The sequence below is a fragment of the Oncorhynchus mykiss genome, chromosome 27, assembly GCF_057628025.1.
Source record: "Oncorhynchus mykiss isolate SJ-2025 chromosome 27, ASM5762802v1, whole genome shotgun sequence".
In the NCBI taxonomy this organism is placed as follows: Eukaryota; Metazoa; Chordata; class Actinopteri; order Salmoniformes; family Salmonidae; genus Oncorhynchus; species Oncorhynchus mykiss.
The window spans coordinates 797,391-930,247 of record NC_143048.1 but is presented as its reverse complement, the minus strand read 5'-3'; positions in this window follow the sequence as shown (position 1 = coordinate 930,247).

The window sequence follows — 132,857 nt, the reverse complement described above, 5'->3', positions numbered from 1 at the left end:
CTAGTTCTGTGTGTAAATGGGCCCGTTTGATATTGTGTAGAATGCTGGTCTGGTCTGGTTCGGTCTAGTCTGGTCTGGTTCGGTCTGGTTCGGTCTGGTCTGGTTCGGTCTGGTTCGGTCTGGTCTGGTTCGGTCTGGTCTGGTTCAGTCTGGTCTGTTTCAGTCTGGTTCGGTCTGGTCTGGTTCGGTCTGGTCTGGTCTGGTTCGGTCTGGTCTGGTTCGGTCTGGTCCGGTCTGGTTCGGTCTGGTTCGGTCTGGTCTCGTCTGGTTCGGTATGGTCTGGTCTGGTTCGTTCTGGTCTGGTCTGGTTCGGTCTGGTTCGGTCTGGTCTGGTTCGGTCTGGCCTGTTCTGGTCTGGTTCGTTCTGGTTCGCTCTGGTTCGGTCTGGTCCGGTCTGGTTCGGTCTGGTCTGGTTCGGTCTGGTTCGGTTCGGTCTGGTCTGGTCTGGTTCGGTCTGTTCTGGTCTGGTCTGGTTCGCTCTGGTCTGGTCTGGTTCGGTCTGGTCTGGTTTGGTCCGGTCTGGTTCGGTCTGGTCTGGTCTGGTTCGTTCTGGTTCGGTCTGGTCTGGTCTGGTTCGGTCTGGTCTGGTTCGGTCTGGTCTGGTTCGGTCTGGTCTGGTCCGGTCTGGTCTGGTCTGGTTCGTTCTGGTTCGGTTTGGTTCGGTCTGGTCTGGTTCGGTCTGGTCTGGTTCGTTTTGGTTCGCTCTGGTTCGGTCTGGTCTGGTTCGGGTCTGGTTCGGGTCTGGTTCGGGTCTGGTTCAGTCTGGTTCGCTCTGGTCTGGTTCTGTCTGGTCTGGTTCGGTCTGGTATGGTCTGGTCTGGTTCGTTCTGGTTCGCTCCGGTTCGGTCTGGTCCGGTCTGGTTCGGTCTGGTCTGGTTCGGTCTGGTTTGGTCTGGTCCGCTCTGGTTCGGTCTGGTCTGATCTGGTCTGGTTCGGTCTGGTTCGGTCTGGTACGGTCTGGTCTGGTCTGGTTCGGTCTGGTCTGGTCCTGTCTGGTCTGGTTCGGTCTGGTCTGGTTCGGTCTGGTTCGGTCTGGTCTGGTCCTGTCTGGTCCGGTTCGGTCTGGTCTGGTTCGGTCTGGTTCGGTCTGGTCTGATCTGGTCTGGTTCGGTCTGGTTCGGTCTGGTACGGTCTGGTCTGGTTCGGTCTGGTCTGGTCCTGTCTGGTCTGGTTCGGTCTGGTCTGGTTCGGTCTGGTTCGGTCTGGTCTGGTCTGGTCTGGTCCGGTCTGGTCCGGTTTGGTCCGGTCTGTTTCGGTCTGGTCTGGTTCGGTATGGTCTGGTCTGGTCTGGTTCGGTCTGGTCTGGTTCGGTCTGGTTCGGTCTTGTCTGGTCTGGTCTGGTTCGGTCTGGTCTGGTTCGGTCTGGTCTGGTCCGGTCTGGTCTGGTCCGGTCTGGTCCCGTTTGTTTCGGTCTGGTCTGGTCTGGTCTGGTCTGGTTCGGTCTGGTTCGGTCTGGTCTGGTTCGGTCTGGTCTGGTCTGGTTCGGTCTGGTCTGGTCTGGTTCGGTCTGGTCTGGTTCGATCTGGTCTGGTTCGGTCTGGTTCGATCTGGTCCGGTTCGGTCTGGTTCGTTCTGGTTCGGTCTGGTTCGGTCTGGTCTGGTCTGGTCTGGTCTGGTTCGGTCTGGTTCAGTCTGGTCTGGATCAGTCTGGTCTGGTTCGATCTGGTCTGGTTCGGTCTGGTCTGGTTCGGTCTGGTCTGGTTCGGTCTGGCCTGGTCTGGTCTGGTTCGTTCTGGTTCGCTCTGGTTCGGTCTGGTCCGGTCTGGTCTGGTTCGGTCTGGTCTGGTCTGGTCTGGTTCGGTCTGGTCTGGTTCGGTCTGGTCTGGTTCAGTCTGGTTCGGTCTGGTCTGGTTCAGTCTGGTCTGGTCTGGTTCGGTCTGTTCTGGTCTGGTCTGGTTCGGTCTGGTCTGGTCTGGTTCGGTATGGTCTGGTATGGTCTGGTCTGGTTCGTTCTGGTCTGGTCTGGTTCGGTCTGGTCTGGTCTGGTTCAGTCTGGTCTGGTTCGGTCTGGTCTGGTTCAGTCTGGTTCGGTCTGGTCTGGTTCAGTCTGGTCTGGTTCGGTCTGGTCTGGTTCAGTCTGGTCTGGTCTGGTTCGGTCTGGTTCAGTCTGGTCTGGTCTGGTCTGGTTCGGTCTGGTCTGGTCTGGTTCGGTCTGGTCTGGTTCGGTATGGTCTGGTATGGTCTGGTCTGGTTCGTTCTGGTCTGGTCTGGTTCGTTCTGGTTCGGTCTGGTCCGGTCTGGTCTGGTTCGCTCTGGTTCGGTCTGGTCTGGTTCGGTCTGGTCTGGTCTGGTTCGTTCTGGTTCGCTCTGGTTCGGTCTGGTCCGGTCTGGTTCGGTCTGGTCTGGTTCGGTATGGTCTGGTCTGGTTCGGCCTGGTCTGGTTCGGTCTGGTCTGGTTCGGTCTGTTCTGATTCGGTCTGGTTCGGTCTGGTCTGGTCTGGTTCGGTCTGGTCTGGTTCGTTCTGGTTCGCTCTGGTCTGGTCTGGTCTGGTTCGGTATGGGCTGGTCTGGTTCGGTTCTGGTTCGGTCAGGTTCGGGTCTGGTTCGGTCTGGTTCGCTCTGGTTCGGTCTGGTCTGGTTCGGTCTGGTCTGGTCTGGTTCGTTCTGGTTCGCTCCGGTTCGGTCTGGTCCGGTCTGGTCTGGTCTGGTCTGGTCTGGTCTGGTTCGGTCTGGTCTGGCCAGGTCTGGTCTGGTTCTGTCTGGTTCGGTCTGGTCTGGTCTGGTCTGGTCCGCTCTGGTTCGGTCTGGTTCGGTCTGGTTCGGTCTGGTCCGGTTCGGTCTGGTCTGGTTCGGTCTGGTCTGGTTCGGTCTGGTCTGCTCTGGTCTGGTCCGGTCTGGTTCGGTATGGTCTGGTCTGGTTCGGTCTGGTCTGGTTCGGTCTGGTCTGGTTCGGTCTGGTCTGGTCCGGTTTGGTCTGGTCTGGTCCGGTTTGGTCCGGTCTGGTTCGGTCTGGTCTGGTCTGGTCTGGTTCGTTCTGTTCTGGTCTGGTCTGGTTCGGTCTGGTTCGGTTCGGTCTGGTCTGGTTCGGTCTGGCCTGGAATGGTCTGGTTCGTTCTGGTTGGCTCTGGTTGGCTCTGGTTCGGTCTGGTTCGGTCTGGTCTGGTTCGGTCTGGTTCGGTTCGGTCTGGTTCGGTTCGGTCTGGTCTGGTTCGGTCTGGTTCGGTCTGGTTCGGTCTGGTTCGGTCTGGTTCGGTCTGGTCTGGTTCAGTCTGGTTCGGTCTGGTCTTGTTCGGTCTGGTCTGGTTCGGTCTGGTTCGGTCTGGTCTGGTCTGGTTCGGTCTGGTCTGGTTCGGTATGGTCTGGTCTGGTCTGGTTCGGTCTGGTCTGGTCCGGTCTGGTTCGTTCTGGTTCGTTCTGGTTCGGTCTGGTTCGGTCTGGTCTGGTTCGGTCTGGTCTGGTTCGGTCTGGTCCGGTCTGGTCTGGTTCGTTCTGGTTCGGTCTGGTCTGGTCTGGTCTGGTCTGGTTCGGTCTGGTCTGGTCTGGTTCGCTCTGGTCCGGTCTGGTCCGGTCTGGTCCTGTCTGGTCTGGTTCGGTCTGGTTCGGTCTGGTCTGGTTCGGTTCGGTCTAGTCTGGTCTGGTTCGGTCTGGTCTGGTTCGGTTCGGTCTGGTCTGGTTCGGTCTGGTCTGATTCGGTCTGGTCTGGTTCGGTAAGTCTGGTCTGGTATGGTCTGGTTCGGTCTGGTCTGGTTCGGTCTGGTCTGGTCTGGTTCGGTCTGGTCTGGTCTGGTTCGGTCTGGTCTGGTCTGGTTCGGTCTGGTCTGGTTCGGTCTGGTCCGGTCTGGTCTGGTTCGTTCTGGTTCGGTCTGGTCTGGTCTGGTCTGGTCTGGTTCGGTCTGGTCTGGTCTGGTCTGGTCTGGTTCGGTCTGGTTCGGTCTGGTTCGGTCTGGTTTGGTCTGGTCCGGTCTGGTCCGGTCTGGTCTGGTTCGGTCTGGTTCGGTTCGGTCTAGTCTGGTCTGGTTCGGTCTGGTCTGGTCTGGTTCGGTCTGGTCTGGTCTGGTTCGGTCTGGTCTGGTCTGGTTCGGTCTGGTTCGGTCTGGTCTGGTTCGGTCTGGTCTGGTTCGGTACGGTCTGGTTCGGTTCGGTTCGGTCTGGTTCGGTTCGGTCTGGTCTGGTTCGGTCTGGTCTGGTTCGGTCTGGTCTGGTTCGGTCTGGTCTGGTCTGGTTCGGTCTGGTCCGGTCTGGTCTGGTTCGTTCTGGTTCGGTCTGGTCTGGTTCGGACTGGCCTGGTCTGGTCTGGTTCGTTCTGGTTCGCTCTGGTTACGCTCTGGTCCGGTCTGGTCTGGTCTGGTCTGGTTCGGTCTGGTCTGGTTCGGTCTGGTTCGGTTCGGTCTAGTCTGGTCTGGTTCGGTCTGGTCTGGTCTGGTTTTTCTGGTCTGGTCTGGTTCGGTCTGGTCTGGTCTGGTTCGGTCTAGTCTGGTCTGGTTCGATCTGGTCTGGTTCGGTCTGGTTCGGTTCGGTCTGGTCTGGTTCGGTCTGGTTCGGTCTGGTTCGGTCTGGTCCGGTCTGGTCTGGTTCGGTCTGGTCTGGTTCGGTCTGGTCTGGTTCAGTCTGGTCTGTTTCAGTCTGGTTCGGTCTGGTCTGGTCTGGTTCGGTCTGGCCTGGTCTGGTCTGGTTCGTTCTGGTTCGCTCTGGTTCGGTCTGGTCCGGTCTGGTCCGGTCTGGTCCGGTCTGGTCCGGTCTGGTTCGGTCTGGTTCGGTCTGGTTCGGTCTGGTTTGGTCTGGTCTGGTTCGGTCTGGTCTGGTTCGGTCTGGTTCGGTCTGGTCTGGTTCGTTCTGGTCTGGTCTGGTTCGGTCTGGTTCGGTCTGGCCTGTTCTGGTCTGGTTCGTTCTGGTTCGCTCTGGTTCGGTCTGGTCCGGTCTGTTTCGGTCTGTTCTGGTCTGGTCTGGTCTGGTTCGTTCTGGTTCGCTCTGGTTCGGTCTGGTCTGGTTCGGTCTGGTCTGGTTTGGTCCGGTCTGGTTCGGTCTGGTCTGGTCTGGTTCGTTCTGGTTCGGTCTAGTTCGGTCTGGTCTGGTTCGGTCTGGTCTGGTTCTGGTTCGGTTTGGTTCGGTCTGGTCTGGTCTGGTTCGGTCTGGTCTGGTTCGTTCTGGTTCGCTCTGGTTCGGTCTGGTCTGGTTCGGGTCTGGTTCGGTCTGGTTCCGGTCTGGTTCGCTCTGGTCTGGTTCGGTCTGGTTTGGTCTGGTATGGTCTGGTTTTGGTTCGTTCTGGTTCGCTCTGGTTCGGTCTGGTCTGGTTCGGGTCTGGTTCGGTCTGGTTCCGGTCTGGTTCGGCCTGGTCTGGTTCGGTCTGGTCTGGATCGGTATGGTCTGGTCTGGTCTGGTTCGGTCTGGTCTGGTTCGGTCTGGTTCGGTCTTGTCTGGTCTGGTCTGGTTCGGTCTGGTCTGGTTCGGTCTGGTCTGGTCCGGTCTGGTCTGGTCCGGTCTGGTCCGGTTTGGTCCGGTCTGGTTCGGTCTGGTCTGGTTCGGTTTGGTCTGGTTCGGTCTGGTTCGGTCTGGTCTGCTCTGGTCTGGTCTGGTTCGGTCTGGTTCGGTCTGGTCCGGTCTGGTCCCGTTTGTTTCGGTCTGGTCTGGTCTGGTCTGGTCTGGTTCGGTCTGGTTCGGTCTGGTCTGGTTCGGTCTGGTCTGGTCTGGTTCGGTCTGGTCTGGTTCGGTCTGGTCTGGTTCGATCTGGTCTGGTTCGTTCTGGTTCGATCTGGTCCGGTTCGGTCTGGTTCGGTCTGGTTCGGTCTGGTTCGGTCTGGTCTGGTCTGGTCTGGTTCGGTCTGGTTCAGTCTGGTCTGGATCAGTCTGGTCTGGTTCGATCTGGTCTGGTTCGGTCTGGTCTGGTTCGGTCTGGTCTGGTTCGGTCTGGCCTGGTCTGGTCTGGTTCGTTCTGGTTCGCTCTGGTTCGGTCTGGTCCGGTCTGGTCTGGTTCGGTCTGGTCTGGTCTGGTCTGGTCTGGTTCGGTCTGGTCTGGTTCGGTCTGGTCTGGTTCAGTCTGGTTCGGTCTGGTCTGGTTCAGTCTGGTCTGGTCTGGTTCGGTCTGTTCTGGTCTGGTCTGGTTCGGTCTGGTCTGGTCTGGTTCGGTATGGTCTGGTATGGTCTGGTCTGGTTCGTTCTGGTCTGGTCTGGTTCGGTCTGGTCTGGTCTGGTTCAGTCTGGTCTGGTTCGGTCTGGTCTGGTTCAGTCTGGTTCGGTCTGGTCTGGTTCAGTCTGGTCTGGTTCGGTCTGGTCTGGTTCAGTCTGGTCTGGTCTGGTTCGGTCTGGTTCAGTCTGGTCTGGTCTGGTCTGGTTCGTTCTGGTCTGGTCTGGTCTGGTTCGTTCTGGTTCGGTCTGGTCCGGTCTGGTCTGGTTCGCTCTGGTTCGGTCTGGTCTGGTTCGGTCTGGTCTGGTCTGGTTCGTTCTGGTTCGCTCTGGTTCGGTCTGGTCCGGTCTGGTTCGGTCTGGTCTGGTTCGGTATGGTCTGGTCTGGTTCGGCCTGGTCTGGTTCGGTCTGGTCTGGTTCGGTCTGTTCTGATTCGGTCTGGTTCGGTCTGGTCTGGTCTGGTTCGGTCTGGTCTGGTTCGTTCTGGTTCGCTCTGGTCTGGTCTGGTCTGGTTCGGTATGGGCTGGTCTGGTTCGGTTCTGGTTCGGTCAGGTTCGGGTCTGGTTCGGTCTGGTTCGCTCTGGTTCGGTCTGGTCTGGTTCGGTCTGGTCTGGTCTGGTTCGTTCTGGTTCGCTCCGGTTCGGTCTGGTCCGGTCTGGTCTGGTCTGGTTCGGTCTGGTTCGGTCTGGTCTGGCCAGGTCTGGTCTGGTTCGGTCTGGTTCGGTCTGGTCTGGTCTGGTCTGGTCCGCTCTGGTTCGGTCTGGTTCGGTCTGGTTCGGTCTGGTCCGGTTCGGTCTGGTCTGGTTCGGTCTGGTCTGGTTCGGTCTGGTCTGGTCTGGTCTGGTCCGGTCTGGTTCGGTATGGTCTGGTCTGGTTCGGTCTGGTCTGGTTCGGTCTGGTCTGGTTCGGTCTGGTCTGGTCCGGTTTGGTCTGGTCTGGTCCGGTTTGGTCCGGTCTGGTTCGGTCTGGTCTGGTCTGGTCTGGTTCGTTCTGTTCTGGTCTGGTCTGGTTCGGTCTGGTTCGGTTCGGTCTGGTCTGGTTCGGTCTGGTTCGGTCTGGCCTGGAATGGTCTGGTTCGTTCTGGTTGGCTCTGGTTGGCTCTGGTTGGCTCTGGTTCGGTCTGGTTCGGTCTGGTCTGGTTCGGTCTGGTTCGGTTCGGTCTGGTTCGGTTCGGTCTGGTCTGGTTCGGTCTGGTTCGGTCTGGTTCGGTCTGGTTCGGTCTGGTTCGGTCTGGTTCGGTCTGGTCTGGTTCAGTCTGGTTCGGTCTGGTCTTGTTCGGTCTGGTCTGGTTCGGTCTGGTCTGGTTCGGTCTGGTCTGGTCTGGTTCGGTCTGGTCTGGTTCGGTATGGTCTGGTCTGGTCTGGTTCGGTCTGGTCTGGTCCGGTCTGGTTCGTTCTGGTTCGTTCTGGTTCGGTCTGGTTCGGTCTGGTCTGGTTCGGTCTGGTCTGGTTCGGTCTGGTCCGGTCTGGTCTGGTTCGTTCTGGTTCGGTCTGGTCTGGTCTGGTCTGGTCTGGTTCGGTCTGGTCTGGTCTGGTTCGTTCTGGTTCGCTCTGGTCCGGTCTGGTCCGGTCTGGTCCGGTCTGGTCTGGTTAGGTCTGGTTCGGTCTGGTCTGGTTCGGTTCGGTCTAGTCTGGTCTGGTTCGGTCTGGTCTGGTTCGGTTCGGTCTGGTCTGGTTCGGTCTGGTCTGATTCGGTCTGGTCTGGTTCGGTAAGTCTGGTCTGGTATGGTCTGGTTCGGTCTGGTCTGGTTCGGTCTGGTCTGGTCTGGTTCGGTCTGGTCTGGTTCGGTCTGGTCTGGTCTGGTTCGGTCTGGTCTGGTTCGGTCTGGTCCGGTCTGGTCTGGTTCGTTCTGGTTCGGTCTGGTCTGGTCTGGTCTGGTCTGGTTCGGTCTGGTCTGGTCTGGTCTGGTCTGGTTCGGTCTGGTTCGGTCTGGTTCGGTCTGGTTTGGTCTGGTCCGGTCTGGTCCGGTCTGGTCTGGTTCGGTCTGGTTCGGTTCGGTCTAGTCTGGTCTGGTTCGGTCTGGTCTGGTCTGGTTCGGTCTGGTCTGGTCTGGTTCGGTCTGGTCTGGTCTGGTTCGGTCTGGTCTGGTTCGGTCTGGTCTGGTTCGGTACGGTCTGGTTCGGTTCGGTCTGGTCTGGTTCGGTTAGGTCTGGTCTGGTTCGGTCTGGTCTGGTCTGGTTCGGTCTGGTCTGGTTCGGTCTGGTCTGGTCTGGTTCGGTCTGGTCCGGTCTGGTCTGGTTCGTTCTGGTTCGGTCTGGTCTGGTTCGGACTGGCCTGGTCTGGTCTGGTTCGTTCTGGTTCGCTCTGGTTACGCTCTGGTCCGGTCTGGTCTGGTCTGGTCTGGTTCGGTCTGGTCTGGTTCGGTCTGGTTCGGTTCGGTCTAGTCTGGTCTGGTTCGGTCTGGTCTGGTCTGGTTTTTCTGGTCTGGTCTGGTTCGGTCTGGTCTGGTCTGGTTCGGTCTAGTCTGGTCTGGTTCGATCTGGTCTGGTTCGGTCTGGTTCGGTTCGGTCTGGTTCGGTCTGGTTCGGTCTGGTTCGGTCTGGTCCGGTCTGGTCTGGTTCGGTCTGGTCTGGTTCGGTCTGGTCTGGTTCAGTCTGGTCTGTTTCAGTCTGGTTCGGTCTGGTCTGGTCTGGTTCGGTCTGGCCTGGTCTGGTCTGGTTCGTTCTGGTTTGCTCTGGTTCGGTCTGGTCCGGTCTGGTCCGGTCTGGTCCGGTCTGGTCCGGTCTGGTCCGGTCTGGTTCGGTCTGGTTCGGTCTGGTTCGGTCTGGTTTGGTCTGGTCTGGTCTGGTTCGTTCTGGTCTGGTCTGGTTCGGTCTGGTTCGGTCTGGCCTGTTCTGGTCTGGTTCGTTCTGGTTCGCTCTGGTTCGGTCTGGTCCGGTCTGTTTCGGTCTGTTCTGGTCTGGTCTGGTCTGGTTCGTTCTGGTTCGCTCTGGTTCGGTCTGGTCTGGTTCGGTCTGGTCTGGTTTGGTCCGGTCTGGTTCGGTCTGGTCTGGTTCGTTCTGGTTCGCTCTAGTTCGGTCTGGTCTGGTCTGGTTCGGTCTGGTCTGGTTCTGGTTCGGTTTGGTTCGGTCTGGTCTGGTCTGGTTCGGTCTGGTCTGGTTCGTTCTGGTTCGCTCTGGTTCGGTCTGGTCTGGTTCGGGTCTGGTTCGGTCTGGTTCCGGTCTGGTTCGCTCTGGTCTGGTTCGGTCTGGTTTGGTCTGGTATGGTCTGGTTTTGGTTCGTTCTGGTTCGCTCTGGTTCGGTCTGGTCTGGTTCGGGTCTGGTTCGGTCTGGTTCCGGTCTGGTTCGGCCTGGTCTGGTTCGGTCTGGTCTGGTTCGGTATGGTCTGGTCTGGTCTGGTTCGGTCTGGTCTGGTTCGGTCTGGTTCGGTCTTGTCTGGTCTGGTCTGTTTCGGTCTGGTCTGGTTCGGTCTGGTCTGGTCCGGTCTGGTCTGGTCCGGTCTGGTCCGGTTTGGTCCGGTCTGGTTCGGTCTGGTCTGGTTCGGTTTGGTCTGGTTCGGTCTGGTTCGGTCTGGTCTGCTCTGGTCTGGTCTGGTTCGGTCTGGTCTGGTCTGGTCCGGTCTGGTCCCGTTTGTTTCGGTCTGGTCTGGTCTGGTCTGGTTCGGTCTGGTTCGGTCTGGTCTGGTTCGGTCTGGTCTGGTCTGGTTCGGTCTGGTCTGGTCTGGTTCGGTCTGGTCTGGTTCGATCTGGTCTGGTTCGGTCTGGTTCGATCTGGTCCGGTTCGGTCTGGTTCGGTCTGGTTCGGTCTGGTTCGGTCTGGTCTGGTCTGGTCTGGTCTGGTTCGGTCTGGTTCAGTCTGGTCTGGATCAGTCTGGTCTGGTTCGATCTGGTCTGGTTCGGTCTGGTCTGGTTCGGTCTGGTCTGGTTCGGTCTGGCCTGGTCTGGTCTGGTTCGTTCTGGTTCGCTCTGGTTCGGTCTGGTCCGGTCTGGTCTGGTTCGGTCTGGTCTGGTCTGGTCTGGTCTGGTTCGGTCTGGTCTGGTTCGGTCTGGTCTGGTTCAGTCTGGTTCGGTCTGGTCTGGTTCAGTCTGGTCTGGTCTGGTTCGGTCTGTTCTGGTCTGGTCTGGTTCGGTCTGGTCTGGTCTGGTTCGGTATGGTCTGGTATGGTCTGGTCTGGTTCGTTCTGGTCTGGTCTGGTTCGGTCTGGTCTGGTCTGGTTCAGTCTGGTCTGGTTCGGTCTGGTCTGGTTCAGTCTGGTTCGGTCTGGTCTGGTTCAGTCTGGTCTGGTTCGGTCTGGTCTGGTTCAGTCTGGTCTGGTCTGGTTCGGTCTGGTTCAGTCTGGTCTGGTCTGGTCTGGTTCGGTCTGGTCTGGTCTGGTTCGGTCTGGTTCGGTATGGTCTGGTATGGTCTGGTCTGGTTCGTTCTGGTCTGGTCTGGTCTGGTTCGTTCTGGTTCGGTCTGGTCCGGTCTGGTCTGGTTCGCTCTGGTTCGGTCTGGTCTGGTTCGGTCTGGTCTGGTCTGGTTCGTTCTGGTTCGCTCTGGTTCGGTCTGGTCCGGTCTGGTTCGGTCTGGTCTGGTTCGGTATGGTCTGGTCTGGTTCGGCCTGGTCTGGTTCGGTCTGGTCTGGTTCGGTCTGTTCTGATTCGGTCTGGTTCGGTCTGGTCTGGTCTGGTTCGGTCTGGTCTGGTTCGTTCTGGTTCGCTCTGGTCTGGTCTGGTCTGGTTCGGTATGGGCTGGTCTGGTTCGGTTCTGGTTCGGTCAGGTTCGGGTCTGGTTCGGTCTGGTTCGCTCTGGTTCGGTCTGGTCTGGTTCGGTCTGGTCTGGTCTGGTTCGTTCTGGTTCGCTCCGGTTCGGTCTGGTCCGGTCTGGTCTGGTCTGGTTCGGTCTGGTTCGGTCTGGTCTGGCCAGGTCTGGTCTGGTTCGGTCTGGTTCGGTCTGGTCTGGTCTGGTCTGGTCCGCTCTGGTTCGGTCTGGTTCGGTCTGGTTCGGTCTGGTCCGGTTCGGTCTGGTCTGGTTCGGTCTGGTCTGGTTCGGTCTGGTCTGGTCTGGTCTGGTCCGGTCTGGTTCGGTATGGTCTGGTCTGGTTCGGTCTGGTCTGGTTCGGTCTGGTCTGGTTCGGTCTGGTCTGGTCCGGTTTGGTCTGGTCTGGTCCGGTTTGGTCCGGTCTGGTTCGGTCTGGTCTGGTCTGGTCTGGTTCGTTCTGTTCTGGTCTGGTCTGGTTCGGTCTGGTTCGGTTCGGTCTGGTCTGGTTCGGTCTGGCCTGGAATGGTCTGGTTCGTTCTGGTTGGCTCTGGTTGGCTCTGGTTGGCTCTGGTTCGGTCTGGTTCGGTCTGGTCTGGTTCGGTCTGGTTCGGTTCGGTCTGGTTCGGTTCGGTCTGGTCTGGTTCGGTCTGGTTCGGTCTGGTTCGGTCTGGTTCGGTCTGGTTCGGTCTGGTCTGGTTCAGTCTGGTTCGGTCTGGTCTTGTTCGGTCTGGTCTGGTTCGGTCTGGTCTGGTTCGGTCTGGTCTGGTCTGGTTCGGTCTGGTCTGGTTCGGTATGGTCTGGTCTGGTCTGGTTCGGTCTGGTCTGGTCCGGTCTGGTTCGTTCTGGTTCGTTCTGGTTCGGTCTGGTTCGGTCTGGTCTGGTTCGGTCTGGTCTGGTTCGGTCTGGTCCGGTCTGGTCTGGTTCGTTCTGGTTCGGTCTGGTCTGGTCTGGTCTGGTCTGGTTCGGTCTGGTCTGGTCTGGTTCGTTCTGGTTCGCTCTGGTCCGGTCTGGTCCGGTCTGGTCCGGTCTGGTCTGGTTCGGTCTGGTTCGGTCTGGTCTGGTTCGGTTCGGTCTAGTCTGGTCTGGTTCGGTCTGGTCTGGTTCGGTTCGGTCTGGTCTGGTCCGGTCTGGTCTGGTTCGTTCTGGTTCGGTCTGGTCTGGTCTGGTCTGGTCTGGTTCGGTCTGGTCTGGTCTGGTTCGTTCTGGTTCGCTCTGGTCCGGTCTGGTCCGGTCTGGTCCGGTCTGGTCTGGTTCGGTCTGGTTCGGTCTGGTCTGGTTCGGTTCGGTCTAGTCTGGTCTGGTTCGGTCTGTTCTGGTTCGGTTCGGTCTGGTCTGGTTCGGTCTGGTCTGATTCGGTCTGGTCTGGTTCGGTAAGTCTGGTCTGGTATGGTCTGGTTCGGTCTGGTCTGGTTCGGTCTGGTCTGGTCTGGTTCGGTCTGGTCTGGTCTGGTTCGGTCTGGTCTGGTCTGGTTCGGTCTGGTCTGGTTCGGTCTGGTCCGGTCTGGTCTGGTTCGTTCTGGTTCGGTCTGGTCTGGTCTGGTCTGGTCTGGTTCGGTCTGGTCTGGTCTGGTCTGGTTCGGTCTGGTTCGGTCTGGTTCGGTCTGGTCCGGTCTGGTCCGGTCTGGTCTGGTTCGGTCTGGTTCGGTTCGGTCTAGTCTGGTCTGGTTCGGTCTGGTCTGGTTCGGTCTGGTCTGGTCTGGTTCGGTCTGGTCTGGTCTGGTCCGGTCTGGTCTGGTTCGTTCTGGTTCGGTCTGGTCTGGTCTGGTCTGGTCTGGTTCGGTCTGGTCTGGTCTGGTTCGTTCTGGTTCGCTCTGGTCCGGTCTGGTCCGGTCTGGTCCGGTCTGGTCTGGTTCGGTCTGGTTCGGTCTGGTCTGGTTCGGTTCGGTCTAGTCTGGTCTGGTTCGGTCTGGTCTGGTTCGGTTCGGTCTGGTCTGGTCCGGTCTGGTCTGGTTCGTTCTGGTTCGGTCTGGTCTGGTCTGGTCTGGTCTGGTCTGGTTCGGTCTGGTCTGGTCTGGTTCGTTCTGGTTCGCTCTGGTCCGGTCTGGTCCGGTCTGGTCCGGTCTGGTCTGGTTCGGTCTGGTTCGGTCTGGTCTGGTTCGGTTCGGTCTAGTCTGGTCTGGTTCGGTCTGGTCTGGTTCGGTTCGGTCTGGTCTGGTTCGGTCTGGTCTGATTCGGTCTGGTCTGGTTCGGTAAGTCTGGTCTGGTATGGTCTGGTTCGGTCTGGTCTGGTTCGGTCTGGTCTGGTCTGGTTCGGTCTGGTCTGGTCTGGTTCGGTCTGGTCTGGTCTGGTTCGGTCTGGTCTGGTCCGGTCTGGTCTGGTTCGTTCTGGTTCGGTCTGGTCTGGTCTGGTCTGGTCTGGTTCGGTCTGGTCTGGTCTGGTCTGGTCTGGTTCGGTCTGGTTCGGTCTGGTTCGGTCTGGTCCGGTCTGGTCCGGTCTGGTCTGGTTCGGTCTGGTTCGGTTCGGTCTAGTCTGGTCTGGTTCGGTCTGGTCTGGTTCGGTCTGGTCTGGTCTGGTTCGGTCTGGTCTGGTCTGGTCTGGTTCGGTCTGGTCTGGTTCGGTCTGGTCTGGTTCGGTACGGTCTGGTCTGGTTCGGTCTGGTCTGGTTCGGTTCGGTCTGGTTCGGTCTGGTCTGGTCTGGTTCGGTCTGGTCTGGTTCGGTCTGGTCTGGTCTGGTTCGGTCTGGTCCGGTCTGGTTCGTTCTGGTTCGGTCTGGTCTGGTTCGGACTGGCCTGGTCTGGTCTGGTTCGTTCTGGTTCGCTCTGGTTACGCTCTGGTCCGGTCTGGTCTGGTCTGGTCTGGTTCGGTCTGGTCTGGTTCGGTTCGGTCTAGTCTGGTCTGGTTCGGTCTGGTCTGGTCTGGTTTTTCTGGTCTGGTCTGGTTCGGTCTGGTCTGGTCTGGTTCGGTCTAGTCTGGTCTGGTTCGATCTGGTCTGGTTCGGTCTGGTTCGGTTCGGTCTGGTCTGGTTCGGTCTGGTTCGGTCTGGTTCGGTCTGGTCCGGTCTGGTCTGGTTCGGTCTGGTCTGGTTCGGTCTGGTCTGGTTCAGTCTGGTCTGTTTCAGTCTGGTTCGGTCTGGTCTGGTCTGGTTCGGTCTGGCCTGGTCTGGTCTGGTTCGTTCTGGTTCGCTCTGGTTCGGTCTGGTCCGGTCTGGTCCGGTCTGGTCCGGTCTGGTCCGGTCTGGTCCGGTCTGGTTCGGTCTGGTTCGGTCTGGTCTGGTCTGGTTCGGTCTGGTTCGGTCTGGTCTGGTTCGGTCTGGTCTGGTTCGGTCTGGTCTGGTTCGGTCTGGTCTGGTTCGTTCTGGTCTGGTCTGGTTCGGTCTGGTTCGGTCTGGCCTGTTCTGGTCTGGTTCGTTCTGGTTCGCTCTGGTTCGGTCTGGTCCGGTCTGTTTCGGTCTGTTCTGGTCTGGTCTGGTCTGGTTCGTTCTGGTTCGCTCTGGTTCGGTCTGGTCTGGTTCGGTCTGGTCTGGTCTGGTCTGGTCTGGTTCGGTCTGGTCTGGTCTGGTCTGGTCTGGTTCGGTCTGGTCTGGTTCGGTCTGGTCTGGTTCGGTACGGTCTGGTCTGGTTCGGTCTGGTCTGGTTCGGTTCGGTCTGGTTCGGTCTGGTCTGGTCTGGTTCGGTCTGGTCTGGTTCGGTCTGGTCTGGTCTGGTTCGGTCTGGTCCGGTCTGGTTCGTTCTGGTTCGGTCTGGTCTGGTTCGGACTGGCCTGGTCTGGTCTGGTTCGTTCTGGTTCGCTCTGGTTACGCTCTGGTCCGGTCTGGTCTGGTCTGGTCTGGTTCGGTCTGGTCTGGTTCGGTTCGGTCTAGTCTGGTCTGGTTCGGTCTGGTCTGGTCTGGTTTTTCTGGTCTGGTCTGGTTCGGTCTGGTCTGGTCTGGTTCGGTCTAGTCTGGTCTGGTTCGATCTGGTCTGGTTCGGTCTGGTTCGGTTCGGTCTGGTCTGGTTCGGTCTGGTTCGGTCTGGTTCGGTCTGGTCCGGTCTGGTCTGGTTCGGTCTGGTCTGGTTCGGTCTGGTCTGGTTCAGTCTGGTCTGTTTCAGTCTGGTTCGGTCTGGTCTGGTCTGGTTCGGTCTGGCCTGGTCTGGTCTGGTTCGTTCTGGTTCGCTCTGGTTCGGTCTGGTCCGGTCTGGTCCGGTCTGGTCCGTCTGGTCCGGTCTGGTCCGGTCTGGTTCGGTCTGGTTCGGTCTGGTCTGGTCTGGTTCGGTCTGGTTCGGTCTGGTTCGGTCTGGTCTGGTTCGGTCTGGTCTGGTTCGGTCTGGTCTGGTTCGTTCTGGTCTGGTCTGGTTCGGTCTGGTTCGGTCTGGCCTGTTCTGGTCTGGTTCGTTCTGGTTCGCTCTGGTTCGGTCTGGTCCGGTCTGTTTCGGTCTGTTCTGGTCTGGTCTGGTCTGGTTCGTTCTGGTTCGCTCTGGTTCGGTCTGGTCTGGTTCGGTCTGGTCTGGTTTGGTCCGGTCTGGTTCGGTCTGGTCTGGTCTGGTTCGTTCTGGTTCGCTCTAGTTCGGTCTGGTCTGGTCTGGTTCGGTCTGGTCTGGTTCTGGTTCGGTTTGGTTCGGTCTGGTCTGGTCTGGTTCGGTCTGGTCTGGTTCGTTCTGGTTCGCTCTGGTTCGGTCTGGTCTGGTTCGGGTCTGGTTCGGTCTGGTTCCGGTCTGGTTCGCTCTGGTCTGGTTCGGTCTGGTTTGGTCTGGTATGGTCTGGTTTTGGTTCGTTCTGGTTCGCTCCGGTTCGGTCTGGTCCGGTCTGGTTCGGTCTGGTCTGGTCTGGTTCGTTCTGGTTCGGTCTGGTCTGGTCTGGCCAGGTCTGGTCTGGTTCGGTCTGGTTCGGTCTGGTCTGGTCTGGTCCGCTCTGGTTCGGTCTGGTCTGGTCTGGTCTGGTTCGGTCTGGTTCGGTCTGGTACGGTCTGGTACGGTCTGGTCTGGTCTGGTCCGGTCTGGTCTGGTTCGGTCTGGTCTGGTCTGGTTCGGTCTGGTCTGGTTCGGTCTGGTCTGGTCTGGTCTGGTCCGGTCTGGTCCGGTCTGTTCCGGTTTGGTCCGGTCTGGTTCGGTCTGGTCTGGTTCGGTATGGTCTGGTCTGGTCTGGTTCGGTCTGGTCTGGTTCGGTCTGGTTCGTTCTGGTCTGGTCTGGTCTGGTTCGGTCTGGTCTGGTTCGGTCTGGTCTGGTTCGGTCTGGTCTGGTTCGGTCTGGTTCGGTCTGGCCTGGAATGGTCTGGTTCGTTCTGGTTGGCTCTGGTTGGCTCTGGTTGGCTCTGGTTCGGTCTGGTTCGGTCTGGTCTGGTTCGGTCTGGTTCGGTTCGGTCTGGTTCGGTTCGGTCTGGTCTGGTTCGGTCTGGTTCGGTCTGGTTCGGTCTGGTTCGGTCTGGTTCGGTCTGGTTCGGTCTGGTCTGGTTCAGTCTGGTTCGGTCTGGTCTTGTTCGGTCTGGTCTGGTTCGGTCTGGTCTGGTTCGGTCTGGTCTGGTCTGGTTCGGTCTGGTCTGGTTCGGTATGGTCTGGTCTGGTCTGGTTCGGTCTGGTCTGGTCCGGTCTGGTTCGTTCTGGTTCGTTCTGGTTCGGTCTGGTTCGGTCTGGTCTGGTTCGGTCTGGTCTGGTTCGGTCTGGTCCGGTCTGGTCTGGTTCGTTCTGGTTCGGTCTGGTCTGGTCTGGTCTGGTCTGGTCTGGTTCGGTCTGGTCTGGTCTGGTTCGTTCTGGTTCGCTCTGGTCCGGTCTGGTCCGGTCTGGTCCGGTCTGGTCTGGTTAGGTCTGGTTCGGTCTGGTCTGGTTCGGTTCGGTCTAGTCTGGTCTGGTTCGGTCTGGTCTGGTTCGGTTCGGTCTGGTCTGGTTCGGTCTGGTCTGATTCGGTCTGGTCTGGTTCGGTAAGTCTGGTCTGGTATGGTCTGGTTCGGTCTGGTCTGGTTCGGTCTGGTCTGGTCTGGTTCGGTCTGGTCTGGTTCGGTCTGGTCTGGTCTGGTTCGGTCTGGTCTGGTTCGGTCTGGTCCGGTCTGGTCTGGTTCGTTCTGGTTCGGTCTGGTCTGGTCTGGTCTGGTCTGGTTCGGTCTGGTCTGGTCTGGTCTGGTCTGGTTCGGTCTGGTTCGGTCTGGTTCGGTCTGGTTTGGTCTGGTCCGGTCTGGTCCGGTCTGGTCTGGTTCGGTCTGGTTCGGTTCGGTCTAGTCTGGTCTGGTTCGGTCTGGTCTGGTCTGGTTCGGTCTGGTCTGGTCTGGTTCGGTCTGGTCTGGTCTGGTTCGGTCTGGTCTGGTTCGGTCTGGTCTGGTTCGGTACGGTCTGGTTCGGTTCGGTCTGGTCTGGTTCGGTTAGGTCTGGTCTGGTTCGGTCTGGTCTGGTCTGGTTCGGTCTGGTCTGGTTCGGTCTGGTCTGGTCTGGTTCGGTCTGGTCCGGTCTGGTCTGGTTCGTTCTGGTTCGGTCTGGTCTGGTTCGGACTGGCCTGGTCTGGTCTGGTTCGTTCTGGTTCGCTCTGGTTACGCTCTGGTCCGGTCTGGTCTGGTCTGGTCTGGTTCGGTCTGGTCTGGTTCGGTCTGGTTCGGTTCGGTCTAGTCTGGTCTGGTTCGGTCTGGTCTGGTCTGGTTTTTCTGGTCTGGTCTGGTTCGGTCTGGTCTGGTCTGGTTCGGTCTAGTCTGGTCTGGTTCGATCTGGTCTGGTTCGGTCTGGTTCGGTTCGGTCTGGTCTGGTTCGGTCTGGTTCGGTCTGGTTCGGTCTGGTCCGGTCCGGTCTGGTTCGGTCTGGTCTGGTTCGGTCTGGTCTGGTTCAGTCTGGTCTGTTTCAGTCTGGTTCGGTCTGGTCTGGTCTGGTTCGGTCTGGCCTGGTCTGGTCTGGTTCGTTCTGGTTTGCTCTGGTTCGGTCTGGTCCGGTCTGGTCCGGTCTGGTCCGGTCTGGTCCGGTCTGGTCCGGTCTGGTTCGGTCTGGTTCGGTCTGGTTCGGTCTGGTTTGGTCTGGTCTGGTCTGGTTCGTTCTGGTCTGGTCTGGTTCGGTCTGGTTCGGTCTGGCCTGTTCTGGTCTGGTTCGTTCTGGTTCGCTCTGGTTCGGTCTGGTCCGGTCTGTTTCGGTCTGTTCTGGTCTGGTCTGGTCTGGTTCGTTCTGGTTCGCTCTGGTTCGGTCTGGTCTGGTTCGGTCTGGTCTGGTTTGGTCCGGTCTGGTTCGGTCTGGTCTGGTTCGTTCTGGTTCGCTCTAGTTCGGTCTGGTCTGGTCTGGTTCGGTCTGGTCTGGTTCTGGTTCGGTTTGGTTCGGTCTGGTCTGGTCTGGTTCGGTCTGGTCTGGTTCGTTCTGGTTCGCTCTGGTTCGGTCTGGTCTGGTTCGGGTCTGGTTCGGTCTGGTTCCGGTCTGGTTCGCTCTGGTCTGGTTCGGTCTGGTTTGGTCTGGTATGGTCTGGTTTTGGTTCGTTCTGGTTCGCTCTGGTTCGGTCTGGTCTGGTTCGGGTCTGGTTCGGTCTGGTTCCGGTCTGGTTCGGCCTGGTCTGGTTCGGTCTGGTCTGGTTCGGTATGGTCTGGTCTGGTCTGGTTCGGTCTGGTCTGGTTCGGTCTGGTTCGGTCTTGTCTGGTCTGGTCTGTTTCGGTCTGGTCTGGTTCGGTCTGGTCTGGTCCGGTCTGGTCTGGTCCGGTCTGGTCCGGTTTGGTCCGGTCTGGTTCGGTCTGGTCTGGTTCGGTTTGGTCTGGTTCGGTCTGGTTCGGTCTGGTCTGCTCTGGTCTGGTCTGGTTCGGTCTGGTCTGGTCTGGTCCGGTCTGGTCCCGTTTGTTTCGGTCTGGTCTGGTCTGGTCTGGTTCGGTCTGGTTCGGTCTGGTCTGGTTCGGTCTGGTCTGGTCTGGTTCGGTCTGGTCTGGTCTGGTTCGGTCTGGTCTGGTTCGATCTGGTCTGGTTCGGTCTGGTTCGATCTGGTCCGGTTCGGTCTGGTTCGGTCTGGTTCGGTCTGGTTCGGTCTGGTCTGGTCTGGTCTGGTCTGGTTCGGTCTGGTTCAGTCTGGTCTGGATCAGTCTGGTCTGGTTCGATCTGGTCTGGTTCGGTCTGGTCTGGTTCGGTCTGGTCTGGTTCGGTCTGGCCTGGTCTGGTCTGGTTCGTTCTGGTTCGCTCTGGTTCGGTCTGGTCCGGTCTGGTCTGGTTCGGTCTGGTCTGGTCTGGTCTGGTCTGGTTCGGTCTGGTCTGGTTCGGTCTGGTCTGGTTCAGTCTGGTTCGGTCTGGTCTGGTTCAGTCTGGTCTGGTCTGGTTCGGTCTGTTCTGGTCTGGTCTGGTTCGGTCTGGTCTGGTCTGGTTCGGTATGGTCTGGTATGGTCTGGTCTGGTTCGTTCTGGTCTGGTCTGGTTCGGTCTGGTCTGGTCTGGTTCAGTCTGGTCTGGTTCGGTCTGGTCTGGTTCAGTCTGGTTCGGTCTGGTCTGGTTCAGTCTGGTCTGGTTCGGTCTGGTCTGGTTCAGTCTGGTCTGGTCTGGTTCGGTCTGGTTCAGTCTGGTCTGGTCTGGTCTGGTTCGGTCTGGTCTGGTCTGGTTCGGTCTGGTTCGGTATGGTCTGGTATGGTCTGGTCTGGTTCGTTCTGGTCTGGTCTGGTCTGGTTCGTTCTGGTTCGGTCTGGTCCGGTCTGGTCTGGTTCGCTCTGGTTCGGTCTGGTCTGGTTCGGTCTGGTCTGGTCTGGTTCGTTCTGGTTCGCTCTGGTTCGGTCTGGTCCGGTCTGGTTCGGTCTGGTCTGGTTCGGTATGGTCTGGTCTGGTTCGGCCTGGTCTGGTTCGGTCTGGTCTGGTTCGGTCTGTTCTGATTCGGTCTGGTTCGGTCTGGTCTGGTCTGGTTCGGTCTGGTCTGGTTCGTTCTGGTTCGCTCTGGTCTGGTCTGGTCTGGTTCGGTATGGGCTGGTCTGGTTCGGTTCTGGTTCGGTCAGGTTCGGGTCTGGTTCGGTCTGGTTCGCTCTGGTTCGGTCTGGTCTGGTTCGGTCTGGTCTGGTCTGGTTCGTTCTGGTTCGCTCCGGTTCGGTCTGGTCCGGTCTGGTCTGGTCTGGTTCGGTCTGGTTCGGTCTGGTCTGGCCAGGTCTGGTCTGGTTCGGTCTGGTTCGGTCTGGTCTGGTCTGGTCTGGTCCGCTCTGGTTCGGTCTGGTTCGGTCTGGTTCGGTCTGGTCCGGTTCGGTCTGGTCTGGTTCGGTCTGGTCTGGTTCGGTCTGGTCTGGTCTGGTCTGGTCCGGTCTGGTTCGGTATGGTCTGGTCTGGTTCGGTCTGGTCTGGTTCGGTCTGGTCTGGTTCGGTCTGGTCTGGTCCGGTTTGGTCTGGTCTGGTCCGGTTTGGTCCGGTCTGGTTCGGTCTGGTCTGGTCTGGTCTGGTTCGTTCTGTTCTGGTCTGGTCTGGTTCGGTCTGGTTCGGTTCGGTCTGGTCTGGTTCGGTCTGGCCTGGAATGGTCTGGTTCGTTCTGGTTGGCTCTGGTTGGCTCTGGTTGGCTCTGGTTCGGTCTGGTTCGGTCTGGTCTGGTTCGGTCTGGTTCGGTTCGGTCTGGTTCGGTTCGGTCTGGTCTGGTTCGGTCTGGTTCGGTCTGGTTCGGTCTGGTTCGGTCTGGTTCGGTCTGGTCTGGTTCAGTCTGGTTCGGTCTGGTCTTGTTCGGTCTGGTCTGGTTCGGTCTGGTCTGGTTCGGTCTGGTCTGGTCTGGTTCGGTCTGGTCTGGTTCGGTATGGTCTGGTCTGGTCTGGTTCGGTCTGGTCTGGTCCGGTCTGGTTCGTTCTGGTTCGTTCTGGTTCGGTCTGGTTCGGTCTGGTCTGGTTCGGTCTGGTCTGGTTCGGTCTGGTCCGGTCTGGTCTGGTTCGTTCTGGTTCGGTCTGGTCTGGTCTGGTCTGGTCTGGTTCGGTCTGGTCTGGTCTGGTTCGTTCTGGTTCGCTCTGGTCCGGTCTGGTCCGGTCTGGTCCGGTCTGGTCTGGTTCGGTCTGGTTCGGTCTGGTCTGGTTCGGTTCGGTCTAGTCTGGTCTGGTTCGGTCTGGTCTGGTTCGGTTCGGTCTGGTCTGGTCCGGTCTGGTCTGGTTCGTTCTGGTTCGGTCTGGTCTGGTCTGGTCTGGTCTGGTTCGGTCTGGTCTGGTCTGGTTCGTTCTGGTTCGCTCTGGTCCGGTCTGGTCCGGTCTGGTCCGGTCTGGTCTGGTTCGGTCTGGTTCGGTCTGGTCTGGTTCGGTTCGGTCTAGTCTGGTCTGGTTCGGTCTGTTCTGGTTCGGTTCGGTCTGGTCTGGTTCGGTCTGGTCTGATTCGGTCTGGTCTGGTTCGGTAAGTCTGGTCTGGTATGGTCTGGTTCGGTCTGGTCTGGTTCGGTCTGGTCTGGTCTGGTTCGGTCTGGTCTGGTCTGGTTCGGTCTGGTCTGGTCTGGTTCGGTCTGGTCTGGTTCGGTCTGGTCCGGTCTGGTCTGGTTCGTTCTGGTTCGGTCTGGTCTGGTCTGGTCTGGTCTGGTTCGGTCTGGTCTGGTCTGGTCTGGTTCGGTCTGGTTCGGTCTGGTTCGGTCTGGTCCGGTCTGGTCCGGTCTGGTCTGGTTCGGTCTGGTTCGGTTCGGTCTAGTCTGGTCTGGTTCGGTCTGGTCTGGTTCGGTCTGGTCTGGTCTGGTTCGGTCTGGTCTGGTCTGGTCCGGTCTGGTCTGGTTCGTTCTGGTTCGGTCTGGTCTGGTCTGGTCTGGTCTGGTTCGGTCTGGTCTGGTCTGGTTCGTTCTGGTTCGCTCTGGTCCGGTCTGGTCCGGTCTGGTCCGGTCTGGTCTGGTTCGGTCTGGTTCGGTCTGGTCTGGTTCGGTTCGGTCTAGTCTGGTCTGGTTCGGTCTGGTCTGGTTCGGTTCGGTCTGGTCTGGTCCGGTCTGGTCTGGTTCGTTCTGGTTCGGTCTGGTCTGGTCTGGTCTGGTCTGGTCTGGTTCGGTCTGGTCTGGTCTGGTTCGTTCTGGTTCGCTCTGGTCCGGTCTGGTCCGGTCTGGTCCGGTCTGGTCTGGTTCGGTCTGGTTCGGTCTGGTCTGGTTCGGTTCGGTCTAGTCTGGTCTGGTTCGGTCTGGTCTGGTTCGGTTCGGTCTGGTCTGGTTCGGTCTGGTCTGATTCGGTCTGGTCTGGTTCGGTAAGTCTGGTCTGGTATGGTCTGGTTCGGTCTGGTCTGGTTCGGTCTGGTCTGGTCTGGTTCGGTCTGGTCTGGTCTGGTTCGGTCTGGTCTGGTCTGGTTCGGTCTGGTCTGGTCCGGTCTGGTCTGGTTCGTTCTGGTTCGGTCTGGTCTGGTCTGGTCTGGTCTGGTTCGGTCTGGTCTGGTCTGGTCTGGTCTGGTTCGGTCTGGTTCGGTCTGGTTCGGTCTGGTCCGGTCTGGTCCGGTCTGGTCTGGTTCGGTCTGGTTCGGTTCGGTCTAGTCTGGTCTGGTTCGGTCTGGTCTGGTTCGGTCTGGTCTGGTCTGGTTCGGTCTGGTCTGGTCTGGTCTGGTTCGGTCTGGTCTGGTTCGGTCTGGTCTGGTTCGGTACGGTCTGGTCTGGTTCGGTCTGGTCTGGTTCGGTTCGGTCTGGTTCGGTCTGGTCTGGTCTGGTTCGGTCTGGTCTGGTTCGGTCTGGTCTGGTCTGGTTCGGTCTGGTCCGGTCTGGTTCGTTCTGGTTCGGTCTGGTCTGGTTCGGACTGGCCTGGTCTGGTCTGGTTCGTTCTGGTTCGCTCTGGTTACGCTCTGGTCTGGTCTGGTCTGGTCTGGTCCGGTTTGGTCCGGTCTGGTTCGGTCTGGTCTGGTCTGGTCTGGTTCGTTCTGTTCTGGTCTGGTCTGGTTCGGTCTGGTTCGGTTCGGTCTGGTCTGGTTCGGTCTGGCCTGGAATGGTCTGGTTCGTTCTGGTTGGCTCTGGTTGGCTCTGGTTGGCTCTGGTTCGGTCTGGTTCGGTCTGGTCTGGTTCGGTCTGGTTCGGTTCGGTCTGGTTCGGTTCGGTCTGGTCTGGTTCGGTCTGGTTCGGTCTGGTTCGGTCTGGTTCGGTCTGGTTCGGTCTGGTCTGGTTCAGTCTGGTTCGGTCTGGTCTTGTTCGGTCTGGTCTGGTTCGGTCTGGTCTGGTTCGGTCTGGTCTGGTCTGGTTCGGTCTGGTCTGGTTCGGTATGGTCTGGTCTGGTCTGGTTCGGTCTGGTCTGGTCCGGTCTGGTTCGTTCTGGTTCGTTCTGGTTCGGTCTGGTTCGGTCTGGTCTGGTTCGGTCTGGTCTGGTTCGGTCTGGTCCGGTCTGGTCTGGTTCGTTCTGGTTCGGTCTGGTCTGGTCTGGTCTGGTCTGGTTCGGTCTGGTCTGGTCTGGTTCGTTCTGGTTCGCTCTGGTCCGGTCTGGTCCGGTCTGGTCCGGTCTGGTCTGGTTCGGTCTGGTTCGGTCTGGTCTGGTTCGGTTCGGTCTAGTCTGGTCTGGTTCGGTCTGGTCTGGTTCGGTTCGGTCTGGTCTGGTCCGGTCTGGTCTGGTTCGTTCTGGTTCGGTCTGGTCTGGTCTGGTCTGGTCTGGTTCGGTCTGGTCTGGTCTGGTTCGTTCTGGTTCGCTCTGGTCCGGTCTGGTCCGGTCTGGTCCGGTCTGGTCTGGTTCGGTCTGGTTCGGTCTGGTCTGGTTCGGTTCGGTCTAGTCTGGTCTGGTTCGGTCTGTTCTGGTTCGGTTCGGTCTGGTCTGGTTCGGTCTGGTCTGATTCGGTCTGGTCTGGTTCGGTAAGTCTGGTCTGGTATGGTCTGGTTCGGTCTGGTCTGGTTCGGTCTGGTCTGGTCTGGTTCGGTCTGGTCTGGTCTGGTTCGGTCTGGTCTGGTCTGGTTCGGTCTGGTCTGGTTCGGTCTGGTCCGGTCTGGTCTGGTTCGTTCTGGTTCGGTCTGGTCTGGTCTGGTCTGGTCTGGTTCGGTCTGGTCTGGTCTGGTCTGGTTCGGTCTGGTTCGGTCTGGTTCGGTCTGGTCCGGTCTGGTCCGGTCTGGTCTGGTTCGGTCTGGTTCGGTTCGGTCTAGTCTGGTCTGGTTCGGTCTGGTCTGGTTCGGTCTGGTCTGGTCTGGTTCGGTCTGGTCTGGTCTGGTCCGGTCTGGTCTGGTTCGTTCTGGTTCGGTCTGGTCTGGTCTGGTCTGGTCTGGTTCGGTCTGGTCTGGTCTGGTTCGTTCTGGTTCGCTCTGGTCCGGTCTGGTCCGGTCTGGTCCGGTCTGGTCTGGTTCGGTCTGGTTCGGTCTGGTCTGGTTCGGTTCGGTCTAGTCTGGTCTGGTTCGGTCTGGTCTGGTTCGGTTCGGTCTGGTCTGGTCCGGTCTGGTCTGGTTCGTTCTGGTTCGGTCTGGTCTGGTCTGGTCTGGTCTGGTCTGGTTCGGTCTGGTCTGGTCTGGTTCGTTCTGGTTCGCTCTGGTCCGGTCTGGTCCGGTCTGGTCCGGTCTGGTCTGGTTCGGTCTGGTTCGGTCTGGTCTGGTTCGGTTCGGTCTAGTCTGGTCTGGTTCGGTCTGGTCTGGTTCGGTTCGGTCTGGTCTGGTTCGGTCTGGTCTGATTCGGTCTGGTCTGGTTCGGTAAGTCTGGTCTGGTATGGTCTGGTTCGGTCTGGTCTGGTTCGGTCTGGTCTGGTCTGGTTCGGTCTGGTCTGGTCTGGTTCGGTCTGGTCTGGTCTGGTTCGGTCTGGTCTGGTCCGGTCTGGTCTGGTTCGTTCTGGTTCGGTCTGGTCTGGTCTGGTCTGGTCTGGTTCGGTCTGGTCTGGTCTGGTCTGGTCTGGTTCGGTCTGGTTCGGTCTGGTTCGGTCTGGTCCGGTCTGGTCCGGTCTGGTCTGGTTCGGTCTGGTTCGGTTCGGTCTAGTCTGGTCTGGTTCGGTCTGGTCTGGTTCGGTCTGGTCTGGTCTGGTTCGGTCTGGTCTGGTCTGGTCTGGTTCGGTCTGGTCTGGTTCGGTCTGGTCTGGTTCGGTACGGTCTGGTCTGGTTCGGTCTGGTCTGGTTCGGTTCGGTCTGGTTCGGTCTGGTCTGGTCTGGTTCGGTCTGGTCTGGTTCGGTCTGGTCTGGTCTGGTTCGGTCTGGTCCGGTCTGGTTCGTTCTGGTTCGGTCTGGTCTGGTTCGGACTGGCCTGGTCTGGTCTGGTTCGTTCTGGTTCGCTCTGGTTACGCTCTGGTCTGGTCTGGTCTGGTCTGGTCTGGTTCGGTCTGGTCTGGTTCGGTTCGGTCTAGTCTGGTCTGGTTCGGTCTGGTCTGGTCTGGTTTTTCTGGTCTGGTCTGGTTCGGTCTGGTCTGGTCTGGTTCGGTCTAGTCTGGTCTGGTTCGATCTGGTCTGGTTCGGTCTGGTTCGGTTCGGTCTGGTCTGGTTCGGTCTGGTTCGGTCTGGTTCGGTCTGGTCCGGTCTGGTCTGGTTCGGTCTGGTCTGGTTCGGTCTGGTCTGGTTCAGTCTGGTCTGTTTCAGTCTGGTTCGGTCTGGTCTGGTCTGGTTCGGTCTGGCCTGGTCTGGTCTGGTTCGTTCTGGTTCGCTCTGGTTCGGTCTGGTCCGGTCTGGTCCGGTCTGGTCCGGTCTGGTCCGGTCTGGTCCGGTCTGGTTCGGTCTGGTTCGGTCTGGTCTGGTCTGGTTCGGTCTGGTTCGGTCTGGTCTGGTTCGGTCTGGTCTGGTTCGGTCTGGTCTGGTTCGGTCTGGTCTGGTTCGTTCTGGTCTGGTCTGGTTCGGTCTGGTTCGGTCTGGCCTGTTCTGGTCTGGTTCGTTCTGGTTCGCTCTGGTTCGGTCTGGTCCGGTCTGTTTCGGTCTGTTCTGGTCTGGTCTGGTCTGGTTCGTTCTGGTTCGCTCTGGTTCGGTCTGGTCTGGTTCGGTCTGGTCTGGTCTGGTCTGGTCTGGTTCGGTCTGGTCTGGTCTGGTCTGGTCTGGTTCGGTCTGGTCTGGTTCGGTCTGGTCTGGTTCGGTACGGTCTGGTCTGGTTCGGTCTGGTCTGGTTCGGTTCGGTCTGGTTCGGTCTGGTCTGGTCTGGTTCGGTCTGGTCTGGTTCGGTCTGGTCTGGTCTGGTTCGGTCTGGTCCGGTCTGGTTCGTTCTGGTTCGGTCTGGTCTGGTTCGGACTGGCCTGGTCTGGTCTGGTTCGTTCTGGTTCGCTCTGGTTACGCTCTGGTCCGGTCTGGTCTGGTCTGGTCTGGTTCGGTCTGGTCTGGTTCGGTTCGGTCTAGTCTGGTCTGGTTCGGTCTGGTCTGGTCTGGTTTTTCTGGTCTGGTCTGGTTCGGTCTGGTCTGGTCTGGTTCGGTCTAGTCTGGTCTGGTTCGATCTGGTCTGGTTCGGTCTGGTTCGGTTCGGTCTGGTCTGGTTCGGTCTGGTTCGGTCTGGTTCGGTCTGGTCCGGTCTGGTCTGGTTCGGTCTGGTCTGGTTCGGTCTGGTCTGGTTCAGTCTGGTCTGTTTCAGTCTGGTTCGGTCTGGTCTGGTCTGGTTCGGTCTGGCCTGGTCTGGTCTGGTTCGTTCTGGTTCGCTCTGGTTCGGTCTGGTCCGGTCTGGTCCGGTCTGGTCCGTCTGGTCCGGTCTGGTCCGGTCTGGTTCGGTCTGGTTCGGTCTGGTCTGGTCTGGTTCGGTCTGGTTCGGTCTGGTTCGGTCTGGTCTGGTTCGGTCTGGTCTGGTTCGGTCTGGTCTGGTTCGTTCTGGTCTGGTCTGGTTCGGTCTGGTTCGGTCTGGCCTGTTCTGGTCTGGTTCGTTCTGGTTCGCTCTGGTTCGGTCTGGTCCGGTCTGTTTCGGTCTGTTCTGGTCTGGTCTGGTCTGGTTCGTTCTGGTTCGCTCTGGTTCGGTCTGGTCTGGTTCGGTCTGGTCTGGTTTGGTCCGGTCTGGTTCGGTCTGGTCTGGTCTGGTTCGTTCTGGTTCGCTCTAGTTCGGTCTGGTCTGGTCTGGTTCGGTCTGGTCTGGTTCTGGTTCGGTTTGGTTCGGTCTGGTCTGGTCTGGTTCGGTCTGGTCTGGTTCGTTCTGGTTCGCTCTGGTTCGGTCTGGTCTGGTTCGGGTCTGGTTCGGTCTGGTTCCGGTCTGGTTCGCTCTGGTCTGGTTCGGTCTGGTTTGGTCTGGTATGGTCTGGTTTTGGTTCGTTCTGGTTCGCTCCGGTTCGGTCTGGTCCGGTCTGGTTCGGTCTGGTCTGGTCTGGTTCGTTCTGGTTCGGTCTGGTCTGGTCTGGCCAGGTCTGGTCTGGTTCGGTCTGGTTCGGTCTGGTCTGGTCTGGTCCGCTCTGGTTCGGTCTGGTCTGGTCTGGTCTGGTTCGGTCTGGTTCGGTCTGGTACGGTCTGGTACGGTCTGGTCTGGTCTGGTCCGGTCTGGTCTGGTTCGGTCTGGTCTGGTCTGGTTCGGTCTGGTCTGGTTCGGTCTGGTCTGGTCTGGTCTGGTCCGGTCTGGTCCGGTCTGTTCCGGTTTGGTCCGGTCTGGTTCGGTCTGGTCTGGTTCGGTATGGTCTGGTCTGGTCTGGTTCGGTCTGGTCTGGTTCGGTCTGGTTCGTTCTGGTCTGGTCTGGTCTGGTTCGGTCTGGTCTGGTTCGGTCTGGTCTGGTTCGGTCTGGTCTGGTTCGGTCTGGTTCGTTCTGGTCTGGTCTGGTCTGGTCTGGTTCGGTCTGGTCTGGTTCGGTCTGGTTCGGTCTGGTCTGCTCTGGTCTGGTCTGGTTCGGTCTGGTCTGGTTCGTTCTGGTTCGGTCTGGTTCGGTCTGGTCTGGTTCGGTCTGGTCTGGTCTGGTTCGGTCTGGTCTGGTCTGGTCTGGTTCGTTCTGGTTCGGTCTGGTCTGGTCTGGTTCGGTCTGGTCTGGTCTGGTTCGTTCTGGTTCGCTCTGGTTCGGTCTGGTCTGGTTCGGTCTGGTCTGGTCTGGTCTGGTCTGGTCCGGTCTGGTCCGGTTTGGTCCGGTCTGGTTCGGTCTGGTCTGGTTCGGTATGGTCTGGTCTGGTCTGGTTCGGTCTGGTCTGGTCCGGTCTGGTTCGGTCTGGTCTGGTTCGGTCTGGTCTGGTTCGGTCTGGTCTGGTCCGGTCCGGTCTGGTTCGGTTTGGTCTGGTTCGGTTTGGTCTGGTTCGGTCTGGTTCGGTCTGGTCTGCTCTGGTCTGGTCTGGTTCGGTCTGGTCTGGTTCGTTCTGGTTCGGTCTGGTTCGGTCTGGTCTGGTTCGGTCTGGTCTGGTTCGGTCTGGTCTGGTTCGGTCTGGTCTGGTTCGGTATGGTCTGGTCTTGTATGGTCTGGTCTGGTTCGGTCTGGTTCGGTTCGGTCTGGTCTGGTCTGGTCTGGTCTGGTTCGGTCTGGTCTGGTCTGGTCCGGTCTGGTCTGGTCCGGTCTGGTCTGGTTCGGTCTGGTCTGGTCTGGTCTGTTCTGGTTCGCTCTGGTTCGCTCTGGTTCGCTCTGGTCCGGTCTGGTCTGGTCTGGTCTGGTCTGGTCTGGTTCGGTCTGGTTCGGTCTGGTCTGGTTCGGTTCGGTCTAGTCTGGTCTGGTTCGGTCTGGTTCGGTCTGGTCTGGTCTGGTTTGGTCTGGTCTGGTCTGGTTCGGTCTAGTCTGGTCTGGTTCGGTCTGGTCTGGTCTGGTCCGGTCTGGTCTGGTCTGGTTCGGTTCGGTCTAGTCTGGTCTGGTTCGGTCTGGTTCGGTCTGGTCTGGTTTGGTCTGGTCTGGTCTGGTTCGGTCTGGTTCGGTCTGGCCTGGTCTGGTCTGGTTCGTTCTGGTTCGCTCTGGTTCGGTCTGGTCTGGTCTGGTTCGCTCTGGTTCGGTCTGGTCCGGTCTGGTTCGGTCTGGTCCGGTCTGGTTCGGTCTGGTCTGGTTCGGTCTGGTTCGGTCTGGTCTGGTCTGGTTCGGTCTGGTCTGGTTCGGTCTGGTCTGGTTCAGTCTGGTCTGGTTCGGTCTGGTCTGGTTCGGTCTGGTCTCGTCTGGTTCGGTATGGTCTGGTCTGGTTCGGTCTGGTTCGGTCTGGTCTGGTTCGGTCTGGCCTGTTCTGGTCTGGTTCGTTCTGGTTCGGTCTGTTCTGGTCTGGTCTGGTTCGGTCTGGTCTGGTTCGTTCTGGTTCGGTCTGGTTCGGTCTGGTCTGGTTCGGTCTGGTCTGGTCTGGTTCGGTCTGGTCTGGTCTGGTCTGGTTCGTTCTGGTTCGGTCTGGTCTGGTCTGGTTCGGTCTGGTCTGGTCTGGTTCGTTCTGGTTCGCTCTGGTTCGGTCTGGTCTGGTTCGGTCTGGTCTGGTCTGGTCTGGTCTGGTCCGGTCTGGTCCGGTTTGGTCCGGTCTGGTTCGGTCTGGTCTGGTTCGGTATGGTCTGGTCTGGTCTGGTTCGGTCTGGTCTGGTCCGGTCTGGTTCGGTCTGGTCTGGTTCGGTCTGGTCTGGTTCGGTCTGGTCTGGTCCGGTCCGGTCTGGTTCGGTTTGGTCTGGTTCGGTTTGGTCTGGTTCGGTCTGGTTCGGTCTGGTCTGCTCTGGTCTGGTCTGGTTCGGTCTGGTCTGGTTCGTTCTGGTTCGGTCTGGTTCGGTCTGGTCTGGTTCGGTCTGGTCTGGTTCGGTCTGGTCTGGTTCGGTCTGGTCTGGTTCGGTATGGTCTGGTCTTGTATGGTCTGGTCTGGTTCGGTCTGGTTCGGTTCGGTCTGGTCTGGTCTGGTCTGGTCTGGTTCGGTCTGGTCTGGTCTGGTCCGGTCTGGTCTGGTCCGGTCTGGTCTGGTTCGGTCTGGTCTGGTCTGGTCTGTTCTGGTTCGCTCTGGTTCGCTCTGGTTCGCTCTGGTCCGGTCTGGTCTGGTCTGGTCTGGTCTGGTCTGGTTCGGTCTGGTTCGGTCTGGTCTGGTTCGGTTCGGTCTAGTCTGGTCTGGTTCGGTCTGGTTCGGTCTGGTCTGGTCTGGTTTGGTCTGGTCTGGTCTGGTTCGGTCTAGTCTGGTCTGGTTCGGTCTGGTCTGGTCTGGTCCGGTCTGGTCTGGTCTGGTTCGGTTCGGTCTAGTCTGGTCTGGTTCGGTCTGGTTCGGTCTGGTCTGGTTTGGTCTGGTCTGGTCTGGTTCGGTCTGGTTCGGTCTGGCCTGGTCTGGTCTGGTTCGTTCTGGTTCGCTCTGGTTCGGTCTGGTCTGGTCTGGTTCGCTCTGGTTCGGTCTGGTCCGGTCTGGTTCGGTCTGGTCCGGTCTGGTTCGGTCTGGTCTGGTTCGGTCTGGTTCGGTCTGGTCTGGTCTGGTTCGGTCTGGTCTGGTTCGGTCTGGTCTGGTTCAGTCTGGTCTGGTTCGGTCTGGTCTGGTTCGGTCTGGTCTCGTCTGGTTCGGTATGGTCTGGTCTGGTTCGGTCTGGTTCGGTCTGGTCTGGTTCGGTCTGGCCTGTTCTGGTCTGGTTCGTTCTGGTTCGGTCTGTTCTGGTCTGGTCTGGTTCGTTCTGGTTCGCTCTGGTTCGGTCTGGTTCGGTTCGGTCTGGTCTGGTTTGGTCCGGTCTGGTTCGGTCTGGTCTGGTCTGGTTCGTTCTGGTTCGCTCTGGTTCGGTCTGGTCTGGTCTGGTTCGGTCTGGTCTGGTTCGGTCTGGTCTGGTTCGGTCTGGTCTGGTCTGGTTCGGTCTGGTCTGGTCCGGTCTGGTCTGGTCTGGTTCGTTCTGGTTCGGATTGGTTCGGTCTGGTCTGGTTCGTTCTGGTTCGCTCTGGTTCGGTCTGGTCTGGTTCGGGTCTGGTTCGGTCTGGTTCGGGTCTGGTTCGGTTTGGTTCGCTCGGGTCTGGTTCGGTCTGGTCTGGTTTGCTCTGGTCTGGTTTGCTCTGGTCTGGTTCGGTCTGGTCTGGTTCGTTCTGGTATGGTCTGGTCTGGTCTGGTTCGTTCTGGTTCCCTCCGGTGCGGTCTGGTTCGGTCTGGTCTGGTTCGGTCTGGTTCGGTCTGGTCTGGTCTGGTCTGGTCCGCTCTGGTTCGGTCTGGTCTGGTCCGGTCTGGTTCGGTCTGGTTCGGTCTGGTACGGTCTGGTCTGGTCTGGTCTGGTTCGGTCTGGTCTGGTCCGGTCTGGTCTGGTCCGGTCTGTTCTGGTTCGGTCTGGTCTGGTTCGGTCTGGTCTGGTCTGGTCTGGTCCGGTCTGGTTCGGTCTGGTCTGGTTCGGTATGGTCTGGTTCGGTCTGGTCTGGTCTGGTCTGGTCCGGTCTGGTCCGGTTTGGTCCGGTCTGGTTCGGTCTGGTCTGGTTCGGTATGGTCTGGTCTGGTCTGGTTCGGTCTGGTCCGGTTCGGTCTGGTTCGTTCTGGTCTGGTCTGGTCTGGTCTGGTTCTGTCTGGTCTGGTTCGGTCTGGTCTGGTCCGGTCTGGTCCGGTCTGGTTCGGTCTGGTCTGGTTCGGTTTGGTCTGGTTCGGTCTGGTTCGGTCTGGTCTGCTCTGGTCTGGTCTGGTTCGTTCTGGTTCGGTCTGGTCTGGTTCGTTCTGGTCTGGTTCGTTCTGGTTCGCTCTGGTTCGGTCTGGTCCGGTCTGGTCCGGTCTGGTCCGGTCTGGTCCGGTCTGGTCTGGTCTGGTTCGGTCTGGTTCGGTCTGGTTCGGTCTAGTCTGGTCTGGTTCGGTCTGGTCTGGTTCGGTCTGGTCTGGTCTGGTTCGGTCTGGTCTGGTTCGGTCTGGTCTGGTTCGGTCTGGTCTGGTTCGGTATGGTCTGGTCTTGTATGGTCTGGTCTGGTTCGGTCTGGTTCGGTTCGGTCTGGTCTGGTCTGGTCTGGTCTGGTTCGGTCTGGTCTGGTCTGGTCCGGTCTGGTCTGGTCCGGTCTGGTCTGGTTCGGTCTGGTCTGGTCTGGTCTGGTCTGGTCTGTTCTGGTTCGCTCTGGTTCGCTCTGGTCCGGTCTGGTCTGGTCTGGTCTGGTTCGGTCTGGTTCGATCTGGTCTGGTTCGGTTCGGTCTAGTCTGGTCTGGTTCGGTCTGGTTCGGTCTGGTCTGGTCTGGTTTGGTCTGGTCTGGTCTGGTTCGGTCTAGTCTGGTCTGGTCTGGTCTGGTCCGGTCTGGTCTGGTCTGGTCTGGTTCGGTTCGGTCTAGTCTGGTCTGGTTCGGTCTGGTTCGGTCTGGTCTGGTTTGGTCTGGTCTGGTCTGGTTCGGTCTGGTTCGGTCTGGCCTGGTCTGGTCTGGTTCGTTCTGGTTCGCTCTGGTTCGGTCTGGTCTGGTCTGGTTCGCTCTGGTTCGGTCTGGTCCGGTCTGGTTCGGTCTGGTCCGGTCTGGTTCGGTCTGGTCTGGTTCGGTCTGGTTCGGTCTGGTCTGGTCTGGTTCGGTCTGGTCTGGTTCGGTCTGGTCTGGTTCAGTCTGGTCTGGTTCGGTCTGGTCTGGTTCGGTCTGGTCTCGTCTGGTTCGGTATGGTCTGGTCTGGTTCGTTCTGGTCTGGTCTGGTTCGGTCTGGTCTGGTTCGGTCTGTTCTGGTCTGGTCTGGTTCGTTCTGGTTCGCTCTGGTTCGGTCTGGTTCGGTTCGGTCTGGTCTGGTTTGGTCCGGTCTGGTTCGGTCTGGTCTGGTCTGGTTCGTTCTGGTTCGCTCTGGTTCGGTCTGGTCTGGTCTGGTTCGGTCTGGTCTGGTTCGGTCTGGTCTGGTTCGGTCTGGTCTGGTTCGGTCTGGTCTGGTCTGGTCCGGTCTGGTCTGGTCTGGTTCGTTCTGGTTCGCTCTGGTTCGGTCTGGTCGGGTTCGTTCTGGTTCGCTCTGGTTCGGTCTGGTCTGGTTCGGGTCTGGTTCGGTCTGGTTCGGGTCTGGTTCGGTTTGGTTCGCTCGGGTCTGGTTCGGTCTGGTCTGGTTTGCTCTGGTCTGGTTTGCTCTGGTCTGGTTCGGTCTGGTCTGGTTTGGTCTGGTCTGGTCTGGTTCGGTCTGGTTCGGTCTGGCCTGGTCTGGTCTGGTTCGTTCTGGTTCGCTCTGGTTCGGTCTGGTCTGGTCTGGTTCGCTCTGGTTCGGTCTGGTCCGGTCTGGTTCGGTCTGCTCCGGTCTGGTTCGGTCTGGTCTGGTTCGGTCTGGTTCGGTCTGGTCTGGTCTGGTTCGGTCTGGTCTGGTTCGGTCTGGTCTGGTTCAGTCTGGTCTGGTTCGGTCTGGTCTGGTTCGGTCTGGTCTCGTCTGGTTTGGTCTGGTCTGGTCTGGTTCGGTCTGGTTCGGTCTGGCCTGGTCTGGTCTGGTTCGTTCTGGTTCGCTCTGGTTCGGTCTGGTCTGGTCTGGTTCGCTCTGGTTCGGTCTGGTCCGGTCTGGTTCGGTCTGGTCTGGTTTGGTCTGGTCTGGTTCGGTCTGGTTCGGTCTGGCCTGGTCTGGTCTGGTTCGTTCTGGTTCGCTCTGGTTCGGTCTGGTCTGGTCTGGTTCGCTCTGGTTCGGTCTGGTCCGGTCTGGTTCGGTCTGGTCCGGTCTGGTTCGGTCTGGTCTGGTTCGGTCTGGTTCGGTCTGGTCTGGTCTGGTTCGGTCTGGTCTGGTTCGGTCTGGTCTGGTTCAGTCTGGTCTGGTTCGGTCTGGTCTGGTTCGGTCTGGTCTCGTCTGGTTCGGTATGGTCTGGTCTGGTTCGTTCTGGTCTGGTCTGGTTCGGTCTGGTCTGGTTCGGTCTGTTCTGGTCTGGTCTGGTTCGTTCTGGTTCGCTCTGGTTCGGTCTGGTTCGGTTCGGTCTGGTCTGGTTTGGTCCGGTCTGGTTCGGTCTGGTCTGGTCTGGTTCGTTCTGGTTCGCTCTGGTTCGGTCTGGTCTGGTCTGGTTCGGTCTGGTCTGGTTCGGTCTGGTCTGGTTCGGTCTGGTCTGGTTCGGTCTGGTCTGGTCTGGTCCGGTCTGGTCTGGTCTGGTTCGTTCTGGTTCGCTCTGGTTCGGTCTGGTCTGGTTCGTTCTGGTTCGCTCTGGTTCGGTCTGGTCTGGTTCGGGTCTGGTTCGGTCTGGTTCGGGTCTGGTTCGGTTTGGTTCGCTCGGGTCTGGTTCGGTCTGGTCTGGTTTGCTCTGGTCTGGTTTGCTCTGGTCTGGTTCGGTCTGGTCTGGTTTGGTCTGGTCTGGTTCGGTCTGGTTCGGTCTGGCCTGGTCTGGTCTGGTTCGTTCTGGTTCGCTCTGGTTTGGTCTGGTCTGGTCTGGTTCGCTCTGGTTCGGTCTGGTCAGGTCTGGTTCGGTCTGGTCCGGTCTGGTTCGGTCTGGTCTGGTTCGGTCTGGTTCGGTCTGGTCTGGTCTGGTTCGGTCTGGTCTGGTTCGGTCTGGTCTGGTTCAGTCTGGTCTGGTTCGGTCTGGTCTGGTTCGGTCTGGTCTCGTCTGGTTTGGTCTGGTCTGGTCTGGTTCGGTCTGGTTCGGTCTGGCCTGGTCTGGTCTGGTTCGTTCTGGTTCGCTCTGGTTCGGTCTGGTCTGGTCTGGTTCGCTCTGGTTCGGTCTGGTCCGGTCTGGTTCGGTCTGGTCCGGTCTGGTTCGGTCTGGTCTGGTTCGGTCTGGTTCGGTCTGGTCTGGTCTGGTTCGGTCTGGTCTGGTTCGGTCTGGTCTGGTTCAGTCTGGTCTGGTTCGGTCTGGTCTGGTTCGGTCTGGTCTCGTCTGGTTCGGTATGGTCTGGTCTGGTTCGTTCTGGTCTGGTCTGGTTCGGTCTGGTCTGGTTCGGTCTGTTCTGGTCTGGTCTGGTTCGTTCTGGTTCGCTCTGGTTCGGTCTGGTTCGGTTCGGTCTGGTCTGGTTTGGTCCGGTCTGGTTCGGTCTGGTCTGGTCTGGTTCGTTCTGGTTCGCTCTGGTTCGGTCTGGTCTGGTCTGGTTCGGTCTGGTCTGGTTCGGTCTGGTCTGGTTCGGTCTGGTCTGGTTCGGTCTGGTCTGGTCTGGTCCGGTCTGGTCTGGTCTGGTTCGTTCTGGTTCGCTCTGGTTCGGTCTGGTCTGGTTCGTTCTGGTTCGCTCTGGTTCGGTCTGGTCTGGTTCGGGTCTGGTTCGGTCTGGTTCGGGTCTGGTTCGGTTTGGTTCGCTCGGGTCTGGTTCGGTCTGGTCTGGTTTGCTCTGGTCTGGTTTGCTCTGGTCTGGTTCGGTCTGGTCTGGTTTGGTCTGGTCTGGTCTGGTTCGGTCTGGTTCGGTCTGGCCTGGTCTGGTCTGGTTCGTTCTGGTTCGCTCTGGTTCGGTCTGGTCTGGTCTGGTTCGCTCTGGTTCGGTCTGGTCCGGTCTGGTTCGGTCTGGTCCGGTCTGGTTCGGTCTGGTCTGGTTCGGTCTGGTTCGGTCTGGTCTGGTTCGGTCTGGTCTGGTTCAGTCTGGTCTGGTTCGGTCTGGTCTGGTTCGGTCTGGTCTCGTCTGGTTCGGTATGGTCTGGTCTGGTTCGTTCTGGTCTGGTCTGGTTCGGTCTGGTCTGGTTCGGTCTGGCCTGTTCTGGTCTGGTTCGTTCTGGTTCGGTCTGTTCTGGTCTGGTCTGGTTCGTTCTGGTTCGCTCTGGTTCGGTCTGGTTCGGTTCGGTCTGGTCTGGTTTGGTCCGGTCTGGTTCGGTCTGGTCTGGTCTGGTTCGTTCTGGTTCGCTCTGGTTCGGTCTGGTCTGGTCTGGTTCGGTCTGGTCTGGTTCGGTCTGGTCTGGTTCGGTCTGGTCTGGTTCGGTCTGGTCTGGTCCGGTCTGGTTCATTCTGGTTCGGATTGGTTCGGTCTGGTCTGGTTCGTTCTGGTTCGCTCTGGTTCGGTCTGGTCTGGTTCGGGTCTGGTTCGGTCTGGTTCGGGTCTGGTTCGGTTTGGTTCGCTCGGGTCTGGTTCGGTCTGGTCTGGTTTGCTCTGGTCTGGTTTGCTCTGGTCTGGTTCGGTCTGGTCTGGTTCGGTCTGGTATGGTCTGGTCTGGTCTGGTTCGTTCTGGTTCCCTCCGGTGCGGTCTGGTTCGGTCTGGTCTGGTTCGGTCTGGTTCGGTCTGGTCTGGTCTGGTCTGGTCCGCTCTGGTTCGGTCTGGTCTGGTCTGGTTCGGTCTGGTTCGGTCTGGTACGGTCTGGTCTGGTCTGGTCTGGTTCGGTCTGGTCTGGTCCGGTCTGGTCCGGTCTGTTCTGGTTCGGTCTGGTCTGGTTCGGTCTGGTCTGGTCTGGTCTGGTCCGGTCTGGTTCGGTCTGGTCTGGTTCGGTATGGTCTGGTTCGGTCTGGTCTGGTCTGGTCCGGTCTGGTCCGGTTTGGTCCGGTCTGGTTCGGTCTGGTCTGGTTCGGTATGGTCTGGTCTGGTCTGGTTCGGTCTGGTCTGGTTCGGTCTGGTTCGTTCTGGTCTGGTCTGGTCTGGTCTGGTTCGGTCTGGTCTGGTTCGGTCTGGTCTGGTCCGGTCTGGTCCGGTCTGGTTCGGTCTGGTCTGGTTCGGTTTGGTCTGGTTCGGTCTGGTTCGGTCTGGTCTGCTCTGGTCTGGTCTGGTTCGGTCTGGTCTGGTCTGGTTCTTTCTGGTTCGGTCTGGTCTGGTTCGTTCTGGTCTGGTTCGGTCTAGTTCGGTCTGGTCTGGTCTGGTCTGGTTCGGTCTGGTTCGGTCTGGTCTGGTTCGGTCTGGTCTGGTCTGGTCTGGTTCGGTCCTGTCTGGTTCGGTCTGGTCTGGTCCTGTCTGGTCTGGTTCGGTCTGGTCTGGTCTGGTCTGGTTCGTTCTGGTTCGCTCTGGTTCGGTCTGGTCCGGTCTGGTCCGGTCTGGTCCGGTCTGGTCCGGTCTGGTCTGGTCTGGTTCGGTCTGGTCTGGTCTGGTTCGGTCTAGTCTGGTCTGGTTCGGTCTGGTCTGGTTCGGTCTGGTCTGGTTCGGTCTGGTCTGGTCTGGTTCGGTCTGGTCTGGTTCGGTCTGGTCTGGTTCGGTATGGTCTGGTCTTGTATGGTCTGGTCTGGTTCGGTCTGGTTCGGTTCGGTCTGGTCTGGTCTGGTCTGGTCTGGTTCGGTCTGGTCTGGTCTGGTCCGGTCTGGTCTGGTCCGGTCTGGTCTGGTTCGTTCTGGTTCGGTCTGGTTCGGTCTGGTCTGGTCTGGTTCGGTCTGGTCTGGTTCGGTCTGGTCTGGTTCGGTCTGGTCTGGTCTGGTTCGGTCTGGTCTGGTCCGGTCTGGTCTGGTCTGGTTCGTTCTGGTTCGGATTGGTTCGGTCTGGTCTGGTTCGTTCTGGTTCGCTCTGGTTCGGTCTGGTCTGGTTCGGGTCTGGTTCGGTCTGGTTCGGGTCTGGTTCGGTTTGGTTCGCTCGGGTCTGGTTCGGTCTGGTCTGGTTTGCTCTGGTCTGGTTTGCTCTGGTCTGGTTCGGTCTGGTCTGGTTCGTTCTGGTATGGTCTGGTCTGGTCTGGTTCGTTCTGGTTCCCTCCGGTGCGGTCTGGTTCGGTCTGGTCTGGTTCGGTCTGGTTCGGTCTGGTCTGGTCTGGTCTGGTCCGCTCTGGTTCGGTCTGGTCTGGTCCGGTCTGGTTCGGTCTGGTTCGGTCTGGTACGGTCTGGTCTGGTCTGGTCTGGTTCGGTCTGGTCTGGTCCGGTCTGGTCTGGTCCGGTCTGTTCTGGTTCGGTCTGGTCTGGTTCGGTCTGGTCTGGTCTGGTCTGGTCCGGTCTGGTTCGGTCTGGTCTGGTTCGGTATGGTCTGGTTCGGTCTGGTCTGGTCTGGTCTGGTCCGGTCTGGTCCGGTTTGGTCCGGTCTGGTTCGGTCTGGTCTGGTTCGGTATGGTCTGGTCTGGTCTGGTTCGGTCTGGTCCGGTTCGGTCTGGTTCGTTCTGGTCTGGTCTGGTCTGGTTCTGTCTGGTCTGGTTCGGTCTGGTCTGGTCCGGTCTGGTCCGGTCTGGTTCGGTCTGGTCTGGTTCGGTTTGGTCTGGTTCGGTCTGGTTCGGTCTGGTCTGCTCTGGTCTGGTCTGGTTCGTTCTGGTTCGGTCTGGTCTGGTTCGTTCTGGTCTGGTTCGTTCTGGTTCGCTCTGGTTCGGTCTGGTCCGGTCTGGTCCGGTCTGGTCCGGTCTGGTCCGGTCTGGTCTGGTCTGGTTCGGTCTGGTTCGGTCTGGTTCGGTCTAGTCTGGTCTGGTTCGGTCTGGTCTGGTTCGGTCTGGTCTGGTCTGGTTCGGTCTGGTCTGGTTCGGTCTGGTCTGGTTCGGTCTGGTCTGGTTCGGTATGGTCTGGTCTTGTATGGTCTGGTCTGGTTCGGTCTGGTTCGGTTCGGTCTGGTCTGGTCTGGTCTGGTCTGGTTCGGTCTGGTCTGGTCTGGTCCGGTCTGGTCTGGTCCGGTCTGGTCTGGTTCGGTCTGGTCTGGTCTGGTCTGGTCTGGTCTGTTCTGGTTCGCTCTGGTTCGCTCTGGTCCGGTCTGGTCTGGTCTGGTCTGGTTCGGTCTGGTTCGATCTGGTCTGGTTCGGTTCGGTCTAGTCTGGTCTGGTTCGGTCTGGTTCGGTCTGGTCTGGTCTGGTTTGGTCTGGTCTGGTCTGGTTCGGTCTAGTCTGGTCTGGTCTGGTCTGGTCCGGTCTGGTCTGGTCTGGTCTGGTTCGGTTCGGTCTAGTCTGGTCTGGTTCGGTCTGGTTCGGTCTGGTCTGGTTTGGTCTGGTCTGGTCTGGTTCGGTCTGGTTCGGTCTGGCCTGGTCTGGTCTGGTTCGTTCTGGTTCGCTCTGGTTCGGTCTGGTCTGGTCTGGTTCGCTCTGGTTCGGTCTGGTCCGGTCTGGTTCGGTCTGGTCCGGTCTGGTTCGGTCTGGTCTGGTTCGGTCTGGTTCGGTCTGGTCTGGTCTGGTTCGGTCTGGTCTGGTTCGGTCTGGTCTGGTTCAGTCTGGTCTGGTTCGGTCTGGTCTGGTTCGGTCTGGTCTCGTCTGGTTCGGTATGGTCTGGTCTGGTTCGTTCTGGTCTGGTCTGGTTCGGTCTGGTCTGGTTCGGTCTGTTCTGGTCTGGTCTGGTTCGTTCTGGTTCGCTCTGGTTCGGTCTGGTTCGGTTCGGTCTGGTCTGGTTTGGTCCGGTCTGGTTCGGTCTGGTCTGGTCTGGTTCGTTCTGGTTCGCTCTGGTTCGGTCTGGTCTGGTCTGGTTCGGTCTGGTCTGGTTCGGTCTGGTCTGGTTCGGTCTGGTCTGGTTCGGTCTGGTCTGGTCTGGTCCGGTCTGGTCTGGTCTGGTTCGTTCTGGTTCGCTCTGGTTCGGTCTGGTCGGGTTCGTTCTGGTTCGCTCTGGTTCGGTCTGGTCTGGTTCGGGTCTGGTTCGGTCTGGTTCGGGTCTGGTTCGGTTTGGTTCGCTCGGGTCTGGTTCGGTCTGGTCTGGTTTGCTCTGGTCTGGTTTGCTCTGGTCTGGTTCGGTCTGGTCTGGTTTGGTCTGGTCTGGTCTGGTTCGGTCTGGTTCGGTCTGGCCTGGTCTGGTCTGGTTCGTTCTGGTTCGCTCTGGTTCGGTCTGGTCTGGTCTGGTTCGCTCTGGTTCGGTCTGGTCCGGTCTGGTTCGGTCTGCTCCGGTCTGGTTCGGTCTGGTCTGGTTCGGTCTGGTTCGGTCTGGCCTGGTCTGGTTCGGTCTGGTCTGGTTCGGTCTGGTCTGGTTCAGTCTGGTCTGGTTCGGTCTGGTCTGGTTCGGTCTGGTCTCGTCTGGTTTGGTCTGGTCTGGTCTGGTTCGGTCTGGTTCGGTCTGGCCTGGTCTGGTCTGGTTCGTTCTGGTTCGCTCTGGTTCGGTCTGGTCTGGTCTGGTTCGCTCTGGTTCGGTCTGGTCCGGTCTGGTTCGGTCTGGTCTGGTTTGGTCTGGTCTGGTTCGGTCTGGTTCGGTCTGGCCTGGTCTGGTCTGGTTCGTTCTGGTTCGCTCTGGTTCGGTCTGGTCTGGTCTGGTTCGCTCTGGTTCGGTCTGGTCCGGTCTGGTTCGGTCTGGTCCGGTCTGGTTCGGTCTGGTCTGGTTCGGTCTGGTTCGGTCTGGTCTGGTCTGGTTCGGTCTGGTCTGGTTCGGTCTGGTCTGGTTCAGTCTGGTCTGGTTCGGTCTGGTCTGGTTCGGTCTGGTCTCGTCTGGTTCGGTATGGTCTGGTCTGGTTCGTTCTGGTCTGGTCTGGTTCGGTCTGGTCTGGTTCGGTCTGTTCTGGTCTGGTCTGGTTCGTTCTGGTTCGCTCTGGTTCGGTCTGGTTCGGTTCGGTCTGGTCTGGTTTGGTCCGGTCTGGTTCGGTCTGGTCTGGTCTGGTTCGTTCTGGTTCGCTCTGGTTCGGTCTGGTCTGGTCTGGTTCGGTCTGGTCTGGTTCGGTCTGGTCTGGTTCGGTCTGGTCTGGTTCGGTCTGGTCTGGTCTGGTCCGGTCTGGTCTGGTCTGGTTCGTTCTGGTTCGCTCTGGTTCGGTCTGGTCTGGTTCGTTCTGGTTCGCTCTGGTTCGGTCTGGTCTGGTTCGGGTCTGGTTCGGTCTGGTTCGGGTCTGGTTCGGTTTGGTTCGCTCGGGTCTGGTTCGGTCTGGTCTGGTTTGCTCTGGTCTGGTTTGCTCTGGTCTGGTTCGGTCTGGTCTGGTTTGGTCTGGTCTGGTTCGGTCTGGTTCGGTCTGGCCTGGTCTGGTCTGGTTCGTTCTGGTTCGCTCTGGTTTGGTCTGGTCTGGTCTGGTTCGCTCTGGTTCGGTCTGGTCAGGTCTGGTTCGGTCTGGTCCGGTCTGGTTCGGTCTGGTCTGGTTCGGTCTGGTTCGGTCTGGTCTGGTCTGGTTCGGTCTGGTCTGGTTCGGTCTGGTCTGGTTCAGTCTGGTCTGGTTCGGTCTGGTCTGGTTCGGTCTGGTCTCGTCTGGTTTGGTCTGGTCTGGTCTGGTTCGGTCTGGTTCGGTCTGGCCTGGTCTGGTCTGGTTCGTTCTGGTTCGCTCTGGTTCGGTCTGGTCTGGTCTGGTTCGCTCTGGTTCGGTCTGGTCCGGTCTGGTTCGGTCTGGTCCGGTCTGGTTCGGTCTGGTCTGGTTCGGTCTGGTTCGGTCTGGTCTGGTCTGGTTCGGTCTGGTCTGGTTCGGTCTGGTCTGGTTCAGTCTGGTCTGGTTCGGTCTGGTCTGGTTCGGTCTGGTCTCGTCTGGTTCGGTATGGTCTGGTCTGGTTCGTTCTGGTCTGGTCTGGTTCGGTCTGGTCTGGTTCGGTCTGTTCTGGTCTGGTCTGGTTCGTTCTGGTTCGCTCTGGTTCGGTCTGGTTCGGTTCGGTCTGGTCTGGTTTGGTCCGGTCTGGTTCGGTCTGGTCTGGTCTGGTTCGTTCTGGTTCGCTCTGGTTCGGTCTGGTCTGGTCTGGTTCGGTCTGGTCTGGTTCGGTCTGGTCTGGTTCGGTCTGGTCTGGTTCGGTCTGGTCTGGTCTGGTCCGGTCTGGTCTGGTCTGGTTCGTTCTGGTTCGCTCTGGTTCGGTCTGGTCTGGTTCGTTCTGGTTCGCTCTGGTTCGGTCTGGTCTGGTTCGGGTCTGGTTCGGTCTGGTTCGGGTCTGGTTCGGTTTGGTTCGCTCGGGTCTGGTTCGGTCTGGTCTGGTTTGCTCTGGTCTGGTTTGCTCTGGTCTGGTTCGGTCTGGTCTGGTTTGGTCTGGTCTGGTCTGGTTCGGTCTGGTTCGGTCTGGCCTGGTCTGGTCTCGTTCGTTCTGGTTCGCTCTGGTTCGGTCTGGTCTGGTCTGGTTCGCTCTGGTTCGGTCTGGTCCGGTCTGGTTCGGTCTGGTCCGGTCTGGTTCGGTCTGGTCTGGTTCGGTCTGGTTCGGTCTGGTCTGGTTCGGTCTGGTCTGGTTCAGTCTGGTCTGGTTCGGTCTGGTCTGGTTCGGTCTGGTCTCGTCTGGTTCGGTATGGTCTGGTCTGGTTCGTTCTGGTCTGGTCTGGTTCGGTCTGGTCTGGTTCGGTCTGGCCTGTTCTGGTCTGGTTCGTTCTGGTTCGGTCTGTTCTGGTCTGGTCTGGTTCGTTCTGGTTCGCTCTGGTTCGGTCTGGTTCGGTTCGGTCTGGTCTGGTTTGGTCCGGTCTGGTTCGGTCTGGTCTGGTCTGGTTCGTTCTGGTTCGCTCTGGTTCGGTCTGGTCTGGTCTGGTTCGGTCTGGTCTGGTTCGGTCTGGTCTGGTTCGGTCTGGTCTGGTTCGGTCTGGTCTGGTCCGGTCTGGTTCATTCTGGTTCGGATTGGTTCGGTCTGGTCTGGTTCGTTCTGGTTCGCTCTGGTTCGGTCTGGTCTGGTTCGGGTCTGGTTCGGTCTGGTTCGGGTCTGGTTCGGTTTGGTTCGCTCGGGTCTGGTTCGGTCTGGTCTGGTTTGCTCTGGTCTGGTTTGCTCTGGTCTGGTTCGGTCTGGTCTGGTTCGGTCTGGTATGGTCTGGTCTGGTCTGGTTCGTTCTGGTTCCCTCCGGTGCGGTCTGGTTCGGTCTGGTCTGGTTCGGTCTGGTTCGGTCTGGTCTGGTCTGGTCTGGTCCGCTCTGGTTCGGTCTGGTCTGGTCTGGTTCGGTCTGGTTCGGTCTGGTACGGTCTGGTCTGGTCTGGTCTGGTTCGGTCTGGTCTGGTCCGGTCTGGTCTGGTCCGGTCTGTTCTGGTTCGGTCTGGTCTGGTTCGGTCTGGTCTGGTCTGGTCTGGTCCGGTCTGGTTCGGTCTGGTCTGGTTCGGTATGGTCTGGTTCGGTCTGGTCTGGTCTGGTCCGGTCTGGTCCGGTTTGGTCCGGTCTGGTTCGGTCTGGTCTGGTTCGGTATGGTCTGGTCTGGTCTGGTTCGGTCTGGTCTGGTTCGGTCTGGTTCGTTCTGGTCTGGTCTGGTCTGGTCTGGTTCGGTCTGGTCTGGTTCGGTCTGGTCTGGTCCGGTCTGGTCCGGTCTGGTTCGGTCTGGTCTGGTTCGGTTTGGTCTGGTTCGGTCTGGTTCGGTCTGGTCTGCTCTGGTCTGGTCTGGTTCGGTCTGGTCTGGTCTGGTTCTTTCTGGTTCGGTCTGGTCTGGTTCGTTCTGGTCTGGTTCGGTCTAGTTCGGTCTGGTCTGGTCTGGTCTGGTTCGGTCTGGTTCGGTCTGGTCTGGTTCGGTCTGGTCTGGTTCGGTCTGGTCTGGTTTGCTCTGGTCTGGTTTGCTCTGGTCTGGTTCGGTCTGGTCTGGTTCGGTCTGGTATGGTCTGGTCTGGTCTGGTTCGTTCTGGTTCCCTCCGGTGCGGTCTGGTTCGGTCTGGTCTGGTTCGGTCTGGTTCGGTCTGGTCTGGTCTGGTCTGGTCCGCTCTGGTTCGGTCTGGTCTGGTCTGGTTCGGTCTGGTTCGGTCTGGTACGGTCTGGTCTGGTCTGGTCTGGTTCGGTCTGGTCTGGTCCGGTCTGGTCTGGTCCGGTCTGTTCTGGTTCGGTCTGGTCTGGTTCGGTCTGGTCTGGTCTGGTCTGGTCCGGTCTGGTTCGGTCTGGTCTGGTTCGGTATGGTCTGGTTCGGTCTGGTCTGGTCTGGTCCGGTCTGGTCCGGTTTGGTCCGGTCTGGTTCGGTCTGGTCTGGTTCGGTATGGTCTGGTCTGGTCTGGTTCGGTCTGGTCTGGTTCGGTCTGGTTCGTTCTGGTCTGGTCTGGTCTGGTCTGGTTCGGTCTGGTCTGGTTCGGTCTGGTCTGGTCCGGTCTGGTCCGGTCTGGTTCGGTCTGGTCTGGTTCGGTTTGGTCTGGTTCGGTCTGGTTCGGTCTGGTCTGCTCTGGTCTGGTCTGGTTCGGTCTGGTCTGGTCTGGTTCTTTCTGGTTCGGTCTGGTCTGGTTCGTTCTGGTCTGGTTCGGTCTAGTTCGGTCTGGTCTGGTCTGGTCTGGTTCGGTCTGGTTCGGTCTGGTCTGGTTCGGTCTGGTCTGGTCTGGTCTGGTTCGGTCCTGTCTGGTTCGGTCTGGTCTGGTCCTGTCTGGTCTGGTTCGGTCTGGTCTGGTCTGGTCTGGTTCGTTCTGGTTCGCTCTGGTTCGGTCTGGTCCGGTCTGGTCCGGTCTGGTCCGGTCTGGTCCGGTCTGGTCTGGTCTGGTTCGGTCTGGTCTGGTCTGGTTCGGTCTAGTCTGGTCTGGTTCGGTCTGGTCTGGTTCGGTCTGGTCTGGTTCGGTCTGGTCTGGTCTGGTTCGGTCTGGTCTGGTTCGGTCTGGTCTGGTTCGGTATGGTCTGGTCTTGTATGGTCTGGTCTGGTTCGGTCTGGTTCGGTTCGGTCTGGTCTGGTCTGGTCTGGTCTGGTTCGGTCTGGTCTGGTCTGGTCCGGTCTGGTCTGGTCCGGTCTGGTCTGGTTCGTTCTGGTTCGGTCTGGTCTGGTCTGGTCTGGTCTGTTCTGGTTCGCTCTGGTTCGCTCTGGTCTGGTCTGGTCTGGTCTGGTCTGGTTCGGTCTGGTCTGGTTCGGTTCGGTCTAGTCTGGTCTGGTTCGGTCTGGTTCGGTCTGGTCTGGTCTGGTTCGGTCTGGTCTGGTTTGGTCTGGTCTGGTCTGGTCTGGTCTGGTTCGGTCTGGTCTGGTTCGGTTCGGTCTAGTCTGGTCTGGTTCGGTCTGGTTCGGTCTGGTCTGGTTCGGTCTGGTCTGGTCTGGTTCGGTCTGGCCTGGTCTGGTCTGGTTCGTTCTGGTTCGCTCTGGTTCGGTCTGGTCTGGTCTGGTTCGTTCTGGTTCGCTCTGGTTCGGTCTGGTCCGGTCTGGTTCGGTCTGGTCTGGTTCGGTCTGGTTCGGTCTGGTCTGGTTCAGTCTGGTCTGGTTCGGTCTGGTCTGGTTCGGTCTGGTCTCGTCTGGTTCGGTATGGTCTGGTCTGGTTCGTTCTGGTCTGGTCTGGTTCGGTCTGGTTCGGTCTGGCCTGTTCTGGTCTGGTTCGTTCTGGTTCGGTCTGTTCTGGTCTGGTCTGGTTCGTTCTGGTTCGCTCTGGTTCGGTCTGGTCTGGTTCGGTCTGGTCTGGTTTGGTCCGGTCTGGTTCGGTCTGGTCTGGTCTGGTTCGTTCTGGTTCGCTCTGGTTCGGTCTGGTCTGGTCTGGTTCGGTCTGGTCTGGTTCGGTCTGGTCTGGTTCGGTCTGGTCTGGTTCGGTCTGGTCTGGTCCGGTCTGGTCTGGTCTGGTTCGTTCTGGTTCGGATTGGTTCGGTCTGGTCTGGTTCGTTCTGGTTCGCTCTGGTTCGGTCTGGTCTGGTTCGGGTCTGGTTCGGTCTGGTTCGGGTCTGGTTCGGTTTGGTTCGCTCGGGTCTGGTTCGGTCTGGTCTGGTTTGCTCTGGTCTGGTTCGGTCTGGTCTGGTTCGGTCTGGTATGGTCTGGTCTGGTTCGTTCTGGTTCCCTCCGGTGCGGTCTGGTTCGGTCTGGTCTGGTTCGGTCTGGTTCGGTCTGGTCTGGTCTGGTCTGGTCCGCTCTGGTTCGGTCTGGTCTGGTCTGGTCTGGTTCGGTCTGGTTCGGTCTGGTACGGTCTGGTCTGGTCTGGTCTGGTTCGGTCTGGTCTGGTCCGGTCTGGTCCGATCTGTTCTGGTTCGGTCTGGTCTGGTTCGGTCTGGTCTGGTCTGGTCCGGTCTGGTTCGGTCTGGTCTGGTTCGGTATGGTCTGGTTCGGTCTGGTCTGGTTCGGTCTGGTTCGGTCTGGTTCGGTCTGGTTCGGTCTGGTCTGGTCTGGTTCGGTCTGGTCTGGTTCGGTCTGGTCTGGTCCGGTCTGGTCCGGTTTGGTCCGGTCTGGTTCGGTCTGGTCTGGTTCGGTTTGGTCTGGTTCGGTCTGGTTCGGTCTGGTCTGCTCTGGTCTGGTCTGGTCTGGTTCGGTCTGGTCTGGTCTGGTCTGGTTCGTTCTGGTTCGGTCTGGTTCGGTCTGGTCTGGTTCGTTCTGGTTCGGTCTGGTTCGTTCTGGTTCGGTCTGGTTGGGTCTGGTCTGGTTCGCTCTGGTTCGGTCTGGTTCGGTCTGGTCTGGTTCGGTCTGGTCTGGTTCGGTCTGGTCTGGTTCGGTCTGGTCTGGTTCGGTATGGTCTGGTTCGGTCTGGTCTGGTTCGGTCTGGTCTGGTCTGGTTCGGCTGGTCTGGTCTGGTTCGGTCTGGTCTGGTTCGGTCTGGTCTGGTTCTGTCTGGTTCGGTCTGTTCTGGTTCGGTCTGTTCTGGTTCGGTCTGGTCTGGTTCGGTCTGGTTCGGTCTGGTTCGGTCTGGTTGCGTCTGGTCTGGTTCGGTCTGGTCTGGTTCAGTCTGGTCTGGTCTGGTTCGGTCTGGTCTGGTCTGGTTCGATCTGGTTCGGTCTGGCCTGATCTGGTCTGGTTCGCTCTGGTTCGGTCTGGTCTGGTTCGGTCTGGTCTGGTTCGGTCTGGTTCGGTCTGGTCTGGTTCGGTCTGGTCTGGTTCGGTCTGGTCTGGTTCGGTCTGGTCTGGTTCGGGCTGGTCTGGTTCAGTCTGGTCTGGTTCGGGCTGGTCTGGTTCAGTCTGGTCTGGTTCGGTCTGGTCTGGTTCGGTCTGGTCTGGTTCGTTCTGGTCTGGTTCGGTCTAGTCTGGTCTGGTCTGGTTCGGTCTGGTTCGGTCTGGCCTGGTCTGGTCTGGTTCGTTCTGGTTCGCTCTGGTTCGGTCTGGTCCGGTCTGGTTCGGTCTGGTCTGGTTCGGTCTGGTCTGGTTCGGTCTGGTTCGGTCTGGTACGGTCTGGTCCGGTCTGGTCCGGTCTGGTTCGGGTCTGGTTCGGTCTGGTCCGGTCTGGTCTGGTTCGGTCTGGTCTGGTCTTGTCTGGTTCGTTCTGGTTCGGTCTGGTTCGGTCTGGTCTGGTTCGGTCTGGTTCGGTCTGGTCTGGTACGGTCTGGTACGGTCTGGTCCGGTCTGGTTCGGTCTGGTCTGGTTCGGTCTGGTTCGGTCTGGTCTGGTCTGGTCTGGTCCGCTCTGGTTCGGTCTGGTCTGGTCTGGTCTGGTTCGGTCTGGTTCGGTCTGGTACGGTCTGGTCTGGTCTGGTTCGGTCTGGTCTGGTCCGGTCCGGTCTGGTCCGGTCTGGTCTGGTCCGGTCTGTTCTGGTTCGGTCTGGTCTGGTCTGGTCCGGTCTGGTTCGGTCTGGTCTGGTTCGGTATGGTCTGGTTCGGTCTGGTCTGGTTCGGTCTGGTTCGGTCTGGTCTGGTCTGGTTCGGTCTGGTCTGGTTCGGTCTGGTCTGGTCCGGTCTGGTCCGGTTTGGTCCGGTCTGGTTCGGTCTGGTCTGGTTCGGTTTGGTCTGGTTCGGTCTGGTTCGGTCTGGTCTGCTCTGGTCTGGTCTGGTCTGGTTCGGTCTGGTCTGGTTCGTTCTGGTTCGGTCTGGTTCGGTCTGGTCTGGTTCGGTCTGGTTCGTTCTGGTTCGGTCTGGTTGGGTCTGGTCTGGTTCGCTCTGGTTCGGTCTGGTTCGGTCTGGTCTGGTTCGGTCTGGTCTGGTTCGGTATGGTCTGGTTCGGTCTGGTCTGGTTCGGTCTGGTCTGGTTCGGCTGGTCTGGTCTGGTTCGGTCTGGTCTGGTCTGGTTTGGCCTGGTTCGGTCTGGTTCGGTCTGTTCTGGTTCGGTCTGTTCTGGTTCGGTCTGTTCTGGTTCGGTCTGGTCTGGTTCGGTCTGGTTGCGTCTGGTCTGGTTCGGTCTGGTCTGGTCTGGTTCGGTCTGGTCTGGTTCGATCTGGTTCGGTCTGGCCTGATCTGGTCTGGTTCGCTCTGGTTCGCTCTGGTTCGGTCTGGTCTGGTTCGGTCTGGTCTGGTTCGGTCTGGTTCGGTCTGGTCTGGTTCGGTCTGGTCTGGTTCGGTCTGGTCTGGTTCGGTCTGGTCTGGTTCGGTCTGGTCTGGTTCGGGCTGGTCTGGTTCGGTCTGGTCTGGTTCGGTCTGGTCTGGTTCGTTCTGGTCTGGTTCGGTGTAGTCTGGTCTGGTCTGGTTCGGTCTGGTTCGGTCTGGCCTGGTCTGGTCTGGTTCGTTCTGGTTCGCTCTGGTTCGGTCTGGTCCGGTCTGGTTCGGTCTGGTCTGGTTCGGTCTGGTCTGGTTCGGTCTGGTCTGGTCTGGTCTGGTTTGTTCTGGTTCGCTCTGGTTCGCTCTGGTTCGGTCTGGTCTGGTTCGTTCTGGTCTGGTCTGGTTCGGTCTGGTCTGGTCTGGTTCGTTCTGGTTCGCTCTGGTTCGGTCTGGTCCGGTCTGGTCTGGTTCGGTCTGGTCTGGTTCGGTCTGGTCTGGTCTGGTTCGGTCTGGTCTGGTTCGGTCTGGTCTGGTCTGGTTCGGTCTGGTCTGGCCCGGTCTGGTCTGGTTCGTTCTGGTTCGGTCTGGTTCGGTCTGGTCTGGTCTGGTTCGGTCTGGTCTGGTTCGTTCTGGTTCGCTCTGGTTCGGTATGGGCTGGTCTGGTCTGGTTCGGGTCTGGTTCGGTCTGGTCTTGTCTGGTTCGGTCTGGTCTGGTCTGTTTTGTTCTGGTTCGGTCTGGTCTGGTCTGTTTTGTTCTGGTTCGGTCTGGTTCGGTCTGGTCTGGTTCGGTCTGGTCTGGTTCGTTCTGGTTCGGTCTGGTCTGGTCTGGTTCGGTCTGGTCTGTTTCGTTCTGGTTCGCTCTGGTTCGGTCTGGTCTGGTCTGGTTCGGTCTGGTCTGGTTCGGTATGGTCTGGTCTGGTCTGGTCTGGTTCGGTCTGTTCTGGTCTGGTCCGGTCTGGTTCGGGTCTGGTTCGGTCTGGTCCGGTCTGGTTCGGTCTGGTCTGGTCTTGTCTGGTTTGGTCTGGTTCGGTCTGGTCTGGTTCGGTCTGGTTCGGTCTATTCTTGTCTGGTCTGGTTCGGTCTGGTCTGGTCTGGTTCGGTCTGGTCCGTTCTTTTTCGGTCTGGTCCCGTCTGATACGGTCTGGTCCGGTCTGGTACGGTCTGGTTCGGTCTGGTACGGTCTGGTCCGGTCTGGTCCGGTCTGGTTCGGGTCTGGTCCGGTCTGGTCTGGTTCGGTCTGGTCTTGTCTGGTTCGTTCTGGTTCGGTCTGGTTCGGTCTGGTCTGGTCTTGTCTGGTTCGTTCTGGTTCGGTCTGGTTCGGTCTGGTCTGGTTCGGTCTGGTTCGGTCTGGTCTGGTCTGGTTCGGTCTGGTACGGTCTGGTACGGTCTGGTCCGGTCTGGTTCGGTCTGGTCTGGTTCGGTCTGGTTCGGTCTGGTCTGGTCTGGTTCGGTCTGGTCTGGTCTGGTTCGGTCTGGTACGGTCCGGTCTGGTACGGTTCGGTCTGGTCTGGTCTGGTCTGGTCTGGTTCGGTCTGGTCTGGTTCGGTCTGGTCTGGTTTGGTTCGGTATGGTCTGGTCTGGTCTGGTTCGGTCTGGTCTGGTCCGGTCTGGTCTGGTCTGGTTCGGTCTGGTTCGGTCTGTTCTGGTTCGGTCTGGTCTGGTCTGGTTCGGTCTGGTCTGGTTCGGTCTGGTTCGGTCTGGTCGGTCTGGTCTGGTTCGTTCTGGTTCGGTCTGGTTCGGTCTGGTCTGGTTCGTTCTGTTTCGGTCTGGTTCGGTCTGGTCTGGTTCGGTCTGGTTCGGTCTGGTCTGGTTCGGTCTGGTCTGGTTCGGTCTGGTCTGGTTCGTTCTGGTTCGGTCTGGTCTGGTCTGGTTCGGTCTGGTCTGGTCTGGTTCGTTCTGGTTCGCTCTGGTTCGGTCTGGTCCGGTCTGGTCCGGTCTGGTCCGGTCTGGTCCGGTCTGGTCCGGTCTGGTCTGGTTCGGTCTGGTTCGGTCTGGTCTGGTTCGGTTCGGTCTAGTCTGGTCTGGTTCGGTCTGGTCTGGTTCGGTCTGGTCTGGTCTGGTTCGGTCTGGTCTGGTTCGGTCTGGTCTGGTTCGGTCTGGTTCGGTATGGTCTGGTCTTGTATGGTCTGGTCTGGTTCGGTCTGGTTCGGTTCGGTCTGGTCTGGTCTGGTCTGGTCTGGTTCGGTCTGGTCTGGTCTGGTCCGGTCTGGTCTGGTCCGGTCTGGTTCGGTCTGGTTCGGTCTAGTCTGGTCTGGTTCGGTCTGGTTCGGTCTGGTCTGGTCTGGTTCGGTCTGGTCTGGTTTGGTCTGGTCTGGTTCGGTCTAGTCTGGTCTGGTTCGGTCTGGTCTGGTCCGGTATGGTCTGGTCTGGTTCGGTTCGGTCTAGTCTGGTCTGGTTCGGTCTGGTTCGGTCTGGTCTGGTCTGGTTCGGTCTGGTCTGGTCTGTTTCGGTCTGGTTCGGTCTGGCCTGGTCTGGTCTGGTTCGTTCTGGTTCGCTCTGGTTCGGTCTGGTCTGGTCTGGTTCGTTCTGGTTCGCTCTGGTTCGGTCTGGTCCGGTCTGGTTCGGTCTGGTCTGGTTCGGTCTGGTTCGGTCTGGTCTGGTCTGGTTCGGTCTGGTCTGGTTCGGTCTGGTCTGGTTCAGTCTGGTCTGGTTCGGTCTGGTCTGGTTCGGTCTGGTCTCGTCTGGTTCGGTATGGTCTGGTCTGGTTCGTTCTGGTCTGGTCTGTTTCGGTCTGGTTCGGTCTGGTCTGGTTCGGTCTGGCCTGTTCTGGTCTGGTCTGGTTCGTTCTGGTTCGCTCTGGTTCGGTCTGGTCTGGTTCGGTCTGGTCTGGTTTGTTCCGGTCTGGTTCGGTCTGGTCTGGTCTGGTTCGTTCTGGTTCGCTCTGGTTCGGTCTGGTCTGGTTCGGTCTGGTCTGGTTCGGGCTGGTCTGGTTCGGTCTGGTCTGGTTCGGTCTGGTCTGGTTCGGTCTGGTCTGGTTCGTTCTGGTCTGGTTCGGTCTGGTCTGGTCTGGTTCGGTCTGGTCTGGCCCGGTCTGGTCTGGTTCGTTCTGGTTCGGTCTGGTTCGGTCTGGTCTGGTCTGGTTCGGTCTGGTCTGGTTCGTTCTGGTTCGCTCTGGTTCGTTATGGGCTGGTCTGGTCTGGTTCGGGTCTGGTTCGGTCTGGTCTTGTCTGGTTCGGTCTGGTCTGGTCTGTTTTGTTCTGGTTCGGTCTGGTCTGGTCTGTTTTGTTCTGGTTCGGTCTGGTTCGGTCTGGTCTGGTTCGGTCTGGTCTGGTTCGTTCTGGTTCGGTCTGGTCTGGTCTGGTTCGGTCTGGTCTGTTTCGTTCTGGTTCGCTCTGGTTCGGTCTGGTCTGGTCTGGTTCGGTCTGGTCTGGTTCGGTATGGTCTGGTGTGGTCTGGTCTGGTTCGGTCTGTTCTGGTCTGGTCCGGTCTGGTTCGGGTCTGGTTCGGTCTGGTCCGGTCTGGTTCGGTCTGGTCTGGTCTTGTCTGGTTTGGTCTGGTTCGGTCTGGTCTGGTTCGGTCTGGTTCGGTCTATTCTTGTCTGGTCTGGTTCGGTCTGGTCCGGTCTGGTACGGTCTGGTTCGGTCTGGTACGGTCTGGTCCGGTCTGGTCCGGTCTGGTTCGGGTCTGGTTCGGTCTGGTCCGGTCTGGTCTGGTTCGGTCTGGTCTGGTCTTGTCTGGTTCGTTCTGGTTCGGTCTGGTTCGGTCTGGTCTGGTCTTGTCTGGTTCGTTCTGGTTCGGTCTGGTTCGGTCTGGTCTGGTTCGGTCTGGTTCGGTCTGGTCTGGTCTGGTCTGGTTCGGTCTGGTACGGTCTGGTACGGTCTGGTACGGTCTGGTCCGGTCTGGTTCGGTCTGGTCTGGTTCGGTCTGGTTCGGTCTGGTCTGGTCTGGTTCGGTCTGGTCTGGTCTGGTTCGGTCTGGTACGGTCCGGTCTGGTACGGTTCGGTCTGGTCTGGTCTGGTCTGGTTCGGTCTGGTCTGGTTCGGTCTGGTCTGGTTCGGTCTGGTCTGGTTCGGTCTGGTCTGGTTCGGTCTGGTCTGGTTTGGTTCGGTATGGTCTGGTCTGGTCTGGTTCGGTCTGGTCTGGTCCGGTCTGGTCTGGTCTGGTTCGGTCTGGTTCGGTCTGTTCTGGTTCGGTCTGGTCTGGTCTGGTTCGGTCTGGTCTGGTTCGGTCTGGTTCGGTCTGGTCGGTCTGGTCTGGTTCGTTCTGGTTCGGTCTGGTTCGGTCTGGTCTGGTTCGTTCTGGTTCGGTCTGGTTCGGTCTGGTCTGGTTCGGTCTGGTTCGGTCTGGTCTGGTTCGGTCTGGTCTGGTTCGGTCTGGTCTGGTTCGGTCTGGTTCGTTCTGGTTCGGTCTGGTCTGGTCTGGTTCGGTCTGGTCTGGTTCGTTCTGGTTCGCTCTGGTTCGGTCTGGTCCGGTCTGGTCCGGTCTGGTCCGGTCTGGTCCGGTCTGGTCTGGTTCGGTCTGGTTCAGTCTGGTCTGGTTCGGTTCGGTCTAGTCTGGTCTGGTTCGGTCTGGTCTGGTTCGGTCTGGTCTGGTCTGGTTCGGTCTGGTCTGGTTCGGTCTGGTCTGGTTCGGTATGGTCTGGTCTTGTATGGTCTGGTCTGGTTCGGTCTGGTTCGGTTCGGTCTGGTCTGGTCTGGTCTGGTTCGGTCTGGTCTGGTCCGGTCTGGTCTGGTCCGGTCTGGTCTGGTCCGGTCTGGTCTGGTTCGTTCTGGTTCGGTCTGGTCTGGTCTGGTCTGGTCTGTTCTGGTTCGCTCTGGTTCGCTCTGGTCCGGTCTGGTCTGGTCTGGTCTGGTTCGGTCTGGTTCGGTCTGGTTCGGTCTGGTTCGGTCTGGTTCGGTCTGGTTCGGTCTAGTCTGGTCTGGTTCGGTCTGGTTCGGTCTGGTCTGGTCTGGTTCGGTCTGGTCTGGTTTGGTCTGGTCTGGTTCGGTCTAGTCTGGTCTGGTTCGGTCTGGTCTGGTCCGGTCTGGTCTGGTCTGGTTCGGTTCGGTCAAGTCTGGTCTGGTTCGGTCTGGTTCGGTCTGGTCTGGTCTGGTTCGGTCTGGTCTGGTCTGTTTCGGTCTGGTTCGGTCTGGCCTGGTCTGGTCTGGTTCGTTCTGGTTCGGTCTGGTTCGGTCTGGTTCGGTCTGGTTCGGTCTAGTCTGGTCTGGTTCGGTCTGGTTCGGTCTGGTCTGGTCTGGTTCGGTCTGGTCTGGTTTGGTCTGGTCTGGTTCGGTCTAGTCTGGTCTGGTTCGGTCTGGTCTGGTCCGGTCTGGTCTGGTCTGGTTCGGTTCGGTCAAGTCTGGTCTGGTTCGGTCTGGTTCGGTCTGGTCTGGTCTGGTTCGGTCTGGTCTGGTCTGTTTCGGTCTGGTTCGGTCTGGCCTGGTCTGGTCTGGTTCGTTCTGGTTCGCTCTGGTTCGGTCTGGTCTGGTCTGGTTCGTTCTGGTTCGCTCTGGTTCGGTCTGGTCCGGTCTGGTTCGGTCTGGTCTGGTTCGGTCTGGTTCGGTCTGGTCTGGTCTGGTTCGGTCTGGTCTGGTTCAGTCTGGTCTGGTTCGGTCTGGTCTGGTTCGGTCTGGTCTCGTCTGGTTCGGTATGGTCTGGTCTGGTTCGTTCTGGTCTGGTCTGTTTCGGTCTGGTTCGGTCTGGTCTGGTTCGGTCTGGCCTGTTCTGGTCTGGTCTGGTTCGTTCTGGTTCGCTCTGGTTCGGTCTGGTCTGGTTCGGTCTGGTCTGGTTTGGTCCGGTCTGGTTCGGTCTGGTCTGGTTCGTTCTGGTTCGCTCTGGTTCGGTCTGGTCTGGTTCGGTCTGGTCTGGTTCGGGCTGGTCTGGTTCGGTCTGGTCTGGTTCGGTCTGGTCTGGTTCGGTCTGGTCTGGTTCGTTCTGGTCTGGTTCGGTCTAGTCTGGTCTGGTTCGGTCTGGTTCGGTCTGGCCTGGTCTGGTCTGGTTCGTTCTGGTTCGCTCTGGTTCGGTCTGGTCCGGTCTGGTTCGGTCTGGTCTGGTTCGGTCTGGTCTGGTTCGGTCTGGTCTGGTCTGGTTCGTTCTGGTTCGCTCTGGTTCGCTCTGGTTCGGTCTGGTCTGGTTCGTTCTGGTCTGGTTTGGTCTGGTCTGGTTCGGTCTGGTCTGGTTCGTTCTGGTTCGCTCTGGTTCGGTCTGGTCCGGTCTGGTCTGGTTCGGTCTGGTCTGGTTCGGTCTGGTCTGGTCTGGTTCGGTCTGGTCCGGTCTGGTCTGGTCTGGTTCGTTCTGGTTCGGTCTGGTTCGGTCTGGTCTGGTTCGGTCTGGTCTGGTTCGTTCTGGTTCGCTCTGGTTCGGTATGGGCTGGTCTGGTCTGGTTCGGGTCTGGTTCGGTCTGGTCTTGTCTGGTTCGGTCTGGTCTGGTCTGTTTTGTTCTGGTTCGGTCTGGTCTGGTCTGTTTTGTTCTGGTTCGGTCTGGTTCGGTCTGGTCTGGTTCGGTCTGGTCTGGTTCGTTCTGGTTCGGTCTGGTCTGGTCTGGTTCGGTCTGGTCTGTTTCGTTCTGGTTCGCTCTGGTTCGGTCTGGTCTGGTCTGGTTCGGTCTGGTCTGGTTCGGTATGGTCTGGTCTGGTCTGGTTCGGTCTGTTCTGGTCTGGTCCGGTCTGGTTCGGGTCTGGTTCGGTCTGGTCCGGTCTGGTTCGGTCTGGTCTGGTCTTGTCTGGTTCGGTCTGGTCTGGTCTGTTTTGTTCTGGTTCGGTCTGGTCTGGTCTGTTTTGTTCTGGTTCGGTCTGGTTCGGTCTGGTCTGGTTCGTTCTGGTTCGTTCTGGTCTGGTCTGGTTCGGTCTGGTCTGTTTCGTTCTGGTTCGCTCTGGTTCGGTCTGGTCCGGTCTGGTCCGGTCTGGTCTGGTCTGGTTCGTTCTGGTTCGGTCTGGTTCGGTCTGGTCTGGTTCGGTCTGGTCTGGTTCGTTCTGGTTCGCTCTGGTTCGGTATGGGCTGGTCTGGTCTGGTTCGGGTCTGGTTCGGTCTGGTCTTGTCTGGTTCGGTCTGGTCTGGTCTGTTTTGTTCTGGTTCGGTCTGGTCTGGTCTGTTTTGTTCTGGTTCGGTCTGGTTCGGTCTGGTCTGGTTCGGTCTGGTCTGGTTCGTTCTGGTTCGGTCTGGTCTGGTCTGGTTCGGTCTGGTCTGTTTCGTTCTGGTTCGCTCTGGTTCGGTCTGGTCTGGTCTGGTTCGGTCTGGTCTGGTTCGGTATGGTCTGGTCTGGTCTGGTTCGGTCTGTTCTGGTCTGGTCCGGTCTGGTTCGGGTCTGGTTCGGTCTGGTCCGGTCTGGTTCGGTCTGGTCTGGTCTTGTCTGGTTCGGTCTGGTCTGGTCTGTTTTGTTCTGGTTCGGTCTGGTCTGGTCTGTTTTGTTCTGGTTCGGTCTGGTTCGGTCTGGTCTGGTTCGTTCTGGTTCGTTCTGGTCTGGTCTGGTTCGGTCTGGTCTGTTTCGTTCTGGTTCGCTCTGGTTCGGTCTGGTCTGGTCTGGTTCGGTCTGGTCTGGTTCGGTATGGTCTGGTCTGGTCTGGTTCGGTCTGTTCTGGTCTGGTCCGGTCTGGTTCGGGTCTGGTTCGGTCTGGTCCGGTCTAGTTCGGTCTGGTCTGGTCTTGTCTGGTTTGGTCTGGTTCGGTCTGGTCTGGTTCGGTCTGGTTCGGTCTATTCTTGTCTGGTCTGGTTCGGTCTGGTCTGGTCTGGTTCGGTCTGGTCCGTTCTTTTTCGGTCTGGTCCCGTCTGGTACGGTCTGGTTCGGTCTGGTACGGTCTGGTTCGGTCTGGTACGGTCTGGTCCGGTCTGGTCCGGTCTGGTTCGGGTCTGGTTCGGTCTGGTCTGGTTCGGTCTGGTCTGGTCTTGTCTGGTTCCTTCTGGTTCGGTCTGGTCTGGTTCGGTCTGGTTCGGTCTGGTCTGGTCTGGTCTGGTTCGGTCTGGTACGGTCTGGTACGTTCTGGTCCGGTCTGGTTCGGTCTGGTCTGGTTCGGTCTGGTTCGGTCTGGTCTGGTCTTGTTCGGTCTGGTCTGGTCTTGTTCGGTCTGGTCTGGTCTGGTTCGGTCTGGTACGGTCCGGTCTGGTTCGGTCTGGTCTGGTCTGGTCTGGTCTGGTCTGGTTCGGTCTGGTCTGGTTCGGTCTGGTCTGGTTCGGTCTGGTCTGGTTCGGTCTGGTCTGGTTCGGTATGGTCTGGTCTGGTCTGGTTCGGTCTGGTCTGGTCCGGTCTGGTCTGGTCTGGTTCGGTCTGGTTCGGTCTGTTCTGGTTCGGTCTGTTCTGGTTCGGTCTGGTCTGGTCTGGTTCGGTCTGGTCTGGTTCGGTCTGGTCTGGTTCGGTCTGGTTCGGTCTGGTTCGGTCTGGTCGGTCTGGTCTGGTTCGTTCTGGTTCGGTCTGGTTCGGTCTGGTCTGGTTCGTTCTGGTTCGGTCTGGTTCGGTTCGGTCTGGTCTGGTTCGGTCTGGTTCGGTCTGGTCTGGTTCGGTCTGGTCTGGTCTGGTTCGGTCTGGTCTGGTCTGGTCTGGTTCGTTCTGGTTCGGTCTGGTCTGGTTCGGTCTGGTCTGGTCTGGTTCGTTCTGGTTCGCTCTGGTTCGGTCTGGTCCGGTCTGGTCTGGTCCGGTCTGGTCCGGTCTGGTCTGGTTCGGTCTGGTCTGGTTCGGTTCGGTCTAGTCTGGTCTGGTTCGGTCTGGTCTGGTTCGGTCTGGTCTGGTCTGGTTCGGTCTGGTCTGGTTCGGTCTGGTCTGGTTCGGTATGGTCTGGTCTTGTATGGTCTGGTCTGGTTCGGTCTGGTTCGGTTCGGTCTGGTCTGGTTCGGTCTGGTCTGGTCCGGTCTGGTCTGGTCCGGTCTGGTCTGGTTCGTTCTGGTTCGGTCTGGTCTGGTCTGTTCTGGTTCGCTCTGGTCCGGTCTGGTCTGGTCTGGTCTGGTCTGGTTCGGTCTGGTTCGGTCTGGTCTGGTTCGGTTCGGTCTAGTCTGGTCTGGTTCGGTCTGGTCTGGTCTGGTTCGGTCTGGTCTGGTTTGGTCTGGTCTGGTCTGGTTCGGTCTAGTCTGGTCTGGTTCGGTCTGGTCTGGTCCGGTCTGGTCTGGTCTGGTTCGGTTCGGTCTAGTCTGGTCTGGTTCGGTCTGGTTCGGTCTGGTCTGGTCTGGTTCGGTCTGGTCTGGTCTGGTTCGGTCTGGTTCGGTCTGGCCTGGTCTGGTCTGGTTCGTTCTGGTTCGCTCTGGTTCGGTCTGGTCTGGTCTGGTTCGTTCTGGTTCGCTCTGGTCCGGTCTGGTTCGGTCTGGTCTGGTTCGGTCTGGTTCGGTCTGGTCTGGTTCGGTCTGGTCTGGTTCAGTCTGGTCTGGTTCGGTCTGGTCTGGTTCGGTCTGGTCTCGTCTGGTTCGGTATGGTCTGGTCTGGTTCGGTCTGGTTCGGTCAGGTCTGGTTCGGTCTGGCCTGTTCTGGTCTGGTTCGTTCTGGTTCGGTCTGTTCTGGTCTGGTCTGGTTCGTTCTGGTTCGCTCTGGTTCGGTCTGGTCTGGTTCGGTCTGGTCTGGTTTGGTCCGGTCTGGTTCGGTCTGGTCTGGTCTGGTTCGTTCTGGTTCGCTCTGGTTCGGTCTGGTCTGGTCTGGTTCGGTCTGGTCTGGTTCGGTCTGGTCTGGTTCGGTCTGGTCTGGTTCGGTCTGGTCTGGTTCGGTCTGGTCTGGTCCGGTCTGGTCTGGTCTGGTTCGTTCTGGTTCGGATTGGTTCGGTCTGGTTCGGTCTGGTCTGGTTCGTTCTGGTTCGCTCTGGTTCGGTCTGGTCTGGTTCGGGTCTGGTTCGGTCTGGTTCGGGTCTGGTTCGGTTTGGTTCGCTCGGGTCTGGTTCGGTCTGGTCTGGTTTGCTCTGGTCTGGTTCGGTCTGGTCTGGTTCGGTCTGGTATGGTCTGGTCTGGTCTGGTTCGTTCTGGTTCCCTCCGGTGCGGTCTGGTTCGGTCTGGTCTGGTTCGGTCTGGTTCGGTCTGGTCTGGTCTGGTCTGGTCCGCTCTGGTTCGGTCTGGTCTGGTCTGGCCTGGTTCGGTCTGGTTCGGTCTGGTACGGTCTGGTCTGGTCTGGTCTGGTTCGGTCTGGTCTGGTCCGGTCTGATCTGGTCCGGTCTGTTCTGGATCGGTCTGGTCTGGTTCGGTCTGGTCTGGTCTGGTCTGGTCCGGTCTGGTTCGGTCTGGTCTGGTTCGGTATGGTCTGGTTCGGTATGGTCTGGTTCGGTCTGGTCTGGTTCAGTCTGGTTCGGTCTGGTTCGGTCTGGTCTGGTCTGGTCTGGTTCGGTCTGGTCTGGTTCGGTCTGGTCTGGTCCGGTCTGGTCCGGTTTGGTCCGGTCTGGTTCGGTCTGGTCTGGTTCGGTTTGGTCTGGTTCGGTCTGGTTCGGTCTGGTCTGGTTCGTTCTGGTTCGGTCTGGTTCGGTCTGGTCTGGTTCGTTCTGGTTCGGTCTGGTTCGTTCTGGTTCGGTCTGGTTGGGTCTGGTCTGGTTCGCTCTGGTTCGGTCTGGTTCGGTCTGGTCTGGTTCGGTCTGGTCTGGTTCGGTCTGGTTCGGTCTGGTCTGGTTCGGTCTGGTCTGGTCTGGTTCGGCTGGTCTGGTCTGGTTCGGTCTGGTCTGGTTCGGTCTGGTCTGGTTCGGTCTGTTCTGGTTCGGTCTGGTCTGGTTCGGTCTGGTTCGGTCTGGTTCGGTCTGGTTGCGTCTGGTCTGGTTCGGTCTGGTCTGGTTCAGTCTGGTCTGGTCTGGTTCGGTCTGGTCTGGTTCGATCTGGTTCGGTCTGGCCTGATCTGGTCTGGTTCGCTCTGGTTCGGTCTGGTCTGGTTCGGTCTGGTCTGGTTCGGTCTGGTTCGGTCTGGTCTGGTTCGGTCTGGTCTGGTTCGGTCTGGTCTGGTTCGGTCTGGTCTGGTTCGGGCTGGTCTGGTTCGGTCTGGTCTGGTTCGGTCTGGTCTGGTTTGGTCTGGTTCGTTCTGGTCTGGTCTAGTCTGGTCTGGTCTGGTTCGGTCTGGTTCGGTCTGGCCAGGTCTGGTCTGGTTCGTTCTGGTTCGCTCTGGTTCGGTCTGGTCCGGTCTGGTTCGGTCTGGTCTGGTTCGGTCTGGTCTGGTTCGGTCTGGTCTGGTCTGGTCTGGTTCGTTCTGGTTCGCTCTGGTTCGCTCTGGTTCGGTCTGGTCTGGTTCGTTCTGGTCTGGTTTGGTCCGGTCTGGTTCGGTCTAGTCTGGTCTGGTTCGCTCTGGTTCGGTCTGGTCCGGTCTGGTCTGGTTCGGTCTGGTCTGGTTCGGTCTGGTCTGGTCTGGTTCGGTCTGGTCTGGTCCGGTCTGGTCTGGTCTGGTTCGTTCTGGTTCGGTCTGGTTCGGTCTGGTCTGGTCTGGTTCGGTCTGGTCTGGTTCGTTCTGGTTCGCTCTGGTTCGGTATGGGCTGGTCTGGTCTGGTTCGGGTCTGGTTCGGTCTGGTCTTGTCTGGTTCGGTCTGGTCTGGTCTGTTTTGTTCTGGTTCGGTCTGGTCTGGTCTGTTTTGTTCTGGTTCGGTCTGGTTCGGTCTGGTCTGGTTCGGTCTGGTCTGGTTCGTTCTGGTTCGGTCTGGTCTGGTCTGGTTCGGTCTGGTCTGTTTCGTTCTGGTTCGCTCTGGTTCGGTCTGGTCTGGTCTGGTTCGGTCTGGTCTGGTTCGGTATGGTCTGGTCTGGTCTGGTCTGGTTCGGTCTGTTCTGGTCTGGTCCGGTCTGGTTCGGGTCTGGTTCGGTCTGGTCCGGTCTGGTTCGGTCTGGTCTGGTCTTGTCTGGTTTGGTCTGGTTCGGTCTGGTCTGGTTCGGTCTGGTTCGGTCTATTCTTGTCTGGTCTGGTTCGGTCTGGTCTGGTCTGGTTCGGTCTGGTCCGTTCTTTTTCGGTCTGGTCCCGTCTGGTACGGTCTGGTCCGGTCTGGTACGGTCTGGTTCGGTCTGGTACGGTCTGGTCCGGTCTGGTCCGGTCTGGTTCGGGTCTGGTCCGGTCTGGTCTGGTTCGGTCTGGTCTTGTCTGGTTCGTTCTGGTTCGGTCTGGTTCGGTCTGGTCTGGTCTTGTCTGGTTCGTTCTGGTTCGGTCTGGTTCGGTCTGGTCTGGTTCGGTCTGGTTCGGTCTGGTCTGGTCTGGTTCGGTCTGGTACGGTCTGGTACGGTCTGGTACGGTCTGGTCCGGTCTGGTTCGGTCTGGTCTGGTTCGGTCTGGTTCGGTCTGGTCTGGTCTGGTTCGGTCTGGTCTGGTCTGGTTCGGTCTGGTACGGTCCGGTCTGGTACGGTTCGGTCTGGTCTGGTCTGGTCTGGTCTGGTTCGGTCTGGTCTGGTTCGGTCTGGTCTGGTTTGGTTCGGTATGGTCTGGTCTGGTCTGGTTCGGTCTGGTCTGGTCCGGTCTGGTCTGGTCTGGTTCGGTCTGGTTCGGTCTGTTCTGGTTCGGTCTGGTCTGGTCTGGTTCGGTCTGGTCTGGTTCGGTCTGGTTCGGTCTGGTCGGTCTGGTCTGGTTCGTTCTGGTTCGGTCTGGTTCGGTCTGGTCTGGTTCGTTCTGTTTCGGTCTGGTTCGGTCTGGTCTGGTTCGGTCTGGTTCGGTCTGGTCTGGTTCGGTCTGGTCTGGTTCGGTCTGGTCTGGTCTGGTTCGTTCTGGTTCGGTCTGGTCTGGTCTGGTTCGGTCTGGTCTGGTCTGGTTCGTTCTGGTTCGCTCTGGTTCGGTCTGGTCCGGTCTGGTCCGGTCTGGTCCGGTCTGGTCCGGTCTGGTCCGGTCTGGTCTGGTTCGGTCTGGTTCGGTCTGGTCTGGTTCGGTTCGGTCTAGTCTGGTCTGGTTCGGTCTGGTCTGGTTCGGTCTGGTCTGGTCTGGTTCGGTCTGGTCTGGTTCGGTCTGGTCTGGTTCGGTCTGGTTCGGTATGGTCTGGTCTTGTATGGTCTGGTCTGGTTCGGTCTGGTTCGGTTCGGTCTGGTCTGGTCTGGTCTGGTCTGGTTCGGTCTGGTCTGGTCTGGTCCGGTCTGGTCTGGTCTGGTCTGGTTCGGTCTGGTTCGGTCTAGTCTGGTCTGGTTCGGTCTGGTTCGGTCTGGTCTGGTCTGGTTCGGTCTGGTCTGGTTTGGTCTGGTCTGGTTCGGTCTAGTCTGGTCTGGTTCGGTCTGGTCTGGTCCGGTATGGTCTGGTCTGGTTCGGTTCGGTCTAGTCTGGTCTGGTTCGGTCTGGTTCGGTCTGGTCTGGTCTGGTTCGGTCTGGTCTGGTCTGTTTCGGTCTGGTTCGGTCTGGCCTGGTCTGGTCTGGTTCGTTCTGGTTCGCTCTGGTTCGGTCTGGTCTGGTCTGGTTCGTTCTGGTTCGCTCTGGTTCGGTCTGGTCCGGTCTGGTTCGGTCTGGTCTGGTTCGGTCTGGTTCGGTCTGGTCTGGTCTGGTTCGGTCTGGTCTGGTTCGGTCTGGTCTGGTTCAGTCTGGTCTGGTTCGGTCTGGTCTGGTTCGGTCTGGTCTCGTCTGGTTCGGTATGGTCTGGTCTGGTTCGTTCTGGTCTGGTCTGTTTCGGTCTGGTTCGGTCTGGTCTGGTTCGGTCTGGCCTGTTCTGGTCTGGTCTGGTTCGTTCTGGTTCGCTCTGGTTCGGTCTGGTCTGGTTCGGTCTGGTCTGGTTTGGTTCGGTCTGGTCTGGTCTGGTTCGTTCTGGTTCGCTCTGGTTCGGTCTGGTCTGGTTCGGTCTGGTCTGGTTCGGGCTGGTCTGGTTCGGTCTGGTCTGGTTCGGTCTGGTCTGGTTCGGTCTGGTCTGGTTCGTTCTGGTCTGGTTCGGTCTGGTCTGGTCTGGTTCGGTCTGGTCTGGCCCGGTCTGGTCTGGTTCGTTCTGGTTCGGTCTGGTTCGGTCTGGTCTGGTCTGGTTCGGTCTGGTCTGGTTCGTTCTGGTTCGCTCTGGTTCGTTATGGGCTGGTCTGGTCTGGTTCGGGTCTGGTTCGGTCTGGTCTTGTCTGGTTCGGTCTGGTCTGGTCTGTTTTGTTCTGGTTCGGTCTGGTCTGGTCTGTTTTGTTCTGGTTCGGTCTGGTTCGGTCTGGTCTGGTTCGGTCTGGTCTGGTTCGCTCTGGTTCGGTCTGGTCTGGTCTGGTTCGGTCTGGTCTGTTTCGTTCTGGTTCGCTCTGGTTCGGTCTGGTCTGGTCTGGTTCGGTCTGGTCTGGTTCGGTATGGTCTGGTGTGGTCTGGTCTGGTTCGGTCTGTTCTGGTCTGGTCCGGTCTGGTTCGGGTCTGGTTCGGTCTGGTCCGGTCTGGTTCGGTCTGGTCTGGTCTTGTCTGGTTTGGTCTGGTTCGGTCTGGTCTGGTTCGGTCTGGTTCGGTCTATTCTTGTCTGGTCTGGTTCGGTCTGGTCCGGTCTGGTACGGTCTGGTTCGGTCTGGTACGGTCTGGTCCGGTCTGGTCCGGTCTGGTTCGGGTCTGGTTCGGTCTGTTCCGGTCTGGTCTGGTTCGGTCTGGTCTGGTCTTGTCTGGTTCGTTCTGGTTCGGTCTGGTTCGGTCTGGTCTGGTCTTGTCTGGTTCGTTCTGGTTCGGTCTGGTTCGGTCTGGTCTGGTTCGGTCTGGTCTGGTCTGGTCTGGTTCGGTCTGGTACGGTCTGGTACGGTCTGGTCCGGTCTGGTTCGGTCTGGTCTGGTTCGGTCTGGTTCGGTCTGGTCTGGTCTGGTTCGGTCTGGTCTGGTCTGGTTCGGTCTGGTACGGTCCGGTCTGGTACGGTTCGGTCTGGTCTGGTCTGGTCTGGTCTGGTTCGGTCTGGTCTGGTTCGGTCTGGTCTGGTTCGGTCTGGTCTGGTTCGGTCTGGTTTGGTTCGGTATGGTCTGGTCTGGTCTGGTTCGGTCTGGTCTGGTCCGGTCTGGTCTGGTCTGGTTCGGTCTGGTTCGGTCTGTTCTGGTTCGGTCTGGTCTGGTCTGGTTCGGTCTGGTCTGGTTCGGTCTGGTTCGGTCTGGTCGGTCTGGTCTGGTTCGTTCTGGTTCGGTCTGGTTCGGTCTGGTACGGTCCGGTCTGGTACGGTTCGGTCTGGTCTGGTCTGGTCTGGTCTGGTTCGGTCTGGTCTGGTTCGGTCTGGTCTGGTTCGGTCTGGTCTGGTTCGGTCTGGTTTGGTTCGGTATGGTCTGGTCTGGTCTGGTTCGGTCTGGTCTGGTCCGGTCTGGTCTGGTCTGGTTCGGTCTGGTTCGGTCTGTTCTGGTTCGGTCTGGTCTGGTCTGGTTCGGTCTGGTCTGGTTCGGTCTGGTCTGGTTCGGTATGGTCTGGTCTTGTATGGTCTGGTCTGGTTCGGTCTGGTTCGGTTCGGTCTGGTCTGGTCTGGTCTGGTTCGGTCTGGTCTGGTCTGGTCCGGTCTGGTCCGGTCTGGTCTGGTCCGGTCTGGTCTGGTTCGTTCTGGTTCGGTCTGGTCTGGTCTGGTCTGGTCTGTTCTGGTTCGCTCTGGTTCGCTCTGGTCCGGTCTGGTCTGGTCTGGTCTGGTTCGGTCTGGTTCGGTCTGGTTCGGTCTGGTTCGGTCTGGTTCGGTCTGGTTCGGTCTAGTCTGGTCTGGTTCGGTCTGGTTCGGTCTGGTCTGGTCTGGTTCGGTCTGGTCTGGTTTGGTCTGGTCTGGTTCGGTCTAGTCTGGTCTGGTTCGGTCTGGTCTGGTCCGGTCTGGTCTGGTCTGGTTCGGTTCGGTCAAGTCTGGTCTGGTTCGGTCTGGTTCGGTCTGGTCTGGTCTGGTTCGGTCTGGTCTGGTCTGTTTCGGTCTGGTTCGGTCTGGCCTGGTCTGGTCTGGTTCGTTCTGGTTCGCTCTGGTTCGGTCTGGTCTGGTCTGGTTCGTTCTGGTTCGCTCTGGTTCGGTCTGGTCCGGTCTGGTTCGGTCTGGTCTGGTTCGGTCTGGTTCGGTCTGGTCTGGTCTGGTTCGGTCTGGTCTGGTTCAGTCTGGTCTGGTTCGGTCTGGTCTGGTTCGGTCTGGTCTCGTCTGGTTCGGTATGGTCTGGTCTGGTTCGTTCTGGTCTGGTCTGTTTCGGTCTGGTTCGGTCTGGTCTGGTTCGGTCTGGCCTGTTCTGGTCTGGTCTGGTTCGTTCTGGTTCGCTCTGGTTCGGTCTGGTCTGGTTCGGTCTGGTCTGGTTTGGTCCGGTCTGGTTCGGTCTGGTCTGGTCTTGTTCGGTCTGGTTCGGTCTGGTCTGGTCTTGTTCGTTCTGGTTCGCTCTGGTTCGGTCTGGTCTGGTTCGGTCTGGTCTGGTTCGGGCTGGTCTGGTTCGGTCTGGTCTGGTTCGGTCTGGTCTGGTTCGGTCTGGTCTGGTTCGGTCTGGTCTGGTTCGGTCTAGTCTGGTCTGGTTCGGTCTGGTTCGGTCTGGCCTGGTCTGGTCTGGTTCGTTCTGGTTCGCTCTGGTTCGGTCTGGTCTGGTTCGGTCTGGTCTGGTTCGGGCTGGTCTGGTTCGGTCTGGTCTGGTTCGGTCTGGTCTGGTTCGGTCTGGTCTGGTTCGGTCTGGTCTGGTTCGGTCTAGTCTGGTCTGGTTCGGTCTGGTTCGGTCTGGCCTGGTCTGGTCTGGTTCGTTCTGGTTCGCTCTGGTTCGGTCTGGTCCGGTCTGGTTCGGTCTGGTCTGGTTCGGTCTGGTCTGGTTCGGTCTGGTCTGGTCTGGTTCGTTCTGGTTCGCTCTGGTTCGCTCTGGTTCGGTCTGGTCTGGTTCGTTCTGGTCTGGTTTGGTCTGGTCTGGTTCGGTCTGGTCTGGTTCGTTCTGGTTCGCTCTGGTTCGGTCTGGTCCGGTCTGGTCTGGTTCGGTCTGGTCTGGTTCGGTCTGGTCTGGTCTGGTTCGGTCTGGTCCGGTCTGGTCTGGTCTGGTTCGTTCTGGTTCGGTCTGGTTCGGTCTGGTCTGGTTCGGTCTGGTCTGGTTCGTTCTGGTTCGCTCTGGTTCGGTATGGGCTGGTCTGGTCTGGTTCGGGTCTGGTTCGGTCTGGTCTTGTCTGGTTCGGTCTGGTCTGGTCTGTTTTGTTCTGGTTCGGTCTGGTCTGGTCTGTTTTGTTCTGGTTCGGTCTGGTTCGGTCTGGTCTGGTTCGGTCTGGTCTGGTTCGTTCTGGTTCGGTCTGGTCTGGTCTGGTTCGGTCTGGTCTGTTTCGTTCTGGTTCGCTCTGGTTCGGTCTGGTCTGGTCTGGTTCGGTCTGGTCTGGTTCGGTATGGTCTGGTCTGGTCTGGTTCGGTCTGTTCTGGTCTGGTCCGGTCTGGTTCGGGTCTGGTTCGGTCTGGTCCGGTCTGGTTCAGTCTGGTCTGGTCTTGTCTGGTTCGGTCTGGTCTGGTCTGTTTTGTTCTGGTTCGGTCTGGTCTGGTCTGTTTTGTTCTGGTTCGGTCTGGTTCGGTCTGGTCTGGTTCGTTCTGGTTCGTTCTGATCTGGTCTGGTTCGGTCTGGTCTGTTTCGTTCTGGTTCGCTCTGGTTCGGTCTGGTCCGGTCTGGTCTGGTCTGGTTCGTTCTGGTTCGGTCTGGTTCGGTCTGGTCTGGTTCGGTCTGGTCTGGTTCGTTCTGGTTCGCTCTGGTTCGGTATGGGCTGGTCTGGTCTGGTTCGGGTCTGGTTCGGTCTGGTCTTGTCTGGTTCGGTCTGGTCTGGTCTGTTTTGTTCTGGTTCGGTCTGGTCTGGTCTGTTTTGTTCTGGTTCGGTCTGGTTCGGTCTGGTCTGGTTCGGTCTGGTCTGGTTCGTTCTGGTTCGGTCTGGTCTGGTCTGGTTCGGTCTGGTCTGTTTCGTTCTGGTTCGCTCTGGTTCGGTCTGGTCTGGTCTGGTTCGGTCTGGTCTGGTTCGGTATGGTCTGGTCTGGTCTGGTTCGGTCTGTTCTGGTCTGGTCCGGTCTGGTTCGGGTCTGGTTCGGTCTGGTCCGGTCTGGTTCGGTCTGGTCTGGTCTTGTCTGGTTCGGTCTGGTCTGGTCTGTTTTGTTCTGGTTCGGTCTGGTCTGGTCTGTTTTGTTCTGGTTCGGTCTGGTTCGGTCTGGTCTGGTTCGTTCTGGTTCGTTCTGGTCTGGTCTGGTTCGGTCTGGTCTGTTTCGTTCTGGTTCGCTCTGGTTCGGTCTGGTCTGGTCTGGTTCGGTCTGGTCTGGTTCGGTATGGTCTGGTCTGGTCTGGTTCGGTCTGTTCTGGTCTGGTCCGGTCTGGTTCGGGTCTGGTTCGGTCTGGTCCGGTCTAGTTCGGTCTGGTCTGGTCTTGTCTGGTTTGGTCTGGTTCGGTCTGGTCTGGTTCGGTCTGGTTCGGTCTATTCTTGTCTGGTCTGGTTCGGTCTGGTCTGGTCTGGTTCGGTCTGGTCCGTTCTTTTTCGGTCTGGTCCCGTCTGGTACGGTCTGGTTCGGTCTGGTACGGTCTGGTTTGGTCTGGTACGGTCTGGTCCGGTCTGGTCCGGTCTGGTTCGGGTCTGGTTCGGTCTGGTCTGGTTTGGTCTGGTCTGGTCTTGTCTGGTTCCTTCTGGTTCGGTCTGGTCTGGTTCGGTCTGGTTCGGTCTGGTCTGGTCTGGTCTGGTTCGGTCTGGTACGGTCTGGTACGTTCTGGTCCGGTCTGGTTCGGTCTGGTCTGGTTCGGTCTGGTTCGGTCTGGTCTGGTCTTGTTCGGTCTGGTCTGGTCTTGTTCGGTCTGGTCTGGTCTGGTTCGGTCTGGTACGGTCCGGTCTGGTACGGTTCGGTCTGGTCTGGTCTGGTCTGGTCTGGTCTGGTTCGGTCTGGTCTGGTTCGGTCTGGTCTGGTTCGGTCTGGTCTGGTTCGGTCTGGTCTGGTTCGGTATGGTCTGGTCTGGTCTGGTTCGGTCTGGTCTGGTCCGGTCTGGTCTGGTCTGGTTCGGTCTGGTTCGGTCTGTTCTGGTTCGGTCTGTTCTGGTTCGGTCTGGTCTGGTCTGGTTCGGTCTGGTCTGGTTCGGTCTGGTCTGGTTCGGTCTGGTTCGGTCTGGTTCGGTCTGGTCGGTCTGGTCTGGTTCGTTCTGGTTCGGTCTGGTTCGGTCTGGTCTGGTTCGTTCTGGTTCGGTCTGGTTCGGTCTGGTCTGGTCTGGTTCGGTCTGGTTCGGTCTGGTCTGGTTCGGTCTGGTCTGGTCTGGTTCGGTCTGGTCTGGTCTGGTCTGGTTCGTTCTGGTTCGGTCTGGTCTGGTTCGGTCTGGTCTGGTCTGGTTCGTTCTGGTTCGCTCTGGTTCGGTCTGGTCCGGTCTGGTCTGGTCCGGTCTGGTCCGGTCTGGTCTGGTTCGGTCTGGTCTGGTTCGGTTCGGTCTAGTCTGGTCTGGTTCGGTCTGGTCTGGTTCGGTCTGGTCTGGTCTGGTTCGGTCTGGTCTGGTTCGGTCTGGTCTGGTTCGGTATGGTCTGGTCTTGTATGGTCTGGTCTGGTTCGGTCTGGTTCGGTCTGGTCTGGTCTGGTCTGGTCTGGTCCGGTCTGGTCTGGTTCGTTCTGGTTCGCTCTGGTCCGGTCTGGTCTGGTCTGGTCTGGTCTGGTTCGGTCTGGTTCGGTCTGGTCTGGTTCGGTTCGGTCTAGTCTGGTCTGGTTCGGTCTGGTCTGGTCTGGTTCGGTCTGGTCTGGTTTGGTCTGGTCTGGTCTGGTTCGGTCTAGTCTGGTCTGGTTCGGTCTGGTCTGGTCCGGTCTGGTCTGGTCTGGTTCGGTTCGGTCTAGTCTGGTCTGGTTCGGTCTGGTTCGGTCTGGTCTGGTCTGGTTCGGTCTGGTCTGGTCTGGTTCGGTCTGGTTCGGTCTGGCCTGGTCTGGTCTGGTTCGTTCTGGTTCGCTCTGGTTCGGTCTGGTCTGGTCTGGTTCGTTCTGGTTCGCTCTGGTCCGGTCTGGTTCGGTCTGGTTCGGTCTGGTTCGGTCTGGTCTGGTTCGGTCTGGTCTGGTTCGGTCTGGTCTGGTTCAGTCTGGTCTGGTTCGGTCTGGTCTGGTTCGGTCTGGTCTCGTCTGGTTCGGTATGGTCTGGTCTGGTTCGGTCTGGTTCGGTCTGGTCTGGTTCGGTCTGGCCTGTTCTGGTCTGGTTCGTTCTGGTTCGGTCTGTTCTGGTCTGGTCTGGTTCGTTCTGGTTCGCTCTGGTTCGGTCTGGTCTGGTTCGGTCTGGTCTGGTTTGGTCCGGTCTGGTTCGGTCTGGTCTGGTCTGGTTCGTTCTGGTTCGCTCTGGTTCGGTCTGGTCTGGTCTGGTTCGGTCTGGTCTGGTTCGGTCTGGTCTGGTTCGGTCTGGTCTGGTTCGGTCTGGTCTGGTTCGGTCTGGTCTGGTCCGGTCTGGTCTGGTCTGGTTCGTTCTGGTTCGGATTGGTTCGGTCTGGTTCGGTCTGGTCTGGTTCGTTCTGGTTCGCTCTGGTTCGGTCTGGTCTGGTTCGGGTCTGGTTCGGTCTGGTTCGGGTCTGGTTCGGTTTGGTTCGCTCGGGTCTGGTTCGGTCTGGTCTGGTTTGCTCTGGTCTGGTTCGGTCTGGTCTGGTTCGGTCTGGTATGGTCTGGTCTGGTCTGGTTCGTTCTGGTTCCCTCCGGTGCGGTCTGGTTCGGTCTGGTCTGGTTCGGTCTGGTTCGGTCTGGTCTGGTCTGGTCTGGTCCGCTCTGGTTCGGTCTGGTCTGGTCTGGCCTGGTTCGGTCTGGTTCGGTCTGGTACGGTCTGGTCTGGTCTGGTCTGGTTCGGTCTGGTCTGGTCCGGTCTGATCTGGTCCGGTCTGTTCTGGTTCGGTCTGGTCTGGTTCGGTCTGGTCTGGTCTGGTCTGGTCCGGTCTGGTTCGGTCTGGTCTGGTTCGGTATGGTCTGGTTCGGTATGGTCTGGTTCGGTCTGGTCTGGTTCGGTCTGGTTCGGTCTGGTTCGGTCTGGTCTGGTCTGGTCTGGTTCGGTCTGGTCTGGTTCGGTCTGGTCTGGTCCGGTCTGGTCCGGTTTGGTCCGGTCTGGTTCGGTCTGGTCTGGTTCGGTTTGTTCTGGTTCGGTCTGGTTCGGTCTGGTCTGGTTCGTTCTGGTTCGGTCTGGTTCGGTCTGGTCTGGTTCGTTCTGGTTCGGTCTGGTTCGTTCTGGTTCGGTCTGGTTGGGTCTGGTCTGGTTCGCTCTGGTTCGGTCTGGTTCGGTCTGGTCTGGTTCGGTCTGGTCTGGTTCGGTCTGGTTCGGTCTGGTCTGGTTCGGTCTGGTCTGGTCTGGTTCGGCTGGTCTGGTCTGGTTCGGTCTGGTCTGGTTCGGTCTGGTCTGGTTCGGTCTGGTCTGGTTCGGTCTGGTTCGGTCTGGTTCGGTCTGGTTGCGTCTGGTCTGGTTCGGTCTGGTCTGGTTCAGTCTGGTCTGGTCTGGTTCGGTCTGGTCTGGTTCGATCTGGTTCGGTCTGGCCTGATCTGGTCTGGTTCGCTCTGGTTCGGTCGGGTCTGGTTCGGTCTGGTCTGGTTCGGTCTGGTTCGGTCTGGTCTGGTTCGGTCTGGTCTGGTTCGGTCTGGTCTGGTTCGGTCTGGTCTGGTTCGGTCTGGTCTGGTTCGGGCTGGTCTGGTTCGGTCTGGTCTGGTTCGGTCTGGTCTGGTTTGGTCTGGTTCGTTCTGGTCTGGTCTAGTCTGGTCTGGTCTGGTTCGGTCTGGTTCGGTCTGGCCAGGTCTGGTCTGGTTCGTTCTGGTTCGCTCTGGTTCGGTCTGGTCCGGTCTGGTTCGGTCTGGTCTGGTTCGGTCTGGTCTGGTTCGGTCTGGTCTGGTCTGGTCTGGTTCGTTCTGGTTCGCTCTGGTTCGCTCTGGTTCGGTCTGGTCTGGTTCGTTCTGGTCTGGTTTGGTCCGGTCTGGTTCGGTCTGGTCTGGTCTGGTTCGCTCTGGTTCGGTCTGGTCCGGTCTGGTCTGGTTCGGTCTGGTCTGGTTCGGTCTGGTCTGGTCTGGTTCGGTCTGGTCTGGTCCGGTCTGGTCTGGTCTGGTTCGTTCTGGTTCGGTCTGGTTCGGTCTGGTCTGGTCTGGTTCGGTCTGGTCTGGTTCGTTCTGGTTCGCTCTGGTTCGGTATGGGCTGGTCTGGTCTGGTTCGGGTCTGGTTCGGTCTGGTCTTGTCTGGTTCGGTCTGGTCTGGTCTGTTTTGTTCTGGTTCGGTCTGGTCTGGTCTGTTTTGTTCTGGTTCGGTCTGGTTCGGTCTGGTCTGGTTCGGTCTGGTCTGGTTCGTTCTGGTTCGGTCTGGTCTGGTCTGGTTCGGTCTGGTCTGTTTCGTTCTGGTTCGCTCTGGTTCGGTCTGGTCTGGTCTGGTTCGGTCTGGTCTGGTTCGGTATGGTCTGGTCTGGTCTGGTCTGGTTCGGTCTGTTCTGGTCTGGTCCGGTCTGTTTCGGGTCTGGTTCGGTCTGGTCCGGTCTGGTTCGGTCTGGTCTGGTCTTGTCTGGTTTGGTCTGGTTCGGTCTGGTCTGGTTCGGTCTGGTTCGGTCTATTCTTGTCTGGTCTGGTTCGTTCTGGTTCGCTCCGGTTCGGTCTGGTCCGGTCTGGTTCGGTCTGGTCTGGTCTGGTTCGTTCTGGTTCGGTCTGGTCTGGTCTGGCCAGGTCTGGTCTGGTTCGGTCTGGTTCGGTCTGGTCTGGTCTGGTCCGCTCTGGTTCGGTCTGGTCTGGTCTGGTCTGGTTCGGTCTGGTTCGGTCTGGTACGGTCTGGTACGGTCTGGTCTGGTCTGGTCCGGTCTGGTCTGGTTCGGTCTGGTCTGGTCTGGTTCGGTCTGGTCTGGTTCGGTCTGGTCTGGTCTGGTCTGGTCTGGTCCGGTCTGGTCCGGTTTGGTCCGGTCTGGTTCGGTCTGGTCTGGTTCGGTATGGTCTGGTCTGGTCTGGTTCGGTCTGGTCTGGTTCGGTCTGGTTCGTTCTGGTCTGGTCTGGTCTGGTTCGGTCTGGTCTGGTTCGGTCTGGTCTGGTCCGGTCCGGTCTGGTTCGGTCTGGTCTGGTTCGGTTTGGTCTGGTTCGGTCTGGTCTGCTCTGGTCTGGTCTGGTTCGGTCTGGTCTGGTTCGTTCTGGTTCGGTCTGGTTCGGTCTGGTCTGGTTCGTTCTGGTTCGGTCTGGTTCGGTCTGGTCTGGTTCGGTCTGGTCTGGTCTGGTTCGGTCTGGTCTGGTCTGGTCTGGTTCGTTCTGGTTCGGTCTGGTCTGGTCTGGTTCGGTCTGGTCTGGTCTGGTTCGTTCTGGTTCGCTCTGGTTCGGTCTGGTCTGGTTCGGTCTGGTCTGGTCTGGTCTGGTCCGGTCTGGTCCGGTTTGGTCCGGTCTGGTTCGGTCTGGTCTGGTTCGGTATGGTCTGGTCTGGTCTGGTTCGGTCTGGTCTGGTTCGGTCTGGTTCGTTCTGGTCTGGTCTGGTCTGGTCTGGTTCGGTCTGGTCTGGTTCGGTCTGGTCCGGTCCGGTCTGGTTCGGTCTGGTCTGGTTCGGTTTGGTCTGGTTCGGTCTGGTCTGCTCTGGTCTGGTTCGGTCTGGTCTGGTTCGTTCTGGTTCGGTCTGGTTCGGTCTGGTCTGGTTCGTTCTGGTTCGGTCTGGTTCGGTCTGGTCTGGTCTGGTCTGGTCTGGTTCGGTCTGGTTCGGTCTGGTCTGGTTCGGTCTGGTCTGGTCTGGTCTGGTTCGTTCTGGTTCGGTCTGGTCTGGTCTGGTTCGGTCTGGTCTGGTCTGGTTCGTTCTGGTTCGCTCTGGTTCGGTCTGGTCCGGTCTGGTCCGGTCTGGTCCGGTCTGGTCCGGTCTGGTCTGGTCTGGTTCGGTCTGGTTCGGTCTGGTCTGGTTCGGTCTAGTCTGGTCTGGTTCGGTCTGGTCTGGTTCGGTCTGGTCTGGTCTGGTTCGGTATGGTCTGGTCTTGTATGGTCTGGTCTGGTTCGGTCTGGTTCGGTTCGGTCTGGTCTGGTCTGGTCTGGTCTGGTTCGGTCTGGTCTGGTCTGGTCCGGTCTGGTCTGGTCCGGTCTGGTCTGGTTCGGTCTGGTCTGGTCTGGTCTGGTCTGTTCTGGTTCGCTCTGGTTCGCTCTGGTTCGCTCTGGTCCGGTCTGGTCTGGTCTGGTCTGGTCTGGTTCGGTCTGGTTCGGTCTGGTCTGGTTCGGTTCGGTCTAGTCTGGTCTGGTTCGGTCTGGTTCGGCCTGGTCTGGTCTGGTTTGGTCTGGTCTGGTCTGGTTCGGTCTAGTCTGGTCTGGTTCGGTCTGGTCTGGTCTGGTCCGGTCTGGTCTGGTTCGGTTCGGTCTAGTCTGGTCTGGTTCGGTCTGGTTCGGTCTGGTCTGGTTTGGTCTGGTCTGGTCTGGTTCGGTCTGGTTCGGTCTGGCCTGGTCTGGTCTGGTTCGTTCTGGTTCGCTCTGGTTCGGTCTGGTCTGGTCTGGTTCGCTCTGGTTCGGTCTGGTCCGGTCTGGTTCGGTCTGGTCCGGTCTGGTTCGGTCTGGTCTGGTCTGGTCTGGTTCGGTCTGGTCTGGTCTGGTTCGGTCTGGTCTGGTTCGGTCTTGTCTGGTTCAGTCTGGTCTGGTTCGGTCTGGTCTGGTTCGGTCTGGTCTCGTCTGGTTCGGTATGGTCTGGTCTGGTTCGTTCTGGTCTGGTCTGGTTCGGTCTGGTTCGGTCTGGTCTGGTTCGGTCTGGCCTGTTCTGGTCTGGTTCGTTCTGGTTCGGTCTGTTCTGGTCTGGTCTGGTTCGTTCTGGTTCGCTCTGGTTCGGTCTGGTTCGGTTCGGTCTGGTCTGGTTTGGTCCGGTCTGGTCTGGTCTGGTTCGTTCTGGTTCGCTCTGGTTCGGTCTGGTCTGGTCTGGTTCGGTCTGGTCTGGTTCGGTCTGGTCTGGTTCGGTCTGGTCTGGTCTGGTTCGGTCTGGTCTGGTCCGGTCTGGTCTGGTCTGGTTCGTTCTGGTTCGGATTGGTTCGGTCTGGTCTGGTTCGTTCTGGTTCGCTCTGGTTCGGTCTGGTCTGGTTCGGGTCTGGTTCGGTCTGGTCTGGTTCGGTCTGGTCTGGTTCGGTCTGGTCTGGTTCGGTCTGGTCTGGTTCGGTATGGTCTGGTCTTGTATGGTCTGGTCTGGTTCGGTCTGGTTCGGTTCGGTCTGGTCTGGTCTGGTCTGGTCTGGTTCGGTCTGGTCTGGTCTGGTCCGGTCTGGTCCGGTCTGGTCTGGTCTGGTCTGGTCTGTTCTGGTTCGCTCTGGTTCGCTCTGGTCCGGTCTGGTCTGGTCTGGTCTGGTTCGGTCTGGTTCGGTCTGGTTCGGTCTGGTTCGGTCTAGTCTGGTCTGGTTCGGTCTGGTTCGGTCTGGTCTGGTCTGGTTCGGTCTGGTCTGGTTTGGTCTGGTCTGGTTCGGTCTAGTCTGGTCTGGTTCGGTCTGGTCTGGTCCGGTCTGGTCTGGTTCGGTTTGGTCTAGTCTGGTCTGGTTCGGTCTGGTTCGGTCTGGTCTGGTCTGGTTCGGTCTGGTCTGGTCTGTTTCGGTCTGGCCTGGTCTGGTCTGGTTCGTTCTGGTTCGCTCTGGTCTGGTTCGTTCTGGTTCGCTCTGGTTCGGTCTGGTCCGGTCTGGTTCGGTCTGGTCTGGTTCGGTCTGGTTCGGTCTGGTCTGGTCTGGTTCGGTCTGGTCTGGTTCGGTCTGGTCTGGTTCAGTCTGGTCTGGTTCGGTCTGGTCTGGTTCGGTCTGGTCTCGTCTGGTTCGGTATGGTCTGGTCTGGTTCGTTCTGGTCTGGTCTGTTTCGGTCTGGTTCGGTCTGGTCTGGTTCGGTCTGGCCTGTTCTGGTCTGGTCTGGTTCGTTCTGGTTCGCTCTGGTTCGGTCTGGTCTGGTTCGGTCTGGTCTGGTTTGGTCCGGTCTGGTCTGGTCTGGTCTGGTTCGTTCTGGTTCGCTCTGGTTCGGTCTGGTCTGGTTCGGTCTGGTCTGGTTCGGGCTGGTCTGGTTCGGTCTGGTCTGGTTCGGTCTGGTCTGGTTCGGTCTGGTCTGGTTCGTTCTGGTCTGGTTCGGTCTGGTCTGGTCTGGTTCGGTCTGGTCTGGCCCGGTCTGGTCTGGTTCGTTCTGGTTCGGTCTGGTTCGGTCTGGTCTGGTCTGGTTCGGTCTGGTCTGGTTCGTTCTGGTTCGCTCTGGTTCGGTATGGGCTGGTCTGGTCTGGTTCGGGTCTGGTTCGGTCTGGTCTTGTCTGGTTCGGTCTGGTCTGGTCTGTTTTGTTCTGGTTCGGTCTGGTCTGGTCTGTTTTGTTCTGGTTCGGTCTGGTTCGGTCTGGTCTGGTTCGGTCTGGTCTGGTTCGTTCTGGTTCGGTCTGGTCTGGTCTGGTTCGGTCTGGTCTGTTTCGTTCTGGTTCGCTCTGGTTCGGTCTGGTCTGGTCTGGTTCGGTCTGGTCTGGTTCGGTATGGTCTGGTCTGGTCTGGTCTGGTTCGGTCTGTTCTGGTCTGGTCCGGTCTGGTTCGGGTCTGGTTCGGTCTGGTCCGGTCTGGTTCGGTCTGGTCTGGTCTTGTCTGGTTTGGTCTGGTTCGGTCTGGTCTGGTTCGGTCTGGTTCGGTCTATTCTTGTCTGGTCTGGTTCGGTCTGGTCTGGTCTGGTTCGGTCTGGTCCGTTCTTTTTCGGTCTGGTCCCGTCTGGTACGGTCTGGTCCGGTCTGGTACGGTCTGGTCCGGTCTGGTCCGGTCTGGTTCGGGTCTGGTTCGGTCTGGTCCGGTCTGGTCTGGTTCGGTCTGGTCTGGTCTTGTCTGGTTCGTTCTGGTTCGGTCTGGTTCGGTCTGGTCTGGTCTTGTCTGGTTCGTTCTGGTTCGGTCTGGTTCGGTCTGGTCTGGTTCGGTCTGGTTCGGTCTGGTCTGGTCTGGTCTGGTTCGGTCTGGTACGGTCTGGTACGGTCTGGTACGGTCTGGTCCGGTCTGGTTCGGTCTGGTCTGGTTCGGTCTGGTTCGGTCTGGTCTGGTTCGGTCTGGTCTGGTCTGGTTCGGTCTGGTACGGTCCGGTCTGGTACGGTTCGGTCTGGTCTGGTCTGGTCTGGTCTGGTTCGGTCTGGTCTGGTTCGGTCCGGTCTGGTTCGGTCTGGTCTGGTTCGGTCTGGTCTGGTTTGGTTCGGTATGGTCTGGTCTGGTCTGGTTCGGTCTGGTCTGGTCCGGTCTGGTCTGGTCTGGTTCGGTCTGGTTCGGTCTGTTCTGGTTCGGTCTGGTCTGGTCTGGTTCGGTCTGGTCTGGTTCGGTCTGGTTCGGTCTGGTCGGTCTGGTCTGGTTCGTTCTGGTTCGGTCTGGTTCGGTCTGGTCTGGTTCGTTCTGGTTCGGTCTGGTTCGGTCTGGTCTGGTTCGGTCTGGTTCGGTCTGGTCTGGTTCGGTCTGGTCTGGTTCGGTCTGGTCTGGTCTGGTCTGGTTCGTTCTGGTTCGGTCTGGTCTGGTCTGGTTCGGTCTGGTCTGGTCTGGTTCGTTCTGGTTCGCTCTGGTTCGGTCTGGTCCGGTCTGGTCCGGTCTGGTCCGGTCTGGTCCGGTCTGGTCTGGTTCGGTCTGGTTCGGTCTGGTCTGGTTCGGTTCGGTCTAGTCTGGTCTGGTTCGGTCTGGTCTGGTTCGGTCTGGTCTGGTCTGGTTCGGTCTGGTCTGGTTCGGTCTGGTCTGGTTCGGTATGGTCTGGTCTTGTATGGTCTGGTCTGGTTCGGTCTTGTTCGGTTCGGTCTGGTCTGGTCTGGTCTGGTCTGGTTCGGTCTGGTCTGGTCTGGTCCGGTCTGGTCTGGTCCGGTCTGGTCTGGTCCGGTCTGGTCTGGTTCGTTCTGGTTCGGTCTGGTCTGGTCTGGTCTGGTCTGGTTCGCTCTGGTTCGCTCTGGTCCGGTCTGGTCTGGTCTGGTCTGGTTCGGTCTGGTTCGGTCTGGTTCGGTCTGGTTCGGTCTGGTTCGGTCTAGTCTGGTCTGGTTCGGTCTGGTTCGGTCTGGTCTGGTCTGGTTCGGTCTGGTCTGGTTTGGTCTGGTCTGGTTCGGTCTAGTCTGGTCTGGTTCGGTCTGGTCTCGTCTGGTTCGGTATGGTCTGGTCTGGTTCGTTCTGGTCTGGTCTGTTTCGGTCTGGTTCGGTCTGGTCTGGTTCGGTCTGGCCTGTTCTGGTCTGGTCTGGTTCGTTCTGGTTCGCTCTGGTTCGGTCTGGTCTGGTTCGGTCTGGTCTGGTTTGGTCCGGTCTGGTCTGGTCTGGTCTGGTTCGTTCTGGTTCGCTCTGGTTCGGTCTGGTCTGGTTCGGTCTGGTCTGGTTCGGGCTGGTCTGGTTCGGTCTGGTCTGGTTCGGTCTGGTCTGGTTCGGTCTGGTCTGGTTCGTTCTGGTCTGGTTCGGTCTGGTCTGGTCTGGTTCGGTCTGGTCTGGCCCGGTCTGGTCTGGTTCGTTCTGGTTCGGTCTGGTTCGGTCTGGTCTGGTCTGGTTCGGTCTGGTCTGGTTCGTTCTGGTTCGCTCTGGTTCGGTATGGGCTGGTCTGGTCTGGTTCGGGTCTGGTTCGGTCTGGTCTTGTCTGGTTCGGTCTGGTCTGGTCTGTTTTGTTCTGGTTCGGTCTGGTCTGGTCTGTTTTGTTCTGGTTCGGTCTGGTTCGGTCTGGTCTGGTTCGGTCTGGTCTGGTTCGTTCTGGTTCGGTCTGGTCTGGTCTGGTTCGGTCTGGTCTGTTTCGTTCTGGTTCGCTCTGGTTCGGTCTGGTCTGGTCTGGTTCGGTCTGGTCTGGTTCGGTATGGTCTGGTCTGGTCTGGTCTGGTTCGGTCTGTTCTGGTCTGGTCCGGTCTGGTTCGGGTCTGGTTCGGTCTGGTCCGGTCTGGTTCGGTCTGGTCTGGTCTTGTCTGGTTTGGTCTGGTTCGGTCTGGTCTGGTTCGGTCTGGTTCGGTCTATTCTTGTCTGGTCTGGTTCGGTCTGGTCTGGTCTGGTTCGGTCTGGTCCGTTCTTTTTCGGTCTGGTCCCGTCTGGTACGGTCTGGTCCGGTCTGGTACGGTCTGGTCCGGTCTGGTCCGGTCTGGTTCGGGTCTGGTTCGGTCTGGTCCGGTCTGGTCTGGTTCGGTCTGGTCTGGTCTTGTCTGGTTCGTTCTGGTTCGGTCTGGTTCGGTCTGGTCTGGTCTTGTCTGGTTCGTTCTGGTTCGGTCTGGTTCGGTCTGGTCTGGTTCGGTCTGGTTCGGTCTGGTCTGGTCTGGTCTGGTTCGGTCTGGTACGGTCTGGTACGGTCTGGTACGGTCTGGTCCGGTCTGGTTCGGTCTGGTCTGGTTCGGTCTGGTTCGGTCTGGTCTGGTTCGGTCTGGTCTGGTCTGGTTCGGTCTGGTACGGTCCGGTCTGGTACGGTTCGGTCTGGTCTGGTCTGGTCTGGTCTGGTTCGGTCTGGTCTGGTTCGGTCCGGTCTGGTTCGGTCTGGTCTGGTTCGGTCTGGTCTGGTTTGGTTCGGTATGGTCTGGTCTGGTCTGGTTCGGTCTGGTCTGGTCCGGTCTGGTCTGGTCTGGTTCGGTCTGGTTCGGTCTGTTCTGGTTCGGTCTGGTCTGGTCTGGTTCGGTCTGGTCTGGTTCGGTCTGGTTCGGTCTGGTCGGTCTGGTCTGGTTCGTTCTGGTTCGGTCTGGTTCGGTCTGGTCTGGTTCGTTCTGGTTCGGTCTGGTTCGGTCTGGTCTGGTTCGGTCTGGTTCGGTCTGGTCTGGTTCGGTCTGGTCTGGTTCGGTCTGGTCTGGTCTGGTCTGGTTCGTTCTGGTTCGGTCTGGTCTGGTCTGGTTCGGTCTGGTCTGGTCTGGTTCGTTCTGGTTCGCTCTGGTTCGGTCTGGTCCGGTCTGGTCCGGTCTGGTCCGGTCTGGTCCGGTCTGGTCTGGTTCGGTCTGGTTCGGTCTGGTCTGGTCTGGTTCGGTCTAGTCTGGTCTGGTTCGGTCTGGTCTGGTTCGGTCTGGTCTGGTCTGGTTCGGTCTGGTCTGGTTCGGTCTGGTCTGGTTCGGTATGGTCTGGTCTTGTATGGTCTGGTCTGGTTCGGTCTTGTTCGGTTCGGTCTGGTCTGGTCTGGTCTGGTCTGGTTCGGTCTGGTCTGGTCTGGTCCGGTCTGGTCTGGTCCGGTCTGGTCTGGTCCGGTCTGGTCTGGTTCGTTCTGGTTCGGTCTGGTCTGGTCTGGTCTGGTCTGTTCTGGTTCGCTCTGGTTCGCTCTGGTCCGGTCTGGTCTGGTCTGGTCTGGTTCGGTCTGGTTCGGTCTGGTTCGGTCTGGTTCGGTCTGGTTCGGTCTAGTCTGGTCTGGTTCGGTCTGGTTCGGTCTGGTCTGGTCTGGTTCGGTCTGGTCTGGTTTGGTCTGGTCTGGTTCGGTCTAGTCTGGTCTGGTTCGGTCTGGTCTGGTCCGGTCTGGTCTGGTCTGGTTCGGTTCGGTCAAGTCTGGTCTGGTTCGGTCTGGTTCGGTCTGGTCTGGTCTGGTTCGGTCTGGTCTGGTCTGTTTCGGTCTGGTTCGGTCTGGCCTGGTCTGGTCTGGTTCGTTCTGGTTCGCTCTGGTTCGGTCTGGTCTGGTCTGGTTCGTTCTGGTTCGCTCTGGTTCGGTCTGGTCCGGTCTGGTTCGGTCTGGTCTGGTTCGGTCTGGTTCGGTCTGGTCTGGTCTGGTTCGGTCTGGTCTGGTTCGGTCTGGTCTGGTTCAGTCTGGTCTGGTTCGGTCTGGTCTGGTTCGGTCTGGTCTCGTCTGGTTCGGTATGGTCTGGTCTGGTTCGTTCTGGTCTGGTCTGTTTCGGTCTGGTTCGGTCTGGTCTGGTTCGGTCTGGCCTGTTCTGGTCTGGTCTGGTTCGTTCTGGTTCGCTCTGGTTCGGTCTGGTCTGTTTCGGTCTGGTCTGGTTTGGTCCGGTCTGGTTCGGTCTGGTCTGGTCTGGTTCGTTCTGGTTCGCTCTGGTTCGGTCTGGTCTGGTTCGGTCTGGTCTGGTTCGGGCTGGTCTGGTTCGGTCTGGTCTGGTTCGGTCTGGTCTGGTTCGGTCTGGTCTGGTTCGTTCTGGTCTGGTTCGGTCTAGTCTGGTCTGGTCTGGTTCGGTCTGGTTCGGTCTGGCCTGGTCTGGTCTGGTTCGTTCTGGTTCGCTCTGGTTCGGTCTGGTCCGGTCTGGTTCGGTCTGGTCTGGTTCGGTCTGGTCTGGTTCGGTCTGGTCTGGTCTGGTTCGTTCTGGTTCGCTCTGGTTCGCTCTGGTTCGGTCTGGTCTGGTTGGTTCTGGTCTGGTTTGGTCTGGTCTGGTTCGGTCTGGTCTGGTTCGTTCTGGTTCGCTCTGGTTCGGTCTGGTCCGGTCTGGTCTGGTTCGGTCTGGTCTGGTTCGGTCTGGTCTGGTCTGGTTCGGTCTGGTCCGGTCTGGTCTGGTCTGGTTCGTTCTGGTTCGGTCTGGTTCGGTCTGGTCTGGTTCGGTCTGGTCTGGTTCGTTCTGGTTCGCTCTGGTTCGGTATGGGCTGGTCTGGTCTGGTTCGGGTCTGGTTCGGTCTGGTCTTGTCTGGTTCGGTCTGGTCTGGTCTGTTTTGTTCTGGTTCGGTCTGGTCTGGTCTGTTTTGTTCTGGTTCGGTCTGGTTCGGTCTGGTCTGGTTCGGTCTGGTCTGGTTCGTTCTGGTTCGGTCTGGTCTGGTCTGGTTCGGTCTGGTCTGTTTCGTTCTGGTTCGCTCTGGTTCGGTCTGGTCTGGTCTGGTTCGGTCTGGTCTGGTTCGGTATGGTCTGGTCTGGTCTGGTTCGGTCTGTTCTGGTCTGGTCCGGTCTGGTTCGGGTCTGGTTCGGTCTGTTCCGGTCTGGTTCGGTCTGGTCTGGTCTTGTCTGGTTCGGTCTGGTCTGGTCTGTTTTGTTCTGGTTCGGTCTGGTCTGGTCTGTTTTGTTCTGGTTCGGTCTGGTTCGGTCTGGTCTGGTTCGGTCTGGTCTGGTTCGTTCTGGTTCGGTCTGGTCTGGTCTGGTTCGGTCTGGTCTGTTTCGTTCTGGTTCGCTCTGGTTCGGTCTGGTCTGGTCTGGTTCGGTCTGGTCTGGTTCGGTATGGTCTGGTCTGGTTCGGTCTGTTCTGGTCTGGTCCGGTCTGGTTCGGGTCTGGTTCGGTCTGGTCCGGTCTGGTTCGGTCTGGTCTGGTCTTGTCTGGTTTGGTCTGGTTCGGTCTGGTCTGGTTCGGTCTGGTTCGGTCTATTCTTGTCTGGTCTGGTTCGGTCTGGTCTGGTCTGGTTCGGTCTGGTCCGTTCTTTTTCGGTCTGGTCCCGTCTGGTACGGTCTGGTTCGGTCTGGTACGGTCTGGTTCGGTCTGGTACGGTCTGGTCCGGTCTGGTCCGGTCTGGTTCGGGTCTGGTTCGGTCTGGTCTGGTTCGGTCTGGTCTGGTCTTGTCTGGTTCGTTCTGGTTCGGTCTGGTCTGGTTCGGTCTGGTTCGGTCTGGTCTGGTCTGGTCTGGTTCGGTCTGGTACGGTCTGGTACGGTCTGGTCCGGTCTGGTTCGGTCTGGTCTGGTTCGGTCTGGTTCGGTCTGGTCTGGTCTTGTTCGGTCTGGTCCGGTCTTGTTCGGTCTGGTCTGGTCTGGTTCGGTCTGGTACGGTCCGGTCTGGTACGGTTCGGTCTGGTCTGGTCTGGTCTGGTCTGGTTCGGTCTGGTCTGGTTCGGTCTGGTCTGGTTCGGTCTGGTCTGGTTCGGTCTGGTCTGGTTCGGTATGGTCTGGTCTGGTCTGGTTCGGTCTGGTCTGGTCCGGTCTGGTCTGGTCTGGTTCGGTCTGGTTCGGTCTGTTCTGGTTCGGTCTGTTCTGGTTCGGTCTGGTCTGTTCTGGTTCGGTCTGGTCTGGTCTGGTTCGGTCTGGTCTGGTTCGGTCTGGTCTGGTCTGGTTCGGTCTGGTTCGGTCTGGTCTGGTTCGTTCTGGTTCGGTCTGGTTCGGTCTGGTCTGGTTCGTTCTGGTTCGGTCTGGTTCGGTCTGGTCTGGTCTGGTTCGGTCTGGTTCGGTCTGGTCTGGTTCGGTCTGGTCTGGTCTGGTTCGGTCTGGTCTGGTCTGGTCTGGTTCGTTCTGGTTCGGTCTGGTCTGGTCTGGTTCGGTCTGGTCTGGTCTGGTTCGTTCTGGTTCGCTCTGGTTCGGTCTGGTCCGGTCTGGTCTGGTCCGGTCTGGTCCGGTCTGGTCTGGTTCGGTCTGGTCTGGTTCGGTTCGGTCTAGTCTGGTCTGGTTCGGTCTGGTCTGGTTCGGTCTGGTCTGGTTCGGTCTGGTCTGGTTCGGTATGGTCTGGTCTTGTATGGTCTGGTCTGGTTCGGTCTGGTTCGGTTCGGTCTGGTCTGGTCTGGTTCGGTGTTGTCTGGTCCGGTCTGGTCTGGTCCGGTCTGGTCTGGTTCGTTCTGGTTCGGTCTGGTCTGGTCTGTTCTGGTTCGCTCTGGTCCGGTCTGGTCTGGTCTGGTCTGGTCTGGTTCGGTCTGGTTCGGTCTGGTCTGGTTCGGTTCGGTCTAGTCTGGTCTGGTCTGGTTCGGTCTGGTCTGGTTCGGTCTGGTCTGGTTCGGTCTGGTCTGGTTCGGTCTGGTCTGGTTCGGTCTGGTCTGGTTCGTTCTGGTCTGGTTCGGTCTAGTCTGGTCTGGTCTGGTTCGGTCTGGTTCGGTCTGGCCTGGTCTGGTCTGGTTCGTTCTGGTTCGCTCTGGTTCGGTCTGGTCCGGTCTGGTTCGGTCTGGTCTGGTTCGGTCTGGTCTGGTTCGGTCTGGTCTGGTCTGGTTTGTTCTGGTTCGCTCTGGTTCGCTCTGGTTCGGTCTGGTCTGGTTCGTTCTGGTCTGGTTTGGTCTGGTCTGGTTCGGTCTGGTCTGGTTCGTTCTGGTTCGCTCTGGTTCGGTCTGGTCCGGTCTGGTCTGGTTCGGTCTGGTCTGGTTCGGTCTGGTCTGGTCTGGTTCGGTCTGGTCCGGTCTGGTCTGGTCTGGTTCGTTCTGGTTCGGTCTGGTTCGGTCTGGTCTGGTTCGGTCTGGTCTGGTTCGTTCTGGTTCGCTCTGGTTCGGTATGGGCTGGTCTGGTCTGGTTCGGGTCTGGTTCGGTCTGGTCTTGTCTGGTTCGGTCTGGTCTGGTCTGTTTTGTTCTGGTTCGGTCTGGTCTGGTCTGTTTTGTTCTGGTTCGGTCTGGTTCGGTCTGGTCTGGTTCGGTCTGGTCTGGTTCGTTCTGGTTCGGTCTGGTCTGGTCTGGTTCGGTCTGGTCTGTTTCGTTCTGGTTCGCTCTGGTTCGGTCTGGTCTGGTCTGGTTCGGTCTGGTCTGGTTCGGTATGGTCTGGTCTGGTCTGGTTCGGTCTGTTCTGGTCTGGTCCGGTCTGGTTCGGGTCTGGTTCGGTCTGTTCCGGTCTGGTTCGGTCTGGTCTGGTCTTGTCTGGTTCGGTCTGGTCTGGTCTGTTTTGTTCTGGTTCGGTCTGGTCTGGTCTGTTTTGTTCTGGTTCGGTCTGGTTCGGTCTGGTCTGGTTCGGTCTGGTCTGGTTCGTTCTGGTTCGGTCTGGTCTGGTCTGGTTCGGTCTGGTCTGTTTCGTTCTGGTTCGCTCTGGTTCGGTCTGGTCTGGTCTGGTTCGGTCTGGTCTGGTTCGGTATGGTCTGGTCTGGTTCGGTCTGTTCTGGTCTGGTCCGGTCTGGTTCGGGTCTGGTTCGGTCTGGTCCGGTCTGGTTCGGTCTGGTCTGGTCTTGTCTGGTTTGGTCTGGTTCGGTCTGGTCTGGTTCGGTCTGGTTCGGTCTATTCTTGTCTGGTCTGGTTCGGTCTGGTCTGGTCTGGTTCGGTCTGGTCCGTTCTTTTTCGGTCTGGTCCCGTCTGGTACGGTCTGGTTCGGTCTGGTACGGTCTGGTTCGGTCTGGTACGGTCTGGTCCGGTCTGGTCCGGTCTGGTTCGGGTCTGGTTCGGTCTGGTCTGGTTCGGTCTGGTCTGGTCTTGTCTGGTTCGTTCTGGTTCGGTCTGGTCTGGTTCGGTCTGGTTCGGTCTGGTCTGGTCTGGTCTGGTTCGGTCTGGTACGGTCTGGTACGGTCTGGTCCGGTCTGGTTCGGTCTGGTCTGGTTCGGTCTGGTTCGGTCTGGTCTGGTCTTGTTCGGTCTGGTCTGGTCTTGTTCGGTCTGGTCTGGTCTGGTTCGGTCTGGTACGGTCCGGTCTGGTACGGTTCGGTCTGGTCTGGTCTGGTCTGGTCTGGTCTGGTCTGGTTCGGTCTGGTCTGGTTCGGTCTGGTCTGGTTCGGTCTGGTCTGGTTCGGTCTGGTCTGGTTCGGTATGGTCTGGTCTGGTCTGGTTCGGTCTGGTCTGGTCCGGTCTGGTCTGGTCTGGTTCGGTCTGGTTCGGTCTGTTCTGGTTCGGTCTGTTCTGGTTCGGTCTGGTCTGTTCTGGTTCGGTCTGGTCTGGTCTGGTTCGGTCTGGTCTGGTTCGGTCTGGTCTGGTCTGGTTCGGTCTGGTTCGGTCTGGTCTGGTTCGTTCTGGTTCGGTCTGGTTCGGTCTGGTCTGGTTCGTTCTGGTTCGGTCTGGTTCGGTCTGGTCTGGTCTGGTTCGGTCTGGTTCGGTCTGGTCTGGTTCGGTCTGGTCTGGTCTGGTTCGGTCTGGTCTGGTCTGGTCTGGTTCGTTCTGGTTCGGTCTGGTCTGGTCTGGTTCGGTCTGGTCTGGTCTGGTTCGTTCTGGTTCGCTCTGGTTCGGTCTGGTCCGGTCTGGTCTGGTCCGGTCTGGTCCGGTCTGGTCTGGTTCGGTCTGGTCTGGTTCGGTTCGGTCTAGTCTGGTCTGGTTCGGTCTGGTCTGGTTCGGTCTGGTCTGGTTCGGTCTGGTCTGGTTCGGTATGGTCTGGTCTTGTATGGTCTGGTCTGGTTCGGTCTGGTTCGGTTCGGTCTGGTCTGGTCTGGTTCGGTGTTGTCTGGTCCGGTCTGGTCTGGTCCGGTCTGGTCTGGTTCGTTCTGGTTCGGTCTGGTCTGGTCTGTTCTGGTTCGCTCTGGTCCGGTCTGGTCTGGTCTGGTCTGGTCTGGTTCGGTCTGGTTCGGTTCGGTCTAGTCTGGTCTGGTTCGGTCTGGTCTGGTCTGGTTCGGTCTGGTCTGGTTTGGTCTGGTCTGGTCTGGTTCGGTCTAGTCTGGTCTGGTTCGGTCTGGTCTGGTCCGGTCTGGTCTGGTCTGGTTCGGTTCGGTCTAGTCTGGTCTGGTTCGGTCTGGTTCGGTCTGGTCTGGTCTGGTTCGGTCTGGTCTGGTCTGGTTCGGTCTGGTTCGGTCTGGCCTGGTCTGGTCTGGTTCGTTCTGGTTCGCTCTGGTTCGGTCTGGTCTGGTCTGGTTCGTTCTGGTTCGCTCTGGTCCGGTCTGGTTCGGTCTGGTCTGGTTCGGTCTGGTTCGGTCTGGTCTGGTTCGGTCTGGTCTGGTTCAGTCTGGTCTGGTTCGGTCTGGTCTGGTTCGGTCTGGTCTCGTCTGGTTCGGTATGGTCTGGTCTGGTTCGGTCTGGTTCGGTCTGGTCTGGTTCGGTCTGGTTCGTTCTGGTTCGGTCTGTTCTGGTCTGGTCTGGTTCGTTCTGGTTCGCTCTGGTCCGGTCTGGTCTGGTTCGGTCTGGTCTGGTTTGGTCCGGTCTGGTTCGGTCTGGTCTGGTCTGGTTCGGTCTGGTCTGGTCTGGTTCGGTCTGGTCTGGTTCGGTCTGGTCTGGTTCGGTCTGGTCTGGTTCGGTCTGGTCTGGTTCGGTCTGGTCTGGTCCGGTCTGGTCTGGTCTGGTTCGTTCTGGTTCGGATTGGTTCGGTCTGGTTCGGTCTGGTCTGGTTCGTTCTGGTTCGCTCTGGTTCGGTCTGGTCTGGTTCGGGTCTGGTTCGGTCTGGTTCGGGTCTGGTTCGGTTTGGTTCGCTCGGGTCTGGTTCGGTCTGGTCTGGTTTGCTCTGGTCTGGTTCGGTCTGGTCTGGTTCGGTCTGGTATGGTCTGGTCTGGTCTGGTTCGTTCTGGTTCCCTCCGGTGCGGTCTGGTTCGGTCTGGTCTGGTTCGGTCTGGTTCGGTCTGGTCTGGTCTGGTCTGGTCCGCTCTGGTTCGGTCTGGTCTGGTCTGGCCTGGTTCGGTCTGGTTCGGTCTGGTACGGTCTGGTCTGGTCTGGTCTGGTTCGGTCTGGTCTGGTCCGGTCTGATCTGGTCCGGTCTGTTCTGGTTCGGTCTGGTCTGGTTCGGTCTGGTCTGGTCTGGTCTGGTCCGGTCTGGTTCGGTCTGGTCTGGTTCGGTATGGTCTGGTTCGGTATGGTCTGGTTCGGTTTGGTCTGGTTCGGTCTGGTTCGGTCTGGTCTGGTTCGTTCTGGTTCGGTCTGGTTCGGTCTGGTCTGGTTCGTTCTGGTTCGGTCTGGTTCGTTCTGGTTCGGTCTGGTTGGGTCTGGTCTGGTTCGCTCTGGTTCGGTCTGGTTCGGTCTGGTCTGGTTCGGTCTGGTCTGGTTCGGTATGGTCTGGTTCGGTCTGGTCTGGTTCGGTCTGGTCTGGTCTGGTTCGGCTGGTCTGGTCTGGTTCGGTCTGGTCTGGTTCGGTCTGGTCTGGTTCGGTCTGTTCTGGTTCGGTCTGTTCTGGTTCGGTCTGGTCTGGTTCGGTCTGGTTCGGTCTGGTTCGGTCTGGTTGCGTCTGGTCTGGTTCGGTCTGGTCTGGTTCAGTCTGGTCTGGTCTGGTTTGGTCTGGTCTGGTTCGATCTGGTTCGGTCTGGCCTGATCTGGTCTGGTTCGCTCTGGTTCGGTCTGGTCTGGTTCGGTCTGGTCTGGTTCGGTCTGGTTCGGTCTGGTCTGGTTCGGTCTGGTCTGGTTCGGTCTGGTCTGGTTCGGTCTGGTCTGGTTCGGTCTGGTCTGGTTCGGGCTGGTCTGGTTCGGTCTGGTCTGGTTCGGTCTGGTCTGGTTTGGTCTGGTTCGTTCTGGTCTGGTCTAGTCTGGTCTGGTCTGGTTCGGTCTGGTTCGGTCTGGCCTGGTCTGGTCTGGTTCGTTCTGGTTCGCTCTGGTTCGGTCTGGTCCGGTCTGGTTCGGTCTGGTCTGGTTCGGTCTGGTCTGGTTCGGTCTGGTCTGGTCTGGTCTGGTTCGTTCTGGTTCGCTCTGGTTCGCTCTGGTTCGGTCTGGTCTGGTTCGTTCTGGTCTGGTTTGGTCCGGTCTGGTTCGGTCTGGTCTGGTCTGGTTCGCTCTGGTTCGGTCTGGTCCGGTCTGGTCTGGTTCGGTCTGGTCTGGTTCGGTCTGGTCTGGTCCGGTCTGGTCTGGTTCGGTCTGGTTCGGTCTGGTCTGGTCTGGTTCGGTCTGGTCTGGTTCGTTCTGGTTCGCTCTGGTTCGGTATGGGCTGGTCTGGTCTGGTTCGGGTCTGGTTCGGTCTGGTCTTGTCTGGTTCGGTCTGGTCTGGTCTGTTTTGTTCTGGTTCGGTCTGGTCTGGTCTGTTTTGTTCTGGTTCGGTCTGGTTCGGTCTGGTCTGGTTCGGTCTGGTCTGGTTCGTTCTGGTTCGGTCTGGTCTGGTCTGGTTCGGTCTGGTCTGTTTCGTTCTGGTTCGCTCTGGTTCGGTCTGGTCTGGTCTGGTTCGGTCTGGTCTAGTTCGGTATGGTCTGTTCTGGTCTGGTTCGGTCTGTTCTGGTCTGGTCCGGTGTGGTTCGGGTCTGGTTCGGTCTGGTCCGGTCTGGTTCGGTCTGGTCTGGTCTTGTCTGGTTTGGTCTGGTTCGGTCTGGTCTGGTTCGGTCTGGTTCGGTCTATTCTTGTCTGGTCTGGTTCGGTCTGGTCTGGTCTGGTTCGGTCTGGTCCGTTCTTTTTCGGTCTGGTCCCGTCTGGTACGGTCTGGTCCGGTCTGGTACGGTCTGGTTCGGTCTGGTACGGTCTGGTACGGTCTGGTCCGGTCTGGTTCGGGTCTGGTTCGGTCTGGTCCGGTCTGGTCTGGTCTGGTCTTGTCTGGTTCGTTCTGGTTCGGTCTGGTTCGGTCTGGTCTGGTTCGGTCTGGTTCGGTCTGGTCTGGTCTGGTTCGGTCTGGTTCGGTCTGGTCTGGTCTGGTTCGGTCTGGTCTGGTCTGGTTCGGTCTGGTACGGTCCAGTCTGGTCTGGTCTGGTTCGGTCTGGTCTGGTCTGGTCTGGTCTGGTCTGGTTCGGTCTGGTCTGGTTCGGTCTGGTCTGGTTCGGTCTGGTCTGGTTCGGTCTGGTCTGGTTCGGTCTGGTCTGGTTCGGTATGGTCTGGTCTGGTTCGGTCTGGTCTGGTCCGGTCTGGTCTGGTCTGGTTCGGTCTGGTTCGGTCTGTTCTGGTTCGGTCTGGTCTGGTCTGGTTCGGTCTGGTCTGGTTCGGTCTGGTCTGGTTCGGTCTCGTCGGTCTGGTCTGGTTCGTTCTGGTTCGGTCTGGTTCGGTCTGGTCTGGTCTGGTTCGGTCTGGTCTGGTTCGGTCTGGTCTGGTTCGTTCTGGTTCGCTCTGGTTCGTTCTGGTCCGGTCTGGTCTGGTCTGGTCTGGTTCGGTCTGGCCTGGTCTGGTCTGGTTCGTTCTGGTTCGCTCTGGTTTGGTCTGGTCTGGTTCGGTCTGGTTCGGTCTGGTATGGTCTGGTTCGTTCTGGTTCGCTCCGGTTCGGTCTGGTCCGGTCTGGTTCGGTCTGGTCTGGTTCGGTCTGGTTCGGACTGGTCTGGTTCGGTCTGGTCTGGTTCGGTCTGGTCTGGTTTGGTCTGGTTCGTTCTGGTTCGTTCTGGTTCGGTCTGGTCTGGCCTGGTCCGGTCTGGTTCGGTCTGGTTCGGTCTGGTTCGGTCTGGTTCGTTCTGGTTCGTTCTGGTTCGGTCTGGTCTGGCCTGGTCCGGTCTGGTTCGGTCTGGTCTGGTCCGGTCTGGTTCGGTCTGGTTCGGTCTGGTCTGGTCTGGTTCGGTCTGGTCTGGTTCGGTCTGGTCTGGTCCGGTCTGGTCTGGTTCGTTCTGGTTCGGTCTGGCCTGGTCTGGTCTGGTTCGGTCTGGTCTGGTTCGTTCTGGTTCAGTCTGGTCTGGTTCGGTCTGGTCTGGTCTGGTTCGTTCTGGTTCGCTCTGGTTCGGTCTGGTCTGGTCTGGTTCGGTCTGGTCTGGTTCGGTATGGTCTGGTCTGGTTCGGTCTGGTCTGGTCTGGTTCGGTCTGGTTCGGTCTGGTTCAGTCTGGTCCTGTCCGGTCTGGTCTGGTTCGTTCTGGTTCGGTCTGGTCTGGTTCGGTATGGTCTGGTATGGTCTGGTCTGGTTCGGTCTGGTCTGGTTCGGTCTGGTCTGGTCTGGTCTGGTTCGGTATGGTCTGGTCTGGTTCGGTCTGGTCTGGTTTGGTCTGGTCTGGTTCGTTCTGGTAACTGTGTTTATGAAGTAAAGCATGTGTGTCTGTTGGTTTGAAGTAAACTCTAGTGTGTAGTGTTTTCTGTGATTGATTGTTATTACTGAAAAAAAACGTTCTTGCGGATGAATTGTGTATTTAACCTTAATGGATGGATGATGACCGTTGAGAATGTTTATAAAATCTGTGAATAACTGGATGTCGTGGGGCCAGGCTCCTATTATGTCATCTAAAAAGCGGTAATAACAAGTGGGTTGATATGGACACTTGGCCAGTGCCTCTCTCTCCCATTCAGCCATGTATATATTGGCGTAAGCAGGTGCACATTTTTTGCCCATAGCTGTTCCCTCCACCTGCAGGTAATAATGATCATTGAATAAAAAGTCATTGCTAGTCAGGCTGATTTCTAACAGTTGTAATATTTCTTTGTCCGGTCTAGTGTTGTCTGGGTATCTCTTAAAGATATTTCTAATTGCTTGTATTCCTGTTGCTGTATAGGCTATCAATATCTATCGTGAATATGTGTGTATGGGAGGGAACAACTATGGGTCCAATCCTCTCCATGAAGTGGTAGGTGTCCCTGAGAAAGCTGGGGTGCCTTGTGGAGAGAGGGTTGATATGGTGATCTATATATTGTGAAATGTTATAGGATTCACGATTGCAGTCTGAGACAATCGGTCTGCCAGGAGGAACTTCAAAGGGAATTGTCCATGTCTCCGGTTCCTTGTGTACTTTTAACAGTAAGTAGAATAGTCTAGGTCGTGGGGTGTCTGTACCGTTGAGAAAGTCCCGTTGTTTTGCTGTGATGTAGAGTTGGTCGTAGTCTTTTTATTATTGTCCTTAGCTGTGTCTGTGGTTGTATACTGTTTTGTACCCAAGTGATCAGTGTCCAGGGGGCAGCGAAGCTAGACTGGCGAGTATTATCCAGGTTAAGAAAACTGGCTGGCTGTGCAGAAGGTAAAGGCCGCTAGCAGTGGCTAACAATGACTAAATAGCTAGTTAGCTGGTTAGCTTCTGGAGGTTCTTGAATGTGTTCTAAAAATTAAAAATAATAGCGATTCCGTATCACATTGGGTGAGGCAGGTTACCGGAAGGTATAATCAAATTAAAAATCGAAAAGAGATTGAAAGAAAATATTTGGTCCGGTGAGTGGTTGGGACGCTGCGATTCAGACGGTTACAGGCCTGTGCTAACAGTTAGTAGGCCGGGGCTGAACAAGGTAGCAGTTAGCGGACCGGGGCTAAACAAGCTAGCAGTTAGCAGGCCGAATTAGCAAGCAAGGAGATAGCAAGGGCTAGAAAGTTAGCCTTTGGGGGACGTCGCGATGGGGTGAGTCTGTTTATGCCTCTTCATGCGGTGACATCGATAGACCTGTCGTGGGTCCGGATATTGTAGCCCAGGAGTATGCTTCGGTGGTAGCACAGGAGCTCTGGCCGGGCTAGCTTCAAGCTAAATGGATGGAAACGCTAGCCAGGAGTTAACATCCGGGGTTGCAGTTAGCTAGTTGTGAAGACCCAGCTGAAAATGTTCCGTTTGCGGTGGGAATCCGGTGGGAATCCGGGGATAAAAAAATAATAATAATAGGTCCGTTATGCTCTGGTTAGAGTCGCGTTGTTCGAACTGGCGAGAGCTTTCCGCGCTGAAGGTTAGCTGAAGACCGCTAGCAATGGTTTGCTGGTAGTTAGCTGTCTAGCTTCAGTTGAGGGGTGCTAGCTAGCTAGCTTGATAGTTAATGTTTGCTTTAGTTTGCGCGCCAGCTCTGCAAATTCAGCAGGTGTGTGTGTGTGTGTGTGTGTGTGTGTGAACGCTTCCAACAAAACTAATGACCTGCAGTGGATCAAACCATTGTGAGGCAAAGGGCGGGGGTTGCAATCTTTTGAAACTTAAAAACGCGCTATTAAGTGTCTATAATCAGCATAAGTGCTTTCATTGCGTTCATTCATATTATTGAAATTACATAGATATGTTTACAGTGATATATTGGGGGGGGAAATCATATTTTTCCCAGGATAGGGGGGTCGTGTCCCCCTGGGATTTCTGCCTATGCACGTGATATCTCCTCACTCACGTGGTTGATTGAAGGATGTGGTTGATTGAAGAACTGATTTGTGTTGATGGCAATTACCATATAAATTCAAAGATGAAGAAGGAGGGATGACTAGAAACGATTCAGTTGACGGTTTTATGTGTGGATTAATTGTCGGAGTAGAGGAATTTGTGTAATTCAGGTAAAAAAATAACGCAATGTTTATATCACAGGACAAATTAGCTAGCGGGTTAACTCGCTAAATTGCCATACATGTTTCATGCTTTTCGGCCTGTCCCCAATTTAATGCCATTGGTCACATATTTTGTTTTGATATTTTAACCTGCGTGTCTTTATCGCGTCTGCAAGCACGTAGCTGGTATGTTTATAATGAACTTTATCTGTCGAAAATGGAAATTGTAAGGTTTGAGGTCTTGTGGTGGCTTATGGGGGAGGAAAGGGGGGAGAGTACAGGGGGTTGGGGGGAAAAGAAGGGTGTGGTGTGGGTCCAAATTGTGGGTAGAGCCTATTCTAAATTTAGCTGCTCACACCAATTCTTAAAAATGAGGTCTGCTGTGGTTGTTGTCCAGTGTATCAGGTCTGTTGTGTGGAATTCATCATGGGGTATCTCCAAGAGAAATGGGCCATGTGTGGTGATGTAACCGTTAATGACTTTGAGGTTCCATTTTCGATCTGGTGAAAGGAGGTGTGAGTGGTTAATAATGGGGATGTAAATAATTGCATTAGGGAAAAAGTGACTCTTGCTTCCTTGTGCATTGATGCATTCTGTTTGATGTTTTGTATGGGTCATTATCCATATTGTTTATGCCCACCGAGAGAACCACTATGCATGCTGGTGTCTAAATGAACCTCTGTTTTCTCCAGGACCTTTTTGAAATGGTAAAATGTTGCTCCAGGGTAACTCTCCACTTGAATGGGTTATGAAATGGAGGGATTCTATTAACATTTGAGTCTCCCAAGACTAGTATTGGTTTATTTCCCTTCAAATTCCAATCTGCCACCTTGCCATTTGGTGTAATACTTAAAGGCCCGTAGATGTCCTCCTAGGATCATAAATTAAACTGAGGTAAGCTCCAAGTTGCCTCTTTTTCTGGGTGGCAGTGCAGAAGTCGATGTGGTGAGAGATTCATTCAACCATAGTGTTGTTAAATATGAACATAAACGCCATATTGTGCATTTAAATGGTTTCATTGTTTTGTTAAAGGAAAGGAAAAACCTAAAAGAGGAAGTGCCAAACTAAAACCAAACAAACCATAAATATATAGAGTAGAAATAAATTATGAATAAAACCATGTTCTTCTCCATCCATTTTCCTGTCTGTTAAAACCCATTTTCTAATACAGGCCATTTGGTGTTATTGTCTGTAGGTTCTGGATCCACTCCCGTGCTGCCCACAGGTCCAGAGGCCCACAGGTCCAGCCTATATGTGACTGTAACCCTGATATGGTAAGGTGAGTGATGGGGTGCTCCTGGAAGTGGGTTATGAGTAAATTGTAGGTTGATGTGGGCACTTGGCCAATGCAAGTTCAAAACAGACAGTGTGACCCAATTAAAGGCACTTCCGGTTGGCACAGGAAGCTATACGTAAACACATATCTTGCTTGGGGTATTCTCTTACAGAATCCTGAGTTTAAAGTCTTTATGTTAAAAATTGACTGATCTAGACAGGGTTGAATGCAGTCATTTTCACATTTGCAGGTTATGTACATCAAAATACCTTTTGGGTGAATTTAACCACTTCCGGATGCTCCAGGATGCTTAGATTCGACACAGGTAGACCTCATAGTGGTCTGATGGACTGTCATAGAAGACAGGTTCATAAGGCATTCATAACCCACATAGGCTTCAGGTTGAATTTAGAGGTGCAGGCAATGTATTCCTATGGGGAGAGAAGTCAATGCAAACTGTTTGAAGTAAACACCTTCTTTTAACTGCTAAGGGTTAATGCCACACGGCCAAGGTTAGGCTTGCACGGATCGGGAGGACCTCAGGAACGTACCTGAGGTCGAATTGTGCTTCTCACCCTAGCAGTTCTCTCACTGTCACCCAAAACAAATGACATTTTGGGCCTACTTTTCTCATGGTCGCTGCGCTCAGACCGAGCGAGCTACGGGATATCTCGTTGAACTCTGCACGGCCTAGAGATTATGTTTATGCCCTTGCCTGCTCTCTGTGTCTTTCAGCACCACACCTTTTCACTCCATCCTTGCTGTGTGTGTGTGTGAGAGCTTTTCTTTGACATCTGCTGGCGGAAATTACTGATTTACAGTTTAGGAGGGTTACCTAGTCACACATGTGAAGTTTTGGAAAGATGTGACTTTTTTAACCCTTCAAAACAGACAGTGTGACCCAATTAAAGGCACTTCCGGTTGGCACAGGAAGCTATAAGTAAACACATGTCTTTATTGACATAGCCACTTACAGAATCCTGAGTTTTAAGTCTTTAAGTTAAGAATTGACTGATCTACACAGGTTTGAATACAGTGATTTTCATAATGACAGGTTATGTGTTTCAAAACACTTTTAGGGTGAGCTAGCTTGATAGTTAACGTTTGCTTTAGTTTGCGCGCCAGCTCTGCAAATTCAGCAGGTGTGTGTGAAGGCTTCCAACAAAACGAATGACCTGCAGTGGATCAAACCATTGTGAGGCAAAGGGCGGGAGTCGCAATCTTTTGAAACTTAAAAACGCGCTATTAAGTGTCTATAATCAGCATAAGTGCTTTCATTGCGTTCATTGATGGGGTGATCCTGGAAATGAGTCACTAGTTCTGTGTGTAAATGGGCCCGTTTGATATTGTATAGAATGCTGTTTAAGTCTATTTTCTATTGTATACTGGGTTTCCCCAATGTAGTGTTTTTTGCTAAATGTGCAAGTGATTATATACATATATGACATTTGGAGTGTAGAGTGAAATGAAAGACAACCCCCCCTCTCCAAAAGTTGGGTCTGTGCTGTTGTGAGTTGAAAAGACTTGGATAAATTCATGATGAGAGGGGGTCAACTACCCCCTCTGCTGGGTAATCTAAGAAAGCAACTGGGGGAGGAAAGGGGGAGTGTACAGGGGGTTGGGGGGAAAAGAAGGGTGTGGTGTGGGTCCAAATTGTGGGTAGAGCCTATTCTAAATTTAGCTGCTCACACCAATTCTTAAAAATGAGGTCTGCTGTGGTTGTTGTTCAGTGTATCAGGTCTGTTGTGTGGAATTCATCATGTGGTATCTCCAAGAGAAATGGGCCATGTGTGGTGATGTAACCGTTAATGACTTTGAGGTTCCGTTTTCGATCTGGTGAAAGGAGGTGTGAGTGGTTAATAATGGGGATGTAAATAATTGCATTAGGGAAAAAGTGACTCTTGCTTCCTTGTGCATTGATGCATTCTGTTTGATGTTTTGTATGGGTCATTATCCATATTGTTTATGCCCACCGAGAGAACCACTATGCATGCTGGTGTCTAAATGAACCTCTGTTTTCTCCAGGACCTTTTTGAAATGGTAAAATGTTGCTCCAGGGTAACTCTCCACTTGTATGGGTTATGGGTTATGAAATGGAGGGATTCTATTAACATTTGAGTCTCCCAAGACTAGTATTGGTTTATTTCCCTTCAAATTCCAATCTGCCACCTTGCCATTTGGTGTAATACTTAAAGGCCCGTAGATGTCCTCCTAGGATCATAAATTAAACTGAGGTAAGCTCCAAGTTGCCTCTTTTTCTGGGTGGCAGTGCAGAAGTCGATGTGGTGAGAGATTCATTCAACCATAGTGTTGTTAAATATGAACATAAACGCCATATTGTGCATTTAAATGGTTTCATTGTTTTGTTAAAGGAAAGGAAAAACCTAAAAGAGGAAGTGCCAAACTAAAACCAAACAAACCATAAATATATAGAGTAGAAATAAATTATGAATAAAACCATGTTCTTCTCCATCCATTTTCCTGTCTGTTAAAACCCATTTTCTAATACAGGCCATTTGGTGTTATTGTCTGTAGGTTCTGGATCCACTCCCGTGCTGCCCACAGGTCCAGAGGCCCACAGGTCCAGCCTATATGTGACTGTAACCCTGATATGGTAAGGTGAGTGATGGGGTGCTCCTGGAAGTGGGTTATGAGTAAATTGTAGGTTGATGTGGGCACTTGGCCAATGCAAGTTCAAAACAGACAGTGTGACCCAATTAAAGGCACTTCCGGTTGGCACAGGAAGCTATACGTAAACACATATCTTGCTTGGGGTATTCTCTTACAGAATCCTGAGTTTAAAGTCTTTATGTTAAAAATTGACTGATCTAGACAGGGTTGAATGCAGTCATTTTCACATTTGCAGGTTATGTACATCAAAATACCTTTTGGGTGAATTTAACCACTTCCGGATGCTCCAGGATGCTTAGATTCGACACAGGTAGACCTCATAGTGGTCTGATGGACTGTCATAGAAGACAGGTTCATAAGGCATTCATAACCCACATAGGCTTCAGGTTGAATTTAGAGGTGCAGGCAATGTATTCCTATGGGGAGAGAAGTCAATGCAAACTGTTTGAAGTAAACACCTTCTTTTAACTGCTAAGGGTTACTGCCACACGGCCAAGGTTAGGCTTGCACGGATCGGGAGGATCTCAGGAACGTACCTGAGGTCGAATTGTGCTTCTCACCCTAGCAGTTCTCTCACTGTCACCCAAAACAAATGACATTTTGGGCCTACTTTTCTCATGGTCGCTGCGCTCAGACCGAGCGAGCTACGGGATATCTCGTTGAACTCTGCACGGCCTAGAGATTATGTTTATGCCCTTGCCTGCTCTCTGTGTCTTTCAGCACCACACCTTTTCACTCCATCCTTGCTGTGTGTGTGTGTGTGTGTGAGAGCTTTTCTTTGACATCTGCTGGCGGAAATTACTGATTTACAGTTTAGGAGGGTTACCTAGTCACACATGTGAAGTTTTGGAAAGATGTGACTTTTTTAACCCTTCAAAACAGACAGTGTGACCCAATTAAAGGCACTTCCGGTTGGCACAGGAAGCTATAAGTAAACACATGTCTTTATTGACATAGCCACTTACAGAATCCTGAGTTTTAAGTCTTTAAGTTAAGAATTGACTGATCTACACAGGTTTGAATACAGTGATTTTCATAATGACAGGTTATGTGTTTCAAAACACTTTTAGGGTGAGCTAGCTTGATAGTTAACGTTTGCTTTAGTTTGCGCGCCAGCTCTGCAAATTCAGCAGGTGTGTGTGAAGGCTTCCAACAAAACGAATGACCTGCAGTGGATCAAACCATTGTGAGGCAAAGGGCGGGAGTCGCAATCTTTTGAAACTTAAAAACGCGCTATTAAGTGTCTATAATCAGCATAAGTGCTTTCATTGCGTTCATTGATGGGGTGATCCTGGAAATGAGTCACTAGTTCTGTGTGTAAATGGGCCCGTTTGATATTGTATAGAATTCTGTTTAAGTCTATTTTCTATTGTATACTGGGTTTCCCCAATGTAGTGTTTTTTGCTAAATGTGCAAGTGATTATATACATATATGACATTTGGAGTGTAGAGTGAAATGAAAGACAACCCCCCCTCTCCAAAAGTTGGGTCTGTGCTGTTGTGAGTTGAAAAGACTTGGATAAATTCATGATGAGAGGGGGTCAACTACCCCCTCTGCTGGGTAATCTAAGAAAGCAACTGGGGGAGGAAAGGGGGAGTGTACAGGGGGTTGGGGGGAAAAGAAGGGTGTGGTGTGGGTCCAAATTGTGGGTAGAGCCTATTCTAAATTTAGCTGCTCACACCAATTCTTAAAAATGAGGTCTGCTGTGGTTGTTGTTCAGTGTATCAGGTCTGTTGTGTGGAATTCATCATGTGGTATCTCCAAGAGAAATGGGCCATGTGTGGTGATGTAACCGTTAATGACTTTGAGGTTCCGTTTTCGATCTGGTGAAAGGAGGTGTGAGTGGTTAATAATGGGGATGTAAATAATTGCATTAGGGAAAAAGTGACTCTTGCTTCCTTGTGCATTGATGCATTCTGTTTGATGTTTTGTATGGGTCATTATCCATATTGTTTATGCCCACCGAGAGAACCACTATGCATGCTGGTGTCTAAATGAACCTCTGTTTTCTCCAGGACCTTTTTGAAATGGTAAAATGTTGCTCCAGGGTAACTCTCCACTTGTATGGGTTATGGGTTATGAAATGGAGGGATTCTATTAACATTTGAGTCTCCCAAGACTAGTATTGGTTTATTTCCCTTCAAATTCCAATCTGCCACCTTGCCATTTGGTGTAATACTTAAAGGCCCGTAGATGTCCTCCTAGGATCATAAATTAAACTGAGGTAAGCTCCAAGTTGCCTCTTTTTCTGGGTGGCAGTGCAGAAGTCGATGTGGTGAGAGATTCATTCAACCATAGTGTTGTTAAATATGAACATAAACGCCATATTGTGCATTTAAATGGTTTCATTGTTTTGTTAAAGGAAAGGAAAAACCTAAAAGAGGAAGTGCCAAACTAAAACCAAACAAACCATAAATATATAGAGTAGAAATAAATTATGAATAAAACCATGTTCTTCTCCATCCATTTTCCTGTCTGTTAAAACCCATTTTCTAATACAGGCCATTTGGTGTTATTGTCTGTAGGTTCTGGATCCACTCCCGTGCTGCCCACAGGTCCAGAGGCCCACAGGTCCAGCCTATATGTGACTGTAACCCTGATATGGTAAGGTGAGTGATGGGGTGCTCCTGGAAGTGGGTTATGAGTAAATTGTAGGTTGATGTGGGCACTTGGCCAATGCAAGTTCAAAACAGACAGTGTGACCCAATTAAAGGCACTTCCGGTTGGCACAGGAAGCTATACGTAAACACATATCTTGCTTGGGGTATTCTCTTACAGAATCCTGAGTTTAAAGTCTTTATGTTAAAAATTGACTGATCTAGACAGGGTTGAATGCAGTCATTTTCACATTTGCAGGTTATGTACATCAAAATACCTTTTGGGTGAATTTAACCACTTCCGGATGCTCCAGGATGCTTAGATTCGACACAGGTAGACCTCATAGTGGTCTGATGGACTGTCATAGAAGACAGGTTCATAAGGCATTCATAACCCACATAGGCTTCAGGTTGAATTTAGAGGTGCAGGCAATGTATTCCTATGGGGAGAGAAGTCAATGCAAACTGTTTGAAGTAAACACCTTCTTTTAACTGCTAAGGGTTAATGCCACACGGCCAAGGTTAGGCTTGCACGGATCGGGAGGATCTCAGGAACGTACCTGAGGTCGAATTGTGCTTCTCACCCTAGCAGTTCTCTCACTGTCACCCAAAACAAATGACATTTTGGGCCTACTTTTCTCATGGTCGCTGCGCTCAGACCGAGCGAGCTACGGGATATCTCGTTGAACTCTGCACGGCCTAGAGATTATGTTTATGCCCTTGCCTGCTCTCTGTGTCTTTCAGCACCACACCTTTTCACTCCATCCTTGCTGTGTGTGTGTGTGTGTGTGTGTGAGAGCTTTTCTTTGACATCTGCTGGCGGAAATTACTGATTTACAGTTTAGGAGGGTTACCTAGTCACACATGTGAAGTTTTGGAAAGATGTGACTTTTTTAACCCTTCAAAACAGACAGTGTGACCCAATTAAAGGCACTTCCGGTTGGCACAGGAAGCTATAAGTAAACACATGTCTTTATTGACATAGCCACTTACAGAATCCTGAGTTTTAAGTCTTTAAGTTAAGAATTGACTGATCTACACAGGTTTGAATACAGTGATTTTCATAATGACAGGTTATGTGTTTCAAAACACTTTTAGGGTGAGCTAGCTTGATAGTTAACGTTTGCTTTAGTTTGCGCGCCAGCTCTGCAAATTCAGCAGGTGTGTGTGAAGGCTTCCAACAAAACGAATGACCTGCAGTGGATCAAACCATTGTGAGGCAAAGGGCGGGAGTCGCAATCTTTTGAAACTTAAAAACGCGCTATTAAGTGTCTATAATCAGCATAAGTGCTTTCATTGCGTTCATTGATGGGGTGATCCTGGAAATGAGTCACTAGTTCTGTGTGTAAATGGGCCCGTTTGATATTGTATAGAATGCTGTTTAAGTCTATTTTCTATTGTATACTGGGTTTCCCCAATGTAGTGTTTTTTGCTAAATGTGCAAGTGATTATATACATATATGACATTTGGAGTGTAGAGTGAAATGAAAGACAACCCCCCCTCTCCAAAAGTTGGGTCTGTGCTGTTGTGAGTTGAAAAGACTTGGATAAATTCATGATGAGAGGGGGTCAACTACCCCCTCTGCTGGGTAATCTAAGAAAGCAACTGGGGGAGGAAAGGGGGAGTGTACAGGGGGTTGGGGGGAAAAGAAGGGTGTGGTGTGGGTCCAAATTGTGGGTAGAGCCTATTCTAAATTTAGCTGCTCACACCAATTCTTAAAAATGAGGTCTGCTGTGGTTGTTGTTCAGTGTATCAGGTCTGTTGTGTGGAATTCATCATGTGGTATCTCCAAGAGAAATGGGCCATGTGTGGTGATGTAACCGTTAATGACTTTGAGGTTCCGTTTTCGATCTGGTGAAAGGAGGTGTGAGTGGTTAATAATGGGGATGTAAATAATTGCATTAGGGAAAAAGTGACTCTTGCTTCCTTGTGCATTGATGCATTCTGTTTGATGTTTTGTATGGGTCATTATCCATATTGTTTATGCCCACCGAGAGAACCACTATGCATGCTGGTGTCTAAATGAACCTCTGTTTTCTCCAGGACCTTTTTGAAATGGTAAAATGTTGCTCCAGGGTAACTCTCCACTTGTATGGGTTATGGGTTATGAAATGGAGGGATTCTATTAACATTTGAGTCTCCCAAGACTAGTATTGGTTTATTTCCCTTCAAATTCCAATCTGCCACCTTGCCATTTGGTGTAATACTTAAAGGCCCGTAGATGTCCTCCTAGGATCATAAATTAAACTGAGGTAAGCTCCAAGTTGCCTCTTTTTCTGGGTGGCAGTGCAGAAGTCGATGTGGTGAGAGATTCATTCAACCATAGTGTTGTTAAATATGAACATAAACGCCATATTGTGCATTTAAATGGTTTCATTGTTTTGTTAAAGGAAAGGAAAAACCTAAAAGAGGAAGTGCCAAACTAAAACCAAACAAACCATAAATATATAGAGTAGAAATAAATTATGAATAAAACCATGTTCTTCTCCATCCATTTTCCTGTCTGTTAAAACCCATTTTCTAATACAGGCCATTTGGTGTTATTGTCTGTAGGTTCTGGATCCACTCCCGTGCTGCCCACAGGTCCAGAGGCCCACAGGTCCAGCCTATATGTGACTGTAACCCTGATATGGTAAGGTGAGTGATGGGGTGCTCCTGGAAGTGGGTTATGAGTAAATTGTAGGTTGATGTGGGCACTTGGCCAATGCAAGTTCAAAACAGACAGTGTGACCCAATTAAAGGCACTTCCGGTTGGCACAGGAAGCTATACGTAAACACATATCTTGCTTGGGGTATTCTCTTACAGAATCCTGAGTTTAAAGTCTTTATGTTAAAAATTGACTGATCTAGACAGGGTTGAATGCAGTCATTTTCACATTTGCAGGTTATGTACATCAAAATACCTTTTGGGTGAATTTAACCACTTCCGGATGCTCCAGGATGCTTAGATTCGACACAGGTAGACCTCATAGTGGTCTGATGGACTGTCATAGAAGACAGGTTCATAAGGCATTCATAACCCACATAGGCTTCAGGTTGAATTTAGAGGTGCAGGCAATGTATTCCTATGGGGAGAGAAATCAATGCAAACTGTTTGAAGTAAACACCTTCTTTTAACTGCTAAGGGTTAATGCCACACGGCCAAGGTTAGGCTTGCACGGATCGGGAGGATCTCAGGAACGTACCTGAGGTCGAATTGTGCTTCTCACCCTAGCAGTTCTCTCACTGTCACCCAAAACAAATGACATTTTGGGCCTACTTTTCTCATGGTCGCTGCGCTCAGACCGAGCGAGCTACGGGATATCTCGTTGAACTCTGCACGGCCTAGAGATTATGTTTATGCCCTTGCCTGCTCTCTGTGTCTTTCAGCACCACACCTTTTCACTCCATCCTTGCTGTGTGTGTGTGTGTGTGTGAGAGCTTTTCTTTGACATCTGCTGGCGGAAATTACTGATTTACAGTTTAGGAGGGTTACCTAGTCACACATGTGAAGTTTTGGAAAGATGTGACTTTTTTAACCCTTCAAAACAGACAGTGTGACCCAATTAAAGGCACTTCCGGTTGGCACAGGAAGCTATAAGTAAACACATGTCTTTATTGACATAGCCACTTACAGAATCCTGAGTTTTAAGTCTTTAAGTTAAGAATTGACTGATCTACACAGGTTTGAATACAGTGATTTTCATAATGACAGGTTATGTGTTTCAAAACACTTTTAGGGTGAGCTAGCTTGATAGTTAACGTTTGCTTTAGTTTGCGCGCCAGCTCTGCAAATTCAGCAGGTGTGTGTGAAGGCTTCCAACAAAACGAATGACCTGCAGTGGATCAAACCATTGTGAGGCAAAGGGCGGGAGTCGCAATCTTTTGAAACTTAAAAACGCGCTATTAAGTGTCTATAATCAGCATAAGTGCTTTCATTGCGTTCATTGATGGGGTGATCCTGGAAATGAGTCACTAGTTCTTTGTGTAAATGGGCCCGTTTGATATTGTATAGAATGCTGTTTAAGTCTATTTTCTATTGTATACTGGGTTTCCCCAATGTAGTGTTTTTTGCTAAATGTGCAAGTGATTATATACATATATGACATTTGGAGTGTAGAGTGAAATGAAAGACAACCCCCCCTCTCCAAAAGTTGGGTCTGTGCTGTTGTGAGTTGAAAAGACTTGGATAAATTCATGATGAGAGGGGGTCAACTACCCCCTCTGCTGGGTAATCTAAGAAAGCAACTGGGGGAGGAAAGGGGGAGTGTACAGGGGGTTGGGGGGAAAAGAAGGGTGTGGTGTGGGTCCAAATTGTGGGTAGAGCCTATTCTAAATTTAGCTGCTCACACCAATTCTTAAAAATGAGGTCTGCTGTGGTTGTTGTTCAGTGTATCAGGTCTGTTGTGTGGAATTCATCATGTGGTATCTCCAAGAGAAATGGGCCATGTGTGGTGATGTAACCGTTAATGACTTTGAGGTTCCGTTTTCGATCTGGTGAAAGGAGGTGTGAGTGGTTAATAATGGGGATGTAAATAATTGCATTAGGGAAAAAGTGACTCTTGCTTCCTTGTGCATTGATGCATTCTGTTTGATGTTTTGTATGGGTCATTATCCATATTGTTTATGCCCACCGAGAGAACCACTATGCATGCTGGTGTCTAAATGAACCTCTGTTTTCTCCAGGACCTTTTTGAAATGGTAAAATGTTGCTCCAGGGTAACTCTCCACTTGTATGGGTTATGGGTTATGAAATGGAGGGATTCTATTAACATTTGAGTCTCCCAAGACTAGTATTGGTTTATTTCCCTTCAAATTCCAATCTGCCACCTTGCCATTTGGTGTAATACTTAAAGGCCCGTAGATGTCCTCCTAGGATCATAAATTAAACTGAGGTAAGCTCCAAGTTGCCTCTTTTTCTGGGTGGCAGTGCAGAAGTCGATGTGGTGAGAGATTCATTCAACCATAGTGTTGTTAAATATGAACATAAACGCCATATTGTGCATTTAAATGGTTTCATTGTTTTGTTAAAGGAAAGGAAAAACCTAAAAGAGGAAGTGCCAAACTAAAACCAAACAAACCATAAATATATAGAGTAGAAATAAATTATGAATAAAACCATGTTCTTCTCCATCCATTTTCCTGTATGTTAAAACCCATTTTCTAATACAGGCCATTTGGTGTTATTGTCTGTAGGTTCTGGATCCACTCCCGTGCTGCCCACAGGTCCAGAGGCCCACAGGTCCAGCCTATATGTGACTGTAACCCTGATATGGTAAGGTGAGTGATGGGGTGCTCCTGGAAGTGGGTTATGAGTAAATTGTAGGTTGATGTGGGCACTTGGCCAATGCAAGTTCAAAACAGACAGTGTGACCCAATTAAAGGCACTTCCGGTTGGCACAGGAAGCTATACGTAAACACATATCTTGCTTGGGGTATTCTCTTACAGAATCCTGAGTTTAAAGTCTTTATGTTAAAAATTGACTGATCTAGACAGGGTTGAATGCAGTCATTTTCACATTTGCAGGTTATGTACATCAAAATACCTTTTGGGTGAATTTAACCACTTCCGGATGCTCCAGGATGCTTAGATTCGACACAGGTAGACCTCATAGTGGTCTGATGGACTGTCATAGAAGACAGGTTCATAAGGCATTCATAACCCACATAGGCTTCAGGTTGAATTTAGAGGTGCAGGCAATGTATTCCTATGGGGAGAGAAGTCAATGCAAACTGTTTGAAGTAAACACCTTCTTTTAACTGCTAAGGGTTAATGCCACACCTCCAAGGTTAGGCTTGCACGGATCGGGAGGACCTCAGGAACGTACCTGAGGTCGAATTGTGCTTCTCACCCTAGCAGTTCTCTCACTGTCACCCAAAACAAATGACATTTTGGGCCTACTTTTCTCATGGTCGCTGCGCTCAGACCGAGCGAGCTACGGGATATCTCGTTGAACTCTGCACGGCCTAGAGATTATGTTTATGCCCTTGCCTGCTCTCTGTGTCTTTCAGCACCACACCTTTTCACTCCATCCTTGCTGTGTGTGTGTGTGAGAGCTTTTCTTTGACATCTGCTGGCGGAAATTACTGATTTACAGTTTAGGAGGGTTACCTAGTCACACATGTGAAGTTTTGGAAAGATGTGACTTTTTTAACCCTTCAAAACAGACAGTGTGACCCAATTAAAGGCACTTCCGGTTGGCACAGGAAGCTATAAGTAAACACATGTCTTTATTGACATAGCCACTTACAGAATCCTGAGTTTTAAGTCTTTAAGTTAAGAATTGACTGATCTACACAGGTTTGAATACAGTGATTTTCATAATGACAGGTTATGTGTTTCAAAACACTTTTAGGGTGAGCTAGCTTGATAGTTAACGTTTGCTTTAGTTTGCGCGCCAGCTCTGCAAATTCAGCAGGTGTGTGTGAAGGCTTCCAACAAAACGAATGACCTGCAGTGGATCAAACCATTGTGAGGCAAAGGGCGGGAGTCGCAATCTTTTGAAACTTAAAAACTCGCTATTAAGTGTCTATAATCAGCATAAGTGCTTTCATTGCGTTCATTGATGGGGTGATCCTGGAAATGAGTCACTAGTTCTGTGTGTAAATGGGCCCGTTTGATATTGTATAGAATGCTGTTTAAGTCTATTTTCTATTGTATACTGGGTTTCCCCAATGTAGTGTTTTTTGCTAAATGTCCAAGTGATTATATACATATATGACATTTGGAGTGTAGAGTGAAATTAAAGACAACCCCCCCTCTCCAAAAGTTGGGTCTGTGCTGTTGTGAGTTGAAAAGACTTGGATAAATTCATGATGAGAGGGGGTCAACTACCCCCTCTGCTGGGTAATCTAAGAAAGCAACTGGGGGAGGAAAGGGGGAGTGTACAGGGGGTTGGGGGGAAAAGAAGGGTGTGGTGTGGGTCCAAATTGTGGGTAGAGCCTATTCTAAATTTAGCTGCTCACACCAATTCTTAAAAATGAGGTCTGCTGTGGTTGTTGTTCAGTGTATCAGGTCTGTTGTGTGGAATTCATCATGTGGTATCTCCAAGAGAAATGGGCCATGTGTGGTGATGTAATCGTTAATGACTTTGAGGTTCCGTTTTCGATCTGGTGAAAGGAGGTGTGAGTGGTTAATAATGGGGATGTAAATAATTGCATTAGGGAAAAAGTGACTCTTGCTTCCTTGTGCATTGATGCATTCTGTTTGATGTTTTGTATGGGTCATTATCCATATTGTTTATGCCCACCGAGAGAACCACTATGCATGCTGGTGTCTAAATGAACCTCTGTTTTCTCCAGGACCTTTTTGAAATGGTAAAATGTTGCTCCAGGGTAACTCTCCACTTGTATGGGTTATGGGTTATGAAATGGAGGGATTCTATTAACATTTGAGTCTCCCAAGACTAGTATTGGTTTATTTCCCTTCAAATTCCAATCTGCCACCTTGCCATTTGGTGTAATACTTAAAGGCCCGTAGATGTCCTCCTAGGATCATAAATTAAACTGAGGTAAGCTCCAAGTTGCCTCTTTTTCTGGGTGGCAGTGCAGAAGTCGATGTGGTGAGAGATTCATTCAACCATAGTGTTGTTAAATATGAACATAAACGCCATATTGTGCATTTAAATGGTTTCATTGTTTTGTTAAAGGAAAGGAAAAACCTAAAAGAGGAAGTGCCAAACTAAAACCAAACAAACCATAAATATATAGAGTAGAAATAAATTATGAATAAAACCATGTTCTTCTCCATCCATTTTCCTGTCTGTTAAAACCCATTTTCTAATACAGGCCATTTGGTGTTATTGTCTGTAGGTTCTGGATCCACTCCCGTGCTGCCCACAGGTCCAGAGGCCCACAGGTCCAGCCTATATGTGACTGTAACCCTGATATGGTAAGGTAAGTGATGGGGTGCTCCTGGAAGTGGGTTATGAGTAAATTGTAGGTTGATGTGGGCACTTGGCCAATGCAAGTTCAAAACAGACAGTGTGACCCAATTAAAGGCACTTCCGGTTGGCACAGGAAGCTATACGTAAACACATATCTTGCTTGGGGTATTCTCTTACAGAATCCTGAGTTTAAAGTCTTTATGTTAAAAATTGACTGATCTAGACAGGGTTGAATGCAGTCATTTTCACATTTGCAGGTTATGTACATCAAAATACCTTTTGGGTGAATTTAACCACTTCCGGATGCTCCAGGATGCTTAGATTCGACACAGGTAGACCTCATAGTGGTCTGATGGACTGTCATAGAAGACAGGTTCATAAGGCATTCATAACCCACATAGGCTTCAGGTTGAATTTAGAGGTGCAGGCAATGTATTCCTATGGGGAGAGAAGTCAATGCAAACTGTTTGAAGTAAACACCTTCTTTTAACTGCTAAGGGTTAATGCCACACGGCCAAGGTTAGGCTTGCACGGATCGGGAGGATCTCAGGAACGTACCTGAGGTCGAATTGTGCTTCTCACCCTAGCAGTTCTCTCACTGTCACCCAAAACAAATGACATTTTGGGCCTACTTTTCTCATGGTCGCTGCGCTCAGACCGAGCGAGCTACGAGATATCTCGTTGAACTCTGCACGGCCTAGAGATTATGTTTATGCCCTTGCCTGCTCTCTGTGTCTTTCAGCACCACACCTTTTCACTCCATCCTTGCTGTGTGTGTGTGTGTGTGTGAGAGCTTTTCTTTGACATCTGCTGGCGGAAATTACTGATTTACAGTTTAGGAGGGTTACCTAGTCACACATGTGAAGTTTTGGAAAGATGTGACTTTTTTAACCCTTCAAAACAGACAGTGTGACCCAATTAAAGGCACTTCCGGTTGGCACAGGAAGCTATAAGTAAACACATGTCTTTATTGACATAGCCACTTACAGAATCCTGAGTTTTAAGTCTTTAAGTTAAGAATTGACTGATCTACACAGGTTTGAATACAGTGATTTTCATAATGACAGGTTATGTGTTTCAAAACACTTTTAGGGTGAGCTAGCTTGATAGTTAACGTTTGCTTTAGTTTGCGCGCCAGCTCTGCAAATTCAGCAGGTGTGTGTGAAGGCTTCCAACAAAACGAATGACCTGCAGTGGATCAAACCATTGTGAGGCAAAGGGCGGGAGTCGCAATCTTTTGAAACTTAAAAACGCGCTATTAAGTGTCTATAATCAGCATAAGTGCTTTCATTGCGTTCATTCATATTATTGAAATTACATAGATATGTTTACAGTGATATATTGGGGGGGGAAATCATATTTTTCCCAGGATAGGGGGGTCGTGTCCCCCCCTGGGATTTCTGCCTATGCACGTGATATCTCCTCACTCACGTGGTTGATTGAAGAACTGATTTGTGTTGATGGCAATTACCATATAAATTCAAAGATGAAGAAGGAGGGATGACTAGAAACGATTCAGTTGACCGTTTTATGTGTGGATTAATTGTCGGAGTAGAGGAATTTGTGTAATTCAGGTAAAAAAATAACGCAATGTTTATACCACAGGACAAATTAGCTAGCGGGTTAACTCGCTAAATTGCCATACATGTTTCATGCTTTTTGGCCTGTCCCCAATTTAATGCCATTGGTCACATATTTTGTTTTGATATTTTAACCTGCGTGTCTTTATCGCGTCTGCAAGCACGCAGCTGGTATGTTTATAATGAACTTTATCTGTCGAAAATGGAAATTGTGAGGTTTGAGGTCTTGTGGTGGCTTACTACTTTGTCCCGCTCCGGGATGGTCTAGCAACCATCGCGTTTTTGTCCATTTGGGATCCTGTGTATGCGGTAGATTTTTGCCGTGTTTGCGTCCACTTGGGAAATGGGAGATACGGGTCCGGAAACCTTTTTTTTTTTTTTTTTTCTAGTGATTTGTTGACCGCTCGGTGTAATTGTAGGTCTCTTACGGTCCACTGCTTTTTGCCGCCCACTGGTCCACCCAGAACACGACTGTAATCCTGATATATTGAGGTAAGTGATGGGGTGATCCTGGAAATGAGTCACTAGTTCTGTGTGTAAATGGGCCCGTTTGATATTGTATAGAATGCTGGTCTGGTCTGGTCTGGTATGGTCTGGTTCGGTCTGGTCTGGTTCGGTTCGGTCTGGTCTGGTTCGGTCTGGTCTGGTTCGGTCTGGTCTGGTCTGGTCTGGTTCGTTCTGGTTCGGTCTGGTTCGGTCTGGTCTGGTTCGGTCTGGTCTGGTCTGGTTCGTTCTGGTTCGCTCTGGTTCGCTCTGGTCCGGTCTGGTCTGGTCTGGTCTGGTCTGGTTTGGTCTGGTTCGATCTGGTCTGGTCTGGTTCGGTCTGGTCTGGTTCGGTCTGGTCTGGTCTGGTCTGGTTCGGTCTAGTCTGATCTGGTTCGGTCTGGTCTGGTCCGGTCTGGTCTGGTTCGGTTCGGTCTAGTCTGGTCTGGTCTGGTTCGGTCTGGTTCGGTCTGGTTCGGTCTGGTCTGGTCTGGTTCGGTCTAGTCTGGTCTGGTTCGGTCTGGTTCGGTCTGGTCTGGTTCAGTCTGGTCTGTTTCAGTCTGGTTCGGTCTGGTCTGGTTCGGTCTGGTCTGGTCTGGTTCGGTCTGGTCCGGTCTGGTTCGGTCTGGTTCGGTCTGGTCTCGTCTGGTTCGGTATGGTCTGGTCTGGTTCGTTCTTGTCTGGTCTGGTTCGGTCTGGTTCGGTCTGGTCTGGTTCGGTCTGGCCTGTTCTGGTCTGGTTCGTTCTGGTTCGCTCTGGTTCGGTCTGGTCCGGTCTGGTTCGGTCTGGTCTGGTTCGGTCTGGTTCGGTTCGGTCTGGTCTGGTCTGGTTCGGTCTGGTCTGGTCTGGTCTGGTTCGCTCTGGTCTGGTCTGGTTCGGTCTGGTCTGGTTTGGTCCGGTCTGGTTCGGTCTGGTCTGGTCTGGTTCGTTCTGGTTCGCTCTGGTTCGGTCTGGTCTGGTCTGGTTCGGTCTGGTCTGGTTCGGTCTGGTCTGGTTCGGTCTGTTCTGGTCCGGTCTGGTCTGGTCTGGTTCGTTCTGGTTCGGTTTGGTTCGGTCTGGTCTGGTTCGGTCTGGTCTGGTTCGCTCTGGTTCGGTCTGGTCTGGTTCGGGTCTGGTTCGGGTCTGGTTCGGGTCTGGTTCGGTCTGGTTCGCTCTGGTCTGGTTCGGTCTGGTTCGGTCTGGTATGGTCTGGTCTGGTTCGTTCTGGTTCGCTCCGGTTCGGTCTGGTCCGGTCTGGTTCGGTCTGGTCTGGTTCGGTCTGGTTTGGTCTGGTCCGCTCTGGTTCGGTCTGGTCTGATCTGGTCTGGTTCGGTCTGGTTCGGTCTGGTACGGTCTGGTCTGGTCTGGTTCGGTCTGGTCTGGTCCTGTCTGGTCTGGTTCGGTCTGGTCTGGTTCGGTCTGGTTCGGTCTGGTCTGGTCCTGTCTGGTCTGGTTCGGTCTGGTCTGGTTCGGTCTGGTTCGGTCTGGTCTGATCTGGTCTGGTTCGGTCTGGTACGGTCTGGTCTGGTTCGGTCTGGTCTGGTCCTGTCTGGTCTGGTTCGGTCTGGTCTGGTTCGGTCTGGTTCGGTCTGGTCTGGTCTGGTCTGGTCCGGTCTGGTCCGGTTTGGTCCGGTCTGGTTCGGTCTGGTCTGGTTCGGTATGGTCTGGTCTGGTCTGGTTCGGTCTGGTCTGGTTCGGTCTGGTTCGGTCTTGTCTGGTCTGGTCTGGTTCGGTCTGGTCTGGTTCGGTCTGGTCTGGTCCGGTCTGGTCTGGTCCGGTCTGGTCCCGTTTGTTTCGGTCTGGTCTGGTCTGGTCTGGTCTGGTTCGGTCTGGTTCGGTCTGGTCTGGTTCGGTCTGGTCTGGTCTGGTTCGGTCTGGTCTGGTCTGGTTCGGTCTGGTCTGGTTCGATCTGGTCTGGTTCGGTCTGGTTCGATCTGGTCCGGTTCGGTCTGGTTCGGTCTGGTTCGGTCTGGTTCGGTCTGGTCTGGTCTGGTCTGGTTCGGTCTGGTTCAGTCTGGTCTGGATCAGTCTGGTCTGGTTCGATCTGGTCTGGTTCGGTCTGGTCTGGTTCGGTCTGGTCTGGTTCGGTCTGGCCTGGTCTGGTCTGGTTCGTTCTGGTTCGCTCTGGTTCGGTCTGGTCCGGTCTGGTTCGGTCTCGTCTGGTCTGGTCTGGTCTGGTTCGGTCTGGTCTGGTTCGGTCTGGTCTGGTTCAGTCTGGTTCGGTCTGGTCTGGTTCAGTCTGGTCTGGTCTGGTTCGGTCTGTTCTGGTCTGGTCTGGTTCGGTCTGGTCTGGTCTGGTTCGGTATGGTCTGGTATGGTCTGGTCTGGTTCGTTCTGGTCTGGTCTGGTTCGGTCTGGTCTGGTCTGGTTCAGTCTGGTCTGGTTCGGTCTGGTCTGGTTCAGTCTGGTTCGGTCTGGTCTGGTTCAGTCTGGTCTGGTTCGGTCTGGTCTGGTTCAGTCTGGTCTGGTCTGGTTCGGTCTGGTTCAGTCTGGTCTGGTCTGGTCTGGTTCGGTCTGGTCTGGTCTGGTTCGGTCTGGTCTGGTTCGGTATGGTCTGGTATGGTCTGGTCTGGTTCGTTCTGGTCTGGTCTGGTCTGGTTCGTTCTGGTTCGGTCTGGTCCGGTCTGGTCTGGTTCGCTCTGGTTCGGTCTGGTCTGGTTCGGTCTGGTCTGGTCTGGTTCGTTCTGGTTCGCTCTGGTTCGGTCTGGTCCGGTCTGGTTCGGTCTGGTCTGGTTCGGTATGGTCTGGTCTGGTTCGGCCTGGTCTGGTTCGGTCTGGTCTGGTTCGGTCTGTTCTGATTCGGTCTGGTTCGGTCTGGTCTGGTCTGGTTCGGTCTGGTCTGGTTCGTTCTGGTTCGCTCTGGTCTGGTCTGGTCTGGTTCGGTATGGGCTGGTCTGGTTCGGTTCTGGTTCGGTCAGGTTCGGGTCTGGTTCGGTCTGGTTCGCTCTGGTTCGGTCTGGTCTGGTTCGGTCTGGTCTGGTCTGGTTCGTTCTGGTTCGCTCCGGTTCGGTCTGGTCCGGTCTGGTCTGGTCTGGTCTGGTCTGGTTCGGTCTGGTTCGGTCTGGTCTGGCCAGGTCTGGTCTGGTTCGGTCTGGTTCGGTCTGGTCTGGTCTGGTCTGGTCCGCTCTGGTTCGGTCTGGTTCGGTCTGGTTCGGTCTGGTCCGGTTCGGTCTGGTCTGGTTCGGTCTGGTCTGGTTCGGTCTGGTCTGGTCTGGTCTGGTCCGGTCTGGTTCGGTATGGTCTGGTCTGGTTCGGTCTGGTCTGGTTCGGTCTGGTCTGGTTCGGTCTGGTCTGGTCCGGTTTGGTCTGGTCTGGTCCGGTTTGGTCCGGTCTGGTTCGGTCTGGTCTGGTCTGGTCTGGTTCGTTCTGTTCTGGTATGGTCTGGTTCGGTCTGGTTCGGTTCGGTCTGGTCTGGTTCGGTCTGGCCTGGAATGGTCTGGTTCGTTCTGGTTGGCTCTGGTTGGCTCTGGTTGGCTCTGGTTCGGTCTGGTTCGGTCTGGTCTGGTTCGGTCTGGTTCGGTTCGGTCTGGTTCGGTTCGGTCTGGTCTGGTTCGGTCTGGTTCGGTCTGGTTCGGTCTGGTTCGGTCTGGTTCGGTCTGGTTCGGTCTGGTCTGGTTCAGTCTGGTTCGGTCTGGTCTGGTTCGGTCTGGTCTGGTTCGGTCTGGTCTGGTTCGGTCTGGTCTGGTCTGGTTCGGTCTGGTCTGGTTCGGTATGGTCTGGTCTGGTCTGGTTCGGTCTGGTCTGGTCCGGTCTGGTTCGTTCTGGTTCGTTCTGGTTCGGTCTGGTTCGGTCTGGTCTGGTTCGGTCTGGTCTGGTTCGGTCTGGTCCGGTCTGGTCTGGTTCGTTCTGGTTCGTCTGGTTCGGTCTGTTCTGGTTCGGTCTGGTCTGGTCTGGTCTGGTTCGGTCTGGTTCGGTCTGGTTGCGTCTGGTCTGGTTCGGTCTGGTCTGGTTCAGTCTGGTCTGGTCTGGTTCGGTCTGGTCTGGTTCGATCTGGTTCGGTCTGGCCTGATCTGGTCTGGTTCGCTCTGGTTCGGTCTGGTCTGGTTCGGTCTGGTCTGGTTCGGTCTGGTTCGGTCTGGTCTGGTCTGGTTCGGTCTGGTCTGGTTCGGTCTGGTCTGGTTCGGTCTGGTCTGGTTCGGGCTGGTCTGGTTCGGTCTGGTCTGGTTCGGTCTGGTCTGGTTTGGTCTGGTTCGTTCTGGTCTGGTCTAGTCTGGTCTGGTCTGGTTCGGTCTGGCCTGGTCTGGTCTGGTTCGTTCTGGTTCGCTCTGGTTCGGTCTGGTCCGGTCTGGTTCGGTCTGGTCTGGTTCGGTCTGGTCCGGTCTGGTCTGGTTCGGTCTGGTCTGGTTCGGTCTGGTCTGGTCTGGTTCGGTCTGGTCTGGTCCGGTCTGGTCTGGTCTGGTTCGTTCTGGTTCGGTCTGGTTCGGTCTGGTCTGGTCTGGTTCGGTCTGGTCTGGTTCGTTCTGGTTCGCTCTGGTTCGGTATGGGCTGGTCTGGTCTGGTTCGGGTCTGGTTCGGTCTGGTCTTGTCTGGTTCGGTCTGGTCTGGTCTGTTTTGTTCTGGTTCGGTCTGGTCTGGTCTGTTTTGTTCTGGTTCGGTCTGGTTCGGTCTGGTCTGGTTCGGTCTGGTCTGGTTCGTTCTGGTTCGGTCTGGTCTGGTCTGGTTCGGTCTGGTCTGTTTCGTTCTGGTTCGCTCTGGTTCGGTCTGGTCTGGTCTGGTTCGGTCTGGTCTGGTTCGGTATGGTCTGGTCTGGTCTGGTCTGGTTCGGTCTGTTCTGGTCTGGTCCGGTCTGTTTCGGGTCTGGTTCGGTCTGGTCCGGTCTGGTTCGGTCTGGTCTGGTCTTGTCTGGTTTGGTCTGGTTCGGTCTGGTCTGGTTCGGTCTGGTTCGGTCTATTCTTGTCTGGTCTGGTTCGGTCTGGTCTGGTCTGGTTCGGTCTGGTCCGTTCTTTTTCGGTCTGGTCCCGTCTGGTACGGTCTGGTCCGGTCTGGTACGGTCTGGTTCGGTCTGGTACGGTCTGGTACGGTCTGGTCCGGTCTGGTTCGGGTCTGGTTCGGTCTGGTCCGGTCTGGTCTGGTCTGGTCTTGTCTGGTTCGTTCTGGTTCGGTCTGGTTCGGTCTGGTCTGGTTCGGTCTGGTTCGGTCTGGTCTGGTCTGGTTCGGTCTGGTTCGGTCTGGTCTGGTCTGGTTCGGTCTGGTCTGGTCTGGTTCGGTCTGGTACGGTCCGGTCTGGTATGGTTCGGTCTGGTCTGGTCTGGTCTGGTCTGGTCTGGTTCGGTCTGGTCTGGTTCGGTCTGGTCTGGTTCGGTCTGGTCTGGTTCGGTCTGGTCTGGTTCGGTCTGGTCTGGTCCGGTCTGGTCTGGTTCGGTCTGGTTCGGTCTGTTCTGGTTCGGTCTGGTCTGGTCTGGTTCGGTCTGGTCTGGTTCGGTCTGGTCTGGTCTGGTTCGGTCTGGTTCGGTCTCGTCGGTCTGGTCTGGTTCGTTCTGGTTCGGTCTGGTTCGGTCTGGTCTGGTCTGGTTCGGTCAGGTCTGGTTCGGTCTGGTCTGGTTCGTTCTGGTTCGCTCTGGTTCGTTCTGGTCCGGTCTGGTCTGGTCTGGTCTGGTTCGGTCTGGCCTGGTCTGGTCTGGTTCGTTCTGGTTCGCTCTGGTTTGGTCTGGTCTGGTTCGGTCTGGTCTGGTTCGGTCTGGTTCGGTCTGGTATGGTCTGGTTCGTTCTGGTTCGCTCCGGTTCGGTCTGGTCCGGTCTGGTTCGGTCTGGTCTGGTTCGGTCTGGTTCGGTCTGGTCTGGTCCAGTCTGGTTCGGGTCTGGTTCGGTCTGGTCCGGTCTGGTTCGGTCTGGTCTGGTCTGTTTTGTTCTGGTTCGGTCTGATCTGGTCTGTTTTGTTCTGGTTCGGTCTGGTTCGGTCTGGTCTGGTTCGTTCTGGTTCGGTCTGGTCTGGTCTGGTTCGGTCTGGTCTGTTTCGTTCTGGTTCGCTCTGGTTCGGTCTGGTCTGGTCTGGTTCGGTCTGGTCTGGTTCGGTATGGTCTGGTCTGGTCTGGTTCGGTCTGTTCTGGTCTGGTCCGGTCTGGTTCGGGTCTGGTTCGGTCTGGTCCGGTCTGGTTCGGTCTGGTCTGGTCTTGTCTGGTTTGGTCTGGTTCGGTCTGGTCTGGTTCGGTCTGGTTCGGTCTATTCTTGTCTGGTCTGGTTCGGTCTGGTCTGGTCTGGTTCGGTCTGGTCCGTTCTTTTTCGGTCTGGTCCCGTCTGGTACGGTCTGGTTCGGTCTGGTACGGTCTGGTTCGGTCTGGTACGGTCTGGTCCGGTCTGGTCCGGTCTGGTTCGGGTCTGGTTCGGTCTGGTCTGGTTCGGTCTGGTCTGGTTCGTTCTGGTTCGGTCTGGTCTGGTTCGGTCTGGTTCGGTCTGGTCTGGTCTGGTCTGGTTCGGTCTGGTACGGTCTGGTACGGTCTGGTCCGGTCTGGTTCGGTCTGGTCTGGTTCGGTCTGGTTCGGTCTGGTCTGGTCTTGTTCGGTCTGGTCTGGTCTTGTTCGGTCTGGTCTGGTCTGGTTCGGTCTGGTACGGTCCGGTCTGGTACGGTTCGGTCTGGTCTGGTCTGGTCTGGTCTGGTCTGGTTCGGTCTGGTCTGGTTCGGTCTGGTCTGGTTCGGTCTGGTCTGGTTCGGTCTGGTCTGGTTCGGTCTGGTCTGGTTCGGTATGGTCTGGTCTGGTCTGGTTCGGTCTGGTCTGGTCCGGTCTGGTCTGGTCTGGTTCGGTCTGGTTCGGTCTGTTCTGGTTCGGTCTGTTCTGGTTCGGTCTGGTCTGGTCTGGTTCGGTCTGGTCTGGTTCGGTCTGGTCTGGTCTGGTTCGGTCTGGTTCGGTCTGGTCGGTCTGGTCTGGTTCGTTCTGGTTCGGTCTGGTTCGGTCTGGTCTGGTTCGTTCTGGTTCGGTCTGGTTCGGTCTGGTCTGGTCTGGTTCGGTCTGGTTCGGTCTGGTCTGGTTCGGTCTGGTCTGGTCTGGTTCGGTCTGGTCTGGTCTGGTCTGGTTCGTTCTGGTTCGGTCTGGTCTGGTCTGGTTCGGTCTGGTCTGGTCTGGTTCGTTCTGGTTCGCTCTGGTTCGGTCTGGTCCGGTCTGGTCTGGTCCGGTCTGGTCCGGTCTGGTCTGGTTCGGTCTGGTCTGGTTCGGTTCGGTCTAGTCTGGTCTGGTTCGGTCTGGTCTGGTTCGGTCTGGTCTGGTCTGGTTCGGTCTGGTCTGGTTCGGTCTGGTCTGGTTCGGTATGGTCTGGTCTTGTATGGTCTGGTCTGGTTTGGTCTGGTTCGGTTCGGTCTGGTCTGGTCTGGTCTGGTTCGGTCTGGTCTGGTCCGGTCTGGTCTGGTTCGTTCTGGTTCGGTCTGGTCTGGTCTGTTCTGGTTCGCTCTGGTCCGGTCTGGTCTGGTTCGGTCTGGTTCGGTCTGGTCTGGTTCGGTTCGGTCTAGTCTGGTCTGGTTCGGTCTGGTCTGGTCTGGTTCGGTCTGGTCTGGTTTGGTCTGGTCTGGTCTGGTTCGGTCTAGTCTGGTCTGGTTCGGTCTGGTCTGGTCCGGTCTGGTCTGGTCTGGTTCGGTTCGGTCTAGTCTGGTCTGGTTCGGTCTGGTCTGGTCTGGTTCGGTCTGGTCTGGTCTGGTTCGGTCTGGTTCGGTCTGGCCTGGTCTGGTCTGGTTCGTTCTGGTTCGCTCTGGTTCGGTCTGGTCTGGTCTGGTTCGTTCTGGTTCGCTCTGGTCCGGTCTGGTTCGGTCTGGTCTGGTTCGGTCTGGTTCGGTCTGGTCTGGTTCGGTCTGGTCTGGTTCGGTCTGGTCTGGTTCAGTCTGGTCTGTTTCGGTCTGGTCTGGTTCGGTCTGGTCTCGTCTGGTTCGGTATGGTCTGGTCTGGTTCGGTCTGGTTCGGTCTGGTCCGGTTCGGTCTGGCCTGTTCTGGTCTGGTTCGTTCTGGTTCGGTCTGTTCTGGTCTGGTCTGGTTCGTTCTGGTTCGCTCTGGTTCGGTCTGGTCTGGTTCGGTCTGGTCTGGTTTGGTCCGGTCTGGTTCGGTCTGGTCTGGTCTGGTTCGTTCTGGTTCGCTCTGGTTCGGTCTGGTCTGGTCTGGTTCGGTCTGGTCTGGTTCGGTCTGGTCTGGTTCGGTCTGGTCTGGTTCGGTCTGGTCTGGTCCGGTCTGGTCTGGTCTGGTTCGTTCTGGTTCGGATTGGTTCGGTCTGGTTCGGTCTGGTCTGGTTCGTTCTGGTTCGCTCTGGTTCGGTCTGGTCTGGTTCGGGTCTGGTTCGGTCTGGTTCGGGTCTGGTTCGGTTTGGTTCGCTCGGGTCTGGTTCGGTCTGGTCTGGTTTGCTCTGGTCTGGTTCGGTCTGGTCTGGTTCGGTCTGGTATGGTCTGGTCTGGTCTGGTTCGTTCTGGTTCCCTCCGGTGCGGTCTGGTTCGGTCTGGTCTGGTTCGGTCTGGTTCGGTCTGGTCTGGTCTGGTCTGGTCCGCTCTGGTTCGGTCTGGTCTGGCCTGGTTCGGTCTGGTTCGGTCTGGTACGGTCTGGTCTGGTCTGGTCTGGTTCGGTCTGGTCTGGTCCGGTCTGATCTGGTCCGGTCTGTTCTGGTTCGGTCTGGTCTGGTTCGGTCTGGTCTGGTCTGGTCTGGTCCGGTCTGGTTCGGTCTGGTCTGGTTCGGTATGGTCTGGTTCGGTATGGTCTGGTTCGGTCTGGTCTGGTTCGGTCTGGTTCGGTCTGGTTCAGTCTGGTTCGGTCTGGTCTGGTCTGGTCTGGTTCGGTCTGGTCTGGTTCGGTCTGGTCTGGTCCGGTCTGGTCCGGTTTGGTCCGGTCTGGTTCGGTCTGGTCTGGTTAGGTTTGGTCTGGTTCGGTCTGGTTCGGTCTGGTCTGGTTCGTTCTGGTTCGGTCTGGTTCGGTCTGGTCTGGTTCGTTCTGGTTCGGTCTGGTTCGTTCTGGTTCGGTCTGGTTGGGTCTGGTCTGGTTCGCTCTGGTTCGGTCTGGTTCGGTCTGGTCTGGTTCGGTCTGGTCTGGTTCGGTCTGGTCTGGTTCGGTCTGGTCTGGTTCGGTCTGGTCTGGTTCGGTCTGGTCTGGTCTGGTTCTGCTGGTCTGGTCTGATTCGGTCTGGTCTGGTTCGGTCTGGTCTGGTTCGGTCTGTTCTGGTTCGGTCTGTTCTGGTTCGGTCTGTTCTGGTTCGGTCTGGTCTGGTTCGGTCTGGTTCGGTCTGGTTCGGTCTGGTTGCGTCTGGTCTGGTTCGGTCTGGTCTGGTTCAGTCTGGTCTGGTCTGGTTCGGTCTGGTCTGGTTCGATCTGGTTTGGTCTGGCCTGATCTGGTCTGGTTCGCTCTGGTTCGGTCTGGTCTGGTTCGGTCTGGTCTGGTTCGGTCTGGTTCGGTCTGGTCTGGTCTGGTTCGGTCTGGTCTGGTTCGGTCTGGTCTGGTTCGGGCTGGTCTGGTTCGGTCTGGTCTGGTTCGGTCTGGTCTGGTTTGGTCTGGTTCGTTCTGGTCTGGTCTAGTCTGGTCTGGTCTGGTTCGGTCTGGTTCGGTCTGGCCTGGTCTGGTCTGGTTCGTTCTGGTTCGCTCTGGTTCGGTCTGGTCCGGTCTGGTTCGGTCTGGTCTGGTTCGGTCTGGTCTGGTTCGGTCTGGTCTGGTCTGGTCTGGTTCGTTCTGGTTCGCTCTGGTTCGCTCTGGTTCGGTCTGGTCTGGTTCGTTCTGGTCTGGTTTGGTCCGGTCTGGTTCGGTCTGGTCTGGTCTGGTTCGCTCTGGTTCGGTCTGGTCCGGTCTGGTCTGGTTCGGTCTGGTCTGGTTCGGTCTGGTCTGGTCTGGTTCGGTCTGGTCTGGTCCGGTCTGGTCTGGTCTGGTTCGTTCTGGTTCGGTCTGGTTCGGTCTGGTCTGGTCTGGTTCGGTCTGGTCTGGTTCGTTCTGGTTCGCTCTGGTTCGGTATGGGCTGGTCTGGTCTGGTTCGGGTCTGGTTCGGTCTGGTCTTGTCTGGTTCGGTCTGGTCTGGTCTGTTTTGTTCTGGTTCGGTCTGGTCTGGTCTGTTTTGTTCTGGTTCGGTCTGGTTCGGTCTGGTCTGGTTCGGTCTGGTCTGGTTCGTTCTGGTTCGGTCTGGTCTGGTCTGGTTCGGTCTGGTCTGTTTCGTTCTGGTTCGCTCTGGTTCGGTCTGGTCTGGTCTGGTTCGGTCTGGTCTGGTTCGGTATGGTCTGGTCTGGTCTGGTCTGGTTCGGTCTGTTCTGGTCTGGTCCGGTCTGTTTCGGGTCTGGTTCGGTCTGGTCCGGTCTGGTTCGGTCTGGTCTGATCTTGTCTGGTTTGGTCTGGTTCGGTCTGGTCTGGTTCGGTCTGGTTCGGTCTATTCTTGTCTGGTCTGGTTCGGTCTGGTCTGGTCTGGTTCGGTCTGGTCCGTTCTTTTTCGGTCTGGTCCCGTCTGGTACGGTCTGGTCCGGTCTGGTACGGTCTGGTTCGGTCTGGTACGGTCTGGTACGGTCTGGTCCGGTCTGGTTCGGGTCTGGTTCGGTCTGGTCCGGTCTGGTCTGGTCTGGTCTTGTCTGGTTCGTTCTGGTTCGGTCTGGTTCGGTCTGGTCTGGTTCGGTCTGGTTCGGTCTGGTCTGGTCTGGTTCGGTCTGGTTCGGTCTGGTCTGGTCTGGTTCGGTCTGGTCTGGTCTGGTTCGGTCTGGTACGGTCCGGTCTGGTATGGTTCGGTCTGGTCTGGTCTGGTCTTGTCTGGTCTGGTCTGGTTCGGTCTGGTCTGGTTCGGTCTGGTCTGGTTCGGTCTGGTCTGGTTCGGTATGGTCTGGTCTGGTTCGGTCTGGTCTGGTCCGGTCTGGTCTGGTCTGGTTCGGTCTGGTTCGGTCTGTTCTGGTTCGGTCTGGTCTGGTCTGGTTCGGTCTGGTCTGGTTCGGTCTGGTCTGGTCTGGTTCGGTCTGGTTCGGTCTCGTCGGTCTGGTCTGGTTCGTTCTGGTTCGGTCTGGTTCGGTCTGGTCTGGTCTGGTTCGGTCTGGTCTGGTTCGGTCTGGTCTGGTTCGTTCTGGTTCGCTCTGGTTCGTTCTGGTCCGGTCTGGTCTGGTCTGGTCTGGTTCGGTCTGGCCTGGTCTGGTCTGGTTCGTTCTGGTTCGCTCTGGTTTGGTCTGGTCTGGTTCGGTCTGGTCTGGTTCGGTCTGGTTCGGTCTGGTATGGTCTGGTTCGTTCTGGTTCGCTCCGGTTCGGTCTGGTCCGGTCTGGTTCGGTCTGGTCTGGTTCGGTCTGGTTCGGTCTGGTCTGGTTCGGTCTGGTCTGGTTCGGTCTGGTCTGGTTTGGTCTGGTTCGTTCTGGTTCGTTCTGGTTCGGTCTGGTCTGGCCTGGTCCGGTCTGGTTCGGTCTGGTTCGGTCTGGTTCGGTCTGGTTCGTTCTGGTTCGTTCTGGTTCGGTCTGGTCTGGCCTGGTCCGGTCTGGTTCGGTCTGGTCCGGTCTGGTTCGGTCTGGTCTGGTTCGGTCTGGTCTGGTCTGGTTCGGTCTGGTCTGGTTCGGTCTGGTCTGGTCCGGTCTGGTCTGGTTCGTTCTGGTTCGGTCTGGTCTGGTTCGTTCTGGTTCGGTCTGGTCTGGTTCGGTCTGGTCTGGTCTGGTTCGTTCTGGTTCGCTCTGGTTCGGTCTGGTCTGGTCTGGTTCGGTCTGGTCTGGTTCGGTATGGTCTGGTCTGGTTCGGTCTGGTCTGGTTCGGTCTGGTTCGGTCTGGTTCGGTCTGGTCCTGTCCGGTCTGGTCTGGTTCGTTCTGGTTCGGTCTGGTCTGGTTCGGTATGGTCTGGTATGGTCTGGTCTGGTTCGGTCTGGTCTGGTTCGGTCTGGTCTGGTCTGGTCTGGTTCGGTATGGTCTGGTCTGGTTCGGTCTGGTCTGGTTTGGTCTGGTCTGGTTCGTTCTGGTAACTGTGTTTATGAAGTAAAGCATGTGTGTCTGTTGGTTTGAAGTAAACTCTAGTGTGTAGTGTTTTCTGTGATTGATTGTTATTACTGAAAAAAACCGTTCTTGCGGATGAATTGTGTATTTAACCTTAATGGATGGATGATGACCGTTGAGAATGTTTATAAAATCTGTGAATAACTGGATGTCGTGGGGCCAGGCTCCTATTATGTCATCTAAAAAGCGGTAATAACAAGTGGGTTGATATGGACACTTGGCCAGTGCCTCTCTCTCCCATTCAGCCATGTATATATTGGCGTAAGCAGGTGCACATTTTTTGCCCATAGCTGTTCCCTCCACCTGCAGGTAATAATGATCATTGAATAAAAAGTCATTGCTAGTCAGGCTGATTTCTAACAGTTGTAATATTTCTTTGTCCGGTCTAGTGTTGTCTGGGTATCTCTTAAAGATATTTCTAATTGCTTGTATTCCTGTTGCTGTATAGGCTATCAATATCTATGGTGAATATGTGTGTATGGGAGGGAACAACTATGGGTCCAATCCTCTCCATGAAGTGGTAGGTGTCCCTGAGAAAGCTGGGGTGCCTTGTGGAGAGAGGGTTGATATGGTGATCTATATATTGTGAAATGTTATAGGATTCACGATTGCAGTCTGAGACAATCGGTCTGCCAGGAGGAACTTCAAAGGGAATTGTCCATGTCTCCGGTTCCTTGTGTACTTTTAACAGTAAGTAGAATAGTCTAGGTCGTGGGGTGTCTGTACCGTTGAGAAAGTCCCGTTGTTTTGCTGTGATGTAGTGTTGGTCGTAGTCTTTTTATTATTGTCCTTAGCTGTGTCTGTGGTTGTATACTGTTTTGTACCCAAGTGATCAGTGTCCAGGGGGCAGCGAAGCTAGACTGGCGAGTATTATCCAGGTTAAGAAAACTGGCTGGCTGTGCAGAAGGTAAAGGCCGCTAGCAGTGGCTAACAATGACTAAATAGCTAGTTAGCTGGTTAGCTTCTGGAGGTTCTTGAATGTGTTCTAAAAATTACAAATAATAGCGATTCCGTATCACATTGGGTGAGGCAGGTTACCGGAAGGTATAATCAAATTAAAAATCGAAAAGAGATTGAAAGAAAATATTTGGTCCGGTGAGTGGTTGGGACGCTGCGATTCAGACGGTTAGCAGGCCTGTGCTAACAGTTAGTAGGCCGGGGCTGAACAAGGTAGCAGTTAGCGGACCGGGGCTAAACAAGCTAGCAGTTAGCAGGCCGAATTAGCAAGCAAGGAGATAGCAAGGGCTAGAAAGTTAGCCTTTGGGGGACGTCGCGATGGGGTGAGTCTGTTTATGCCTCTTCATGCGGTGACATCGATAGACCTGTCGTGGGTCCGGATATTGTAGCCCAGGAGTATGCTTCGGTGGTAGCACAGGAGCTCTGGCCGGGCTAGCTTCAAGCTAAATGGATGGAAACGCTAGCCAGGAGTTAACATCCGGGGTTGCAGTTAGCTAGTTGTGAAGACCCAGCTGAAAATGTTCCGTTTGCGGTGGGAATCCGGTGGGAATCCGGGGATAAAAAAATAATAATAATAGGTCCGTTATGCTCTGGTTAGAGTCGCGTTGTTCGAACTGGCGAGAGCTTTCCGCGCTGAAGGTTAGCTGAAGACCGCTAGCAATGGTTTGCTGGTAGTTAGCTGTCTAGCTTCAGTTGAGGGGTGCTAGCTAGCTAGCTTGATAGTTAATGTTTGCTTTAGTTTGCGCGCCAGCTCTGCAAATTCAGCAGGTGTGTGTGTGTGTGTGTGTGTGTGTGAACGCTTCCAACAAAACTAATGACCTGCAGTGGATCAAACCATTGTGAGGCAAAGGGCGGGGGTTGCAATCTTTTGAAACTTAAAAACGCGCTATTAAGTGTCTATAATCAGCATAAGTGCTTTCATTGCGTTCATTCATATTATTGAAATTACATAGATATGTTTACAGTGATATATTGGGGGGGGAAATCATATTTTTCCCAGGATAGGGGGGTCGTGTCCCCCTGGGATTTCTGCCTATGCACGTGATATCTCCTCACTCACGTGGTTGATTGAAGGACGTGGTTGATTGAAGAACTGATTTGTGTTGATGGCAATTACCATATAAATTCAAAGATGAAGAAGAAGGGATGACTAGAAACGATTCAGTTGACGGTTTTATGTGTGGATTAATTGTCGGAGTAGAGGAATTTGTGTAATTCAGGTAAAAAAATAACGCAATGTTTATATCACAGGACAAATTAGCTAGCGGGTTAACTCGCTAAATTGCCATACATGTTTCATGCTTTTCGGCCTGTCCCCAATTTAATGCCATTGGTCACATATTTTGTTTTGATATTTTAACCTGCGTGTCTTTATCGCGTCTGCAAGCACGTAGCTGGTATGTTTATAATGAACTTTATCTGTCGAAAATGGAAATTGTGAGGTTTGAGGTCTTGTGGTGGCTTATGGGGGAGGAAAGGGGGGAGAGTACAGGGGGTTGGGGGGAAAAGAAGGGTGTGGTGTGGGTCCAAATTGTGGGTAGAGCCTATTCTAAATTTAGCTGCTCACACCAATTCTTAAAAATGAGGTCTGCTGTGGTTGTTGTCCAGTGTATCAGGTCTGTTGTGTGGAATTCATCATGGGGTATCTCCAAGAGAAATGGGCCATGTGTGGTGATGTAACCGTTAATGACTTTGAGGTTCCGTTTTCGATCTGGTGAAAGGAGGTGTGAGTGGTTAATAATGGGGATGTAAATAATTGCATTAGGGAAAAAGTGACTCTTGCTTCCTTGTGCATTGATGCATTCTGTTTGATGTTTTGTATGGGTCATTATCCATATTGTTTATGCCCACCGAGAGAACCACTATGCATGCTGGTGTCTAAATGAACCTCTGTTTTCTCCAGGACCTTTTTGAAATGGTAAAATGTTGCTCCAGGGTAACTCTCCACTTGAATGGGTTATGAAATGGAGGGATTCTATTAACATTTGAGTCTCCCAAGACTAGTATTGGTTTATTTCCCTTAAAATTCCAATCTGCCACCTTGCCATTTGGTGTAATACTTAAAGGCCCGTAGATGTCCTCCTAGGATCATAAATTAAACTGAGGTAAGCTCCAAGTTGCCTCTTTTTCTGGGTGGCAGTGCAGAAGTCGATGTGGTGAGAGATTCATTCAACCATAGTGTTGTTAAATATGAACATAAATGCCATATTGTGCATTTAAATGGTTTCATTGTTTTGTTAAAGGAAAGGAAAAACCTAAAAGAGGAAGTGCCAAACTAAAACCAAACAAACCATAAATATATAGAGTAGAAATAAATTATGAATAAAACCATGTTCTTCTCCATCCATTTTCCTGTCTGTTAAAACCCATTTTCTAATACAGGCCATTTGGTGTTATTGTCTGTAGGTTCTGGATCCACTCCCGTGCTGCCCACAGGTCCAGAGGCCCACAGGTCCAGCCTATATGTGACTGTAACCCTGATATGGTAAGGTGAGTGATGGGGTGCTCCTGGAAGTGGGTTATGAGTAAATTGTAGGTTGATGTGGGCACTTGGCCAATGCAAGTTCAAAACAGACAGTGTGACCCAATTAAAGGCACTTCCGGTTGGCACAGGAAGCTATACGTAAACACATATCTTGCTTGGGGTATTCTCTTACAGAATCCTGAGTTTAAAGTCTTTATGTTAAAAATTGACTGATCTAGACAGGGTTGAATGCAGTCATTTTCACATTTGCAGGTTATGTACATCAAAATACCTTTTGGGTGAATTTAACCACTTCCGGATGCTCCAGGATGCTTAGATTCGACACAGGTAGACCTCATAGTGGTCTGATGGACTGTCATAGAAGACAGGTTCATAAGGCATTCATAACCCACATAGGCTTCAGGTTGAATTTAGAGGTGCAGGCAATGTATTCCTATGGGGAAGAAGTCAATGCAAACTGTTTGAAGTAAACACCTTCTTTTAACTGCTAAGGGTTAATGCCACACGGCCAAGGTTAGGCTTGCACGGACCGGGAGGACCTCAGGAACGTACCTGAGGTCGAATTGTGCTTCTCACCCTAGCAGTTCTCTCACTGTCACCCAAAACAAATGACATTTTGGGCCTACTTTTCTCATGGTCGCTGCGCTCAGACCGAGCGAGCTACGGGATATCTCGTTGAACTCTGCACGGCCTAGAGATTATGTTTATGCCCTTGCCTGCTCTCTGTGTCTTTCAGCACCACACCTTTTCACTCCATCCTTGCTGTGTGTGTGTGTGAGAGCTTTTCTTTGACATCTGCTGGCGGAAATTACTGATTTACAGTTTAGGAGGTTTACCTAGTCACACATGTGAAGTTTTGGAAAGATGTGACTTTTTTAACCCTTCAAAACAGACAGTGTGACCCAATTAAAGGCACTTCCGGTTGGCACAGGAAGCTATAAGTAAACACATGTCTTTATTGACATAGCCACTTACAGAATCCTGAGTTTTAAGTCTTTAAGTTAAGAATTGACTGATCTACACAGGTTTGAATACAGTGATTTTCATAATGACAGGTTATGTGTTTCAAAACACTTTTAGGGTGAGCTAGCTTGATAGTTAACGTTTGCTTTAGTTTGCGCGCCAGCTCTGCAAATTCAGCAGGTGTGTGTGAAGGCTTCCAACAAAACGAATGACCTGCAGTGGATCAAACCATTGTGAGGCAAAGGGCGGGAGTCGCAATCTTTTGAAACTTAAAAACGCGCTATTAAGTGTCTATAATCAGCATAAGTGCTTTCATTGCGTTCATTGATGGGGTGATCCTGGAAATGAGTCACTAGTTCTGTGTGTAAATGGGCCCGTTTGATATTGTATAGAATGCTGTTTAAGTCTATTTTCTATTGTATACTGGGTTTCCCCAATGTAGTGTTTTTTGCTAAATGTGCAAGTGATTATATACATATATGACATTTGGAGTGTAGAGTGAAATGAAAGACAACCCCCCCTCTCCAAAAGTTGGGTCTGTGCTGTTGTGAGTTGAAAAGACTTGGATAAATTCATGATGAGAGGGGGTCAACTACCCCCTCTGCTGGGTAATCTAAGAAAGCAACTGGGGGAGGAAAGGGGGAGTGTACAGGGGGTTGGGGGGAAAAGAAGGGTGTGGTGTGGGTCCAAATTGTGGGTAGAGCCTATTCTAAATTTAGCTGCTCACACCAATTCTTAAAAATGAGGTCTGCTGTGGTTGTTGTTCAGTGTATCAGGTCTGTTGTGTGGAATTCATCATGTGGTATCTCCAAGAGAAATGGGCCATGTGTGGTGATGTAACCGTTAATGACTTTGAGGTTCCGTTTTCGATCTGGTGAAAGGAGGTGTGAGTGGTTAATAATGGGGATGTAAATAATTGCATTAGGGAAAAAGTGACTCTTGCTTCCTTGTGCATTGATGCATTCTGTTTGATGTTTTGTATGGGTCATTATCCATATTGTTTATGCCCACCGAGAGAACCACTATGCATGCTGGTGTCTAAATGAACCTCTGTTTTCTCCAGGACCTTTTTGAAATGGTAAAATGTTGCTCCAGGGTAACTCTCCACTTGTATGGGTTATGGGTTATGAAATGGAGGGATTCTATTAACATTTGAGTCTCCCAAGACTAGTATTGGTTTATTTCCCTTCAAATTCCAATCTGCCACCTTGCCATTTGGTGTAATACTTAAAGGCCCGTAGATGTCCTCCTAGGATCATAAATTAAACTGAGGTAAGCTCCAAGTTGCCTCTTTTTCTGGGTGGCAGTGCAGAAGTCGATGTGGTGAGAGATTCATTCAACCATAGTGTTGTTAAATATGAACATAAACGCCATATTGTGCATTTAAATGGTTTCATTGTTTTGTTAAAGGAAAGGAAAAACCTAAAAGAGGAAGTGCCAAACTAAAACCAAACAAACCATAAATATATAGAGTAGAAATAAATTATGAATAAAACCATGTTCTTCTCCATCCATTTTCCTGTCTGTTAAAACCCATTTTCTAATACAGGCCATTTGGTGTTATTGTCTGTAGGTTCTGGATCCACTCCCGTGCTGCCCACAGGTCCAGAGGCCCACAGGTCCAGCCTATATGTGACTGTAACCCTGATATGGTAAGGTGAGTGATGGGGTGCTCCTGGAAGTGGGTTATGAGTAAATTGTAGGTTGATGTGGGCACTTGGCCAATGCAAGTTCAAAACAGACAGTGTGACCCAATTAAAGGCACTTCCGGTTGGCACAGGAAGCTATACGTAAACACATATCTTGCTTGGGGTATTCTCTTACAGAATCCTGAGTTTAAAGTCTTTATGTTAAAAATTGACTGATCTAGACAGGGTTGAATGCAGTCATTTTCACATTTGCAGGTTATGTACATCAAAATACCTTTTGGGTGAATTTAACCACTTCCGGATGCTCCAGGATGCTTAGATTTGACACAGGTAGACCTCATAGTGGTCTGATGGACTGTCATAGAAGACAGGTTCATAAGGCATTCATAACCCACATAGGCTTCAGGTTGAATTTAGAGGTGCAGGCAATGTATTCCTATGGGGAGAGAAGTCAATGCAAACTGTTTGAAGTAAACACCTTCTTTTAACTGCTAAGGGTTAATGCCACACGGCCAAGGTTAGGCTTGCACGGATCGGGAGGACCTCAGGAACGTACCTGAGGTCGAATTGTGCTTCTCACCCTAGCAGTTCTCTCACTGTCACCCAAAACAAATGACATTTTGGGCCTACTTTTCTCATGGTCGCTGCGCTCAGACCGAGCGAGCTACGGGATATCTCGTTGAACTCTGCACGGCCTAGAGATTATGTTTATGCCCTTGCCTGCTCTCTGTGTCTTTCAGCACCACACCTTTTCACTCCATCCTTGCTGTGTGTGTGTGTGAGAGCTTTTCTTTGACATCTGCTGGCGGAAATTACTGATTTACAGTTTAGGAGGGTTACCTAGTCACACATGTGAAGTTTTGGAAAGATGTGACTTTTTTAACCCTTCAAAACAGACAGTGTGACCCAATTAAAGGCACTTCCGGTTGGCACAGGAAGCTATAAGTAAACACATGTCTTTATTGACATAGCCACTTACAGAATCCTGAGTTTTAAGTCTTTAAGTTAAGAATTGACTGATCTACACAGGTTTGAATACAGTGATTTTCATAATGACAGGTTATGTGTTTCAAAACACTTTTAGGGTGAGCTAGCTTGATAGTTAACGTTTGCTTTAGTTTGCGCGCCAGCTCTGCAAATTCAGCAGGTGTGTGTGAAGGCTTCCAACAAAACGAATGACCTGCAGTGGATCAAACCATTGTGAGGCAAAGGGCGGGAGTCGCAATCTTTTGAAACTTAAAAACGCGCTATTAAGTGTCTATAATCAGCATAAGTGCTTTCATTGCGTTCATTGATGGGGTGATCCTGGAAATGAGTCACTAGTTCTGTGTGTAAATGGGCCCGTTTGATATTGTATAGAATGCTGTTTAAGTCTATTTTCTATTGTATACTGGGTTTCCCCAATGTAGTGTTTTTTGCTAAATGTGCAAGTGATTATATACATATATGACATTTGGAGTGTAGAGTGAAATGAAAGACAACCCCCCCTCTCCAAAAGTTGGGTCTGTGCTGTTGTGAGTTGAAAAGACTTGGATAAATTCATGATGAGAGGGGGTCAACTACCCCCTCTGCTGGGTAATCTAAGAAAGCAACTGGGGGAGGAAAGGGGGAGTGTACAGGGGGTTGGGGGGAAAAGAAGGGTGTGGTGTGGGTCCAAATTGTGGGTAGAGCCTATTCTAAATTTAGCTGCTCACACCAATTCTTAAAAATGAGGTCTGCTGTGGTTGTTGTTCAGTGTATCAGGTCTGTTGTGTGGAATTCATCATGTGGTATCTCCAAGAGAAATGGGCCATGTGTGGTGATGTAACCGTTAATGACTTTGAGGTTCCGTTTTCGATCTGGTGAAAGGAGGTGTGAGTGGTTAATAATGGGGATGTAAATAATTGCATTAGGGAAAAAGTGACTCTTGCTTCCTTGTGCATTGATGCATTCTGTTTGATGTTTTGTATGGGTCATTATCCATATTGTTTATGCCCACCGAGAGAACCACTATGCATGCTGGTGTCTAAATGAACCTCTGTTTTCTCCAGGACCTTTTTGAAATGGTAAAATGTTGCTCCAGGGTAACTCTCCACTTGTATGGGTTATGGGTTATGAAATGGAGGGATTCTATTAACATTTGAGTCTCCCAAGACTAGTATTGGTTTATTTCCCTTCAAATTCCAATCTGCCACCTTGCCATTTGGTGTAATACTTAAAGGCCCGTAGATGTCCTCCTAGGATCATAAATTAAACTGAGGTAAGCTCCAAGTTGCCTCTTTTTCTGGGTGGCAGTGCAGAAGTCGATGTGGTGAGAGATTCATTCAACCATAGTGTTGTTAAATATGAACATAAACGCCATATTGTGCATTTAAATGGTTTCATTGTTTTGTTAAAGGAAAGGAAAAACCTAAAAGAGGAAGTGCCAAACTAAAACCAAACAAACCATAAATATATAGAGTAGAAATAAATTATGAATAAAACCATGTTCTTCTCCATCCATTTTCCTGTCTGTTAAAACCCATTTTCTAATACAGGCCATTTGGTGTTATTGTCTGTAGGTTCTGGATCCACTCCCGTGCTGCCCACAGGTCCAGAGGCCCACAGGTCCAGCCTATATGTGACTGTAACCCTGATATGGTAAGGTGAGTGATGGGGTGCTCCTGGAAGTGGGTTATGAGTAAATTGTAGGTTGATGTGGGCACTTGGCCAATGCAAGTTCAAAACAGACAGTGTGACCCAATTAAAGGCACTTCCGGTTGGCACAGGAAGCTATACGTAAACACATATCTTGCTTGGGGTATTCTCTTACAGAATCCTGAGTTTAAAGTCTTTATGTTAAAAATTGACTGATCTAGACAGGGTTGAATGCAGTCATTTTCACATTTGCAGGTTATGTACATCAAAATACCTTTTGGGTGAATTTAACCACTTCCGGATGCTCCAGGATGCTTAGATTTGACACAGGTAGACCTCATAGTGGTCTGATGGACTGTCATAGAAGACAGGTTCATAAGGCATTCATAACCCACATAGGCTTCAGGTTGAATTTAGAGGTGCAGGCAATGTATTCCTATGGGGAGAGAAGTCAATGCAAACTGTTTGAAGTAAACACCTTCTTTTAACTGCTAAGGGTTAATGCCACACGGCCAAGGTTAGGCTTGCACGGATCGGGAGGACCTCAGGAACGTACCTGAGGTCGAATTGTGCTTCTCACCCTAGCAGTTCTCTCACTGTCACCCAAAACAAATGACATTTTGGGCCTACTTTTCTCATGGTCGCTGCGCTCAGACCGAGCGAGCTACGGGATATCTCGTTGAACTCTGCACGGCCTAGAGATTATGTTTATGCCCTTGCCTGCTCTCTGTGTCTTTCAGCACCACACCTTTTCACTCCATCCTTGCTGTGTGTGTGTGTGAGAGCTTTTCTTTGACATCTGCTGGCGGAAATTACTGATTTACAGTTTAGGAGGGTTACCTAGTCACACATGTGAAGTTTTGGAAAGATGTGACTTTTTTAACCCTTCAAAACAGACAGTGTGACCCAATTAAAGGCACTTCCGGTTGGCACAGGAAGCTATAAGTAAACACATGTCTTTATTGACATAGCCACTTACAGAATCCTGAGTTTTAAGTCTTTAAGTTAAGAATTGACTGATCTACACAGGTTTGAATACAGTGATTTTCATAATGACAGGTTATGTGTTTCAAAACACTTTTAGGGTGAGCTAGCTTGATAGTTAACGTTTGCTTTAGTTTGCGCGCCAGCTCTGCAAATTCAGCAGGTGTGTGTGAAGGCTTCCAACAAAACGAATGACCTGCAGTGGATCAAACCATTGTGAGGCAAAGGGCGGGAGTCGCAATCTTTTGAAACTTAAAAACGCGCTATTAAGTGTCTATAATCAGCATAAGTGCTTTCATTGCGTTCATTGATGGGGTGATCCTGGAAATGAGTCACTAGTTCTGTGTGTAAATGGGCCCGTTTGATATTGTATAGAATGCTGTTTAAGTCTATTTTCTATTGTATACTGGGTTTCCCCAATGTAGTGTTTTTTGCTAAATGTGCAAGTGATTATATACATATATGACATTTGGAGTGTAGAGTGAAATGAAAGACAACCCCCCCTCTCCAAAAGTTGGGTCTGTGCTGTTGTGAGTTGAAAAGACTTGGATAAATTCATGATGAGAGGGGGTCAACTACCCCCTCTGCTGGGTAATCTAAGAAAGCAACTGGGGGAGGAAAGGGGGAGTGTACAGGGGGTTGGGGGGAAAAGAAGGGTGTGGTGTGGGTCCAAATTGTGGGTAGAGCCTATTCTAAATTTAGCTGCTCACACCAATTCTTAAAAATGAGGTCTGCTGTGGTTGTTGTTCAGTGTATCAGGTCTGTTGTGTGGAATTCATCATGTGGTATCTCCAAGAGAAATGGGCCATGTGTGGTGATGTAACCGTTAATGACTTTGAGGTTCCGTTTTCGATCTGGTGAAAGGAGGTGTGAGTGGTTAATAATGGGGATGTAAATAATTGCATTAGGGAAAAAGTGACTCTTGCTTCCTTGTGCATTGATGCATTCTGTTTGATGTTTTGTATGGGTCATTATCCATATTGTTTATGCCCACCGAGAGAACCACTATGCATGCTGGTGTCTAAATGAACCTCTGTTTTCTCCAGGACCTTTTTGAAATGGTAAAATGTTGCTCCAGGGTAACTCTCCACTTGTATGGGTTATGGGTTATGAAATGGAGGGATTCTATTAACATTTGAGTCTCCCAAGACTAGTATTGGTTTATTTCCCTTCAAATTCCAATCTGCCACCTTGCCATTTGGTGTAATACTTAAAGGCCCGTAGATGTCCTCCTAGGATCATAAATTAAACTGAGGTAAGCTCCAAGTTGCCTCTTTTTCTGGGTGGCAGTGCAGAAGTCGATGTGGTGAGAGATTCATTCAACCATAGTGTTGTTAAATATGAACATAAACGCCATATTGTGCATTTAAATGGTTTCATTGTTTTGTTAAAGGAAAGGAAAAACCTAAAAGAGGAAGTGCCAAACTAAAACCAAACAAACCATAAATATATAGAGTAGAAATAAATTATGAATAAAACCATGTTCTTCTCCATCCATTTTCCTGTCTGTTAAAACCCATTTTCTAATACAGGCCATTTGGTGTTATTGTCTGTAGGTTCTGGATCCACTCCCGTGCTGCCCACAGGTCCAGAGGCCCACAGGTCCAGCCTATATGTGACTGTAACCCTGATATGGTAAGGTGAGTGATGGGGTGCTCCTGGAAGTGGGTTATGAGTAAATTGTAGGTTGATGTGGGCACTTGGCCAATGCAAGTTCAAAACAGACAGTGTGACCCAATTAAAGGCACTTCCGGTTGGCACAGGAAGCTATACGTAAACACATATCTTGCTTGGGGTATTCTCTTACAGAATCCTGAGTTTAAAGTCTTTATGTTAAAAATTGACTGATCTAGACAGGGTTGAATGCAGTCATTTTCACATTTGCAGGTTATGTACATCAAAATACCTTTTGGGTGAATTTAACCACTTCCGGATGCTCCAGGATGCTTAGATTTGACACAGGTAGACCTCATAGTGGTCTGATGGACTGTCATAGAAGACAGGTTCATAAGGCATTCATAACCCACATAGGCTTCAGGTTGAATTTAGAGGTGCAGGCAATGTATTCCTATGGGGAGAGAAGTCAATGCAAACTGTTTGAAGTAAACACCTTCTTTTAACTGCTAAGGGTTAATGCCACACGGCCAAGGTTAGGCTTGCACGGATCGGGAGGACCTCAGGAACGTACCTGAGGTCGAATTGTGCTTCTCACCCTAGCAGTTCTCTCACTGTCACCCAAAACAAATGACATTTTGGGCCTACTTTTCTCATGGTCGCTGCGCTCAGACCGAGCGAGCTACGGGATATCTCGTTGAACTCTGCACGGCCTAGAGATTATGTTTATGCCCTTGCCTGCTCTCTGTGTCTTTCAGCACCACACCTTTTCACTCCATCCTTGCTGTGTGTGTGTGTGAGAGCTTTTCTTTGACATCTGCTGGCGGAAATTACTGATTTACAGTTTAGGAGGGTTACCTAGTCACACATGTGAAGTTTTGGAAAGATGTGACTTTTTTAACCCTTCAAAACAGACAGTGTGACCCAATTAAAGGCACTTCCGGTTGGCACAGGAAGCTATAAGTAAACACATGTCTTTATTGACATAGCCACTTACAGAATCCTGAGTTTTAAGTCTTTAAGTTAAGAATTGACTGATCTACACAGGTTTGAATACAGTGATTTTCATAATGACAGGTTATGTGTTTCAAAACACTTTTAGGGTGAGCTAGCTTGATAGTTAACGTTTGCTTTAGTTTGCGCGCCAGCTCTGCAAATTCAGCAGGTGTGTGTGAAGGCTTCCAACAAAACGAATGACCTGCAGTGGATCAAACCATTGTGAGGCAAAGGGCGGGAGTCGCAATCTTTTGAAACTTAAAAACGCGCTATTAAGTGTCTATAATCAGCATAAGTGCTTTCATTGCGTTCATTGATGGGGTGATCCTGGAAATGAGTCACTAGTTCTGTGTGTAAATGGGCCCGTTTGATATTGTATAGAATGCTGTTTAAGTCTATTTTCTATTGTATACTGGGTTTCCCCAATGTAGTGTTTTTTGCTAAATGTGCAAGTGATTATATACATATATGACATTTGGAGTGTAGAGTGAAATGAAAGACAACCCCCCCTCTCCAAAAGTTGGGTCTGTGCTGTTGTGAGTTGAAAAGACTTGGATAAATTCATGATGAGAGGGGGTCAACTACCCCCTCTGCTGGGTAATCTAAGAAAGCAACTGGGGGAGGAAAGGGGGAGTGTACAGGGGGTTGGGGGGAAAAGAAGGGTGTGGTGTGGGTCCAAATTGTGGGTAGAGCCTATTCTAAATTTAGCTGCTCACACCAATTCTTAAAAATGAGGTCTGCTGTGGTTGTTGTTCAGTGTATCAGGTCTGTTGTGTGGAATTCATCATGTGGTATCTCCAAGAGAAATGGGCCATGTGTGGTGATGTAACCGTTAATGACTTTGAGGTTCCGTTTTCGATCTGGTGAAAGGAGGTGTGAGTGGTTAATAATGGGGATGTAAATAATTGCATTAGGGAAAAAGTGACTCTTGCTTCCTTGTGCATTGATGCATTCTGTTTGATGTTTTGTATGGGTCATTATCCATATTGTTTATGCCCACCGAGAGAACCACTATGCATGCTGGTGTCTAAATGAACCTCTGTTTTCTCCAGGACCTTTTTGAAATGGTAAAATGTTGCTCCAGGGTAACTCTCCACTTGTATGGGTTATGGGTTATGAAATGGAGGGATTCTATTAACATTTGAGTCTCCCAAGACTAGTATTGGTTTATTTCCCTTCAAATTCCAATCTGCCACCTTGCCATTTGGTGTAATACTTAAAGGCCCGTAGATGTCCTCCTAGGATCATAAATTAAACTGAGGTAAGCTCCAAGTTGCCTCTTTTTCTGGGTGGCAGTGCAGAAGTCGATGTGGTGAGAGATTCATTCAACCATAGTGTTGTTAAATATGAACATAAACGCCATATTGTGCATTTAAATGGTTTCATTGTTTTGTTAAAGGAAAGGAAAAACCTAAAAGAGGAAGTGCCAAACTAAAACCAAACAAACCATAAATATATAGAGTAGAAATAAATTATGAATAAAACCATGTTCTTCTCCATCCATTTTCCTGTCTGTTAAAACCCATTTTCTAATACAGGCCATTTGGTGTTATTGTCTGTAGGTTCTGGATCCACTCCCGTGCTGCCCACAGGTCCAGAGGCCCACAGGTCCAGCCTATATGTGACTGTAACCCTGATATGGTAAGGTGAGTGATGGCGTGCTCCTGGAAGTGGGTTATGAGTAAATTGTAGGTTGATGTGGGCACTTGGCCAATGCAAGTTCAAAACAGACAGTGTGACCCAATTAAAGGCACTTCCGGTTGGCACAGGAAGCTATACGTAAACACATATCTTGCTTGGGGTATTCTCTTACAGAATCCTGAGTTTAAAGTCTTTATGTTAAAAATTGACTGATCTAGACAGGGTTGAATGCAGTCATTTTCACATTTGCAGGTTATGTACATCAAAATACCTTTTGGGTGAATTTAACCACTTCCGGATGCTCCAGGATGCTTAGATTTGACACAGGTAGACCTCATAGTGGTCTGATGGACTGTCATAGAAGACAGGTTCATAAGGCATTCATAACCCACATAGGCTTCAGGTTGAATTTAGAGGTGCAGGCAATGTATTCCTATGGGGAGAGAAGTCAATGCAAACTGTTTGAAGTAAACACCTTCTTTTAACTGCTAAGGGTTAATGCCACACGGCCAAGGTTAGGCTTGCACGGATCGGGAGGACCTCAGGAACGTACCTGAGGTCGAATTGTGCTTCTCACCCTAGCAGTTCTCTCACTGTCACCCAAAACAAATGACATTTTGGGCCTACTTTTCTCATGGTCGCTGCGCTCAGACCGAGCGAGCTACGGGATATCTCGTTGAACTCTGCACGGCCTAGAGATTATGTTTATGCCCTTGCCTGCTCTCTGTGTCTTTCAGCACCACACCTTTTCACTCCATCCTTGCTGTGTGTGTGTGTGAGAGCTTTTCTTTGACATCTGCTGGCGGAAATTACTGATTTACAGTTTAGGAGGGTTACCTAGTCACACATGTGAAGTTTTGGAAAGATGTGACTTTTTTAACCCTTCAAAACAGACAGTGTGACCCAATTAAAGGCACTTCCGGTTGGCACAGGAAGCTATAAGTAAACACATGTCTTTATTGACATAGCCACTTACAGAATCCTGAGTTTTAAGTCTTTAAGTTAAGAATTGACTGATCTACACAGGTTTGAATACAGTGATTTTCATAATGACAGGTTATGTGTTTCAAAACACTTTTAGGGTGAGCTAGCTTGATAGTTAACGTTTGCTTTAGTTTGCGCGCCAGCTCTGCAAATTCAGCAGGTGTGTGTGAAGGCTTCCAACAAAACGAATGACCTGCAGTGGATCAAACCATTGTGAGGCAAAGGGCGGGAGTCGCAATCTTTTGAAACTTAAAAACGTGCTATTAAGTGTCTATAATCAGCATAAGTGCTTTCATTGCGTTCATTGATGGGGTGATCCTGGAAATGAGTCACTAGTTCTGTGTGTAAATGGGCCCGTTTGATATTGTATAGAATGCTGTTTAAGTCTATTTTCTATTGTATACTGGGTTTCCCCAATGTAGTGTTTTTTGCTAAATGTGCAAGTGATTATATACATATATGACATTTGGAGTGTAGAGTGAAATGAAAGACAACCCCCCCTCTCCAAAAGTTGGGTCTGTGCTGTTGTGAGTTGAAAAGACTTGGATAAATTCATGATGAGAGGGGGTCAACTACCCCCTCTGCTGGGTAATCTAAGAAAGCAACTGGGGGAGGAAAGGGGGAGTGTACAGGGGGTTGGGGGGAAAAGAAGGGTGTGGTGTGGGTCCAAATTGTGGGTAGAGCCTATTCTAAATTTAGCTGCTCACACCAATTCTTAAAAATGAGGTCTGCTGTGGTTGTTGTTCAGTGTATCAGGTCTGTTGTGTGGAATTCATCATGTGGTATCTCCAAGAGAAATGGGCCATGTGTGGTGATGTAACCGTTAATGACTTTGAGGTTCCGTTTTCGATCTGGTGAAAGGAGGTGTGAGTGGTTAATAATGGGGATGTAAATAATTGCATTAGGGAAAAAGTGACTCTTGCTTCCTTGTGCATTGATGCATTCTGTTTGATGTTTTGTATGGGTCATTATCCATATTGTTTATGCCCACCGAGAGAACCACTATGCATGCT